This window comes from Lynx canadensis, chromosome D4 (genome assembly GCF_007474595.2).
Source record: "Lynx canadensis isolate LIC74 chromosome D4, mLynCan4.pri.v2, whole genome shotgun sequence".
Lineage (NCBI taxonomy): Eukaryota > Metazoa > Chordata > Mammalia > Carnivora > Felidae > Lynx > Lynx canadensis.
The window spans coordinates 38,099,188-38,243,366 of NC_044315.2; the positions used below are offsets into that span (position 1 = coordinate 38,099,188).

At 38.6% G+C, this 144,179-nt stretch overlaps 1 protein-coding gene across 2 annotated transcripts; it reads left to right on the forward strand.

Moving 5' to 3' along the window:
- The first annotated feature begins 23,516 nt into the window (after positions 1-23,516).
- On the forward strand, positions 23,517-77,961 carry LURAP1L (leucine rich adaptor protein 1 like). 2 transcript variants are annotated; one of them, XM_030293894.1, is made up of 3 exons: positions 23,517-24,200; positions 24,296-25,483; positions 77,482-77,961. In XM_030293894.1, exons 2-3 carry the CDS (start codon positions 25,181-25,183, stop codon positions 77,854-77,856), a joined length of 678 nt encoding a protein of 225 aa, XP_030149754.1. In that variant the 5' UTR covers positions 23,517-24,200; positions 24,296-25,180; the 3' UTR covers positions 77,857-77,961. The 2 variants fall into 2 exon arrangements, with proteins under 2 accessions (XP_030149754.1, XP_030149753.1); XM_030293893.1 differs by having other exon boundaries at positions 23,517-25,483.
- The last annotated feature ends 66,218 nt before the right edge of the window (positions 77,962-144,179 follow it).

Consider the following 144,179-nt stretch of genomic DNA (forward strand, 5'->3'; position numbering starts at 1 on the left):
AGGGAAATGTAAGACAAGCAGTTTTTACTTTGTATCGATACTATAAAACCTGCCTCATCCTCCCCAGCAAAAGCCAGTCATAATAGACCAGGTGAATCTGGCCCACACTGTCATTTCCCTCTCATAGACAAAGGTTGTTTATTACACAGAATAAGAAAACTCTGAAACACTCTGATGATTCAGAGATCCAGGAAAATGATGAGTTAGCTTTGATTCATATGGCAATTCCTTTAGTGCTGTTTACCAGCTGTGGTTTGTGGTTTATCTCCTACCATTCCCTAACAGACACTCTGTCCTCAACGATTCTTTACATACTGATTCCCAGAAAAGCCCAGGGTTTTCTCACTTCGAGAGATCTGCATATGCTATGGTCCTTGCCCAGAATGCCCTTCTCTTGATGTCTGAGAAACTCTATTCATAGTGGAGGAAACTTTTTTCAATCTCATCAATGTTTAATATCCCCTCCTAAATGTTCCCATGGCACATTGGTCATAAACGTATTATATCACTTACCCGTATTCCTCTAATTATTCATCCTAGATTTCTGTCTCCTCCCTGCACACCGCCTCCTTAACGTGAGCCTCTGGAAAGCATAAATATAGTCTTTCTTTGCACCCCAGTGAGTTAAAACAAGAAACACAACTATAGATTTTCTGAATGGAAGGATTTGAATTTTATGACATAGTTTAAAATTCAAATCTCTTCCACCTTACCCAGAAGTATATTTATATTTTGTTATTTCATACTTATTCTTATTTTACATTGCATACAGGATTTCACATCTAATCATCTGGTTTGGAAACTTTGGCCACCTTCCTGTATCATATAATGGAGGAAAACAACTCCCTTGAAAGAATAACAGACAACATGTGTAATTTCACCTAGTGTATATTCTGAAGTTTCCTTATATACGGAGATCAAAATACTGATTGCACTAGGACATTTGAGGTATATCTTCTCAAAGCAGTTTATTACGTGTAGCTTACTGTCTTCTAAATTAAATTTCTTCTAGCACGCTATTTGGGATTCTGAAAAGAAAGTGTAGTAACAAGTAATCCACTTACCCAATTCTGCTAATCAGTGGTTGTGTGAAAGTACCAGTGAGGATAGGCTGGGTTAAGAGTGACCTTGAAAATCACAGTGATCTCCCTCACATTACAAGACTTACAATGGATCAGCCACAGTCCTATTTGATGTTGTCGTCATTCCGGGAATCAGGTTAGTAAAGCAGTCTGCATTTGGAATATTGCCAGCTCCAGAGACCAGGGGAAAAGAGGCATGTCAACCATAACCTGACTCTCGAAGCTTCTTTCTCTGAATGTTACCCACATGACTAATGGCCATGCCCCAGTTTATCAGGGCAGAATGCCTACTCTTCAATTAGGAGGAGAATTTGGAATAGAGTGTTTGGCAAAAGTTTCTCAGACTACTGAATGAGTGGGAATCTTGAGGAAAACGTATGTTCTATCTGTATCTCAGTTGCTTCACCTATAAAATGATAATGCAGTGTTAATAGTAATTACTACATAGGGGTTCATGGATTAATGGAAATAAAGATACAAAACACTTACCATGGTACTTGGCATACGATTATTACTCAATAAATGTTTACAAAATTGAAAAGAAAGAACCTCAGTCTCTCTGTCAAATAAGTAATAGACTAATAGAGCTGCATATATCTGGACTTTTACCTTGGTGATTTGGGCAGCTAGAGACATAATGTGGGACATACACCCAGGGTCCTGGTGCTTTTCCTTATAAAGTCTTTTGGACTGAAATATGCAAGATGAGTCCTTCACTCACATGTCCAATGCCCTGGCTAAGATAGCTGTAACTTCTGTAGGCTGGACAACATCACTCTCTAGCTATGCATGGGGAACTCAAGGTAGACTGGCAACCTAGAAGGCGGCTGGCTTCTCCCTGACCAAACATTGCCAAGATGTAAATTTTAGATTCAGTTTTACCTACACGTGCAAAACATCATGTTAGTATTTTGATTTGTACTGCATTAAAACTACAAATCAGTCTGGGAAGAATTGTTATCTTAACTATGTTGAGTATTCTAATCCACAAGCCTTATATGTCTCTCCATTTATTTACGTGGTTTTTCTTCTTTGTTTTTAAAATCAGTATTTTACAGTTTTGGGCATACAGATTCTGCACATTTTGTTAGATTTATACTCAAGTGTTTTCCTATTTGGAGCTACCACAAAAGGTATTTTTTATTGCAATTATCAATTATTCATTGATAATGTAAAGAAATATGATTGATTATTTTTATGTTAACACTGTATAACAAGAACTTATTAAATTCACTTATTAGTTCCAGGATCTTTATTGGGGGATGTGTGGGGAAATTTTATGTAGAATAAGGGCATCGATAAAAGATACCAGAATTTAAAGGGAAGGGGAACGGGCAGGACAGGAGGGAAGGGAGGGAAGGAAGTGCGGAAGAAGGAAGGAAGGAGAAGGAGGAAGGAGGCGCCTACTTCCTCTCCTACAAACTTCCTCTCCTTCTTCCTCTTCTTCTTCCTTTCCTCCTTCCTTCCTTCCTTCTCCTTTCCTTCCTTCCATTTCTTGCCCAAATGCACTGGCTAAGACTTCTGGCACAATGCTTCTGGCATGCAAAAAGTAGACATCCTGCCATGTTCAAAATCTTATGGATAAGTAATTTGGCCTTTCATCATGAAAGTATGATGTTAACTATATATATAATATATACATATATATATATATATATATATTGTAGATGTCCTTTATCAGTTTGAAGAAGTTCCCTTCTTTCCCAGTTTCCTCAGTTTTTCTCATGAATACATGTTAAATTTGTCAAATGCTGTTTGTGCATGATGGATAGTTATAAATATGTGGTTTACCTTTTTAATCTATTAATATGATTAATTACATAAAATGTTTTTTGAATTTTGAATTAGGCTTACATCACAGGATAAATCACACTTGGTTGTTGTTACGTACTATTCTTTTTTATATCTGGCTGAATTTGAATAGCTAATATTATGTGGAGAGTTTTTTGTGGCTATGTTCATGAGGGAAATTGGTCTCTAGTTTCCTTGTACCATCTTTTGGCATTAGGGGAATTCCGTTCTCATAAAATAAGTTCAAAAGTATTTTCTCCTTTAGTTTCCTGGAAAATATTGTAAACTTGGTGCTGTTCTTTCTTCAAAAGTTTGGTAGAATTCACCACTGAAACCATCTGGGACTGGTGATTTCCTTTTTGGAAAATTATGTACTGTAAGTTCAATTTCTCTAATAGAAATAGGTTTACTCATGTTATCTACTTTGGTGAGTTTTAGTATTTTCTGGATTTCAAGGAATTGATCCACTTTGTCTACACTGTTGAATGTATGTTCTTGTCATTTCCTTATTACCATTTTAATGTCTGTAATAACGTCCTCTTTTGTTGCTGACAGTGATAATTTTGTCTCTTTGCTTGCTTCCTGGGTCATTTCAGATAGAGGTTTAACAACTTTGTTAATCATTTTTAAGAAACGGCTTTGGATTTCATTGGTTTTCTTTCTTTATGTTGTTTTGTTTTCTACTTATTTATGATCTTACCTTTATTATTTATTTTTTAATGATCTCTTTGGGCTAATACTGCTCTTCAATTTCTCGTTTTTTAACGTGAAAACTTAAATTGTGTGGTAGAGACATTTCTTCATTTCTAATGTAAGCATTTAATGCTATAAATTTCCTTCAAAGCCTTGATATAGCTTCATTCCTGTATTTACATTTTAGTTCAGGTCAAAATATTTTCTAATTTCCCTTAATCCTTCATATGTTATCTCACAAATTATTTATAAGAATGTTTTTATTTGAGGATTTTTCAGAATTGTGTTATTGATTTCTAGTTTAATCCTACTATTGTCAGAGAATATACTTTGTAGAATTCAATTCTTTTACGTTTGCTAAGGTTTGTTTTATTAGATAGGCTTTGGTCTATTTTTTACAATTTTTTAGTGTTTATTCATTTTTGAGAGACAGAACACGAGCAGGGGAGGGGCATAGAGAGAGGGAGACACAGAATCAGAAGCAGGTTCCAGGCTCTGAGCTGTCAGCACAGAACCCAATGCGGAGCTCAAACTCACAGACTGCAAGATCATGACCTGAGTGGAAGTCAGAAGTTCAACTTACTGAGCCACCCAGCAGTCCTACTTTGGTCTGCCTTGATGAATGTTTCCTGGACACTCAAAATAGAATGCATATCGTATTGTTGGGTAGAATGCCCTGTGAATATCGAGTAGATCCAACTGGATGATGTGTTGTTCAATTCTTTATACTTGCTGATTTACTGTTAACTTGTCTCATCAAACACAAAGCAGTATTGAAATATTCACAGATCTAATTATAGATTTGTCTATTTCTTGTTTCAGTTCTATCAGTTTTTGATTCTTGTATTTATAAGTTTTATTAAGACCACACACATTTAGAATTGTTAGGTCTTTTTGGTGAACTGACCATTTTATCATTACATTATACTCCTCTTTATTCTTGGCAACTTTCCTTGCTCTGAAGCCTATTTTGTTGGATATAAATGTATCCCTCCAGCTTTTTTTTTTTCCTTTGGTGTTTGAAATGCATCTTTATCCTTTTACTTTTGACCTACGTTATCTGCTGAAATCCAATGGTTGGAACTACGGTTCCAACATCAGGTCACTATCCAAAGCCTTTATCGTGCCCTTTGCTGTGTCACCATCACCTAGCAGCCAGTCTGGGACCTGGGCTGTGGTCTACCCTATAAATTCAGTTCTTAAATTATTTGATTTAGCAGCACATCTACCTCTGGTTTAGGAATGAGCCCAAGAGTTCATATGTATTTTATGAGATTGTCTCCTCAGGCTGTCTCCTCCATTCAGTCTCTCCACCACTCTCCAGCACTCAGAGGCCTCCCTTTCGGGTCTTCGCCTAGAAAGTCAAGGCTTGAGTTTCCCACTCTACTGCACACTTCCCATGAATGAGTTGGCTGTCAGGACCTGGTTCTTGGAAAGACTAAAAGCATCACTGATAAGCTTCAGAGCCTATGAATCTGAGGAAATTTTAGGAATTTTTTGTGAGTGTAAATGTTTATGAACTTTCTTTCTTTCTTTCTTTCTTTCTTTCTTTCTTTCTTTCTTTCTTTCTTTCTTTCCTTCATATCTTCGGATGAGTGCTCTGTAGAATAATCAACTTTGCACCACCAGGAATCCAAAGAGTATTAAGCATCTTCTATCAGAGGCAACATAGGATGGAGGCAGGAACACAAAGAGACTTTTTTTTCCTGACTCCAACTGTCCACGTAGCTTTTGACAAGTTACTTTTCTAAGTTTTCATTTTCTCTTCTGGAAGACCTGAAAATCTCTGATTCTGTGGTTTGGGAACTTTACCTATTTTCAGTCTTCTCTTGCCAAACTAGGACCTACATCAGGTACTTTTGCCAATATTCTCAACTTCTTTACTTATTTTTAAAATGTAATCCTACCAACCTGGCAAAACATCAAACTAAGCATCCTTGTTCTTCACTCAGCTTTAGCTCTACTGAGGCTGTTGGACAAAGTCACCCAAACTCTTATATCTGTACTTCATGGGCTCCCACTCAATTCCACCCTCTCTGCCTCTTAGGGATGTATTCAATGTTTCCCTTTTCCTTTTCTCACTATAGAAATATCTAAACCAGGGGAGCTTGGGTGGCTCAGTTGGTTAAGCGACTGACTTTAGCTCAGGTCACGATCTCACAGTTGGTGAGTTTGAGCCCCACATTGGGCTCTGCGCTGGTGGTATGGAGCCTGCTTGGGATTTTCTCTCTCTCCCTGTCTGCCCCTTCCTCACTTGGTCTCTCTCTCTCTCTTTCTCTCTCTTTCAAAATAAATAAATGAACTTTTTAAAAAGGATTAAATTAATTAAAAAAAAAAGAAATATCCAAAAAATATCAGACATTTCTCTCCTGGCCCAGTGTTCGAAATGCATCTTTATCCTTTTACTTTTGACCTATGTTATCTGCTGAAATCCAATGGTTGGAACTACGGTTTAATCTATTACCTATCCGTCTCCTGGCAATAGTGACTATTATCTGACTACGCTTTAATCTTGCTTTCTAAAATCTAGTTCATCAGAGGAAAATGACTTCAGCACCTAAATGGATAGTCTTTCACCTTTTCCAAGGAGTGAGCTATATTATTCTTCATGCACACTAGACATGAAGAACCCACCCTCCTCTGAACGCTAGAAATGGATTCACCCTAAATCAGCATGTAAGTAGAAGACGCGACCTCGGTGGCCTGCTTCTTCCCTCGCCTCCGCTTTCAGTTCCTCTTTTTGTCTTCTCAGCACTTGGTTCAAGCTATGTAACTGAGCAGAATTCTCGGATCCTCAGGCTTGCCGCTCTCTTGCATAAGGGGGTGGGCGTAGGGGATTATTAGGATACATGAAATCACCCTGAACTGCTAAAGTCATGCTCCTTCAAGGGAGCATTCACATTTAAATAAGCTTGTCAAAACAGGCTACTGCTCCTTTATCTTAATTCAAGATTTTCTAGCATGTGACACATGAAAAGAGGAACTAGTATGAAGCAAAGTCACCCCTAAAAAATCCCTTCTGCTACTATAAAGAATTGAAAGTGAAACAGTATTGTCTCTTGTTTAATTGAGGAGGGGTTCTGTATGAGTGTCTAACAAGCATCATTTGGACATTTCATTGCCCACGTATTTCTAAGCTTCCAGATACTCATAAAATCAGAGAGAGAAATGAGTGACACAAGATTTATTATGTTTCCTTAGACTGTATCTCTGATGTAACTACTCAAACTGAATGCACAGAAACTCTTCACAAGCTGTGTGTGATGATAATGTAATAATGTTCTGCAACGATTTGTAAAACATTTCCTATTCTTCAGTCATATTAGTGGTCCTACAAGTACACAGAAAAGATGCATTTCACCCACATGTAGCCATTATAACTGATTACATATGAGTTGTATACATTTTTACTTAAACTGTAGACAAGTGGCTCATAGAGTGTTTTACGTAGAACAATAGTCTTACGAAGGGCTCTAAGAAGAAAGGAACCCGTGGCTATACAAGTTTAGGGAGAGTTATAAACTATATCCCCCTTGGAAATTTAAAACGTATTTAACCATGTAAAAGGCTCTGAGTGGCTCCGCAGGAAAGAAATCTAACTGTTTTTGGCAAAAATTTCTCCAAATTGATTAGACTACTAAACTCTTCTTTTCACTTAACACCCATTAACATCGTGAGCCAGTGCGCTGCATAGCATATTTGGGAAAACATTTTAGTACCCTCTTGTCAGTTGGGAAGGATATATTTTCCAGCTTTTACAAATCCCCAAGTTCATAAATGCCATCGCATTTATGCCATTGCATATAATTTCTGTCATAAAATGAACAAATGCTGATCCTTACTGAAAAATGCACTGGAAAAGTTTGTGGCTTTGTTTTTCCTGTTACCTGTGAGGTAAATTCATTCAGGTCATAAACCCCAACTACCTCCCCCAGAATCAGGTTTTACACTGCATTTACCTCCAACTTCGTTGTTTGAAAAAACACTTTTTATTTTCATTTTTATTTATTTATTTTTTTTAGAGTTTATTTCCTTTGAGAGAGAGAGAATACACACAAGAGCAGGGGAGGAGCAGAGGGAGAGACAGAGAGAGAATCCCAAGCAGGCCCCACACTGTCAGTGCATGCAGCCCTACCTGAGCCTGCCGTGAGGCTCGATCCATGAACCCAACCATGAGGTCATGATCTGAGCTGAGATCAAGAGTCAGGCACGTAATTGACTAAGCCCCCCAAGTGCCCCCAAAACACCACTTTTTAAAACTTCTTTATTTTTTCTTCATTTCTATCACAAGGATTAGCAAAGGATAATTTGGGAGACAACTTCTGTTTCTGACTCTCTACCTCCCTCCCCCATTCACACACGCACATGTACATACACACACACTTTTCATGTTTTCGTTGTGTTTTGTATTCTGTAGAGTAATAAAGAGTGGAATAAACTGTGCCCAAGGCACGACACGTACAAAAGCAGGAAAAATATGTAAGCAGATATGTATAATCAGTCTTACCCTTTAAGCCATATGATCTACCCATAAAAGAGGAATTTGGGGGAACTGATGGTTTCTAATTTGAGATGGTTTTGGATTCAAACAGAACTGGGTGGATTCTAGGTGACCTTGTGCAAGTTACTTTATCGCTCTGGGACATGCTGTTTTCATTAAAAAAAATTTTTTTTTAATGTTTTATTCATTTTTGAGACAGAAAGAGACAGAGCGTGAGCAGGGAAGAGACAGAGACAGAGCCAGACACAGAATCCGAAGCAGGCTCCAGGCTCTGAGCTGTCAGCACAGAGCCCGACGCGGGGCTGGAACTCACAAACCGCGAGATCACGACCTGAGCGGAAGCCGGACGCTTAACCCACTGAGCCACCCAGGCACCCCTGTTTTCATTTTTAAAATGGAATTATAATAGCTATTTGAAGAACAATTGAGATAAGGTATGCAAATGTCTGGCACATAGTGAGTTATCAAAAGGCAGTAGTAATCGTGTAAGGAAGAGCCTCACGGTAGAAGTGTCACTAAAATCGAAGTCTTTAAAAATTACGCATGTGCCCATGTGTATAGAAACCAAGGCTAATGTGTATAGAAATCACGTTTGATTTTATCAGTACGTTTTTCAAGCTAGTTCCAATTTATGCCACATTGAAGATTCAAGGAGCATCTACTGGGACACTCTTTTCCAGCCCTAAATGGAGAGAACAACATTCCTTGACGCAAATTCTGGAAGCAAATAACCTCGCATGCCTGTCTTTTCTGAGTAGCTGCAGTTGGGCACAGATTTGACATACGTCTCCGTATCTAGTATTTCTCCAGGAATTAACAATCTTTTTCTTTGCAGAGGTATTTGGATGCCAACTTTTCCTTCTACTCCTCCTTAAGTCAGAAATCACTAACCATATACAGAACAAGGATGAGTGACTCAGAAAGAAAACAAAATCATACCCCTGTACTCATTTCCCCAAATACAAATTATTCTTTTTTTTTCTTTTCATATCCTTTATTTGACCCCTCAAACACTCTCTGTGTGATCCGAAACAAAACCAGGTACGAATTAAAGCGTAATAGTAGAGAACCTTCGGGGTTCATCTCCCTTTGTTCAACTTGTCGAGCTTGTGGCAGTGAAATGGGACAGAATCCCTCTGATGCAATGTCACGAATGGCAGAAATGCAATGCTTAACGCAATATCATTTCTCTCGGTCTCACACTCACAGATGCACGCACGCACACACAACAGGCACACGCACACGGAAACTCGTAGCATAGTAGACGGTGCCTTGCGCGACTGAAGTCAAACAAAACACAAACAATGGCTGGATTACTATGACAACACAGTCCGTGCCATGGTTTCTAGGAAGCTCTGGCAACTGTCTTCAATTTGAAGTATTTGCTCTGCTCCCTTCGATCATGTTAGCAGCTCTGTGGGCCTCACACTGTGTGCCTTGCCCATTTAAAGAGAGTTTCACTCTTTCTGTGCGCTTCGAAGTGTACAGAAATAAGGCCAGAGCAAATGAGTCCTTGCTCGGGGTGAGCCATTTCCCAAACCTCCCTCAAGGAGAACCTGCAAGGTCTTCTCATTGTCCATTATACTGTGGAAAAACTGGGTTTGTCATCATTTTTTGAATTAATTACTGCAGAATTCCTAATTTCAGAGGGGGACAGTAGGGGCTTTTATGTGTTCTCATATTTTCTTTCATGGAGAAAAACATTCTGATATGAAAATAAGAGGTCACCTTTCTTCACCAAGATTGTTAAGTGGAATCAATTTAACCCTCCACACAATCCTATGAGGTAGGTATTATTAGCTTGATCTTATGAATAATGAACATTGGATTCAGAGACAGTAAGCAATTTGTAACAAACCCACAATGTAATTTACTTTAAGAACAAGAGAGCCTAGGTTAAAGCCCAGTTACTCTGAAATCCTATTCAATTCTTCCCAATTTGGACCTCTCTATGCCTTTTACTGTATTCATGAAGACTGCTCAGAAAATAACGTTTCGGGAACATCTTTGCCTAAGAAATATTTAATGAAGGCAAACAGCACCACTAAGAATACTGCTCCTGTTGTCGGCTTCCACCGGGTCTGCGTGTAGAGAAGGCAAAACACAAAATAGTGAATGCTTTTGAAAACTGATAGATGTATTTAAAAACCAAATGATAATCTTCTTTCACAGGTCTCTATAAATAATCTTGATGGAAAATGGGAAGATGTGAGTGTTTGCATTCTAGGTCACACTGAGGATTCTTCTAATATTACTGAAAGGTAGTTGATGAGATTATCTAATTCATGCACGTATTGGTTTTCCCAACGATTAACTCAAAATTGTACAACTTGAGTGAGCTGTAGAAAGGGTATCTCGATGGTGACAAATTTAACTTCACAATATTATTGCCTGCACAGTTTAATGCTTATATACAATCTACGGTCATCCCGTATTGCCCAAGTCAATTCTGTATGCCCTACGAGACATAAACAGACACATGATACACATACCTTCCTGGAGGAGCCTACCAGGAAGTCAGTGAGACAGAATTCACAGACAGAAAGGAATTAGAATGCACTAGAAGACAATATAGACTCAAAAGACACGAATCATCTTGCTCCCATCCAGCCACTATTGTTACTCACGTTTCCCCCCCCCAAAAAAACAAACAACTAAAGCCCCATTTATTCTGTGAAATCTTTCCTGAATTTTCTAGTTCATAGTTTCCTCCCTTGTTTACTGGTTGAGTCATGTTTTATCAATTATCATATAGATGTTTGAATTTCAAAATTTGTTAATATATTACCTGCTTTCCCAGCTAAATCATACATCTCTTGTTCAGGAACCATAGATGATTGATTCGAAGGTTTTCAAAGCCAGACACTTTGTTTTGCACAATGGATACATTACTGATTTGTTTTCCTGGTGATCATTAAAATGATGACAATTGTTAGTGGCATATGAATTCATAGAATGGAGCAACCACAGGCAACATTGGTACGGCGTTATGTTGCAGACACTCTGGATGTACTTGACTATGAGTTCCTCAAGCATGAGGATTATGGCTTTTTCACATGCATCCCGTGTTTCTGTCCTAGCAGGATACCTAACACAGAGCAATGTTTGGAGGAAAGTAGAGAGGGAAGGTGAATTGAAAGGAGAAAGGGATGGCTCCAGGTATTGAAGAATGGACTCGGATACATGAAAAAGTGAGGAGTTCTAGACAAGAAGGACATCATCAACAAAAGAATAGTGGTTGAACTGGCAGCATGTGAGTATGTATATGTGTGTGTGAAACTATGTGGAAGCTATTCTAACTGGAACAAAAACTGCTTTATGACGGCACAGGACATTATGCTGAACAAGAAAGGTATTTTTCATGCTGTGGGGGTCATAGTGTGAAAGTTAGAATGAATAATTCAGAATTGGCACTGGAGGCACTGGGGCCATTACAGGTTCTTAAGATGATGAAAAGCATTTTTAGGAAAGTGACTTCGGAACAGCATCATTGCAAGGAGGAAGAGAAAAGAAACGTTAAGGAAGGAAAATTGGTTTAGATACAATTGTGATAATGTAATCATGGAATGATGAGCTGGAACTATGTAGCAATGTCACCAAAATGGATTTTCCTTTTTTTAAATCATTGGGTTGATGATTAACTGAACATTTAGAGAGAGAGACAGAGAGAGAGAGACAGAGAGAGTAAATAAATATTTCCAAACTTCTAACTAGAAAGAGAGGTTGCCCTCACACATTGTAGTGTCATAAATGAAAATAACTAGTTTGAGGAAAATGACAAATTTCATTTTGGACATGATTATTCTATGTAGCATGAGGTCATAAAAAGAACCATATAATAGAGATAAGACATGCAAATCTCTAGCTCTGTGCAGAGCACGGAAAAGGTGCTTAAGATGTTGAATTACTGTTTTCATTAAGTAACTTAACATCTTTAGGTAATTATGTTTCCTAAGGTACAAAAAGGCACATAAACTCCTGCTCTCATTACCACATTGTGAGAATACAATAAAATGGTGGTAGTTAGAACTTGTGGCTATTGTCTAATCTTATATTAAGTTATAAATTAGAGAGCAGAGCAGAGGTGTACATTTTTGTCTGATCCCCATAGAGGTGGTTTATCTCCTCTTTTTAGGGCCCTACAAAAGACTAGAGGAAGATCTCCTATATCCACCTTCAAATGGACGGAAGATAGCAAACTCTAGAGAACACAGGATTTATGTTTCTGAAAAACAAACCATAGGGTTGGCTGAGCTTTCTTCTGTCAACCAAGCACCTCTGCTTTCCTCACTATAAGATAAGAACAAGACAACCTTTTTTCGATTTAACTGATTTGTTCTACAAGCTTCAGCAAACACAAGAAGAGGACTCTGAATAGGTTGTAGAGGGAGAAAGCGATGCTGAATGACAAGGATATATGGCTCTCTGAATTACAACAGATCTGCAAAGAACTAGAATCATGTAGAAGGAAAATACCTGATCACAGGGGACTTTAATTAAAGGGGAGAAACATTCAGGGGCACTTGGGTGGCTCAGTAGGTTGAGCATTTGACTTTGGCTCAGGTCATGATCTCGTGGTTCATGAGTTCAAGCCCCACATCGGGCTTACTGCTGTGAGCCTGTCAGCGCAAAGCCCCCTTTGGGTCCTCTGTCCTGCTCTCTCTGGCTCCCCAGCTTGTGCTCTCCCCAAAATAAATAAATATTAATGAATAAATAATGGGGATTAAAACATTAGATAATGAGTAGGCATATGGAATCTGGAGTCAGACGGAAGAGAGTTCATCTTGAGATAAAACACAACTCCTAGCTATGTGGTCATGGGAAAATTGCAGAAGTCAGCTAAGCCCCAACTTGTAATATGAGGCCCAGAAGAGGACCCACCTCCTAGAGTGAAGATATGACGACACGCAGGGTAAGTACCCAGTGAGCACTAACTAACATTATTAAAAGGAAACAGCAGGAAAACTACTTTAGTCAGCACAAGGACAGCACTCATTTCTAGTACAGAGAAAGAGAGAGAGAGAGACAGTGGTGGAGGGAGGGAGGGAGAGAGGAGAGAGCAGCAAAGATAGGTAAAGAAGGAGAAATGAGACAAAAATGAGGGAGAATAAGGGAGAAAAGTGACAGGAAAAAAGTCAAAGAGCGACAGTAAAAGGGAACAAGGAAAAGATTCTTAAAATTAATACTTACAGTCTGAAATTTCCATATATTGTTCCTTTGTCATCGAAATGGAGGCAGGACACAATCAAATAGAATTATGAATGAAACTGGAAACAAATGTTAATTGGAAGCTCACTGGAAATCCAGGTTGGTGAGCAGAAGGGTACGGGAGGAAAGTGCCTGGTGTTGGATATATGGGAATGGAATAAAAGAGTGAAATATGACTTTATCTAATCCTTCTCTGTGTCTTCTTCTTCTTATTTCTATAGCCACATAGAAATGGTTGCTTAAATAATGCACAACATAAGCCTTCTTAGTCAAATATGGTTTGGCCTATATACACTGTTTTAAACAAAGTACACTTACATCATTAGGAATGGTGCTATAATACAAAGCAAAGATATTACATTACACCAGGAAACTGAAGTCCTGTAAAGCAGAGGCTGCATTCCAACAAACTAGCAAACTTTTTTTTATAATCCCTATTCATACACAATTCAGAATGATGTAATGCCAGGTTATATATCAACTAAACCATTCTTTTACTGAATCTCTCATCCAAATGCCTGAAAAATCTGTCTGGAGTTGATGGCATGTTGAAGAAATGAATTCACTCTGTAGTGTATCTGTTATATATTACTACAGTTCTTCCACGAGGACCAAAAATAACTCAATTTAAGATGCTCATATTATGCTTAGGAAATGAATATTAACAAGGGATGCAAATTCACTGAGTTAGGACTTAACGCAATTTCCTTGTGAGTTAAGAAATCCTTGGGGCGCCTGGGTGGCTCAGTGGGTTAAGCAAATGACCCTTCATTTCAGCTTAAGTCATTATCTCACAGTTGATGAAATGGAGCCCCACATGCTGTTAGCACAGAGCCTGATTGGGATTCTCTCTCTCTCTTTCTTTCTCTCTCTCTCTCTCTCTCTCTCTCAGCCTTTCCCCCACTTGTGCTCTCTCCCTCTGTCTCTCAAAATAAATAAAGAAACTGTAGGGAAAAAAAGGAAATCATTCATATAGACTGGGATTTAGAGATTTAGTCACCAAGAGATTTTTTTCAAACTTTGAACGACACGTAAAAACTTTGTAAGACATGTACATTGAGGGTTGGTCACAGGAAAAATTATGTAGTCTCTGCAATTATATTTAATGACCGATCACCTTTCAACTTCTCTCCCTTCCTCATACCCAGATACACATACCCAGAGACTCATCTGTCTCTCCCTACACAGGACTTCCAACTGAGTCCCTACACTCTAGCTTTGGCTTTGACCCCTTCCTATAATATTACCTTTTATCTCAATACCCCCTACTCAGTTATTTGCTACTCAACGTGGTATAACAACAAATCAGGCTAAGGTGTTCCAGAACATTCATGTATTGGATTCCTTTCTAGTTAACATATTTGAAATTGAAAGGTAAAGTTTTTTGTTTTTTGGTTTTTGTTTTGTCTTTTGTTTTCTTAAGTTCAGTGGTGGTGCTGTGGAGAAGATAGTTTTGCTAGATCATTTATGAAAAATATAGAGGACTCATTTCATAAAAGCCTTGTGTGGTTTGCTTTGATTATTTTATTCCATGTTGCATCAGGCAGTAATTCTGCCCAGTTTCGAGAGTTATTCTTTGCTCTCCATTTAAAGGAGTTGTTCCAGAATCATATACTGTGCCACATACCCCATACTATGGGACAGGTAGACACAAATCTTCCATGAGATAGCCAGACAATTATAATATTTTTGGCACTGTGTGTATACAGTTAGGGTTTTAATATTTAGTACTGACAAAGGCTGCTCAGAAAATTCCCTATAATTAAGATATAGATATATTCAGCAAATGACATTTTTACTTCTTAAAACACCCAGGTTCCCCTTCAAAAATATTCCACCTAATTTCTTTCTTCAGAGTTAAAAAAGACCCTACTTGTTATAGAAGGTTTGCCTAAACATTTAAAAATAAAATGGAAAGCACTAAAAAGACATTTAAAAAATGCTATTCTGAGTTCCTTTTATAATTAATTAAAGTTAAGTAGAAAAACACAGACATAAATCAAAACCACTCATAATCTCACCCCACAGTATAGCTTCGTTATTTGATAAATACACATATATTTTTATAAGTAGCATATTTGTCTGTGTACATATGTACGTATGTACATCTATATACATATGTGTGCATATGCAAACATAGCTACTTGCATTTTTTATCTTTTTTTTTTTCAGTTAACAATATATTGGCAATACTACCCTCTCCATTAAGTGTTCTGCACCCCATTTTATTAGTTGCAGTGTGTTGTCCAAGTTATGGCTACACGTAATTTACTTAAGTAATTCCTTATTGCCAGACTGTGATAAAGCATCTTTCCTCTCTCTCTCTCTCTCTCTCTCTCTTTTCCTCTGCCCCTCACGCCTGCCCGTGAGCTCCCTCCCTCAAAATAAACATTTTTCAAAGAAAGAAAGAAAGAAAGAAAGAAAGAAAGAAAGAAAGAAAGAAAAAGAAATACAATGTTACCAATTCACAAGTATACCACAGTATATTGAACCCACCCCCAATACAGTAACATCGGGTGTTTTGAATTGTCTTTAAGTATTTTGAAATTTGAGGTGAGTTAGCAAACAAACCAACATTTGGCTCTCTGTTTTTCTTGCCAAGAAGTTGTAACAACCCGCGTACAAATCATCAAAGTTCATCTTTTCAGGACCCCACTATTCCCCCAAATCATCTCTAGCACGAAACCAAAACAGACTGAGAGAATGAGAATGAGAATAAGAGGGGTTTGTGTTCCAGATTTCTACACAGCTGTCACACGAAACCGGTTGCTGTTGTGGCAGGGGGACCCTCCCTTTGGGTATTCGATAGCACCTCAGACATTTATGATCACGTCTTTGCAACTGACCCCCTATGAACCAGCATGGACTCAAAAGCTCAAAACAAACAGGAAGTGCTTCTGATAGAACATGATGAAATTTAAATAGAATTAGCAATGTTCTTAAGTCCCACTTGGAAGCGTTTGAACTACCACAACCAAAGGTCAGTGTGGAGCTGTGGGTCGGGTCCCACAAAATCAGCTCTCACGCACGGTGGGGTATAGGAAAGCCACAAAAGAGAGAAGAGGTTGAACAATTGTACTCTTGGCTGCCTTTTATCTTCTGGAATGGCAGCGTGAGTTGGGCTTTTTTTTCCCCTTGTGAATTTATCATGCCCTTGGCGTTTGCCTCATCAGACTGGCAAGGACCAGTCTCACTGGCGGGAAGGTCATAAACCTTTCCGCCCAGCCCTGATCATTGCACAAGCTTTCATGCAGCACCCTTGCCTGATTGCTTTGTTCCCACATTTCCACTATGTTTTTTAGGACCATCACCTTGTGACCAAAGAATTAACTTCTACTTCTTTTCAGATCTAGGCTCCACCAAGTGCCAGCTTCAATCTGAAATACCGGCCCCATGCTGGAAGGGAGTGATAATTCATATGAAATCAAGGGCAGAGAATGGGAACAGCCTTCTACAACATTCTAATGCCCCTTAATGATTTATTGTAAATGAATCTTCCATGAATGCATTTATCTTCTTTTTTTGCAACTGTATTTTATTTTTATCACTACCTCACTTGCACTTGAATTGCCCAAAAACATCAGAAGCAGTAACTCAGTGTTGGCCTTATCAAAACTATATGTTCAACAGTGAAAACCCTAAACAGTCCATCAGTAGGTATGGAAACAACAAGGCTTTTGGGGTAAACTATAACTTGGGGCAATCCCAGCTTCCCTTCTTGAGGCCAGCAGAGAACATCAGGCAAGGGGCTTGGCTTCACCTCTTGGAGCTTCAAATTAATCTTAATGTTACCAGGATTGGTAACATTTGTTTTTCTGGGCTGTTATAAGGAGTCCATCATACAATAATGTTTAAGACAGCTCCGCTGGTAGCCAGTGATTTTTCAGAGTTTCCCCTACTTTTTTATCACCGTGAGTTGTGCTGCTCTCATTTAAAAGTGCTTTCTATTTCAAAAGGGTTCTTGCTGATGCATCAAATGCATATAATAACCAGTAACTATCCCCCTTAATATTTGGAGAACATCATTATAGTATTTATCTTTTATATAAGGTGCACATACCCAATGTGTCTCATTATGGTCACAGAAGTATTCTCATTGAATCATACCTCCTTCTGAAGGAAAACCACATTCTCGGTATCTCTCTCTCTCATTCTCTCTCCGATGTAGCAATGCTAGTTAATAGCTTAAGAAGGCTAACTTTCAACTGTCTAGTAATGCTCTTAAGTTGTAGGACTAAGATCCGCAATTCTAATATGGGGAGTTCTTGAGTTTTAACACCCAAATAATGTTAATTCGTGTGTCTCTTTACATAGAATCTTGGCGATCTTTTTTAAATTAAAAAAATATATATGTAAAAACTTGTATTCCTCATTCTCTTTCTCCCAAGACTACTGGAAGGCAGTTCTACCTTTCATTTATACTTGTAACACCAAGACTAAGGAGAAGCTAGATACCTAGATATGGGCGAGGAATAATGTATTCAGAAGGCATTGCCAGAAATGGGCATTGATCATGAAGTCAGGGTATTCGAGTGGGTATTTTACACCATGTGCCACATCTGTGGGTTAAAACCCTTGCGGAAACTCACAGTTCTCTCTAAACTTCTTAGATACCATCTTCTCTGTTAATGTTCAACATTGCTTTACTCTACCCTCACTGGGCTTCTTGTTCAATGTGCTTGCTTTCCATGCTGTGTAAAAACCAATTTTTCGGGGCGCCTGGGTGGCTCAGTCGGTTAGGCAGCCGACTTCGGCTCAGGTCATGATCTTGCGGTCCGTGAGTTCGAGCCCCGTGTCGGGCTCTGTGCTGACAGCTCAGAGCCTGGAGCCTGTTTCAGATTCTGTGTCTCCCTCTCTCTGACCCTCCCCCGTTCACGCTTTGTCTCTCTCTGTCTCAAAAATAAATAAAACATTAAAAAAAATTAAAAAAAAAAACAATTTTTCAAATGATATCTGTGGAGTCATTTTCAAAGCAAATTCGTAAGATTACCTTTAAACTAAGACCTAGAAACAGCATTCTTTTTTTTTTTTTTTGGCCTTTCATGTTTGTCTTAAATTTATACTATATATTGTAAGAGCCCACCTCAAATTCAATGTCAGATATCATCAAGATATTTGGTGAAAGATGTCAAATGTCGATTATAGGAATTATGCCTGTGACTATGACACTGTATTGCAGGATAAGGGTGTTTCTGATCAAAGTTTTCTAGCCTATAAAAGCATATTAAAAATATCTAACAGCTATTATTATCTAACTCACAGGTGATGATTAATAAAGGAGTAAACTAGACTATCATTTAAAAAATATATTTATTTATTTTTGAGAGACAGCACAAGCAGGGGAAGGACAAAGAGAGAGAGGGGGAACACGGAATCTGAAACAGGCTCCAGACGTTGAGCTGTCCGCCTAGGGCCCTACGCAAGGCTCGAACCCATGAACCGTAAGATCATGACCTGAGCCGAAGTTGGATGCTTAACTGACTGAATGACCCAGGCGCCCCTAGACTATCATTTTTAATATTTGTTGCCTGATGGAGGCAAAGTCTGTTGTCTGTTTCTTCCCTATGGGTTTCGCTGTGGATTCCAGTTCTTTCTTATTATTCATGGTCTCATGTCTGAGATGAACCCCCAAGATCAAATGCCATTCCACAGTGTTATGGGTTGAAATATGACCCCCCCCCAAAAAAGATATGCTGAAATCCTAACTCAATGCTACCTCAGAATGTGACTTTATGTGGGAATAAGGTTCTTGTAGTTTTATTTCTATTTATTTATTTATTTACTTATTATTTTTTTTAGAGAGAGAGGACACAAATGCGGGATAGACGCAGAGAGAGAGAGAGAGAGAGAGAGAGAGAGAGAGAAGCCTAAGCAGGCTCTAGGCTCAGCGTGGAGTCCGACACGGGCCTTGATCCCACGACCCTGAGATCATGACCTGACCCAAAATCAAGAGACACTCAACCAACTGAGTCACCCAGATGCCCCAAGGTTCTTGTAGTTTTTATTTGCTAAGTTAAAATATACTGGAGCAGGGCGGGCCCTTCACCTGATATGACTAGTGTCCTTAGAAGAAGAGAAAAATTTGGACTCAGACACAGAGAGAAGACAGCCATGTGATGTTGGAGGAAGAGTCTGGAACTATGTTGCCACATGCCAATACTTGGACAACAAAAGCCGGAAGAGGTGAGGCAGGACCATTCCCTAAGGCTTTAGAGAGAACAAGGCCTTGTCCACATCTTGATTTTGGACTTCTCGTCTCCAGAACTGCAAGACAGTACATTTCTGTTGTGTTAAGCCGCTCAGTTTATGGTGTTTGGTTACGGCAGCCCCCTAGGAGATGGCCACACACAGTTTTATGAATTTCCAAATCATCCTGCTTTTGACTTTGGTACACATTTCCCCAATTATCACTTTGCCCAACCTTCAACCCACAAACTGCACTGCTTTTTTCTGACTTTGAATTTCTATTTCCTTTCTTAACTGTAATTAATGATCATCCTCCAATATTTTATGAACCGGAGGTGTACTGGGAGCACCTTTCAGGAGCAGATTGTTAAATTTGGGGGAATTTTGCAAGTGGATTGCTAGACTTAGCCATTATTTCAAAAATTACACTGTGTAAGCTTTAAGTTAGGTAACTTATGCTAAAACAAAGGGGATAAGTAATCAAAATGCATCTCTTCCTAATTATTTGACTGCATTTTACTACCATCTATGCTCTTGGGGCTATTTATGTCTCATGCATCTGTATGGTAGAAATCCTATTATAATGCTGTGCTGGGACCCATCTTTTCTCAACTCACACTGGAAGCTTGAAATCAGCCATAGTGGGAGTACTTACACCAGGAGAACTATCGAGAGCTACAAATCGGTTATTTTTACATTTTCAGAGAGCTAGGTATAAACATTTACCAGCACGCCTTTGAAACAACCCACAAGTCCACTCTAGAAGCCAACCTGGATGGCTACGGAGGAACTGACCAAGGCTCGCTTCACCGAAGAGATCACTCTTCTGGGCCCTGCTTGGTACCTTTCAGTAGGAATTCAGAAAAGCATGGAAAGAAAGTAAAAGCAAATAAAGGGCTCCATTACAAATAATGAAGGCAGAGAGATTTGACAGGGATTGTCGAGAGGGGATAAGGCAGACTTAGATGCTGGTGACCTACTTTTAGTATTGTCTCCTAAATCTCCAGGGAAGTGTTTAGCTGTGATTATAAATATTAATTAGATTCCAATCAGAGTACTATTTAAAGGATCTGTGCTCCTGAGGGAGAGACATTTTAGATAGGCAGATAGATAGATAGATAGATAGGGCAATATACATGGCATAAGATGTGTAAGCTGCTCAGGGTGCTAATAAACTAGATGATTCTACTTAGTAAAACAGACCCAACCCAGATACAAAATTATAGGTGAATTAAATGGCCATAAACAGGCAGGGTAAAGTCTTCATAGCTTTACCAGATATCTAATTCCACTGTGTGTGGATAGGCTCAACATTCTTTAGTTTTGCGATGACATCTTCCTTGTTAAGCAGTTCATCGGCCGAACAAAAACATTTATAGGAACAGCAGCTCTCCACATTTAACGCAGAAATTCAAAGAATCTGTTACCCATGAAATAGCTACTTCCTAAAATTCTTAAGCGTAATTTGAGGCTGTTAGCTGGAGCTATTATCCTGCACTGTGGGAAGTGGAGTCTCAGGTTAGAGACTGTGCCCCAGCGCTTGAACTCTCTGCCAGCAAGAGTTGGGAAAGCTGCAAACTTTCAATCAGTGCCAGACAGAAGGTGAGAGGCCTTTTTTTTTTTTTTTCTTTTAACCACAATGCCAGCAGCAGATTAAGGAGTGGCATTACTCACACCACGCAAGGGCTGGCTGAGTCTACTTGGGCTGAAAGTAGTGCGTCCCCTACCAGGAAGCCTTCTCAGGGTGCATCACATCACTCTGCTTCTGTGACTGAGGCATTCTTTGAGAACCTGTCATCTGGGTCCAACAGTGTTCCTATTTAATTAGCCACTAAGTTTCTTTTTGTTTTGGTTGGCTTTGTTTTGTTCTGTTTGCAATGACAAACAAGAGGCTCCCTTGCCTTTTCAATGAGCACAGTCCAACTAGGAAGGAAAGTCTCTTCTTCTCCTCCATAGTTTAATCCTCATTCTCAGGTTTCCTAGGCATTCTAAATAGAAAAAGAGAAAAAGAAAAAGGCCAATCCAGGTCACATTTACGGCAGTCAGAAAAAGAAGCATGAAAATCTAAAAAGTTAGATCACAAATAGGATGAGAACTATTTTTATAATTTTACTTTTCAGTAGATCAGGCTCAGGGAACCAGGCGCTGGTTGGAGATGGACAGGAAAGAGCAGGGAGGGTATGCTGTTACGAGTGACAACTAGAGAAATAGGAAAAGGTTATCCAGAGAGGTCCCCCCCCCCATTTCTCTCTGTTCTTCCTCTTATTCGTGATGACCTCACTCCCAGTCCAGATTCCCATCTTAGACCCACCACTGCCAGTTCTCAACAGCTGATTCCCCAGATCAAGATGTGCAATGAATCCACAGGGCTAACATACAAGGTTAGCAAGTGGTTCAATGTCTCATGCTTTTTTTTTTTTTTAACGATAGGAGAATCTTGCAAACAAAAAATATTCTCAAGACCCAAAGGTTTTGTTTGTATGTTTTGTTTTGTTTTGTTTTTAAAAACCCTTTTTTTTTTTTTTTTTTTGTTTTGAACTTTTTGGGTAAGGAATGTCCTCATACCAGACCACATAAAAGTTAACACAACCTGTAAGAAGCCTAGTAAGGGTCCTGGGATTCTAATATGTTTTGAAAATTAGCATTTTGGCATTCAGAATGTGTCTATTTTATTTTATTTTTTTACTTTTTAAAGTATTTATTTGTTTTGGGGAGGTAGTGCACGTACTCGCTTGGGGGATGAGGGGGTGGGGGGGTGCAGAGAGAGAGGGAGACAGAGAATCCCAAGCAGGTTCCACGCTGTCAGTGCAGAGCCTGGGGGCACAGGGCTCAAACTCACAAAGGGTGAATTCATGACCGGAGTGGAAATCAAGAGTCTGAAGCTTAACAGACTGAGCCACCCAGGCGCCCCCAGAATGTCTCTATTTTAAACTAAAATGTTATCAACCATTAAACTGAGAAAGCTGGAAAGGCTCAACATAACTAAGCTTTTCTTAAAATTTTTACCTTTGTTGTATATTCCACTAGCACAAAGTATCACTTTACATACAGGTTTTTTTTCTTAACGAGGCCAGATTTATTTTGTAAACAAGAACCAAAAAGGAGGGTGACTATAGAGAGACATTTCATGTTTCGTAAACTATAGGAAACATTTATGTTTCATAAATTACAAGAAAAGTATAGCATGCCTTTGTGAGTTATCAGACAGACTCTGGTCCTTCTTTGCCTTGGAGGGTTTTCATCTAGCTGTAAACTGGACCTACCGTCTTTCATATTTTATCAGACCTTACCAAACTTTCAATTCTAGTTTCCTCCAGTATCTGGCAGTAACGTTCCAAATTAGTGTTTTCATTTCTTCTCCCACCCTCCGGTGGTACAGCTACTGCGAACAAAAAGCTGACTACCCAGACCCTTAAGGGCATGCTAGATTATCTTCTATCTAAAGAAGTCATACAAGCTGAAGCCGGACACATACAGGGCTTATTTTTACTTTCAGAGAAGGTTTCTCTGCAGACATTCAAAATGAAAACATACATACATACATACATGCATACATACACACAAGTTTTCTATTTCTGAGTTATCAACCTCAGTATCAAATACCAGTTTTACTGTCCGTAACTCACAGCAAAGGAGGTGTTGTTTTTTGTACAGTTACACTGATAATTTGACAATACACTTTTTTATTGACCAAGTACAAGCTAAACTATTGCGTTTGTAAAGCTATTCCTCTGGGCCCACCCTGTGCTGAACTTTGTGAGGGTTTGAAAACAACAACAACAGCAACAACAAGGCACAAACTGCTCTTGAGGGAAGTGCAAACCTTCCTGGATTGTATGTCCATCCCAGTGCGGTTCTTATCTGATGAGTTTGTGGTTTTCCAAATTCAGGGCAAAGCACGTTGCTTTATCAGTGAGTTGAGATTTAGCATTGTTCTCCTTTGATTCCGTGAATGGTTGTTCCAACTTTAAAAGGGGCCACTAAATTTACAACTGTTTTCTTCATTCATTTTTAAGAGTGAGAACTAACACACCAATTTCTGGCATGCTGATAAGAGAACTTTAGCAATTTTCTCCGTGGCGTGAAATATTTCATTCTGAAGGCCTGTGTTGTCTATCCTTATCACTCCTAGATGAGGCTCTACAAAAGAACAAACTCTGAGATGGGATCTGCCTTCGTGCAAAGTATAAAACCCGAGCGATGTTTGGGAATGGAGCCCACGAAGGACCAAGAACACAAGTAATTATTTGTCCCCCCCAAATAGAGGAGCCCATATTTTCAAATATTCCAAAGGAACCCCCAAATCAGCCTACTGAATTGGAAAGAGTATCCTCTAATTGAAGATCATTCACACAAACTCGATATTGAGTCCAACCTATAATCCACGTAGCCCCATGGCAATTTACTGGGTAGTATCTTATAAATAGATTATACGCTTTGGGTATCTTCTGAGTAGTTGAAAAATATAGCTAAATTATCAAACACAACGTTTCACTAGCTCTGTTCAGTACTTTTTTTCTCCCCGATTAAAAGTGTCTCAGCAACTTCAGCCTTTTAAAATCCACCCCTACCTCCGCACTCATCTAAATTATTCTGGCTACGTAAGTCTTCACTTCCGGCAGTGAAATACTGTAACATTTGGTAAGGTAATTCACTTTGGCCGGGCATTCTCACTGAACTTATGGTGAAACAGTTTCACTTTTTACCAGCGTACAAGTAGAAAAGGCTTCTTTCTAAAGGTAGACTTTTGCTGTATGGGAAGATCGGGGGGCGGGGAAGGACCGTGCATTTCAACTCATTCTTCTCCCTCCGACCTCTGTTAACTGTTTTAAAGGTTCTGGCTACCAGGCGACCTAACACCCCTATGAGGTACTTCGACCTAAAGCAGTTCGCTGAAACTCCTACTAACAGCAGGGCTGGGAACATTTCTATTGCTCTTCTTGCCTGGGATATACGGTACAAGGGTTGGCCGTGGTTTGGTCCACCTGCCAGCGGAGTTTAAAGTTTCCAAGGCTCAGAAGAACACAATGACTGGGACCAAACTGCCTACATGAGAAGAAGGGAATTTCTGCTGCAAGGAGAAAGCCGTTAAACTCCCGCTAAGCTAACCACCTCTTTCACGCGGCCATGCACACCACCGACCTCCTCTTTCACTGACCAGGGATTATTTCTGCCAATCCAGGATATTCCGAAAGCCTGGAGACATATGGCTGGAAAATGAAACGACCCCGGAGTGTGGCCACATCTTACTTTGTGTCGCGTGGTACCAGATGGGCAATCAGTGAATGAGGCAGAGATGTGAACGGACAGTTTTATCATGTGAATTTTCCCCCCATAACGCCAAAAACCAGACTTCGTTTTCCCTCTCACTTCTTTGGGCTTGTAATACTCGGATTTTCTCCTCTCTGCAATATCAATTGACTCAACTTTGCAGTGGGGTGGCCAAAAGGGAAGAGGATGAAGCGATCTCTAAAATCTTAGTAAGTGTCGGGGGAGCCACGGCACCCGGGAAACTGCGGCTGCGACCCGCCTCGTCCTGTGCGGATTTCAGGGTTGGTACAGCGCAAGCGGTTATGGAGCGGACGGTGCACTCCATCCGCCGCCGAGGATAGAGACCCGGGCGCCGGGAGGGGTCGGTTCATTTCGCCGCAGCCTCGGAAGCCGCGGCCGCCTCTCCTCCGCTGCGTTTCATTACCATTATCTTCGTTCTTGAAAAGTCATGGAAGACGGCCCGCTGCCAGACCTCAGAGACATCGAGCTGAAGCTAGGGCGCAAAGTACCCGAGAGCCTAGTGCGCTCGCTCCGTGGGGAGGAGCCGGTTCCCCTGGAAAGGGACAGGGACCCCTGCGGGGGGAGCGGCGGCGGCGGCGGCTGCAGTAGCAGCAGCAGCAGCAGCTGCAGCCTCCCCCCCTCCCTGTCGTCGTCCTCCTCGTCCTCTCCAACCTCTGGCTCCCCACGTCGTAGCCACTGCAGCGCCCTGGAGAGGCTGGAAACCAAGCTGCACTTCCTCAGGCGAGAGATGGTGAGTGCGGCGCGCCAGCTGTGGGAATGAGGGCCCCGCCGGAAGGTGGGGCGATCGGAGGAAGGGGGGCGCGGGGAGAGGGCGACGGACGCTGCAGAGCTGAGTGCAGGGCGCGTGGGCAATCCGGGGGGCAGAGGAGCGCGCGGGGGGCGCGCGTCTGGAGGCTTGTTTACCCCGGACTTTGCTCGGCCAGGGTTTGCTAAGACGGCAGAGCCTGCTTTGCTCTGTGTACTCTGTGATAGCGCCGACTCCGTGCTGCAGCCCCTGACCGCGTAGCTGCCGGTCCGCGGCCTCCCGGGCACCCTGCCCGCCGAGGGTTTGCAGTTACTAAGCCAGTCTGGGGGCTGCTGCGTGCCGTTCAGACTGTCGGTTCGAAAGGTGGCTCCATCCTTTGCACCCACAGCAAAAAGGACTTCCTGGTTTGCCGAGAGGCGGCGAGGCAGGGGCTCCGCCGGCGCTCGTTCCTGGCTCACTCTTGCACCCACTACCGCCCCCGCCCAGTGGTGCGGCAGCCGCAGCTGTTCCAAGGCCACCGTTCAGCTGATTCTCCACAGCTGGCTCTGAAAACAATGGCCCACTCGTCCTTGATGTCCTTAGGAATAGCTTGTTTCACTGTTTTGATCCTAGGGAGCAGGTGATCCCCAGGCCCAGGGATTTGCTAACGACCACTTCCTACCCTCTCCCCCTACCCCCACCCCCCACCCCCAGTCTTCAATCTGCAATTGTTTTCTGTGATGCTTGCAAACATTACCTTAAGAGTAAGACAATGAGACTAGTACAGGGTCTGAAAATACTTGTCATTCCGGATGTTCTTAAACGGACAAACTTTAGTGGCCCTGAGCTCTGGGGCCAGACACTTGGCCTCTGTGAACCTCAGTTTATTTATCCAGTGAACTGGTTGGAGGAAATAATTCCTTCCTAAATCGTTTGAAGAAAATGACAAAGCAACAGCATTTTCTACCAGCTTGGAGCGGAGGGAAGTTGCCACAGTGGTCGCAGTCAACCAGGAGGATGGCAAGGATTTTCCACCTAAAGGATCCTGTCTCCCAGGGCTTTGCATTAAAATGTAACCAGAGGTGTTTCCCCTGGTTCCTCTCTTTCTACATTTGGAACACTCAAGAGGTAATAAATTCCACAGCATAAAGTAATCTTGGCGAATATATAAGGGTAAAAAGCCAGTCTTCAGAGATCATGTCCTGTGTTCAGAATTTTCACACCGTGTTCTCTACATAAAGGTCCTAGGATACATACTCTAAAAACCTATCTTAAGATCTTTAAAGTTGGTCTACCTAATAACTGTAGTTTTATGTAGTTTTATGTTCTATTTTCTTCCTACTTGGAGTGTTCAGATGTTGAAAGCAAATTACACACACACACACACACACAAACACACACCTATACATGTATAGGCATATATATTCATGCATCATGTATATTGCAAATTATTATTCTGTTCATGTTTCACTGTCTAACACACAGGTTATATATCTTACTTCTTCAAAAAGTACTAAGCATTTACTGTGGGTAAATGGGTGCTGAAAATACAAGAGCTTGTCTACTTAGGGCTCTCAAATCTCTTGCACTCATTTGCCATTTATTATTTGTAGTAAATTAAGCCAAGTGTGTTGAAGAACTCCAGGGGGGGCGGGGATCTGGTTATTTTCAACCAAGGACACTTTCTAGACTTATCTGTTGTTCTTAATGAAAATACCATAAGTACAGTAAAACTGTGTTTTCCCCAAACCAGAACTTGCTGTGTATGATCAGGGTGTATTAATAAATACGTTTTTAAAAAGCAAACAGAAACCACAATACTCTCAGCAGCAGATTGCTACATTGAGTATTTGTTATATTTTCTATGTTTCACATCAGGATCCACAGAATTTACCCCAGACAGATGTTTTGTGTTCAAATTTGTGCTCCACAAAGAAAATAACATTAGCCTCGGGAGTTTAGAGAAAAGATTGGGACAGTATATTCCCCTGCCAGTGAGACCCTTTTCCCCCATTTTACATAACTCTTTTGGGTGGTAAAAACCCCAGCTTCAGCATATCTGGGAAGCAACAGATTTGTTTTTTGTGTCAACTTGGCAGGTTTGTTATAAACACTGAGCAGGTGTTCTGCTGTTCTGCCTGTCTCCTCCCCACATCCCCATGTGGAGAAGTTAGGGACAGAGTGGAATATGACTTCTTAATTGTGATTTCTTATGTGCTTTTCTGCCCTATACTATGTGCACTGAGTTAACCTCCTTGGTATTAAGCATGACCCCACATTTCATGTTTATTACTTTTAGTTCACACATTGTTCTTCTGGATTGCCTGGAATTACCAGGCGTTGGGCCTGCCCTTGGAACTCTCTCCCTAAGAGACACCTGAGCCATGCCCAGACCTTTCTAGAGACTTCCAGGAGTTAAGCCTCCCTCCTTTTCCTGTTAGATGGATGTGTATACCATTGACACAATATAGCATAGACTTAAAGGGGGGTAGTCTGAACACAAAGTTCTTTACATACACATGGTTTTATGTAGCTTCTCTCACCTCCTTTTATGCTTTCGTGGATCATTTCCTTCTCTCTTATTTGAGACAGATTTTCCCAGTATGTGAAGTATTTTTATTTTAAATTTAGAGATCAGGAAATTTACCGATACAATAAACAAACACAGAGATATACCTCGGAAATTTATAACGAGATTGGAAAGAGATGTCAGGCCTCTTGTACAAAGTCTGCCCAGTATGTGTTCACTACTTTTCTGTTCAGAGCGTTGTATTTATTTTTTTTTAATGTTTATGTATTTGTTTTCAGAGAAAGAAAAAGTGTTTTTCCAATATATGTAAATAATCTCTGTCAAAACCTATGTTGCCACATTCTGGTTCCAGTCAGTTCTGGGTTATGTCAAGATGACTGCTAATCTTCACATGATACAATGCCATCATGAAAACTGCCATGGAAATACTATGTTCTAATTTCTATATTTTTGGGGTTTGTTTGCATAACAGCTGTGTAATACAGCAAATAGAATAAACAATCTCAAGCTAGTTACTTATCCTTTCTTGTTATTAAAACCTTCAAGTACCCCACCAAGTTCCTCAAATCTTGCTTTAATAAAGTTTTGAGGCAATACCCAGGACTAGACACAAACACACGTATACTCAGACAAATGCGTACATGATTATTAGCAGAACATAAATCAAAATGTCAAAGATTTTAAGAGTGGTAGACTTGGGGCGCCTGGGTGGCGCAGTCGGTTAAGCGTCGACTTCAGCCAGGTCATGATCTCGCGGTCCGGGAGTTCGAGCCCCGCGTCAGGCTCTGGGCTGATGGCTCGGAGCCTGGAGCCTGCTTCTGATTCTGTGTCTCCCTCTCTCTGCCCCTCCCCCGTTCATGCTCTGTCTCTCTCTGTCCCCAAAATAAATAAAAACGTTGAGAAAAAAAAATAAAAAAAAAAAAAAAAGAGTGGTAGACTTATATTTGGTTTTTGATACTTTCTCTCATGGATCTTTTCTAATTCCCCCCCCCCCCCCGCCCTGTTCAATGGCTTGCTGACTTTGTAATAAACGGTTATCTTATATTCTCTCGAAAAAAAAATTCATTAAATTAACTTGGCAGTTGCTTAGGATATGCTTCAAAGTAGGCTAGGAGATTTCTTGTTCCGTACATGTTGATCTATAGATCACTTGTTCTATAATTTAGTCATCTTTCATAACTTCACAGTTTCAACAATATTTTTCCTATTTTATCACTTAGCTATTTTTTAAAGTTAGACAAAAGTTTAAGCAAAAACCCTTATGCATGTAATTGAGAATCTGTACAGTGGAAGGCTCCTTCCTGGATGAGGTCACAAGTTAGTGGAAAAGATAAAATGGGAGTATCATTTGGCCAGAGAAAGATCGAAAACTACCATGTCAGCAGGTGCCCGATGCCATAGCAGAGATCAGGCTATCAGGTAAAGTGAGGAGATTTCTGACTGCGCCCCGGGCAAGGAATTGAAATTGCTGATAATGATACGAAGTAAGGGGCTTAATATTAGGGACAAAGACATCAAGGAGATGAGGAAATCTGATTCCTAACAGTGGCTTCTTCTGCGATTATGCACATGGAGTGTCATTATACTTACCTAAACCTGACAAACAAATCTTGTTGAAACATGTTTCCTTACACAGTGGCTCGAAAATTGACAGAAGTGAACACAAAGGCACTCGTGTCATTCTGCTAGAAACACATAGACACAATTTAGAGAATTTATACCTACCCTGAAAACAGTGACATTTCCAAAACCTGATGGAGCCCCGCCCTGTACCTAGGAATGTATGTTGCATTACTGGCACATACTTGAAGAACACTTTCTGACCAAAGAGAATTCCTTTCCATTGCACTCAAGTTGCACAACCATACTGCCCCGATACTGTGAGAGACCACAAATATTGTGAGATTTTTTTTTTAAGACATATTATGTTCATTTCCATGACAGCACAAAACCCATATATTTAGCTTTCCATTTTGTAGTTAATAAGTCACAATTAAAAGAATTTGTCACTTTTTTTTTAATGTTTACTTATTTTTGAGAGACAGAGTCTGAGCGGGGGAGCGGCAGAGAGAGAGAGAGAGAGAGAGAGGGAGACACAGAACCTGAAGCAGGCTCCAGGCTCTGAGCTGTCAGCACAGAGGCAGATGCAGGGCTTGATCTCACGAAACATGAGATCGTGACCTGAGTCGAACTCGGATGCTTAACCGGCTGAGCCACCCAGGCGCCGGATTTCTGGTTTTTTAAATACTGCTTCTGAAATGGGGATTTATGGCTGGAGTCTCTGGAGTCCCTGAGTACTTGTTACATTCTTGTGGTGTTTTTTGTTTTTGTTTTTTTTTTCTTTGAAGGATGTTCCTTTTATTTTTCTTTAAAGGTTATTCTTCACTACTCAAGTGGTAGGCTTCTGGTTTGGTGGAATCTTCATGGGTTTGGACCTAGACAAGCTGGGATTCTGGCCAAGTCTAGAGCAAGTCGAGATACAAACCAGGAGAGCCCCGCCGGCTGCCAAGGCCCTGTACCCTCTCCCTCTGGAGACTCTTAGCCCATCTTCCCAGACGGAAGGCCTGTCTAGCCCTCAGTGGCTCTCTTTCTGGTTTTGGCTTTGTGCATGACATTGAGAAGGTTATATAACCACTCAAGGATTCCGCTTTCTTGTTAACATAGGGGAAAAAAAAAAATCTCTATGTAGGCATTGTAAGAATTCAATGAACTAATACAAGAAAGTCAACAATTACATAGGCATTCAAAACAGTAAGGACGATGGCAGTAAGAGGTCGTATGTCAATGACACGGCTGTTCTGTTGATCTTCTACAAGTAGCTGCAGATGGGCAGTGTGGTTTGGGGACTGATTAAAGTTTAAGCATCTCCTCTGCTTGACTATCACAGCACCTCCCGCGTCACACGTTCCAAGGAGACACTATATTTCTATCTAGAAGTGAAAAAGGAGTACGTGAGGCCTTTCCCTAGCTTCAGTCCGACTGAAATGTCGATTTTGATTTCAGACTCAACATTTATGAAGCACGTGCTGTGAACTAAGCCCTCTGCAGTGTATGGGTAGCCTAGGCTAAGGAGCTGTAAGAACCTAATTTTGGGGTGAGCCTAGGAAGTCTGAGAACAGAGACTAGTATTTGGTTCGTTGACAACAAAAGCTTTCTAATGGGCAAAGCACCATGCATTTTATATGTATCATCCCAGTGAAACCTTATAATAATCTTAACTAAATATAATTTTCATATCTACATTGTAGGTAAAGCGTTGCAGATAATTGTCAATGCTCAAGACCGCCTACACAGTAAAGAGACGAGCTAGGTCACGGTCAGAATCTGAGCTTTAAACCATGATTGTGCTGTTACTTCTCATGCTTCAGAACTTCTTGATGCCCATGTTGACACCCAAGATGATATACTCTTCCAGATTTTTAAAACTTTAAACATGTGAAACTATGTGTTTATTTACTGTGGGCTCCCTCTCACGAGTAACATCCATAGACCATCCCTGTGTCAGACTTGGATGACTTGGATCCAAGACTTGGATGAACATATCCAAAAGTCACCTGGTTCCCAGCAACTGTACCCTTCCTGTCACCAATATCTTCATAAATACCTTCTCCCACTCCACAAATGCTGCTAGGGAAGGATTCTCTGGACCAGTTCAAGACCAGAGCTCAGGAGTGGAACTCAACAGTGTTCATGACCTACACTTTTAAACGCTTCCAACTGGTCGCATTTTGGTTCTCTGAGAGATTCTGTTCAGGATGAGGTTGGATCTTAGGTAACCCACTAGGAAGAACCAGAAAACCGGGAATTGTGACACCATCTTGTGTCCATTTGAGCAGCAGCACCTTCGAATCGCCGTTCTTCTGACAGGAGCTCAGTGATCCTATGTTTCTGTGGTGGTACCAGTTGCACAATACTGTTCTGGGACTTCCCACGTTGGGTGGCTGAACCGCACTGATCCAGATGGAGCCCAATGTAAATTGTAGTGATAGATTTCACAAGAAACAAGGTTATGTTTTCAAACATACATTTCAAACACCTCAGTCTAAGACTTAAAAATAAAACCTGAATAATTCATTTTTAAATGTTTTTTATTTATTCTTGAGAGAGACAGAGAGAGAGAGAGAGAGAGACAGAATCTGAAGCAGGCTCCGGGCTCTGAGCTGTCAGCACAGAACCCAACGTGGAGCTCGAACTCAGTCTGCAAGATCACGACCTGAGCCAAAGTCGGACGCTTTACTGACTCAACCACCCAGGCGCCCCAATTCATTTTTTTTAAAAGGGAATAAACATTGAGCTAGATTTTCATACATAGCTATTATTATGTTCCTTTTACAGAGAGGAAAACTATTGTTTCTGGGGCTGGCGTGGGGGGAGGTGAAATCATTTCACTAAGTCACTGTAAGTGGTTTCCCAGCCTTCCATTCAAACAAGAACCTCTGTGAGCCTGGTTATAGGCTGGATCCATTTCGCTCCCAAACCCTACTGTGTCCGTGTACCATGGAGAATGCCCGTTTATTACCAATGAACACTTTTAGAGAAATTTCATCATAGCCACCAATGGATCTTTTGGTATTCCTTTGAAAATGTTATTACTTTCTTTTTAGAAGTTAACATCTGTTTTCTCATTATAAGACTTCCAGAAATATATTATAAAAAGAAAAAAAAGTGCCCTTTCACCTTCCCCCAGACACCACACCTCCTCCTTATTACTCCACACCCCAAGGGAATCACTCATCTGCTGACAGTTTGGTGTGAATCCTCTCAGGTCTTTTTCTGTATCTTTGCCAGCATATAAATGGTACATGTATGCTTACATAAATTTGGTGTGTGTGGATTGGATTTTGTTTTCCTTATTTTACATAATAATATTTTATTATATTACCTGACATTTATTGGAGGGTTACGGTATGCCAGTTAGCATTCTAAACAGGTTTGATGTATTATGGTATTTCTTTCTCACTCCTCACCCACTTTTGAGGTAGGCACTGTGGGATGTTAGGTAATATAAACAGATTCCTGACATCTTAAGGAATTTTTACCTAGGAGACACCTGGACGACTTAGTAGGTTAAGTGTCTGATTTTTGATTTTGGCTTAAGTCAGGATCTAACGATCGGTTATGAGATCGAGCCCCGTATTGGGCTCCGTGCTGACAGAGTGGAGCCTGTTTGTGATTCTCTCTGTCCATCTCTCGCTGTCCCTCCCCCTGCGCTTGCTCTCTCTCACTCAAAAGAAAGAAATGAAAAATTTAAAAAAAAGAAATGTTTACCTGGTTAATCTTTATCTTATTCCTTCACTTTTATAAGCAACCTAATTAATTACTAATCAGAAGGAAAAGTAGTTACTTCACTTTTCATAATAACTGATTATCCAACTTGTAACAGGTCTTTTACAAAGTAAATTCTGCTCTTAGAAATCGGACTTAGACTAGTCTTCGATTCAAGAAATAACAAAGTCTTCCAATTGGAATGTACTCATCTTCAATCACATACCGCTTTTTTAAAAAATACCTATTTGGAGAGAGAGAGAGAGAGAGAGAGAGAGAGAGAGAGAGAGAGAGGGAGAGAAAGAGAGAGAATGAGTGGGGGAGGGGCAGAGACAGAGAGGGAGAGAGAGAATCCCAAGCAGGCCCCATGCTCTCAGCATAGAGCCCGACTTGGGGCTTGATCTCACAAATCGTGAGATCATGACCAGGGCTGAAATCAAGAGTTGCTTAACCAATGGAGCCACCCAGGTGCCCCTCACATACCATGTTAACATAATCTTCTTATTGAGTTTTTTCCTGGTGATAATAATATAAATACAAACTCTAAAATTTGGATCTAAAGGCTAACAGTCATAAAGCGATCCATGCCACATGGAGAAGGCAGAAGGGCAACCCACGGGTTTCATGTGCCTTCAGTCTTCATGGCTCAAAAACATCTTCGATTTTTGTCAGACATTGGAATGTTCGTGATATTCCAAGAGATTAGACATAATCAGAATATTTGAGTTCTCAATTAAAGAAGTGATTGATATCTTTCAAATTGACTCTTGCAAGCAAATGATGTTTAAAACTAAAACTATAATATGTCACTGACTAATCATCCCTCTCTCTGCAGGTCTATGCAGTGGAAAGCTAGAAGACTGGGCAAGCAAGGAATCAGGGCATGAGTGAAATAGGAATTTGATTATGACCTGGCACTGCTGGACCCAGGGCTTCATTTGGCAATTTCAGGACAGGACCCTTTTTGATTGGGTCTGCCAGCATGGCCATTACAGCTCAGCCTATAATTCTGATACATTTTATGATTCACAATGTTTGTTAATCCTGTCAGTCTGGAGATAGCCACATTGGACTGTCTTTAGGGGTGAGAGTTCTCGACCTGACCTGTGATGTCTTATGATTGATTTCAGATTTTCATAGGATAATCACTTCCCGGGGCGCCTGGGTGGCGCAGTCAGTTAAGCGTCCTACTTCAGCCAGGTCACGATCTCGCGGTCCAGGAGTTCGAGCCCCGCGTCAGGCTCTGGACTGATGGCTCAGAGCCTGGAGCCTGTTTCCGATTCTGTGTGTCTCCCTCTCTCTCTGCCCCTCCCCCGTTCATGCTCTGTCTCTCTCTGTCCCAAAAATAAACGAACGTTGAAAAAAAAAATTAAAAAAAAAAAAAAAAAAGGATAATCACTTCCCTTCCATCACATTCACAGGCATGTCCCCACCCCTCTACTATCAGCGTAGTGTTGCTTTTGTAGAATAGTTTTTAATTTAACAAATTCGCTAGATAATGTGTGTGAGCTACAAAATCATTAGCGTTATCTATTTTTAATTACAATTATGGAATGTTCTCTTTTTTCCTCTGTATTTAAATTAGGACACCTGAAGTGAGCTAGAATTAAGTCTTTGACTTTCCATATATTTGACGGGCAGAATAAAATTGTTGTCGTATTCATACCCACCATGAGTAAATTCACAAAAATGTAACACCAGCATCCCAAACAGTGAGCTATGTCGGTTACAACTCTGATTGCTGGCATAGGCTATTATTCTAATAGGTTCCCTGATTTTTTTCTTTTGCAAAAGTTGTCTCTATCATTGTTGTTTTATTATTAACCAAACAAAGCATGAGATCAAAATTGAGAAGGAAATGTCTCTCCTCATGCTGATGAAGTCCAATTTTCAAGGCTGCTAAATTCAGAGATCTGCCTATAGTTCCTTTGCTGAGATTTTAATCATAAATAGCTACTATTGACTTTTGATTGGTATGAAATTAACTGTTTCCAGGTTTTCTCTAAATTTCATAAAATGTAAAACTTATTAAAATGATACTAAACATGCAAACTGTATAATAGGACCTGAAGTGGAAAATATAAGTTCCCCGCATCCCTTTTCCCAATTCTCACTCCCTAGAGATAACTACTATGAATAATATTCTGTGTGTCCTAAAATTTTTCTGAACATATGCAAGCATACCTGTAGTTTTTTGTTTTTTGTTTTTACCTTTAGCTATAATTATAGGTACCTATTTGGAAAGATGTATGTATGTATAATTTTAAAATTGAGACTCTTTGGAGCTCATGTTGCAGCTAGATTTCTAGATATAGCAAATACTCTGGTCTATATCATATATGACGTACATTTGATGTGTGTATATATAACATATGATGTGCGTATATTCATATACACACTTTGCTTCAAAGCACAATTTACAATGTGGCCACTTTGGATAAATTACTGTCAAGGACAGAAGTTAGAAAGAGTCACTCTATTTGTATACAAAGATTGCAGTTGATGAGGTAAAGAAACAGAGTCAATAATCTCTAGAAGTAGAGTAGAGCATCATAAAACCCTAGGGTGGGAAGAAACATCCGAGTTCATCTAGACCAATTCCATACTATCACCCTAACCAGTCATCATGCATTCTTTGCTTGAACGACCTCAGGGATGAGAACTTCATTGGCTCCCAAGGCCGACCATTCCATTTCCAGACACTTCCGTCCATTTATATTTGTTAATCGGCCCTTCCGGTTGCTCATCAAAAGCACCCTCTATGATCATTCACCACAGGGAGGAATTTTCCAGCGTGTGAGCCTCCAGCTGTGGATTTATAATTTAAGATGAAAGCATTTTCAGGTACGAAGTGCAACAAAAGGTCAGTGAGTTTCTCATAGGTTTGTGTGTCTGTGGCTAAAATAAAGGACTTTCTTGCCTTTCTTGCAAAATGAGAAGAGAACAGCAGTGCAGCGCATTGCTGAGGATGGAGAGAAATGGGTGCCGTCCTGTACTGCTTCTGGGAGTGTGCACTGAAGAAACCGTGAGAGGTAACCTTGACGCTGTACTAAAAGAAAAAGCAGAAAAGAGAATCTCCTTGACATAGCAGTTCTGATGCCAGTGATACTTAGGAGAAATATAGAAATTTACCCCAAGGAAACAATAATGAATTTGTTCAAAAATTTAGTTTATATATTTGGTATTCTGTGTGACTGAAAAAACTGGAGTAATCTGAATGATAAATGACAGTAAGTTATTTATGTGTGTGTGATAGAACTTTATGTAGCTATTAAAACTGTGCTGCAGAATTGTTTATGGAAGAGAGAAAGTGGTTATGGATATATTCATGTATAGAGTAAAAGGCTGAAATGAAATACCATTCCAGTGTTAACCGTGGTATCATAAAATGGGTTTATGGGTGTCTGTTTTTGTTTCTCTGTTGAGTTCTTTTGTTTTAAATATATTTTTTTAACGTTTATTTATTTTTGAGACAGAGAGAGACAGAGCATGAACGGGGGAGGGTCAGAGAGAGGGAGACACAGCATCTGAAACAGGCTCCAGCCTCTGAGCTCTCAGCACAGAGCCCGACGCGGGGCTCGAACTCACGGACCATGAGATCATGACCTGAGCCGAAGTCGGCCGCTTAACCGACTGAGCCACCCAGGCGCCCCGAGTTCTTTTGTTTTATCCAGTTTCTCCACACCAAGTATATATTGTATTTTGATAAGAAAAAAATTATAGGTAGATAGAGTTTTTAAAAAAATAAAAATCAAAGAGTATGGGCTCTAGAATAAGGTAGAGCTGATTCAAGTGCTATGGTTTTAAGCAGTGCTATGGTTTTAAGCACCTAATGAGTTTAATATTATGTAAAGTAGCTGGGATTCTGCCTGCCAAATAGTAGGCACTTATTAAGCATTGATTTTTTTTTTTTTTTCTTTTTTGGTCCTTCCAAATGACCAAACTTAACTCTTTTGGTCTTAACTTAACCAATGACTTAACTCTTTTGATGCTTATAGGAAAGGATGAGACTAGAATTTTTCCTGCTATTCACCTTTCTCTTTCTTCCTTTTCTTCCATTTCATAGAAGAAGGGACATGGCAATATATAAAATAACTTCTTGTCTTGCATGTACCACATCTGAGTTGCTAAATTTGGCATTAGGCGTCCCTGCACAGAAATGATACCTGAAATGATTAGTGCCCAAGGGAGAACTGGCCACTTCAAACTCTGGAACATCCCCTCTGTAGAGCAACGTAAATTAACAACCAAATGCCTCCTCAGGATTTTAGTCGTAGTGGCTGATTCAAATCATGGACAAGTCCACATTAAGAAGGTAATGGGGGCGCCTGGGTGGCGCAGTCGGTTAAGCGTCCGACTTCAGCCAGGTCACGATCTCGCGGTCCGTGAGTTCGAGCCCCGCATCGGGCTCTGGGCTGATGGCTCAGAGCCTGGAGCCTGTTTCCGATTCTGTGTCTCCCTCTCTCTCTGCCCCTCCCCCGTTCATGCTCTGTCTCTCTCTGTCCCAAAAATAAATAAATGTTGAAAAAAAAAAAATTAAAAAAAAAAAAAAAAAAGAAGGTAATGGAATTGACAGCTACTCTCAGAAATACTTGCAAAGCATTCCACAGTCTCTCCATATGAGCTAATGGGAACGTTATGCCTCTTGCCAGAAATAGGTGGGTAGAATATATTAGCACTCAGATAGATGTTCACATAGGAAATTAGTTCTTGCCCAGAATGCAGAAAAGGATTAGAAATAATTGATTATAGACAGAAACCTTTTTAGGATTTCACAAGAACCACAGGCGAGAATCTGAAACCATACTCTAGGCTTCTTCCATTTTTAAATCTGATGGCAAAATTGTCAGGAAATAATATACAAGGAGCCACCAAGTAGAACTTAATTTAATCACATGGATCAGTGATTTTGGTCACACTATAACACTTAATGATTTAATGGTGGACTAAATATCGTGCATTGACAAAAATCTTCCCATAGTGAAAGCACGTTATTATTTAAAATATGTTTATGAAAATAGGGGGACCTGGGTGGCTCAGTCGGTTAAGCATCTGACTTCGGCTCAGGTGATGAACTCACGGTTTGTGAGTTGAAGCTCTGCGTCAGAGCCCGGAGCCTGCTTTAGATTCTGTGTCTCCCTCTCTCTCTGTCCCTCCTCCCGCTTTCACTCCGTCTCTCTCTCTCTCTCTCTCTCTCTCTCTCTCTCTCTCCCCTCTCTCTCTCTCCCTCCCTCTCAAAAATAAATATTTTTAAAAAATTTAAATATTTTTATAAAAATAAAGTATATTTATAAGTCTCTGGGGCTAAAGATTTCCACAGAGTGAAAGTCTTGACAAAATTCTGTATACGTGACTTCATTTGTCATTTTCCTAAAATTAGGCTGTATATTCCAGCTTTGTTAATAATATTGCTCATTATCTTTTTCCCTCCTCACTATAATCATGTGAGCAGAGGCTGTGACTAATCAATCCTTGTATTCCTTAACGGCCAGCCAAGTATTTAGGGACCCCCATTTGTTAAATGTGTGAATTAAAGTACACTTTAGGCCTGCTTCTAATTTTTGTGTTTGGAACACATTAGCAACATTTCCTTTTTGGATTGGAACATAGAACCTCAGTCCGTCCTCTGTATCCCACCAGCCAAACCCAGTCACAAGGAATGTAGGTCCTTGGTTAAAAAAAGAATAAAATAACTTTTCTCCAATCTGTTATTGTGATGAAAGAAAAGAAAGAAAGAAAAGAAAAAGAAAAGAAAGAAAAGAAGAAAGAGAGAAAGAAAGAAAGAAAGAAAGAAAGAAAGAGGAAGAGAAGAAAGAAGAAAGAAAGAAAGAAAGAAAGAAAGAAAGAAAAGAAAGAAAGAAAAGGAGAAAGAAGGAAGGAGGGAGAAAGGAGAGAAGGAGGAAGGGGGGGGGGAAGAGGGGAAGAGGAGAAAGAGAGACCGAGAGGGAGAGAGTGAGAGGGAGAAAGAAAACAAGGGAGAGAGAAAGAAAGGGAGAGAGAAAAAGAACGTTTCTGCCTGCTTAGAGGTGGTACAGCAAAATTTCCTCTTGGTTGCAAGACCTGCTCTATCCTTAGATATTGTCGGTCTCAGGAAACATTATTCCCAGTAGTAGTAGCTGAACCTAAAACTGCAAAGAGTTGTTTTTCTTCTCTGATAAGTAAACAAAGAATGTACATATCTTAGATTTTTGTCATCCTCTTTTCCTGCTTGGAGTGAGCTTTTGAAGTTTCGGAGTGAAAAGAAAGAACTTTAAAGAAAAGGAAAACATTCTAGTAACATTGTAGTCTAGTATTCCATGCGTAGTATATTATATATACTAGTATATAATATACTAACGTATGGTATGGTTTCTGTGGCGTTGGTTGAAAATAATGATCATTTAATTTGACAGCCTAAATCCATACATGGGTAGCATTAATCACGAGGGCATGAAGTCTCTGACCATGCCTGACACAGCCCTCGGTATAGACTTGAAAACTGATGAGTACAGTGTGACTCATGTCTGAGGTGTTTGTGATACTTGTCTAGATGGGTATACACGTCCAGGTGGGTAAGCTGCAGGAACAAGATGAGGAAGACTAGGTTTCTTGAGTGCTTTTCTAAGATTCTAGAATTGAGAGGAATTTCAAGGAATCAACCCATTTTTCTGTTTTTAATTTGGAACTAGAATCAAAAGATAAAAAATGGCTACCAAATATTCCTGTACTGCCTCTAAAGCAGCAATTCGATGGGTTTCCTTCCGTTTTTGTTTTTTTTTTTTTTTTTTGTCCCTATGTGAACTTTTAACATCCTCTCCCCAAAAATATTAGTTTGACTACCTTCTTGCTATAATGGGCTTTTCCTGCTTTTAATCTTGGTCTTTCTTATTTATATCTCCCACAGGAGGAATTCCAAATGTGGGGCAGGCATTTATTTTTGAACTTTGAATTTTATTTATTTATTTTTAAGTGTTTATTTATTTTTGAGAGAGAGAGAGACAGAGCACAAGTGGGGGAGGGGCAGAGAAAGAAGGAGACACAGAATCCAAAGCAGGCTATAGGCTTTGAGCTGTCAGCACGGAGCTGGACACGGGGCTCAAACCCACGAACTGTGAGATCATGACCTGAGCAGAAGTTGGACACTTAACCAACTGAGCCACCCAGGTACCCCCAAAACTTTATAATTTAAAATCATTGTAGACTTTGCACAAAAGCTACAAAAATTACTATATACCCCTCACCCAGATCCCCCCATATCTTAATTTTTTGTGAGATGGTGATGAATGGTATCAGTGTCCTCTCATGTACTCTCTTCCTCCCTTTCCTTCTTCCCTTCCCCTCCCTTTTCTCTCTCTCTCTACACACATATTCTTAAACATCCTTACCTTAAAAGTTGCAGGTGTGATATTACTTTACTTCTAAATACTTCAGTGACCATTTCTCAAAATCAAGATCAGTTAGCAAGACCTAAGTGGTATCCTTCCTCCCTCCTGAGTACATTGCGGTCATAATTAATGACTTACATTACTGCTGAGTTCAGACAAGTCCTAAGAATATTTTTCAACAGAGCCCTGTAAGTGGCCACTCAGCATCAATCAGAAAGCTGCCTGAGGCTAGCATTCAGTTAAATAATAGAATTGGGTCTACCTGAAGGGTAGTAGGGGCAATTAGAAGAGCATGCCCTCAATTTCTCACTTTCTTATTGACTTGATGCTAGAAATTCTGCCCTCACAAAATCATCTGTCGGCCAGAGCTCCTGATTCAGATGAAGATATCAAATAATAAGTGGAAGATTTTGGACTCTACATGGTATTCAGTAAATACGTTTTAAATATTGAATACAGTAACAACACTATTACCTTCTACAACTTAAACTGTATGGAAGTAAGGATTTGAGAGCCAGTTTTTTTTTTTTTTTTGTTTTTAAAGAAAGGAAAAAGAAGGAAAAGGACACAGGAAAAGGAAAATAATATTTGGGCATTTTGGTCTAATAAGATATTTCTCCTGTGAGTCATTACCTTGCACTCTACACCATCGTTTACAAAGCATTTGCTATACCGTCCTCAGTCCTGGAGCTATGAAGCTACAATAATAACACAATGAATATAGCATTTGCTATATACGGTTCAATACAGTGTTTATAGTAATATTTGCTAGAATATAGTATTTACCCAATACATATGACTATTACACTAGCCTTCTGCCTCATATTCTAGTTACTTGGTCAAAGAAGTAATGAATCAAGCGATCCTATTACCGTGACCCATATGAAATTTAGTTTTAAAAACTCAGACAAACTCTTTTTGGAAATTATATTTAACAGTAAAATCCATATGTTGAGTTAACTCTTGAAAATACCCACTTGTTTTCCTTTAATCTGGCTATATTCAGGGCTTGCCAGGAAATGGCCCAGACAACCCCAGTGAAACGAAATAGAATTTTAACTTTGGTATTCTGCCTCTTAACTTTGAGTGTATTACTTCATTTTTAAAATTTATTTTTGTGTTTTCTTTGTAATGTAGTCCTGGTTCCAATTATTCCTTACTTGGAAGTTTAAAAAATTAGTTTGGAAATGCCAGAATAAATACGTGAGAAGAAAGTCAGGGTAACTAAGAGATTAATGATCCTCTCTATATTTGTGTTTTCGTCAGGGGTGGGGGGGGAATGAACCAGTGTGTGACAAGGTTTATTTTGGTAGACATTGGGCTTGTGATGATGAATTCAGATTACATGCTGTTTTCATAGGGAACAAATTTAAGGACTTAGAAACGGATGTTGAATTTCCCCCGCTCTATCTGAATCCCCTCCTTCCAATCACCATCCATTAATAGCCTAGGAAATTATATAAATTACCACTGTGTCTACCAACGTACATCCTGCTAGAAGGTTAATCTAGTGCCATGGAGAAATAAAATCTAGATTCTGCACACAGTGTGCTCAATATAAAAATGAAACTGTTTCCTTAGATATCAGTTTGGGTATGATTTCTTTGGGTTGTCAGTTAATCAAACTGATTTTTATCAGCATACGTATTTGATGTCCAGGGACTTAATCTGTACTTTGGAGGAGAGTTAGACTGATGAACATCCTGTATGTCCTGCTAAGCAGTTTTCGGACTTGTTTGGTTACGCAATGACCGTACTTTTTAATTGCCCTCCTCCAACCATGTTATAATTAACATTTATAAGTGGGATTCAAAGAGATTAATTTCATGGAAGATGGGAAACTCACTCGGTGAAGCAACTGACTACTTCTACTCTGTTGAATTTGAAATCTTACATGGATTCCTATATGATAAGATCAGGAATTTTGAGAAGATCTTAATGATTGTCATGTAGTCTACTGATCCATACTGTGACTTTAATGTTTATTTATTTCTGAGACAGAGAGAGACAGAGCATGAGTGGGGGAGGGGCAGAGAGAGAGGGAGACACAGAATCCGAAGCAGGCTCCAGGCTCTGAGCTGTCAGCACAGAGCCCGACGTGGGGCTCGAACTCACAGACTGCGAGATCATGACCTGAGCTGAAGCCGGATGCTCAACCGACTGAGCCACCCAGGCGCCCCCATACTGTGACTTTAAAGAGCAGTTTCTTTTTTTTCTTTTTTTTTTTTTATATATATAAAATTTATTGACAAATTGGTTTCCATACAACACCCAGTGCTCATCCCAAAACGTGCCCTCCTCAATACCCATCACCCACCCTCCCCTCCCTCCCACCCCCCATCAACCCTCAGTTTGTTCTCAGTTTTTAAGAGTCTCTTATGCTTTGGCTCTCTTCCACTCTAACCTCTTTTTTTTTTTTTTTTTCCTTCCCCTCCCCCATGGGTTCCTGTTAAGTTTCTCAACAACACAGTGAAAAAGCTTCTTCCAACAGTGTTCCTTCCAGTCATGATACAAAGCAATCATTTTAGCGAACCATATCTTTACTTGGCACGAAACATACGGAAAACCAACATGCTCTAAAGGGCGGTGCCCGCACACAATGGAGCTGCCCAAACATTTTGACTTAATTAATAAATAAAATAAGCTCAGAATATGGTGATTAGAAGTCAGTAAATAAATAATAAGGCTGAGCTCATAAATGGATACTGCTTTCTATGTTGGAGCCTTTTAAATAATCACAGCATAGCCATCTTATCTTACTGGCATTCACAAGCAAGTGGGTTGAAACGATTATCATTAGAGCCTATATACTGTTTTATTCAAAACCTTAACCATTAATTGGGTCTCCTAGGAGCACTATCAAATGCTCACATTGCTGAGTTGGAAGTGGAGATACAGAGACCAAGTGATTCATAGTAGATAAACACAAGGACAGATTTCCCACTTTCCAAACTGGTTGTCCAGAGTACCATGGAGCAGCCACTATAAGTAGAGGAAATGCATTTCCAGCTAAACTTTAATCCCAAAAGCCCAGACATGATTACTGGGAATGTTCAGCAACTTCATAACATTAAGTGTTAGGTTGTTCTTGTTTGCTTTCAGTCTTAAGACAAATTGATTCTATTTGGATTTCACCCAAAATTCTTTAAGGAGAAAAACACTTTTGGGGCGCCTGGGTGGCGCAGTCGGTTAAGCGTCCGACTTCAGCCAGGTCACGATCTCGCGCTCCGTGAGTTCGAGCCCCGCGTCGGGCTCTGGGCTGATGGCTCGGAGCCTGGAGCCTGTTTCCGATGCTGTGTCTCCCTCTCTCTCTGCCCCTCCCCCGTTCATGCTCTGTCTCTCTCTGTCCCAAAAATAAATAAACGTTGAAAAAAAAAATTAAAAAAAAAAAAACACTTTTAATTTTTTTTTTTTTTACATTGACTTGATTTTGTGCAGTAGGATCATATAACTTGAAAAACTTATTCTCTACATGAAAATAACCCAGTGCCTTTTTGTAAGCAGAATTTGGTGCTGCTCAAGTGTTCTAACTCTTTTGAGAACAAATAAAATAAGTACAAGCTAAGAATGTCACACTGATTCACACACTTGAAAATGAGTCCAACAAGAATCTACATGCCATCTCTTGACCACACACATGCAATTAATTTTGCCCCGGTCAAAAATCTTTGTTGCTCGAATTAAACAATGATGATGAATAAATATAAGTACTTCCAAATCTTCACTCCTTGTTGGGCCTTACAGACAGATGGAAACTCTCAGCTACATATCATTTGACTGTGTAACTATCCACCCTGGACGTGTTCGCCATCTCTGCTTCTAGAAATGTTTCTTTCATAGGAATCAAGTAAAAATGACACAGAATTTTAAGACTCTTCTATATCCCATTCCTGTGTAAGCTCCAGAAAAAATGCACATGAAGTTGAAGACGTGGATTTCAGGTTATTGACCAATTAATCAGGTAAAGGAGGCATGAGGTTACTACTAAAACAGCAATATTTCGTCTCCATGGTACTGAGAGTTCTGGCTTAATCCCAAAGATCCATAACCTTAAAAAAATTAATTTCTATAAGAAACAAATTTTATTACAACCACTTAATACTGCGCCTAGGAACGGGCCATTTACATCCTGATGTGCGAACCCAGCCCCATCTCAGTTCCTCAGATGTGCCTTGTATCTATTACTGGCTTTTGACATTCATACATGGTATTCTTTTTGCCTGTATCTTTCTTCCTCTCCCACCCCTGGGTGACATACCCATTTAGCTCTAACTTTCTACCCTTCTGTCCCACTGATGGCATAGTATTTTGTTTTATTTTTTATTTTTTTTTACGTTGATATCCCTCAGTAGACTATATGTTCTTTCATAGGTAGAACCGTGTCCAGATATTTCCTCTCTAGAATTTAGCAGAGTGTAAGAGCTCAGTATTCAAAGAATACATTAACAAAGCTACTTAGGAAGTGACCTCCAAAGGCATGATTAGAGAGGGGTTAACAACAGGTAAAGGTAATAGCTTGAGCAAATTTGGGGCTACTGTACTGAAAATTCATGGATACTGTGAATGAATAACTCTAATAAAGTTAATGAAAAGAAGATAGAAAAGGTAAAATGATCCCAGTTAATGGGAATACTAGGCTGAGAAATTTGAGTATGGTTTCATAGGCCATAGGACCCATTATAGTTATTATTTTAAGAAATAAAAGCTGCTATATTTTTGTATACTTACGATAGTTTTTTGTTCTGTTTTGTTTTTGTTTTTCTAACAATCCTCTTCATGACAACTAAATAGTTTCCATGTGTTTTATATTATGGGCTCCTTAAAGTATGTTGTACTTCTGAAATACTTATAAACAAGAAAGCTCACTGAAAGTTCACTGATTGCCTAGGAATGAAAGTCTGCAACAAAATAAAAAATGATAAAAATATTTTTGGAACAAGGAAAGAGGGATTATACTTGCACAGGATATACATATTTCAAAAATGTTTGTTTTCTTCCTATCACATATAGTTCCATATTTACACAGATTTTATTGATTACAAAATATGCCCTCAATAAATTTAAGTAGGCTTTATTAGTATGGTGACATTTTCTAAATAAAATAATTAAATGTTTTAATCATCCAAATGACATTTATCCATGATTAGTTATTTATATAATTCTGTTTATGACTGAATTATTGTGTAATTAAAGATTTTTCTGATTAAAATGCCATGTATACTCTTAAATGATAGTACTCTTGAATGAAAGTACATAAAATATAAGGAAGGGAGACAAAAATATGATTACGTTACTCTGAGGCTGTTATTATAACACTTTAGTCTTATTTTATTGAAGTATTTTTCTTCTGTAATTTTTCCTTTGCATTGTTGAGGCTAGAATATATACCTTATATCTTACTTTTTGTGGTATTTTTTGCTTGACATTGTATCATAAACCTTTTCCTGTATGATTTTCCTAAACGTAATTTGTATTGTATGAGAAATAGTCCCTTTTATGCACATTCCCCTAGTACTGGATAGCTTGTTTCTTATACTTTTGTTGTGATGTTATAATATTTCAGGTTATTTCCTTAATAATTTCTAAGTTGGAGGACTATGTGTCTGTCCTTTTGCAACATGATTTTCCAACCCTTGAAATCTTTTTCTTTTGTCAGACTAAGTATTTGGGTAGATTCATTAGTTTTTTTAAACCTTTATTTATGTTTTGAGAGAGAGAGAGAGAGAGAGAGAGCAAGTCGGGAAGGAGCAGAGAGAGAGAGGGAGAGAGAAGTCCCAAGCAGGTTCCGTGCTTTTCGGTGCCGAGCCCCAGGCGGGGCTCGAACCCACAAACTGTGAGATCATGACCTGAGCCGAAACCAAGAGTCCATGCTTAACTGACTGAGCCACCTAGGTGCCCCTAGTTTGTTTTCTTTAAAGGGGTGCGTGACTGCTGTGTTTTTGAGTTCTTGTGGAGGGGAAAGGAAGCAGGTAAGCACGTGGGCTTCAGGGTCAGAGAGATCGAAGTGTGAATCCTAGCTCTATCATTTCCTAATCATGTAATGTTGGCAAGTTACAGATCCTCTCTGCATTGCAATTTGAAGATAATAGTATTTACCATTTAGAACTTTTATGAAGATTAAGTGCAAAAAAAACACCTATAGGGTACTTCTCATGGTATCTGGAACTAGTGCTATATTAAAGGCTAGCTCTGGTCATTTATGCCATGGTTGGTATTCTTTGCTGTCACCGTGGAAGTTAACAAGTCAATGGGTTTAAATTTCTATGTGGGATTACAAAAACGGTAAGAAAAAAAAGCAAAACAGCACATGCATGGCCAGCAACAAAAACCCACACTGCCTTGAAATGGCACTGCTACCAGGGCTCTGCCCATTTCTGCTTCCAACCGGAAGGCTTTACTGATGGGTACTATGCTTATTTTCCAGAATTCCATATAGCACCTCTACCTGTTCTTTACCCTACCTCCTGAGCAGTGAATTCTGGTCATTGCAAAACCAGCTTAAAAAGTTGCCATTGCTACTACTGAGGAGTGGCAATGGGAGTCACACCCTGATTAATTTATAAAAGCAGCACATATGGAGGGCTCCAAGGGACCCACGCCAAGTTTCAGCTGATTGCAAAACTTCCATTTCTCGATGAGGAGATAGACAGTGGGGAAGGAAAACAGGCTCTTTTTTTCCCCCCACTACTTTTAGAGGAGCCTACATAAAACATAGATTATATTTTTTAAGCTGCATTCACCAGGATTTTAGTTAGTAGAGAATAATCTCAAATTCTAATGATAGTTTAAGTGAGTTTAAGCTTTTATTGTGGTGACCTTGTCTTTTTTTTTTTCCTGTATTACAATTTAAGATAAGGTTTTGAGTTTTATGTTAAATTCAGGAAATTTTTAGGGATTTTAGTTGAGTAAGAACTATATATTTTCCTTAATAGATGTCAAATCGATCCAAACACAGTCTTATTGAGAAAACTCACACTCAAAGGAAAATGTGACTTGACATCATCTTTCCTACTTATGTGGCAAACAGCTATATCCACTAAAATCCATCTGTTTAGTGTAACCTGCATGAATACACTTTTTTTTTTCTATCAGAGTTTGTGAATTGTATTTATGAAACCAACTCCAAATGGATAAAAGAATATCAAACTTTTATCATAAGCATCATTATTACTATTTCTAATTTACGATGAAAATCATGCATAATTACAAAACTTGTAAATGATTCACAGATGACATTTTTAGTGTAATGTTAGGATAAGGTGTCATGTGAGCAAAAATAGTAGGAAAAAACCTGGTATGATTATGAAACTGGGTGTTGGGACATATCCTGATGAATTCATCATGTACCATCTGCTCCAATAATTCTTGCCACTAGCAGCCATATTTTGCCGGTGGGTATTGTAGGTTCCTACTGTATTTGCTTGACTCTTTCTATTATGGAATTTTCTACATGATTTTTATAGACAGTACAAGGACCTGAAACTTACTAGCAAATTACAAGTCCTGTAATTTAATAGGCACTTAAAAACTATCAGAAAATTAGGACCTAATTAGGTCTATATTGTTTTGACTGTTTCGTTCTCCAACCTTTTTACCTTATGTGATAAGAATTGAGAAGAGTGAATCATCCTATTCCCAGTAGCTCTTTTTAAGTGTTGTGACCCATCTGTTGCCATATGCCAGGCATCTGCTTTTATCACCCTCATTTGGGTCTTTCAATGCTGGAAGTGATGAATTAACTTTGAGTTTATGCTAATTTTTATTACAAGAGAACAGCTTATTTGCAAACCATTTAATCTGGCGGCACTGATTTTCAGATGTAAGCAAATGCAAGAAGATAAAAATAGAAATCAGCAATGTATATTTATTCCCAGCTACCTTTTTTGAATAGGTGTATAACTTCTAGGTAATTGGATACCCCTAAAGCTCCATTTCTTTAACAGGAAAATATGAGGAGAGATCCTTGATTATAAAATATGTATTGCATTTACATCAAAGTAAATACGACATCAAATATAATAGGTTAGAATTGCTCATGGAAGTTTATTGCTTATTCAGGTCAGTGCCTGTTTAATCCAAGTTACAGAATTCTTTCTTTCTTTTTTTCTTTTTTTTTTTTTTTAAAGATGATTCATATTTATCCAGAGCTCAACTATCATCAGAGGGCGGTAAGGTAATATTAAAGGCTAAGACCACACTTATCAGATCACAATGTAACATTCTCAATCCTTTAGTGTTGTGGAAATACCAGTGAACTGAAATCAGACAATCAAGCTGCCAATCCTGTGTCTTCCAGTAAGTAGTGATAAATTTGGGGCAAAATTCATCAATCCTGAGTATCTGATAGAATGGTCACCTGACTCGATTATTAACTATGGTATCTTTAGCACTAACGATCCGAGATGCTTATGCCTGTCTTTAGGGTATATACTTTTGGATTGCATGGAATTCATCATATATGAATTCATCAGTCTAGTTTTTCATGTATACATTTAATTCTGAATGCAACACACACTAGGTATTTAGACTAAAATAACATTGTCTTTAACAGATGAAAATAAAAATGACTTAACTAATGTGTATTGTGCGGGTTTCCTAAGCAGAATCCAACATATAAATAATCTTTTTGAACAACCAGATTTGTTAGAAACCAGTTCATTCAGTTTCATTGACCTGCTTATGTACATTGAATTTCAGAATCATTGGATGTGGCAGGCATTTTTTTTTTAAGTTTAGATTATTTATTTATTTATTTTTACTTTATATTTTTGTTGTTGAGAAATAATTGACGTACATCACTGTATAAGCTTAAGGGGTATGATATGATGATTTGATTTACATATATTGTGAAATGATTACCACAGTAGGTTCAGCTAATATCCATCTTCTGATAGGGGTATAAAAAAAAAAAAGAGGCAAGAAAAAAGGATAAATACTTTCTTCTTGTAATAACTCTTGGGATTTATGCTGACAACTTCCTATATATTATACACCAGTGTTCACTATGGTCATCAACTTATAAACTACACCTCTAGTGATTGGAAGTTTGTACCACCTTTTGACCACCTTCCTCCAGTTCTCCCTCCTACCACTCCCAACTCTGGTAGCCGTAACGCTGATCCCTTTTTCTGTGAGTTTGGGAGTTTTATTTTTTTGTTTGTTTAAGGCTCCACAACAAAGGAAGATAATACAGTATTCATATTTCTCTGATTTATTTCACTTGGCATAATACCTTCAAGGTCCATCCATGTTGTTGCAAATGGCAGGATTTCCTTGTTGTTGTTGTTGTTGTTGTTTTTATGGCTGAATAATGTTCTATTTTATATGCATATACTACAACCTCTTAATCCATTCATCCATCAGTGGACACTTAGGTTGTTTCCAAGTCTTGACTATTGTATATAATGCTGCCATGAAGGGGAGGTAAGGTATCGTTGAGTTAGTATATTCGTTATTTTTGGATGTGTTTACAAAATTGGAGTTGCTGGATCATATGGTAGTTCTACTTTTAATTTTTCAAGGATCCTCTATGCTATTTTCCATAGTGGCTGTATTAATTTGCATTCCCACCAATAATGCACCCTTGTGCATATTTGGGGCGCCTGAATGTGTGGCTCAGTCAGTTAAGGGTCTGACTTCTGCTCAGGTTATGATCTCACAGTTTGTGAGTTCGAGCCCTACGTCGGGCTCTGTGTTGACAGCTCAGAGCCTGGAGCCTGCTTCGGATTCTGTGTCTCCCTCTCTCTCTGCCCCACCCCTTTTTGCGCTCTGTCTCTATCTGTTTCTCAAAAAAGGAATAAATCTTATTTTTTTTTTTTTTAAATGCACAAGGGTTCCCTTTTCTCCATATCCAAGCCAACATTTGTCACATCTTGACTTTTTGATAATGGCCATTCTAACAGGTGTGAAGTGATATCTCATTGTGGTTTTAATTTTCCTTTCTGTAATGACTAGTGATGTTTATCATCTTTTCATGTACCTGTTGCACTTTCATATATCATTTTTGGAAAAATGCCTATTCAGATCCTTTGTCCATTTTTTAAATTGTGTCATTTTATTTCCTAATGAGTTGCATGAGTACTTTCTATTTTTGGTATATTAACACCTTATCAGATAATACAGTTGGCAAATATTTTTTTCCCATTCTGTAGCATCGATGGCTTGTTTTGCTGTGCAGAAGCTTTTCAGTTTCAGGTTGTCCCACTGTTTGTTTTTTATTTTATTGCTTGTGCTTTAGGTGTCATAGCCAAGAAATCATTACCAAGACCCATGTCAAGGAGCTTTGTTCCTTTGTTTTCTTCTAGGAGTTTCATGGTTTCAAGTCTTACATTTAAGTTTTTAATCCATTTCAAGTTAATTTCCATGAGTGGTTTAAGAGATACAGGTCCAGTTTCATTCTTTTACATGTGAACATCCAATTTTCCCAGAACCATTTACTGAAGAGGCTGTCTTTTCTCCATGAGTATTCTTGGCTCCCTTGTCAAATATTTGTTGACTCTATATGCTTGGATTTATTTCTGGGCCCTCAGTTTTGTTCCATTGATCTATTTGTCTGTTTTTATGCCAGTGCTACACTATTTGATTACTACAGTTTTATAATATAGTTTGAAATCAGGAAATGTGATACCTCCTGCTTTGTTCTGCTTTCTTGGGATTTCTTTGGCACTTTGGGGTCTTTTGTGGTTCCATACAAATTTTAGTAGTGGTTTTTCTATTTCTATAAAAAAATGCCCTTGAAATCTTGATAAGGATTGCATTGAATCTATAGATGGCTTTTGGTAATACTGGTATTTTAACTATTAATTCTTTTGTTCCATAAACACAGGATATCTTTCCGTTTATTTGTTTCTTCTTTGATTTCTTTTGCCCGTGTCTTATAGTTTTCAGTGTAGTGATTGTTCATCTCCTTTATTAAATATATTCTTAAGTATTCTATTTTTTTAATGCTATTGTAAATGGGATCAATTTCTGTTTTTTTCAGAAAATTTGTTGTTAGTGTATTGAAATGCTACTGATTTTTTTTATGTTAATTTTGTATCCTACAATTTTCTGAATTCATTGACTAGATTTAACAGCTTTTTAGTTGAGTCTTTAGGATTTTCTATATTTAAAATTATGAATATTTTAACACTAGTAAGGCTTGCAATCCAGAAACACACAACGTCTTTCCACTTATTTGTTTTTTCTTCAATTTTTTCAACATTTTGTAGTTTTCAGTATACAAGTCTTTTACCTCCTTGTTTAAGTGTATTCCTAATAAGTATTTTATTCTTCTTGATTCTATTATAAATGAAGTTGTTTTCTTAATTTCCTTTCAGATTGTTCATTGTTACCATATAAAAATGCAACTCAATTTTGCATGCTGACTTAATATTCTTCAACTTTGCTGAATTTATTTAGTAGTTCTAACAGGGTTTTATTTTTGTAGAATTTTTATGGTTTTCAACTTGTAACATTATATCATCTGTGAACAGAGATACTTCTTCTTTTCCAATTTGGATGCCTTTTATTATTATTATTATTTAATTTCTCGGGCTAGAACCTTCAGTGTCCTGCTGAATAGAAATGGTGATACAGAAGGCGTCTTCACCTTGTTCTTAATCTGGATGGGAAAGCTTTCAGCTTTTTACTGCTGAGTATGAAGTTAGGTGTGGGTTTTTCATTTATAGCCTTTATTACAGTGAAGTAATTTTCTTCTGTTCCTAGTTTGTTGAGTGTTTTTATCATGAAAGGGTGTTGAATTTTGTCAAATGCTTTTTCTACATCAATTGAGATGATAATGGGGTTTTTGACCTTCACTCTGTTAATTTGGTGTATTTGATGAGTTTTCCTATGTTGAACCATCCTTGAATTCTGGGAATATTTCCTGCCTGGTCATGTGTATAATCCTTTCAAATGTATTTTTGAATTGTATCTGGTAGTATTTAGTTGAGGGTTTTTGCATCAGGTATCAGTTATTGGTTTATAGTTTTAATTTCCTATAGTATCTTTGATTTAGGTATTCGGGTAATGCTGCCTCATAAAGTGACTTTGGAAGTGTTCCCTCCTCGTCAATTTTTTGGAAGAGTTTGAGAAGGATTGGTGTTAATTCTTTTTTAAATGTTTGGTATAATTCTTCAGTGAAGCCATTTAATTCTGGGCTCTTTTGTTTGGGGGAGGTTTTGGGTTGCTTATTCAATTTTCCTACTAGTTATACGGGACGAAAAAGTTTTCCTAACCCCTACAGGATCCCCAGCTATGTCTGAAAATTATATTGACAAAAACATATTAACAGAAGTAAAGCACACAAATTTATTTAATATAAGCTTTGCATGACATGGGAGCCTACATAAACAAATGGGAAAAGCTGCAGAAATGACTAACCCTGAGTATTTTTATGTTAGGTTTGGTGCAGGGTGGACAGTCATGGAGAAATATGACAGATCAAAGAGTATGCCTAACTGTAACTCTGGGGAATCTTAACAAGGCCTGTTTGTTCAGATTCTTCTCAGCATCCACTTCTCTTTGGAGAAAAGAATGCTTTCCTCTGGGCATAGGGAGAGCACCTCTCACATGAAACTTTTATGACCTGTTTCAAGAGAAGAATGAAAGCAAGTGATCAGAGTGACCTTCCTGCTTCTGCTGTTTTCTCAAACTCTTTCAGTTTAAAAAGTTCAATGCACCGGGGCGCCTGGGTAGCTCAGTCAGTTGAGCATCCGACTTGGGCTTGGGTCATGCTCTCACAGCTTGTGAATTCGAGCCCTGCATCAGGCTCTGTGCTGACAGCTCAGAGCCTGGAGCCTGTTTCAGATTCTGTGTCTCCCTCTCTCTCTCTCTGCCCCACCCCCACTTGCACTCTGTCTCTCTCTCTCTCAAAAATAAATAAACATATTTTTTTTTTTTTTTAAGTTCAATGTACCAGGGTACCTGGGTGGCTCAGTCAGTTAAGCTTCCAACTCTTGATTTCATGAACTCACAGTTCATGAGTTTAAGCCCTGCTTGGGATTCTCTCTCTCCCCTTCTCTGTCCCATCCCACTCACTCACTATATCTCTGTCTCAAAATAAATAAACGTTAAAAAAATCAATACAGCAAAGTACCATTTTGGGGGGCACTCTTTCCTAAATGCCATCATAGGTCTGTTCACATTTTTTATTTCTTTATGATCCAGACTTGGTAGGTTTTGTGTTTCTAGAAATATACCCATTTCATCTAGGGTATCCAATTTGTTGGCATATAATTATTCACAGTAATCTCAGAATCGCTTTTATTTTAGTGGCATCAGTTATAATGTCTCCTCTTTAATTTCTGATTTTTGTTATTTCAGTTTTTTTTTTCTTTTTTTCTTAGTCTAGCTAAGGGTTTGTCATTTTTTTTTATCTTTTCAAAAAAAACAACTGTTAGTCTCATTGATTATTTTCTATCCCCTATTTCATTTATTTCTGTTCTAATATTCTTTTCAGATCTCTTCTTTCTGTTAATTTTGATTTGTTTTTCTGTTTCTCACTCCTTGATGTGTGAAGTTAGGTTGTTTGTTTGAAATATTTTTTTTTTTTTTTTTACTTTTCTGATGTAGGTGTTTTACTACTCTAAACTTTAGGGGTAAACTAAATTTTATTGAGTGCCATTGGGCCAGGATTCATGCCATGAGTGTACCTTATCTCATATAGTTCTTCCAATCATACTAACCTACTAATTGAGTAGAAAATAAACACTATTTTATGGATTAGAAAATTGACATAGAGAAAATACTAAGTTACATGTCCAATTGATCAAAATAAGGAGCTAATTAGGGGAAGAATTACACTTTATCCTTTGTCTTTCAAGATCAAACCCATGTTCCTTCTAGGGTACCAGTCTGCCTGGGAAACAATTTTCCTACAGTGTTTCCTTTGGACCTTCATAAGGATATAGCAAGGAAACACTCAAATGCCCAAAGGAAAAAAACATACAAAATAAGGCAAAATCTATTGTTCATTAGTTGGTTTTAGAGAAAGCACTTAGGTAAAATCTTTCCGTAAGTGATATAATCAACGTGTGAGCAACACTCTGTTAAGAGCATCTGAATGGCTGATTCTTTGTAGTTTTTACAATGGAAAAGAGATAGTGTCTGCATAGTGTCCTTCTTGACAAGATAAAACAGAAACTGGCACCTCTTATTTTAATTTAGACAAGGCGTAAAATTAATTGTGAAACTTAATTGTAAATTGTAAATTGTGAAACTTAATTGTAAAAGCAACTGAAAATACTTACCATTTTTACATAATGATGAGAATAAAATTCTTATCCTTGGTGCAAAACTATTCTCCCAACAAGTTGCACAAGCTGAGATGTGACGTCCTAATTATGATAATCACATTGTAGTTCCACATTGCACCTTGCCTTTAATAATATCTTTCATTCAAGAACATCTAATCATTCCGTAGGCTATAACTAGTTGAGTCTAGCTACGTCTCCCTGAAGTAACATCAGGATATTATTTTAAAGGGGGTTAAGTATATTAATGATGGCTAAAGCTGTTTAAAAAAATTTGCTGGGGTGCCTGGGATGGCTCCGTCAGTTGAGTGTCCGACTTAAGCGTAGGTCGTGATCTTGCGATTGGCATGTTCGAGCCCCACATCAGGCTCTGCGCTGACAGCTCAGAGCCTGGAGCCTGCTTTGGATTCTGGGAATCCCTCTCTCTGCCCCTCCCCTACTCATGCTCTGTCTCTCTCTGTCTCAAAAATAAAATAAACATTAAAAAAATTAAAAGAAACCTTGCTTCTGATGTAGTAAATTAGGAATTACTGGAAGTATTTCTTAGAAATCTGTATCCTTGTTCCTTTGAATGGAGCACCAGGCTATTTTTTTTTCCTAAAAGGAAGCATGAGATTCTCAAATCATCTATCATTTTAAGAAATTTCTACCATATTAACTTCATTAAAATGCTATAAGGATATAATTTAAAAAGGAAATCCTGCTTTAAGAACATTTTTTAAACAGACTCATTGAAAACTAAATGTGTTCAGTAATTAAGTTAGGAACAATTAATGTTATTGCATTGGAAAGGCATGTAACAAATTTCCTTTGTGCCTAATTAAAAAAAAAAAAGGAGAATAAACATAGACTTCAGAAAAACTTAAGTATGTCCTCAGATAGGGCGAACAAGTCAAAACTCAAGAGGAAAAGCCTATTTGTCACGAGAATTTTAAGAACAATAAGACTGGGTTTATGGGTGGAAATGAGAGATCAGAATAAGAATTTGGAGTCAAGACCTCTGGGCCTTTCTATGTCATATACTTGAAAAGCACATACTTGAAGCCGTTCACCCCCATTTTTGCTTCTGATTGAAAAAAAATGCAAAGTAGCCTTGCTTCACATATACAAATGAACTCTGTTTTGAATTCTTGGCCCTATTCCACCTAAAACTGACTGTATCACTTTGGATTCAAGAGAATGAAATAGGAGTTACTTACAGTTTAGAAAATCAATCCATTCCAGAAAGAGCTGTGCATAAAGGTAGCTGGTGTCAGAAAAGCTCTAGTCCGTATCTAACGTCATCCACAGCCAAGTTATTTTTTCTTTGATATCCCTTTCTGTTGCAATTAGTAAAATTTTGCCACACTAAAGAACAGGCCTAAGATTCTGATGAAACCCTTTGAAGGTGTTTGGAAGGCAGCTCAAAGTCAGTAACCGACAGCACAGCAGTGAGGGAAGTCCCATCAAGAGCTTCTGTTTCAGACAGTCCGGTGAGCTTTTATATGGAATCAACTGTCACCGCCTTTCCAGACTTATCCTTGCTCAACATTCCAGGCATGATATCCAACAAATGACCTCTCCACATTCACCTCCCACTATATTTGAGACCTTCAGCCCTTCTGATTGGCTTGCCACATCCGGAGCATGAAATGAACTTTTACATCTCTAGATCTTTCTTTCTTTTCCCCCATTGCAGGCTCAAATGATAATGTACAGTCATCATACATACACTGTTAATGTGCTATTAATCAGATTTGGGGGCTAGAAGGAATTTTAAAGATAGCTTCCAATATTCTCATCCAACAGGAAAATGGAAACGGGAAGGTTAGGTGATTTGTTACAAGTCACAGGTTAGGTTATTAACAGAACCAAGGTGTCGGTATCCTTGCCATTCTCACTAACCCTACACCATCAATGGGTAGTTGGGTCAGAGGGTATCATAGATGTAAATAAATAGCAAATCAGCCATCACCTCTGTTTTAAATTTTTTTGTATATCCTGCTGTAAATGGATCAGTGTAGATATAAACATGACAAATTACATACATCACATTCGAAGGAGAACAAACTCACATTTCCAGGTGAAATCATCTACATGAATTAGCATAAAATTCTAGGAGAAAACTGTATTGGAAAAATGAACATGGTATTTCAGGCAACATTTCAACATTAATTTCATTTAAAATGAATGAAATAGTTTTTCAGAATGATATCCTGCAAAGGGACAGTTTACATCCTCTAGTTTCTAAAAGATTAGTTAGAAGCACATGCATTTAGTTACTAGTAATCTGCTGTGCCAGAGATATCATTAAACTAATTGTGGAAAATAAAATGTAAACAGCTCCGTAAGATCATGAGCACTGAATCATCACAATACTTGGTATATGCTGAATCAAAGAGAATCAGAGAGATAAATTCATTGGAAATTAAAGAGGAAATCCATTCCTTCGTCATGCAATTCACCTTGGTTCACACTCAAAAGACAAAAATCGTTTAGTCTAATTTGAAGAAGTAAATCAGGGTATGAGTGTTCTCTCATGCAATACAGGCAACTTTTCCCCTAATAAATGGGAGATAAGAAGTGACTAGGTAAAAGTAAAAAGGAGGTGAAGACCTAAGGATGCAGGTTTAACAGACACTTTTGTCACAGGAAAGTCACATTAGTAAGTCCCTTTGCATTATCGGCATTATCTATACTGTTCCAGGCCGGTCTGCGTTTATGCCAGTTCTAATAAGATTTCTCCCTATGGCTCTGTTATTCGATTCTTTCCAAGTACATTTTTCAGGAAAAAAGTCAAAAACATGACTCATACAAATATAAAACAAGCACAAGGCAAAGGTTTATTTAACTCTTTAATGAGGAGAGAACCATCAAATGGAAACAGTGGAGAAAGGAAGAAACAGAGGAGTGGAAAATAGTCCATGAGGAAAGATGTGCTGAGTTAAATTCACCAGGAAGTGTCTTTTTTGTTTTAATAGCTGTAAGACTGGGACCCCAACAACCCACTGCCTAAATCCAGCTTGCCTGTTTCTGTAGAAGTTTTATTGGAACACAGGCATACCCGCTCACTTACAATGGCTGCTGTCCAGCAACCTTCGTGTAAGGGTTGCCCAGGGGCCCCCGCAGACTCCCAAGAATAGCTTTGGTATAAAATACATCTCGAATTTTTTCCCTTGAATTTACGTTTGTATTTTAGGAAGGCCAAACTAAAAAGGTTAAAGTTTTATTAGAATAGATTAAGCTGTTTCATTAAAACATTATCATATGTGCCTAGAAACAATAAATGATTATTGTTTGGAGTAAGAAGAATACAATACAATTTTGATAAGTAAATTGCCCCCACCCCCACCCCCCCAGCCCCGCCTGCCATCTTTTTTTGGATCAAGGGCATGACAAAGTCAGGACAAAGCACAGAAATTTTTCAGGTTAGATATGGAATCTCTACTATCTGGACAGATTACACAGAAAAATAATTTTATTATTTCTTGGTAATGCTCCCATACTAATTTTTCATTCTAACAGAAGAAAATTAAAACAAGTTCTAGATTTGAATGAATCTATTTAGCAGTAATTTATTCACAAGCTCTTTTAAAAATGTATCTCCTAATAAGTCCATTCAAAACTGAGCAAAGTTTCCCAAATTTTTTACACATTTTACTACTTTTCAGAATCATTCTTTGTGAATGACACAATTCAAGGACAATAAAGGGGGTATGTGTTTGTTTATATCAGTTTTCTATATTGAGGTAAGTTCTATCCTTCACTACTTTCTTTCACATTCTGGAACAAATGATGTTGACAACAAAAATACTCCTCTCTTTGATAAAACCATATTTTAGGTACAGTTCTTTGTCATGATTATTCCTAGTCTGGTCTCAACCATGCATCTAGGCCAAAATTTTTAATTAAAGTTACTAGTCTTTCAGAGGAAAACTGGAGAGTGATCATTTCCTGTCCCTATGCTGGCAGACCAGCAAAGCTTACACAATTACATTATAAAATCTCCGCACCTTTGTCACCTTTGTAGGTGACACCTACAAAGTCACCTTTGTAGATGACAAAATTCATGTTCATTAAAATGACCCAAAAATATAGCCACATTATCACTGTTAAAGTAAAAAGCAAAGATATCCATGACAACTGGTAAACTGTGTGTCACTATTCTGTCTTCTTTAGAAATTATACAGATCTCAAGATTTTTATTAATTTGATTTAATGTTAGTCTAAGTTCTAAAATTAATAAATATCTTGCAGATTGTGTTCAAGCTGTCACAGAAGGATCATAATCACAGTTGGATTAAAAATATTGAGAATTTTAATTCAGTGTAGAAAGTATTGTATATTTTCTTAATCTTAAACGATATAGGGAAGAAACTTTAGCTTCTCTTATCAATAAACCAATACAACAGATTTAGGAAGTTAACATTAACCTAGTCTCTCTCATTAGAAGATAATTGAAATCTTTAAAAATAAAATTAGGGACGCCTGGGTGGCTCAGTCGGTTCAGCAGCCAACTTCAGGCCATGATCTCGTGGTTCGTGGGTTTGAGCCCTGCATCCGGCTCTCTGCTGATCGTTCAGAGCCTGGAGCCTGCTTCAGATTCTGTGTCTCCCTCTCTCTCTGCCTTTTCCCTGCTCACGCTTTGTCTCTGTCTCTCAACACATAAAATAAATATTAAAAAAATAAAATTAAATAAAATGAAATTACAGTTGACCTTGAACAACACAGGTTTGAGCTGCACAGGTCCACTTAACATGTGGATTTTGGGGGCACCTGGGTAGCTCAGTCAGTTAAGCCTCTGACTTCAGCTCAGGTCACAATGTCACCGTTTGTAGGTTTGAGCCCCACGTGGGCTATCTGTTGTCAGTGGAGAGCCCACTTCAGATCCTCTGTCCTCCCCCGACCTGTACCAGTAGGACACTAAAACCATAATCTTTGAAATTTTTTTCAACTGGAGAGAATTCATTTTCATGTCCTCCAGCCCCTCTCCTGCTTATGTTGTCTCTGAAATTAAACATTTTTTGATATGAGAATTTTGTACAGTGCCGCACTATAAACATATTGTCTTCCTTATGATTTTCTTAATAACATTTTCTTTTCTCTAGCTGATTTTATTGCAAGGTTACAGTATATGATACATATACAAAATATGTGTTGATTATTTATGTTATCAATAAGGCCATGATTGATCTTGATCGGAGGCCATGAGAAGTCAGAATTTATACGTGAATTTTCAACTGTGCAGCATTCTGCACCCCAAACCTCCGCACTGTTCAGGGGTCACATATATATGTTTATTCTCAATACTGACAAAAGCAAGGAAAAGATATTTAGTTATTTATAGCCTAAAATTTCCAAACCAGTGGATGGCTAAAGATTCACTTGGATTCTGCCATAAACATGCTTCTGAGTTAGCATTATCCATGAGGAATGTTTTGATTTTTTATTTTTCTCTTTCCCTGAAAAAGGTCAGGACATTCAGTGTATTGGAGTTCAGTTTCTTCATTTCCCTGAAATTCTGGGAATATTTATTAGCCTCTATATTTAGAAAGGTCTCCTTTTTCTTAAGGGACTTTATAACTTATCAATAGACTCTATAAATAGGAAAATATTTCATTTTCTTTTTTTTTTTTTTAATTTTTTTTTTCAACGTTTATTTATTTTTGGGACAGAGAGAGACAGAGCATGAACGGGCGAGGGGCAGAGAGAGAGGGAGACACAGAATGGGAAACAGGCTCCAGGCTCTGAGCCATCAGCCCAGAGCCCGACGCGGGGCTCGAACTCACGGACCGGGAGATCGTGACCTGGCTGAAGTCGGACGCTTAACCGACTGCGCCACCCAGGCGCCCCTTCATTTTCTTATCAATGAGCCGTAAAAGGTTTTTCCCAGTTTAACGCACAGACTCCAACAGGACATGAAATTTCAATTCTGCCACCTCAGGCACTTTTTAGAAAACACAGAACACACGTTCTCAAAAGGTTATCTTTCTATTCAGTGGAAATGCAATACCTTCTACATGGATTTGAGCACACCAGTAGATGAATGGTATAGACCAGCTAACCATATTCTGTGTTGTCTCTCAGTCTCACCCAACAGAGAATAGATTCACATCTTCCTAATAGAGATCACTTAGTGATCCCATCATGATACCAGATTGCCAAATATCGTCACCCCAAATGGGGAAGAATTAATAGATTATGTGACCTTGACTAACCTAGTGGTTCAGTACCCATGGGTCCCTGGAGTTGACTGTTTGCATACGTTTTATACATGAGGATTCAGTATGCAATTGTGGAAATGGACACAACTTAAACAATGAGTAAACAAAACATGTAACTATTGACCAAGAATCTGGAACAACAACAAAGGAAAAACAAACAAACAAACAAACAAACAAACCAACAGAACAAAAGGTACCAAATCAGAAAAAGAAAACAGAGTCAGGAAAGATAAAGTTCTAATGGTCTTTGTGACTAACTCCAGAAGCCACTTCCTGGGCAACTTGGTTTACCTAGCTCTAGCACGTGAGCCACTGGGAATCTCAAGGGAAAGCTCCAAATCCATCAAAGTATAATTTTCATGAAATTTTTAAACATTACTGTCATATAAACATGGATCACATGTTGAAGATTTATTTAGTTCATTTAATGAGAGAACCTGGCTCAAAAGAAATATAGAAATGGTCTCTCTATTTTCTCAGAAAATATATGAAATAATTTTCTTCAGTTAGAGACAAAATTGTTCAATGTCCAGTAAGACAATTAAACTATAATCTTTGAACTTTTTTTCAACTGGAGACAATTCATTTTCATGTTCTCCAGACACGAATCTACAAATTAGCTAATAACTTTATAACTCTGGGCCAAAGTAGTAGTAAATAGCAGGTCACACAAAGATATACCCCTCTAGATAATTAAATAATGATTTGGCCATGAGTTAAAATATCTTTGAGGAGACATTAAAACCATTTATATATCTTCAAGTTTACGGACTCTTTCCTTGGCTATCTCCAGTCTACCAATAAATTCATCAACGTCATTTTTTACCTATATTACAGTTTTGTTGATTTACACCATTTTCCTTCTTCAAATTTTCATCTCTGTGCTTACATCACCCATCTGTTCTTGCATGTTGTCCACTGTTTTTCAGTAGATCCATTATCATATTAATCATAGTTATTTTAAATCCCTAGTCTGGTAATCCCCAAATCTGTATAATATCTGAGTCAGGTCCTGATACTTTCTTTGTCTCTTCAGACTTTGGTTTTGCTTTTTAGCACACCTTGTAATTCTTTGTTGAAAGCTGGATATGATGTAAACGAACAGGAATAGATAGGCCTGAAGTGTGAGGTTTTGTATTTGTCTGATTAGGAGTAAGACTGTTTATTGTTTGCTGTAGAGTAGGTGTCAGAGATTAAAATTGCCTCTAGTGTCTTTGTTTTTGTCTATTCTGTTATCTTTGGGTTCTCCTGGAGACTCTGAAATAGAGTCTGAGGCCTGGGATACTTTTAGCCGAAATCCCCTGTTGGTACCCAGGAGCTTTGTTGACCTGGTGGTAGGTTGTAGGGAAGGAGAACCCTTGTGTAGTGAATGATTAGGTCTCAGAATTAGTGAGCCTGAATTGGATGTTTCCCTTCCCCCATGTTGGTTAAGCTCTGGCAATAGCCCAGTAACTTAGGGTCTGGTAAAATAGTTTCCCTTGAGGACAGACAATGTTAAGGAGAACAGAGGGCTCTGAGCATATTTCAGAATGATAACTTGTCTCCTCCCCCTGCCGGAAGCATAGGGGATAGTGAGAACCTGGTGGGGCTCCTGGAGGTGACACTCATGAACATGTGGGGGTCTCCCTGAAATTGGGCTTCTTGGAGTTTTTAACTCTCAATCTAGTCTACCCTGAACCTTCAGCAATTCTTCAGTTAGAGTTTAAAGTGTTTCTACTGATACCAGCTCTACTTGGAGCCTTCTGCTTTTGGCCTTATGCTCTTAGAAAGCAGTGCGTTTCTGTATCTACTTGCTTATCTCCCAGGGGCAGTGGTTTGCCCTGTGACCTCAGTTCTCTGATGAATTTAAGAAGAGTTGTTGACTTCCAGTTCGTTAAACTCTGTTTTTTTTTTTGTTGCTGTTGTTTGTTTTTGTTTTTTTGTTTTTTGTTTTTGTTTTTGTTTTTTTTTTTTTTTTTTGAGAGAGAGAGAGAGAGAGAGAGAGAGCATACATGCACAGAGGCACACATGCACAAGACAGGGAGGGGGCAGTTAGAGAGAGAGAAAGAGAGAAAGAGAGAGAATCCCAAGAAGGCTCCATGCTCGGTGAGCAGCCCTAGGGGGGACTCAATCCCACAACCCTAGGATCATGACCTGAGCTGAAATCAAGAGTTGGAGGCTCAACTGACTGATCCACCCAGGAGCCCCATCACTCCTGTCTTCACAATAAAAACAAAGCTGAGGTGGTTCAGTTGGTTGAGCATCCCACTCTTGATTTAGGCTCAGGTCATGACCCCAAAGCATTGGGGTCATGACCTGCATTTGGCTTCCTGCTGAGCATGGAGCCTGCTTGGGATTCTCTCTCTCTCTCTCTCTCTCTCTCTCTGTCTCTGTCTCTTTCTCTCTCTGCTCCTCCTTCCCTGCTTGCTCTCTTTCTCTCTCTCTCTCAAATTGAAAAAAAAAATTAAAAAAGAAACATAGGAGTGGTAATTGCCATGCACTTTACATGTCAGACTGGAATCCAATGAATAACAATCAGCTTCATTACTTATTTGCTGTAATAATGACATTATTTTTATTAGATAAATTACTATGTAAGGCCATGGCACAGAGAAAGCATTCAATAAATGACAGATGTTTTTAGTAATATTCTTAAAGCTAATGAAACAAGACAAATGAGACAAAATGCATCACTAGACATGATAGTCAATGCTTTATCAGCAAATGTTGCAATGTGGCAGGTGTTTGTCATTGGCCACTCTTCAGGGTATGAGATCACTGCTCTAACTAATATCATCTGGAAAGTCCCACCCAAAGTTTCCCAAATGAAACGGTCAGTGTTTAGACATCATATACAAAACAAAATTGATCTTCAGCATCATGAAGTGAAACATTTCAAATATTACCAAATTATCAACATTGGGTAAACATGAATGATTGTAACAAAATGCCAGTGCCTCAGTTATGTTTCCTGTGCAAAAGGACCATTCTATAAAAGGCGCTTCATAAAGAAAATGGGTTAACGTGTGAAAAACAAATCTGGCTTATGGGAGGCACTAAATAAATGCAACTCTTATCCCTATCCTAATCTCATTCCCCCTTTTCTCTAGTGAGGCCAGACTGAAGGGGATTTAAATGGGGAATTATGAAAAGCAAGCTTACAATTTGATAGATTCCTCAGTATTGAAAATTCAGTGATGTCAGCTTCATTAATCTTTACTATATTCTAAACCCTTAAAATTATATCTGAATGTTATTGTCTAAGTTTAGTTGATTATCTTATCATTGTATACCTTACTTTCTATGGCCCTTAAATTATATGGCATATAGGGGTTCTCATGTGGCTCAGTTAAGCATCCAGCTCTTGATTTCAACTTGAGTCATGTTCTCATGGTTTGTGAGTTCGAGTCCCACATCAGGCTCTGTGCTGACAGTGCAGAGCCTGCTTGGGATTTTCTCTCTCTCTCCCCTTCTCTCTCTCTGCCCCTCCCCATTCACATATCTCTCTCTCCCCATGAGTCAGGGAGGGACACAGAAGCTGAAGCAGGCTCCAGGCTCCAAGCGGTCGGCACAGAGCCCAACACGGGGCTCAAACTCACGAACCACAAGATCGTGACCTGAGCTGAAGTTGGATGCTTTACCAACTAACCCACCCAGGTTCCTCTAGAGAATATATTTATAAGTGACCTTCATTGAAAGCATCCTGTGTCAGATACCAGAGGAATCATCTGTTGTTTCTCCTTTAGGGTAATAAATTACCATTTCTTATGGGGAAAATGGTGATCCTGTGGGAGATGCATATGGCCCCCTCTTGAAGAGCTTAACTTCCTTGAACATTTTCTGTCTCCATCAATAAAGATTTAACTACTCTATTTGTTAACTTTTATCCAGACTATACAACAGTGAATCAGCAGAGTAGCGTTACATGGGCACTGTGGTCCAGCATCCATCACCCAACATTATCCACAAGTAGAAAGATCTCTAGGCTCTTGCTACTCAACGTGTCCATATACCAAGAGCACTGGTTATTAGTTGTTCATGCTGAGTAACTAATACCTCCAAACTTAGCAATGTAAACAACAGACATGTTCTATGTCATGGCTTCTGTGAGTCAGAAGCCTGAGCACAGATTAACTGAGTGTCTATGGCTCAGGGTCTGTTCACAAGTCTTCAGTCAACATGTTGGCTAGGGCTGCAGTCATCTCAAGGCTCAACTCAGGAGGCTCTGCTTCCAGCCTCACTCATATAGCCAGTAGCAGTTGGCGGGCCTAGGCCTTGTTAACTGCTGTCCAGTGATATCAGTTCCTTATCATGTAGATCTCACAATAGGACAGTTCATCGCCTGGCAGATGGTTCGCCTCAGAGCAAGCAACAGAGTATACCTGAGATGGAAACCGGTCTTTTTGTAACCTTTTCTCAGGAGAGACATCCCATCATTTTCACTATAATCTGTTCCTTAGAAACAAGGTAATAGGCCCAGTCCACACTCCGGGGCAGGGAACTAATGGGAGTGTGGATACCAGAAGGGGGTTACCGGGAGTCCTCTGAGAGGCCCCCAAGGATTTCCTGGCATCCGCCTGGGATGTGTTAGAAATGCATGATCGTGGAACTAGTGAACGGGATCTGAATTTTAACAAGACTCTCAGGTGACCCATATGCATGTAAAGGTTGAAAAGCACTCCTCTAGGGAGCAAGGCACATGCCCTTTATTCTGTCACAGAGGCTTGCTTCTCAGCTTAATGTTACTTACCAGTTGATGTTACTTTCCAAGGAGTGCAAAGTCAGTTTTCCTCACGACTCAATTCTCCCCTGCCCACAAAAAGAAAAAAAAAAAAAAAAAGGGAAGGTTATGGAAATACTACTGTGCTGAAGACAGATTAGAAAGAGAATCGGGGGGCACCTGGGTGGCTCAGTCGGTAAATGTCCAACTTCAGCTCAGGTCATGATCTCACGGTTCGTTGAGTTTGATCCCCGCATCAGGTTCTGTGCTGACAGCTCGGAGCCTGGAGCCTGCTTCGGATTCTGTGCCTCCCTCTGTCTCTGCTCCTCCCCCACTCACCTCTGTCACTCTCTCTCAAAAATAAATAAACATTAAAAGAAAGAGAATCGGGAGGCTGGGGAAGAAGTGGGGCATGAGGATTATGTCGAACAGATTGAATACCAGCATCAAGAAGTCTAGGGGCGCCTGGGTGGCTCATTCTGTTGAGTGTTCGACTTTGGCTCTGGTCACGATCTCACAGCACGTGGGTTGGAGCCCCGCCTCGGGCTCTGTGCTGACGACAGCTCGGAGCCTGGAACCTACTTCAGATCCTGTGTTTCCCTCTCTCTGACCCTCCCCCGTGCATGCTCTGTCTCTCTCCGTCTCAAAAATAAATAAACATTAAAAAAAATTTTTTTTAAAAAGAAGTCTACAGTACTGTTTCCTCAAAACCTCTTAAGTGCATTGCTAAATAACTCTGCATTAAAAATGCTATTTATAATGGTGGCCCATTACTAATTGATTCAGCTCAGTTCTACATGGTTCTTTTTATCAAGATAGGGAAGTGTGCAGCGTATTTTGGAAATATATCCATTAAAATTATAATATAAAATGCAAATGCTTACATTATTTTTAGATATCTCTAGTCCCTTTCCAAGTATATTTCATGTCTCAATAATGCTTAAATAATAATCTATATTCAATATTTGAAATCTTTCCATAGAAAACACTAATAACTTTGGGATAAATATTTAAATTTTCCTCAAATTATGTTTAGTGGAAAGGATAAAATTACATTAAATTTTTAATCCTGAATAGAAAAATAAAAGCCCTTAGGGGAGAAATGAAAGTCTCTAATTCTCTAATCTACTTATCATAAAATGCACTGGGTTAGGCAAAGCCTTTACTCTTCCTGCACCTTTAATTCAATAGCAAAAAAACAATATGAATCACTGAATTTTACTTTTTTTCAAAATTTTTAAATTTTATTTTATTTTTTAGAGACAGAGCACAAGGGGGGTGGGGGAGGGGCAGAGAGCGAGAGGGAGACACAGAATCCAAAACAGGCTCCAGGCTCTGAGCTGTCAGCACAGAGCCAGACATGGGGCTCGAACTCACAGAACATGAGATCGTGACCTGAGCCGAAGTCAAACGCTCAACCAATTGAGCCAGGCTGGCACCCCTGAATTTTACTTTTGAAACCAATGTTGCACTGTATGTTAACTAAAATTTAATTTAAAAAATAAAATAAAAGAAAAGAAAAGTGGGCAGAGGAATATAGCCAGTTTTCCAAAGAAGATATACAGATGGTCAACAGGTATATGAAAAGGTGCTCAATACCACTAATCATCAGAGAAATACAAATCAAAAGCATAATGAGATATTACTTTACACCTGGTAAGATGGCTGTTATCAAAAAGAAAATAAATATTAAGTGTTGACAAAGATGTAGAGAAAAAGGAACCCTGTGCACTGTTGGTAGGAATGTAAATTGTTGAAGCCACTAAGGAAAACAATATGGAGGTGTCTTAAAAAATTAAAAATTATGTCGCTTCTGGGTATATATCTGAAGGAGACAAAATCACTATCTCTAAAAGATATCTGCACTCCTTATTTTCAGTAGAGCATTAGTTACAATAGCCAAGTCATGGAAGCAACGAGGTGCCCATCACTGGATGAATGGATAAAGAAAATGTGAGAAAATGTGATACACACATGCACACACACACACGCACACACACACATACACACACACAGGAATATTACTCAGCCATAAAGAGAAGGAAATTCTGCCATTCGTGACAATGTGGATGGACTCAGGACATTACACTGAGTGAAACAGAGAAAGACAAAGAGTGTTTGATCTCACTTGTATGTAGAATCTAAACAAACTGAACTCACAGAGTCAGAGAACAGCTTGGTGGTAGCCAGAGGTGGATGACAAACTTCCAGTTACAAGATAAATACGTTCTGGGGATGTCATGTACCGCATGATGACCAAAGTTAACAATACTGCATCGTGTATCTGGAAGTTGCTAAGAGAATAGATCCTAAAAATTCTTAACAATACTGCATCGTGTATCTGGAAGTTGCTAAGAGAGTAGATCTTAAAAATTCTTAACAATACTGCATCGTATATCTGGAAGTTGCTAAGAGAGTAGATCTTAAAAATTCTTAACAATACTGCATCGTGTATCTGGAAGTTGCTAAGAGAATAGATCTTAAAAATTCTTAACAATACCGCATCGTGTATCTGGAAGTTGCTAAGAGAGGAGATCTTAAAAATTCTTATCATAAGAAAAAAAAATTATTGTTAAGTATGCAAGGTGACAAAAGATAATTTATTGTGGTAGTTATTTCACAGTATGTACATACACCAAATCATCATCATTAGGTGTGCATACACCTAAAGCTGACACAATGTTATATGTCAGTTGTATCTCAAAAAACCTTAAATTATGCATCGAAGCCTACAAACTAAGACGCCATATGAAAAACAAAGGTTATAAATGTTCAAAACCATCACTTTTTAATGTTTCACTATTAATAATTTTCTTGAGGTTATTTAAAATATTTACTGTACCCACAGGGAGAAAATATTACCTAATGCTGGGCTACTGAGCACCTTTTCTCAGCTTCGTGTTTAGCAGCGTCACATTGGGAGCTTGCAATTAGCCATGGTTGGAGTATTGACAGCACAGAAATTAGAAAACGCTATCAATCAGAACTTGACTTTTATTTTGTTGACTGTCCTTAAGACAGTGATGGAGACAATGTTAATATGGCAGATTAAATTTAGAAGTGTGTCATGTCCTTAATTATTACATTTTTGACAGCATATAAAGTTGGGAGATATTAAAAAACTCTTGTCTAAGTCACTAAAGATCACTAATAAACCTGTAAAGTTTTGACCTGACTAGTGCTGAACCACGTAACTAGGCTGAAGCAGAAACAGGCTTCCCTTTAATGAATATAATTTGTGCCAGGATGAGAAATTGTTTAAAAGTGGATCACATAGGGGCGTCTGGGTGGCTCAGTCAGCTAAGCATCCGACTCTTGATTTTGACTCACGTCATGATCTCACGGTTCATGAGTTCAAGCCCCACATCAGGCTCTACACTGACAGTGCAGAGCCTGCTTGGGATTCTCTCCCTTTCCCTCTTGCTGCCCTCTCCCTGCCTATAAACAAACAAACAAACAAACAAAGAAACAAACCAAACTTTAAACAAGTAGATCACATAGATTAATGACAAAACGATTGAAAAAAGAGTGATCGGTGTCAACTCCTTGTTATATTATGGTTGAACTGTAACGATAGGTTGCCGTACATATAAGAATTCAGCAAAAAATGTACAGAAAGCATTTTCTGAGAATCAACTAGTTACACACACACACAAATCTATACACAAGTATAATAAAAGGTAACGTACATTTTAGTATTATTTGTAAAGTGTGTGCTACACATCTGTTATATCAGCACGATTCTGGTGGCGCGTGAGTGTGGTTTTCCCAGGGAGTCAGTTGTTGGACATTTGCCACGCCACCCTGCCTCCTCCTTCCTTCCCAGTGTGAGCAGGGCCACTCCGTATCACAGGAGCACATCGTCATAGCCTCATCTGCCACGTAAAAATGCCGTTTTAAGTTCTAACCGGGAAAAATGCACAGGCAGAAAGAATATTTGTTACGACTTAGTGGGGACACTTCTGGTCTGGTCCTTGTTCTATTCCCGTGCGGTTCTCTGCTACAGATACCTCAAGTCCGTGTTTTTCTTAACGCATTCCAAATGAATTTCTGCTAAGGTGATTTATATTCTCTCTCATTGCCCCAAACGACGTTTTGCATATACATATTGAAAGCACTCAGGAGAAACAATATTCGCTGTATCAGAGTATGGAAAAGAAATTGACATCGCAGGCTCTAAGTGCTGATTGGATTCTAGCACCGGACAGAAGAGGACTGAAAAGCTCCCTGGTCTTATTTTGGTGATCAGAGGATTCGCCAGCAGGGAACTGTGTGGCACTCATGAGTAGGACTGGTGGCAGGAATTTATATTTGACATTCGGGAGAGTCACATGTGCCCCCTTTCAAATAAACCAGATGCAGCTTCCTAATTTATCAAAACATTAATCAGTTAGCTGTGCAGATGACAGTGGTTTTATGTACGTAATTTAGTCTCGGGGGAAATTACTCTTCTATAAGGTTTTGGGAAAAGAGAGAACTGTTTTAGTTATTGTTCAGTTTCACAGAAAAACACCACAAATGGAGGAAGACAAAGCTGATATAAAAATGGAATCCTCCGTTGCCCAATTAGAAAGAAATTTTGTTGTAAATTTCAAACTGCGTGAGAAGGCAGAGGGAATTTCTGGCAAATAGCACTTGTAAAAGGCCGCAGGCTTTTCTCCTGAAGCATTTGAAACCAAAAGCTGTGGATGGAAATGTTGTACAGTGCCTTCTCAGACTGCAAAGAGACAATAATATCCTTATGGATCCTCTGAGAATACAGTTAGAGAAGTGGTTTATAAATACAGCTATTAATAAAACCGCCAGAAATTTTAAGGATGGGTAGGCAGAAAATCTTCTGTGATCATCAAATTGAGGATGTGGTGAATTTGGAGAGGGAGCAAATTTGGACTCGATTAGATTAGGCAAGGGAACACACAAATAAACTGGGATAAACTGGGAAAACAATATTCCAAACATTGTTATAGCAGCCTTTTAATAAGGTAGAAAAAGATGCCTTTAACTTTTTTTTTTTTTTGTATATTTGGAAATAAATACAGCTAGAAAAAAAAGGCCTTCTACCAATTTCAAATTTGAAAAATACGTTCCTCTGAATTAGGAACTAGGATTAGAGCATCACATTAAAAGGCAAATCTGATCTGTTTTCCTTCGTGTATGTGATTATGGACTTACAAAGTCATCTTTCTCCCTTCTAATTCATACTGCAGCTTGCTGGACATTTGGGATTTAGGTCATGGATAGTGCAGATTTTACGTTAGAAGGTACATACCTAGGAGATGGCCTGCTTTTATCTGACTAGTCGATCCTTGTAAACAAAAGGGCTGGAGTGCTGTCCACGCCTCCAGTATGACGAGACAGAGCCAACACTGCCCGTATTTGGAAGACACATTCCACAGCCCATGTACACATTTATGAACATAAATAGGCATATGGAAGATGATATGTATGTTTATCCTGGGGCAGAGCACAAACAAGAAGCCAAACAGAAAGAGCTAAAATTACTGTCCTCTCCCAATTTCTGATAAGGAGATTAAAATTCACGGAGAGCTCAAACTGCTGGCTCGGGCCAGGAGTTCTTACTAGCTAAAACTTTGGCTGGAGCTGTTGACTAGCAAAACTGATGGCTCCCTCTCCTCCAGAGCCCACGCACTTTTCTCCTAGCAGAAACAACCTAGTAATCAAATGGCCACAGGAATGACCAAAGGATCCGGGATGTCAAAATGGAGGGAAATCCTGACATGATCCGACCTGCAGATCCTTTGGATCAAATAACATCATCATAAAAAAAACAACAACAACAAAAAAAAACCTCAATGTGAAAAGCAGACAAGTGCTAGGTGGTTCCTGAGTTGAGTTAAATTTTCAGCCCCGGCAGAAATGACCTTTGTTCACAAACTGCTTTATCACCTCCACCGAGGCAGGTGACTCACTGGAGCTGAGAATACAGCCTCATCATTGTTCCTCATGAACGCGGAGGCCGAGGTCCCGTGTGCCCAGCCACTTTGCCCAAAGCTCACACAGGTTGACAGTGACAGTGACTGGAACCCTGTGCCTTGTTACTCACATAGCAGCACAAAAGAAGTTGACTTGTTTAGCAACTCCCTGGTTCACTGCAAATTTGACCGCGTTCCTGCCTTCATGGATTCATTATGCTAATTCATAACCTTTGTAGTCTTTCAGTGTTAGAATGATGGCCTAGAGGAAAACACAGATCTGGAAAAGCTTATTATTAAGAATATTTTGCTGTTGGGGCTCCTGGGTGGCTCAGTCGGTTAAGAGCCCGACACTTGGTTTTAGCTCAGGTCCTGATCTCAAGTTCGTGAGTTTGAGCCCTAAGTTGGGCTCTGTGCTAACAGCGCACAGCCTTCTTGGGATTCTGTCTCCCTCTCTCAGCCCCTCTCCTGCTCGGGCATGCTCTCTCTCTGTCTCTCTGTCTCTCTCTCTCTCTCTCTCTCTCAAAATAAACATATATATATATATATATATATATATTTTAAAAAGACTATTTGTGGTGCTTGGGTGGCTCAGTCAGTTAAGTGACCGACTTTAGCTCAGGTCATGATCTCATGGTTTGTGAGTTCAAGCCGTGCATCAGGCTCTGCTCTGACAGCTCGGAGCCTGGAGCCTGCTTTAAATTCTGTGTCTCCCTCTCTCTCTCTGCCCCTCCCCCACTCGTGCTCTCTCTCCCTCTCTCTCTCTCTCTCAAAAATAAATAAATGTTAAAAAAAAATAAAGGTGATTTCCTCTTTCCGGATCTCTCATTTCAAGTTCTGCTGTACACCCAGCTCACTACTTGTCCAAAAATGATATGAAATTTCAGCATTCACCCCATGTAGAGACCTGCTATGTTACAATCCTGAAGCGTGAGAGACTTCGGTTAAGCCTGAAGGTGAATTACATTGCGATAACTACAAGGACCAAAGTGGGGGAAGAGGGAGGAAGAAAAGAGGGAGTGACCTTCACACCTCTATGAATCAATCAGTACAAACCTTTTTCTTTTTCTTTTTTCTTTCTTTCTTTCTTTCTTTCTTTCTTTCTTTCTCTTTCTTTCTTTTCTTTTTCTTTCTTTTCTTTCTTCTTCTTTTCTCTCTTCTTTTCTTTTTTCCTGTTTTTCTTTTCTTTGTTCTTTGTCTTTCTTTCTTCCTTTCTTTCTCTTTCTCTTTCTTTTTCTTTTTCCTTTTCTTTTTCCTTTCTTTTTCTTTTTCTTTCTTTCTTTTTCTTTTTCCTTTCTTTTTCTTTTTCTTTTTTTCTTTTTCTTTTTGTAAATGCCCTATTTGTTCCCTTTGTTTAACTCATTTCATCAAGTGTTTACAGAATACCTGTGCGTGTGCTGTGCTAGTACCAGTTATCACATCAGAACAAACAGAATGGTGTTTGGAATGTGAGTCACACCTTGAAGTCCACATCCTTTCAGAGACACTATCTCAGAATCTGTACATTTAAGCTAGGAATGCCAGTTTCCTTGTGCCAGGTACTCAGTGTTTGCATCCTGTGAATGAATCCAGATGGGATTGCACGCTGAGAATGCTTCAGTACGGAAATACTCTTTCCAGAAGCTGCCTCTCTCCTCCCTCTCAAGTCCCATATCACTGACCCACCGCAAAACCCAAGGGAGGCGTGTTCTTGACAGATGGTCCAATCTGAAGCAATAATTCCGCCCTTGAATGAATACCAATCAGGCACCTGCTACGTGCCCAGCACTCTTGCAGGTCTTGGGCACAGAGTGGTGACCAGAATGGACCAAATTCCCTGCACTCTGTGGTGCTTACATGCTCATGGGGAAAACAGAACATAAATATAATAAGCAGGATGATTTCAACTAGCTGTAAATATTGTGAAGGGAACCCAAAAACCATAGAAGAGTAGTGTTGAACTCAGCATGGAGATTGGATACCATGATAGATCAGGAAAGTGTTCTCCAAGAAAGGGAATGTAAACCCAGACCATGACCAGGGCCTCCCAACTCTCTATATCCTTAAAGTTACTGGACCTTATAAGGTCTCCGGTGAAAGAACTGGAAGTTCCCTACCAACGGGCCAGGCTACTGTCTCCTTGATAGATGGCCAGACATTCTAAAGACGGACATGAGAAACAGGGAGGAAAGGCGGGGTAGCTACCGGAGACAGAAGCATCATTGTGATTTAGTTCCGCGACAGATTGCTCAGACTTTCAAGGTTCATTGGCGATAGCAAAACCACACCTCAGTTCCAGGAGAAAGCGGTAGGAAGCAGCCTAGAGCTCCAGGTAATGGACAGGCAGCCATGTGAACCGGCCGGCCCGGCACTCCTACAGCAGACAGCTGTTTACTCTCTCCCCAGGAGGACAGAGGTGGAAGTTAAATCTGTAATCACTATCAGCCAGATCAATGCGTTCTAACTGACTTGCTTTCGTCATGTTTCCCCCAGCCGTGGTTCAATGGCCTGTGAATGTTTACCTTCAGTAGAAAAAGATTTAAAAAAAAAAACTGGTCAAAGGAAGCTTTTGTGACTTCATAGTCTACTCCTCTCTGATTTGCATTGCTCAATGAAATTGAAAAATTTGTATCTGATGCAGTCACTGTGTGACTCAGACCAAAACTGCTGGAAAAAAATTGTCCTGAGTATGCTAAAACCCCAGAGTGACACATTTGTTGGGAATGTGCATTATTACCGCCTTAAGAGCCGAACTTTCACACATCTAAAATTATGCCTATTTCTTTTTTCTTTTTGAAGTTTATTTATTTATTGGGGGGGGTGGGGAGGGACAAAGGAAGAGGAAGAGAGGGAATCCCAGCCAGGCTCCGCATGGTATCAGCACAAGAGCTCGACTTGGGTCTCGATCCCATGAACCTTGAGATCAGGACCTGAGCCAAAATCAAGAGTCGGGCGCATAACTGACTGCGTCACCCAGGGGCCTACTTCTAAAAACATTATGCCTATTTCTAAAAAAAAAAAAAAATCAGTGCTCAGGTCAGACGTTAAGATATGGAAAAATTGTAAGACATTTCTTACATGGGCCAGCAGAGGAGGCTGGACTCAGCTTTAGTGCTTGATAGAAGCAGAGGACTTCAGGAATGGGGAGGATTTGAAGAGGAAGAGAAGAAGTAGTTCAAGGGAGGGGACTAACAGAGAACACACCCGCAGCTGGAAAAGACCAGAACATTTTCACGCGACAGGGCGGGGCTGCGAACAAATGCAGCTGTGGCTCATTTGGAGAGCTGACGGGAAACGGTCCCATTTATGTCGCACCATGCCTACAGCGGGCACAGCGTGTTTCATCAGCTACAGATGCCTAACAGAAGAATTTTGTAAGACTTTGGCTCATATGGGGTTTCTAGGCTCTTCAGCAGACCTAGACAATTTGTTGCTTGACAAATATCTGTTGTATCACGTGTAACCTGAACAGTATCTTGATGGCCCATGGGGTGTGTGGGTGATTATGAGCAGGAAGACCACCAGAAAGCCTCCTTCCTCAACATAACACCGCTGCAAGGTCACTGAGCCAGCAGTGTCACTGAGACACAAAGACAGACAGGAAAGCCTCTCAAAACGTACTCAGTTACCATTCTTCTGTTCATGGACACCTCAGAGATGAATGATTGTCACTGTTACCTTCTACACAGTTGGTTTTGGTCTTTTCTCAGAGAAGATAAGGAAGTTACCCTGGTTACTATATGTAATATCCTCACAAAATGAAGGGTTTAAAATCGTACTTTATGCTTTTTTGGTATTTATACATACATAACTGGTAACCTCACATCTTCGAAGTCATTGATAGACATTCTATCTCTCCTAATGTTTGTTCACTACAATCACTCAATCCAAAGTTCACCTTCGGTTATGGATTAACTCCTAACCAGGAAGTACTTTTATAATATGAATGCATACATTTGAAGACAATAGGCTCCTTTCTCCCTTAAGGCTTGAGTCACTCATGACTGAATGCCTTTAATAATTCTAGAAACCCACAAGTCTGAATTAGCCTTGTATCTTAAAGAAAGAATCAGTGGGGCGCCTGGGTGGCTCAGTCGGGTGAGTGTCCGACTTCGGCTCAGGTCATGATCTCGCAGTCTGTGAGTTCGAGCCCCACATCGGGCTCTGTGCTGACAGCTCAGAGCCTGGAGCCTGCTTCGGATTCTGTGTCTCCCCCTCTCTCTGCCCCTCCCCTGCTCATGCTTTGTCTCTCTCTCTCTGTCAAAAATAAATAAACATTAAAAGAAATTAAAAAAAAGAAAGAATTAGCAAAGCCCAGCCTTTTAGATTAATGACCCCAAAAATAAACATTAAAAAAAATTAAAAAAAAAAAAAAAGAAAGAATTAGCAAGGCCCACCCTTTTGGATTAATGACCCCAAATGGAAACAAACAAACAAACAAACAAAACAAAACAAAACCAGAAATTCCATTTCAAACCATAATGAATGTGACCAGGACCTCTGGTGGCCAAATGTATTCCTGGCTCCTAGTCTAGGCACTGGAATCTTTATGGGAGCTATGTCTCTTCACTTCCAACTAGAATAGGGGCAATCATGAGAGTTCGTGCAGCCTACCTCTTTCCATATTCTACAGAACCACCACACTTTTGATATTAGTGAATGTCCCCCATTTAACTGTAGGGCCTATAAAGAAATTCTACTTTGTGCTGTGAGACAGATTTCTTTGAAGTCGTTTAGGACTACACACCTAGAAGGCACCTAGGGAAGTTCTAGAACTTTCTCAGATTTTCATATACCAATTTGGAGTGGGACTTCCCCTGACATGTCCGAGGCAAGTAACCAGGTCTATAGAAGACATCTGTATGCTTCATCTTGTAAAGTGGAACAGTATTGGTTGGCATCCTTTTGATTCAAGGAATATTAAAGCAATTTGTTCTTAAAAATAAAAGCATTATTTAGTACTATATATTTGTCAACATAGCTATAAAGAGTGCAGACCTTTTCTGTACTCTTAACTCTTTTCTGTAGATTTCAGCTTCTTCATCTGTATAATGGGGATAAAAATAATAATCTATGGTAACGGGTTGCTATTAATGAAGGTTGGACCTTGCATAATGATGTCTGGTACATTATCACGCAAAAACCAGGAGCTGCTACAATGGTAGTGATTCCTTAATTTCTACACATTTCTCTTCTCCCCACCTCACAGGATCTACATATATATATATCCCCAGGTAAATATGGATAAGTGATTAGTCTGGCCAGAGAGAGGATGTGTTTCTGAGCAGAAAACCTGACATTCAAAATGGTATTCCCAGGCAACTTGGTTAGGGCCAGGGATGCAGTGGGAGTTTTACAGTCCCCTTTGGACCCGATGCATCTGGCAGGAAGTGAGTTGTTTATGACTTTTGCCATCGGTCAGGAGATTTCCAAAGATCCTGAGATGGAATGAATTTGTATTCTCTTCTGTGCATTGCAAGTTATAGACTGCAGAAGACAGGATTCAAATGAATTTTGAGTCTTTCAAAAATGTAGATGGGGCACCTGGGTGGCTCAGTCGGTTGAGTGTCCGGCTTTGGCTCAGGTCATGATCTCACGGTTCATGGGTTCAGGCCCCACGTCGGGCTCTGTGCTGACAGCTCAGAGGCTGGAGCCTGTTTCGGAATCTGTGTCTCCCCCTCCCTCTGCCCCTCCTATGCTCATGCTCTGTCTCTCTCTGTCTCTCAATAATAAATACACGTTTTAAAAACAGGTAGAATAACTGGCGTGTCTTTCGTCTCCCCCCTCTTCCCCGTAGGTTAACCTCAGAGCCACAGATGTGAGGCTCATGCGCCAGTTGCTTGTTATCAACGAGAGCATTGAGTCCATCAAGTGGATGATTGAAGAGAAGGCCACCATTACCAGCCGAGGAAGCAGTCTCAGTGGCAGCCTGTGCAGTTTATTGGAGAGTCAGAGCACCTCCTTACGTGGCAGCTACAATAGCCTGCATGATGGCAGTGATGGGCTGGATGGCATCTCCGTGGGGAGCTTTCTGGACACTCTGGCAGATGATGTCCCAGGCCATCAGACCCCATCAGACTTGGACCAATTCAGTGACAGCTCCATAATAGAAGACTCACAAGCACTGCACAAGCACCCCAAACTGGATTCTGAATACTACTGCTTTGGCTAATGACCCAGTTTTTTGCATGGGATTGGTGTGCAATTAACTTGTATTTATCCTTCTTCTCCGCTGCTATCTTTTTGGTGTGATTTTATATATATATATATATATATATATATATATATATATATATGACAACCTTTTTAAAAGAAGCTTATTTTGAAACTGCTTGATGATAGTTCTGTTGCTCCTAATATTTCTCATCTGGACTGATTGATCTTTCTCTCATACATCTCTATTTTTATTTATTACAATGATTTTTCTCCCTTCTTTACAGTGGCACAAGTAAAGTAGGGGGAAAAAGAATAAGCAATAATTATGTTTTTGCTTTTGTTTTCATAGCAAGGGGTCAGGGATTACCAAAAAATAAATCTTTGCTAAATTTTACAATAAACCAAAGTCTGACAACAGTTTATTTTGTTCTTTGTATGCTTAAACAATTCAAAGTTTCATTTTCCAGAACATACTGAAGTTTATTAGGATTTGTATCATAGGTTGGACAAAACAGTTGCAACAAACGTAGGCATTATTTGTAGGCAAAAACTTCCTAGTATAAAATAAACAATACAGCTAGTCACATACTTCCATGTGGCGATTATTCGGAAGCCACAACTCTGTGAAATCTGCTCACTTCAACTTTGAGTTCATACTTTGGATAGTACTTTTGTCTTTAGTGACTCTAACTCAAACTATATAAGCTTAGTGGTGTGATAATATATATGATTCTCCCAGATTTCAAAGAATAATTGAGGTTAGATACATGAAGGTGATTAGAGAGGTTCTAACTTGTATTTTGAGATTTTGTTGACATTTGTTTATAGGTGTTTTGTGATTCTGATATGATATACAAACACATAAATCACATATATGGATGGATGGATGGATGGATGGATGGATGAAGTGGGAATTAGAATCACCATTTGTGAAGTCTAATATATCCTGTCATCCTGGAGTAAATAATCTCTTAGTTTTCTGAAATGACATCCAAAAATATAACTCATGTAGTAAACAAACATTTCATTTTGGTGTGTTATGAATCTTCCACATTCTTTTACCTTAATGATTCCTCATGAGTGAATTATTGAGATTTCAAACTGTTCTTTGTAAATATGTTTCTGTACTAAACACCTTACAGTATGAATCAAAAAGTCTTCCTATTTATAATTGAAAAATGTCCATACTTGAGAAATGGTTTCCCCAAATTTCCTTTGTTGATATATAACTATTACACTCTTGTCAAATGTATTGTTTGCTTCCAGAACATATGTTATTCCATTTCCAATTAAAATCTATAGGGTCTATATTTTACACCAGTCTTTTTTTCATAAATTACTTGATATAATCCACATCGCAACAATCTCATGATGTGAAAATTGTCTCTTTTCTATATTTGAGGAAACTGAGGCACGTGGAAGGTAGGTAACTGGATCAAATCACCAGTAAGTGTCAAGACTCGGATTTGAACTTGAGTCTCTCTCAGCCATAACAATAACAATGGCCCCTTTGATACCTATTGAGGTTAAATAATAAAGTATGGATGAAAAAGCAAATATAAACCCATTACCAAAAAAAAAAAGACCAATATTTTCTTTCCAATCAGTGAGAACCCACATTTCCCAATACTAAGCTTTCTAAGCCCTTTCCTGAATTCACATGTCCGGAGTCAGTTTTGTTCCTACAGGTGAATTGGGGATTTGACATGCCAACCGTTACTAATGTATTTTCCCCTTCCTGCTTATTTTTACTTTCAACTTAGCAAAGGCTGGCTGATTGCCTATTCTGTTCAGTTTTAACCTAGAATTAAACCAAGCTGTTTTCAGCACAGATTATTTACCCAATTAAAATCTGAGAATGTTCCTTATGACCTACCAGAGAAACATCCTTAGAACCAAGACTGATGCGTTCAAGCAGAGGGTAATGAAATATGTAACCAGATGTCTAGCACTGCAAGAACATCCTCAGTAAGAGGGGAGGAAGCAGACAGCAAGGGTATAAGAGGCATCAAGGGAAAATTCTCACCCCATCACAACCCAGCATTTTGCCTAGAACAAGCCAGGTACATGAACAGTGATTTCTGTCCTCCGATCATACCTGTAGATTGTAAATCAAATGTGGCAAATTTCTTTCACATCCTCCTCTTCCTAATCAGTTTCCCCTGCTATTTGCCAATCCCATGCTCTCTATATGTGTCCCATCTGTGGAAAGGATATTATAAAAGCAAAAGAGTATAATAGGGGAAAAGTGTGTGGAGTAGTTTTCATTGATCCATTGTATTTTAAGGGATACTGTCATGAACACTGGCAGAATACTCGAGAATTTTTTTGGCTCTATGAGTTTCACTACTGTATGTGCTTTACATACTGTATGTATGTGTTCCTATTGATTTATTTTTTTGCAAAATATATCAATTATAAAGTCTATGATTTAAATATTAGAGGCATATGAAGCCAACAATGTTTTGATTGTTGATTTTACTAAGTGGAGGAAAATATACAGTCAAACAACACTAATTACTAACATATTTATTTGTTTCAAAAGAATGAATGCATTTTTAACTAAGGAATACCCGTAACTAATCTCTGACCTGGAGCATCTGATAGTTGATCTATGTCAGCATCATGAGGAAATGGGGTAAAAAGTTAAATCAAAAATGCCTTGTGAACTATTCTGCCTGCACTGAGCTGCCTTCTCCCAGAGAAATGGAAACTGTCCTTGGTTCTATAAATCTCTCCATTTTATAGACCCATCTGCCTTATAATGAGAAGGAGATCATTGGAGGTAAGGAACTTTGAAAATTTAGAATACATTTTAAGGGTATTGCAAATAAAGAAATGCTAGATGACCCAGTTAGAAGACTTTTTGATTTTTTTTAAGTGATCTCTACATACAACACGGGGCTGGAACTCACGACCCCAAGATCAAGTCACGTGCTTTACAGGCTGAGCAAGCCCAGGCGTTCTGACCAACTTAGAAGCCTTAATTAAACTTCAAAAACCTCCAATAATTATACTACCAGTCAGCCCCAAGTTGCATAACATAAAGTGTTAAGTATTTGTCAACACTTAGAAATGCAATAAGGATTCTTTGCTGTTGGGTAAATTATAAAGGCATTTGAAGCTCCACGAACAACTTCAATCAGGCATTTAATGTATCCCCAACTCCAGCAAAACACAATTACCTCCATTCTGTCAAAAAATAGTTGTTTTGAGGTCCTTATCTTATACCTTAGCAGCAGATGACACATTAGATTATGCATTTCTAGAAAGACTTTCTTCATTTGGCTTCCAGGACATCACTCTCCCTTGGGTCCCATCATCCCCCACTTGCCTTCTTGTTGGCACACTCTGTTGCTGTTTTCGTTTCATATTCCTGACTTCCACACACACGAATGCCCCTTTTCTCAATCTTGGTATCACTTCTATTCTAAAATGTCTCCCTTGGGAATTTCACCCAGTTCCAGAGCTTTAAATGGCATCCGTGTACTGAGATTCCCAAAAGAATATCTCTTGCCCCAGTTTCTCTCCTGAACTCAAGTCTCCCATGTCTCTCTGCCTCCATAAGAATTTGACTTAATGTCTGATAAGCATTAGTCTAAACATATACAAAACTGGGATTTTGTTCTTATTTTCTAATCTTCTCCAGTTCAGAAAATGGTGTCTCCACTCATCAAATGCTCAGCCAAATCCAAGAAAGATAATTGCATTCTTTCTCTCACACCACATCCAATCCATCACGCAAATCATTCAAGCCCCACCTTAAAAATGTGCCCAGAATGGACTACAAATCTTACCCCTACTACTATTACCACACTAATCCAAATCACCGTCTTGTTTCCTTGCTTCCACCGTTAACCTTTCCACAGTTGGTATTCAACACAGCAACCAGATTAATCTTTTCAGATACAAGTCAGATATTTACTAGCCTCTGTTCCAACCCTGTAATGTACCTCCATTTCTCTCCTTGTGTATAATCCAAATCTTTACCACAGACTACAAAATCCTATGCATTCTGTCACCTTTCTACCTGTCTGACTTCATCTGATACCATTCTCTCCCTCTCTCATTGTGACCCTCATTTGTATTCTTACTATCCTTAAAAACTCAAAATCCAAGCCACGTTCCTAAATCAGAATCTTTGCACATATCTTCCATCTTTCTAAAATATTTTTCCAGGGACACCTGAGTGGCTCAGTCAGTTAAGCATCTGACTTCGGCTCAGGTCATGATCTCACAGTTAGTGGGTTTGAGTCCTGAATGGGGCTCTGTGCTGACAGCTCAGAGCCTGGAGCCTGCTTCAAGTTCTTTGTGTGTCTCTCTCTGCCCCTCCCGTGCTCATTCTCTCTCTCTCTCTCTCTTTCTCTCTCTCTCTCTCAAAAATAATATAAAACATTAATTTTTTAATATTATTCTCCCAAATACTCATAAATCTTGTTTCTCCAGTTCTTTTTGGTCTCTAGTCAAATGGCATCCTTTCTGAGAGGACTTCTTACATACACACTAGCACATTCTGTCCTTATCCTGGTTTATTTTTATTCATATCATCACTTAATACATAGTTTTGGTGTGTACTTTCTGCTTCCCCACACTAGAATATAAGGCCTGTAAGAATAAGAACTGTGTTTTTTTTTTTTTTTTTTTTTTTTTTTTTTTTTTTTTTTTTTTTTTTTAAATTTTTTTTTTTTTTCAACGTTTATTTATTTTTGGGACAGAGAGAGACAGAGCATGAACGGGGGAGGGGCAGAGAGAGAGGGAGACACAGAATCGGAAACAGGCTCCAGGCTCTGAGCCATCAGCCCAGAGCCTGACGCGGGGCTCGAACTCACGGACTGCGAGATCGTGACCTGGCTGAAGTCAGACGCTTAACCGACTGCGCCACCCAGGCGCCCCAGAACTGTGTTTTGTTCACCATTTCTCCCAACCACCTAAAAGAGTGTCTGTCACATAGCAGATACCAAATACATATTTTTCTTGATTAAAGCAATTAAAAACATTTGCTGGGTGCCTTCTAGGTGCCGGAACATGATTGTACTAGGTTCTGACGATACAGAAAGGAGGAAGGTATGAATTCTGCTTTCAAGAAACTCATTTTTATAGTATGTTTCTCTGGAAGGAAATGTAATGCCCCACCCTCCGAGACGTCCATGGCCTAATCCCTGGAACCTGTGAATGCCTTACATGGGAAAAGGGACATTGCAGATGTAATTAAGTGAAGCATCTTGAGATGGAAAGATGACCCTAGATTATCTGAGCGGACCCCATGTAATTATAAGGGTCCTTATAAGAGTAAGGCGGAAGTGTCAGAGGGAAAAGTATGAGGACATTAAACTTCTGGCTGTGAGAGTAGAAGGGTCATGAGAAAAAAAGTGCGAGAAGCTTCTAGAAGCTGAAAAAGACCAAAGAATAGACATGCCCTTAGAGCCCTGTTGACATCTTGATTTTAGACAAGTAAGACCCATTTTGAATGTCTGATGTCCAGAACTGTAAGATAATAAATTAGGATTTTAAGCCACTAAATTTACAGTAATTTATTACAGCAGCAAATTACTGCAAATCTTGGTAATTGGAAGTGGAATGAAATGTTACTGTAACAAATGCCTAAAAAAGTGGAAGTGGCCTTGGAATTGAGGAAAGGGTAGGAACTGGACCACTCTGGGGAGCATGTTAGAAAAGCCATGCCTGCTTTGAACAGACTGTTAGTAAAAAGATGAATTTTAACGACTCTGCTAATAAAGACTCAGAAGGAAATGAGGAGCATAGGAGAGAAAATCTATATTGTCTTAGAGAATACTTAAATCATCATTAAGCTGACTAACGGTAGTAAGGATAGTAAATGCGCTGCTGGTAAGGGCTCAAAAGGAAATGAAAAACATATTGGAAGTTGGAAGAAAGAGAATTCTTGTTATATAGTGGCAGAAAGTTGAGTGGAACTGTGTCCTACAGTTACATGGAAAGCAGAATTTGTAAGTGATGGACTTGGGTTTTTCTGAGGAAATTCTCAGTGTTGAAAATAGGCTTGGTTTCTTCTTTCTTCTTATAATAAATTGCAGGAGGGAAGAGAAGGGGGAAGGGGGAAGAAATAAATAAAAAAGGAACCAGGACTTGATGAAATGGGAAATTCTCAGCTATTGCAGAAGACTCTAAAACCACAAGATTCACTGTCAAGAGCGTTCTGGAAAGATGGCCAAGAGTGTGACTGGACAACCATCTTCTAGTGCCTCAGAACGGACAAAAGGTCAACATATTCAGTCACAAAGAGACGTCTTCCTCGAAGAGATTAGGCCTGTGACTCATGGATCCACCTGAACCATTTCAGCGGAAGCCAAAACTAGAGATGAGGTTATCTAAGAAAGGCCCGTGGAAGGGGCTTCTTTTCTAATGGAGTGAATCCTTGTGACCTACATAGGAGACTCATGAAGTTCATAGTAACTTCATGCCAGCAGAAATACTGCCAGTTTGGACTGAAGGCGACAGAGAGGTCCAAATGAAAAAAGGCTGTAGAGTTCCCATAATTCCATAGGCAGAAGACAGGCTGGTAAAACTCTTCAGCTACAAATACATGCTATCTCTGATATTGAAAAAAAGAGGGGGGTGGGGGGTGACTCCAAGGGTGGAGGTGCAACCTCAGCGGAATGAGTCATAAGCCCAAAGGGCAGAGCTGAAAACTACAGAGGGTTATTCTTAGGGCCAATGTTAGCGTCTCAACTGCATTTTTAAATTCTCTAGGACTGGTACCCTTCCTTCCTTCCCTTTTCTCCTTTTGTGAACTGAAATGCCTGCTCCGGTTTCCTCTGCCTGTCCCACCACTGCATTTGGGGAACAGATAACTTGTTTCTTGAGTTTCACAGGCTTCAACATGGAGAGGAATTGTGCCTTAGAAGAGATTATCCCCAGAGCCTCACCCTTACCTGATTTAGATGATTTAGGTAAGGAAATGGGGGACTTTGGAGGTGACGAGATTTAAAAGAGAATTTGGACTCAAAGTTGATGCTGTAAGAGTTGAGGCATTTGCAAATGTTGGATGGGCTGAACGTAGTTTGCACATAAGGTGGACGTGCATTATGGGGGGCCAGAGTCAACTTTGGTATGCAGTGCAATGCCCTCTCCCCCAAGAGAGTCATCCTAATCAAAGATCCCTCTTAACCTTTAAACCTATGACTATGTTACCTTTTGTTACCTCAATAATACACTGCCTCTAGCTAAGCCTTTCTCTGCTCTAGTTCTGTGCTTTTTTTTTTTTTTTTTTTACTACCAGAGAAAAAAGTAGAAATCTGGACAAGGAGGAGTTCTGGGCTAAAAGATAAGAAAGTGAGTACATTAAGATTTGACCACCTGGCCGCATTTTTCACAAATCATGTCTTAAGACAATTTATGTGGCCCAAAACTCCCATTCCTTCTGACTTAGTAAGTAAACCTGATGTCTACTGTAAATATGCCTGTGCTCCTAACAGCTAAAGTTACACCACTATCAATCTCCACTCTAGGAGGAATCCCTGAAAGTCCTCTCTTCCTGAGAAGCACAAAAACACTTAGGAAGGTGAGTTGAATTATATTGCATGGACTGATCAGTTGTATGCACTATAATCTCCTCTCCGGTACACCGAGCAACTGGGAGATCAGCCATCTTGTAAAACTACATATTTTAATTTCCACAAGATTGTAATTGTCACTTGTTTATTTCTCCAATGATTCTTATGGCTCCTTCAGTGTTATCAATCATCGTGAAGTGTTTACCACTTGATGGTCATTTGTTTGAGGAGCATTTGAGCTTCATATACACTTTCTGTATTGTCAAAATGGATATTTAAAAAGTACTTATACTGGGGCGCCTGGGTGGCGCAGTCGGTTAAGCGTCCGACTTCAGCCAGGTCACGATCTCGCGGTCCGTGAGTTCGAGCCCCGCGTCAGGCTCTGGGCTGATGGCTCGGAGCCTGGAGCCTGTTTCCGGTTCTGTGTCTCCCTCTCTCTCTGCCCCTCCCCCGTTCATGCTCTGTCTCTCTCTGTCCCAAAAATAAATAAACGTTGAAAAAAAAAAAAAAGTACTTATACTTATTAGTTTCAATAAAGTGCATTTGTAACCAGTAACAGTGCCTCTTTTTCTCTATATTTTAAATACCCCCTGAACCACAGGCAAGGAATCCAACATTTTGTAAAATATTTTTAGTCATTAATATTGAAAAGTCGTATTTCTTGCCCATATGGAACATATAATTAAGGAAGAATGAAGATAACTATAATACAGTATGATAGTTGTCAAATAAGAAGCATGGTCAGGGTGCCTGGGTGGCTCAGTTGGTTGAGCAACAGGCTCTTGGTTTTGGCTGAGATCATGATCTCACTGTTCATGAGTTCAAGCCCCACATCAGGCTCTGTGCTGACAGTATGGAGCTTGCTTGGAATTCTCTCTCTCTTCCGCTCTCTCTGCCCTTCCCCCTTCTCTCTCTCAAAATAAATAAATAAAACCTTTTTTAAAAAAAAATAAAATAAAAAGCGTGGTCTAATAGGGAAAGAGGCATCACTGAATTACCGCAAAATCACTGTAGGAGTGCTGACAATACTGACTCCATTCCTGGCCCTCCATCTTGTTTGTGCTCCCTCAAGACTTCTCTTAGGGATGCATGTTTCCAGGCCGCTTGGAGATTAATATCCATACCTTAGAAATGTCCACCAAGGGATGCCCACTAGGATGGAGGGAAGCCTATTTTGGTTTCCCACGAATCTATTAGGGATGACATAATCTTTCTGCTTCCTGACACAGAAGTGGTGCCCCACAAGGTCTAATTATAGGTGAGCTGTCAATTAAGAGCATGCAGACCCTCTGAGGTGCATGTAAACACTTTGATCTCATGGTAATGCCCTTCTGTGTGTTCCCTTGCTCTAGAAAATCTGTAGACTAAGCTCTGGACTTTGAGGACAACAACCATTCAGTTGTCGTGGATCATCTTCCACCCGATCTGCGCCACCCCCCACCCACCCCCGTCAATAAGTTACTAAATAAGACTGAAAATTGCATGGAGTCACCTGCTTTGTTTTCTGGTCTCAACTTGCCTTCTCAGGTTGTGGGATACTTTACTGTCCCCCTCACCTTCTAACAATCAGTAAACTATATATTTGGGAAATGTTAAAACCATATCTTAGGTTTCTTTTATTAATTATTAAGAGAGATACTTTAATAAAATTATCTCTGCATAAACCTTACCAAGATTAACTTATGTTCTCATCCTGGACAATTTTCCAAGAGAACCATTTAAGACAATTCTAGGTGCACCTGGGTGGCTCACCTGGTTAAGCATCCAACTTCAGCTCAGGTCATGATCTCACTGTTAGTAAGTTTGAGCCCCACCTCAGCCTCTCAGCTGTCAGTACAGAACCTGTTTCAGATCCTCTGTCTTCCTCTCACTGCCCATCTTCCACCCGTGCCCTCTCTCTCTCTCTCTCTCTCTCTCTCAAAAATAAATAAACATTTAAAAAAGATAATGCTAATAAATTGATGACTTAGAGTTTGTTAATAGATTCCTTGCTAACATAGCACTTATATGTTACCTATTCCAAAGGATAGAGTTATTGAACACAGCCAACATAAATACAAAAGTGAATGAAAATACCTATTTCCGTGATCAATACCAGATATGAATACCAGGAGCTGCATTAGATGTAATTGAGAACACTATTCTGCTGGAGGAGTCTGATGACCTTGAATATGGTAGCAAACCCATGCTCTCAATCCTGGTAAATCTCCACATAAATGACTCAAGTTCATTCAAATAGTAATGGTCAGATTTCAGACATAACTTAAGCTTTACAGACTCCAATTCTTACAGCATGCAGATTATAGCACGGAAATATTTTACTTAACTCAAAGTAGCTCTTCCTGACCTGAGATGAACAAAGAGAAAGTTTGTCAGCATAGTCATACTTACAGCCAACATAGTTTTGCAATGGTCCAATATCGTGCTTTTTGAGTCCAGTTTTGCCAAGAAGAAGAAGGATTTCTCTGGGTAAGTGTGGAAATGCAGTAGGGGCATGATAGAAGGAGAGAGAAGAAAGTAGACAGAATTGGTTTTGCAGAACGTTTGAATTCCCTGCCCAGCAGGACATAGTTTCTATTTGGATTTTATTGACTAACACATCAATCTTACACGATGCCTATGTAATCACTGTTATCGTTGCCTAAATGTTTAGGAAAGCATTCCCATTAAACACGAAGCAACACTCTTTCAAATCTCCTCACCTATCATTCTGAATGATTGTTGTGTAGCATGCTTAACCTAAGGTCTGGTCAAGTCAAACCAGAGGCAGTGTTGGCATTATATCACATCTACCTGTATTTATGAGTGCTAGTTAAATTCCAAACATTGCCCGAAGTTGGCATTCTTTCAAGTCATTAACATCATGCACAGGGCCCGTTTGTCCAATGTGGGAGAAAGAATTGTCAGAGCCTGCATTATTTCATTCTTTACTAATGAGGGATCATGTACCGATAAATGCTGCATTCTTGATGATTTTAGATTCTCCTCAGAGTAATTTACTGCAATTATTTTTACATCACCCAAATCCACCTATAAATCAAAGACAGCTCTAGTGGTCCACTCTGCATTTTTCCCTTTCATGCAAAAGAATATATGTGAAAAGTCATAACATTTTTCACTCCTTTTAGTGTTGATGGATTCCAGCTTCTTGTCACTTTGCCTTGTCCTCAAAGCGTTATCTTCACATTTTTTACTGAAGATTCTTTGCAAACTTGTTAGCAATGACTCTCTTGAGCAATCAGAAAATTTTGTCCACCATAAAAATTGAACTGCACCGGGCCCTAAAAGACCTAATTTTTTTTTTTTTTTGAATGCAGAGATTATATGGGGGTGCCTGGGTGTTTAGTCAGTTAAGCATCCGACTTCCGCTCAGGTCATGATCTTGAGGTTCATGAGTTTGAACCCCGCATGGGGCTCTGTGCTGACAGCTTGGAGCCTGGAGCCTACTTAGGATTCTTCGTCTCCCTCTCTCTCTTTCCCTCCCCTGCTCTCTCTCTTTCTCTCTCTCTCTCTCTCAAAAATAAATAAACATTAAAAAATTCAGTGATTATATGGTATTAATTTTCCAAGATCTGCTGAAGGACATGTAAAATAATCCCTCATCTGCAAATAAGGAAAATGAGACATTCTTGGGCAACTTGTACTATATGGTAGATAACATGGCCAAGTTGTCTTTTTAAATTATGTTTCAGAAAATGACCTGATGCACACTTGGCACAAAGAGTGAGTGGATCAAGGTTTTTGATCCAAAACAAACAAAAATAATGAATTCCACTTAAAATATAAATAATGTAGGGGGTGCTTGGGTACTCCATCAGCAGCAGCTGACTTCAGCTCAGGTCATGATCTCACAGTTCAGGACTTCGAGCCTGCATCAGGCTCTGTGCTGACAGCTCAGAGCCTGGAGCCTGCTTCAGATTCTGTGTCTCCCTCTCTCTCTCTGCCCCTCCCCTGCTTGTGCTCTCTCTCTCTCTCTTTCTCTCTCCCCCTCTCTCAAAAGTAAATAAAATATTTTTAAAATATTTAAAATATTTTACATAAAATATGTATATACATACAGTTATACATGAGCGTTAGACTGTTGATTTCAGTTCAGGTCATAATCTCATGGTTCATTTGTCCAAGTCCTGTGTCAGGCTCTGTGCTGACAGCACGGAGCTTACTTGGGATTCTCTCTCCTTCTCTCTCCCTCACTTATGCTCTCTCCCTCTCTCTCAAAACAAATAAATAAACTTAAAAAAATAAAATGAAATATAAATAATGTAATGTAAAAAGGAAAAAGACATTTGAGGAGTGAAATGTCATTGTAATTAACCTATAATTAAGGGGTGGTTTCAAGTGTGAAGTCCCCTGTCGCAGAGTGCCTCTGTTCTGCCAATCAGGAGATGCGCACACTTGAAATAAGTAACTTTGCTTCTTGGTATCTCAGTTTTCTCATTTGTAAAATGGGCATAATGGAACCTGACTCACAGAATTGTTGGAGAACTAGCTCACATTTGGAAAGTGCTTGATATACTACCTAGTACAGGGAAATGCTTAATAAATAACGTCGCTATTCTTACAATAAGGAATGAAGTAAGGGAATCTATTTTATATGTAAGAAGAAAGAAATGAAGACTGGCCCATCATCTTGCAAATAATTTAGGTATACATAGCATTGAAAGACCAATCCAATAGCAGTTTCTAACCAACTTCTCTATTGACTACCCCCTCCAAAGAGACTGCGGAGGTTAAATAGTTATACTTGTCGCCACCACCCTTGTAGTTAGTCATGGCTAGGAAACAAAATTTTGGTCAATAAGCTGTAAGTAGAAAGTTGACAGGGGTTTCTGGAAAAGCTTTTGCTGACTCTGAACTGTTTATATAAACCATTCTTGAACTCAGAATATTTTGAGCTTCGTACATCCTCATTTCCTATGGCCATTGTGAAACTCTTGCAAGAAAACGCATTAAAATTACAACTTGTATTTTAGGACCATTAACACACAGTGCCAGAAGTGAATTAAGGACACTAAACACAGTTGTTTTTCTTCTGTCCGCAGGGTCAACATAATGTAGCTAATAAATCTGGGGATCTTTTATAAAGGAAAACAAGTGTTTGGCTTTATAGTGGTACATGCTTTAGAGTAACAGTCAAATTTTCAGAATAATGAGAAGGCGCTAAATTCAGATTCGGTCTTCTCAAATTTAGCTTCTGGAAACCAACGAAGGTTCATAAAGAATTCTTCAGATGTCAAGATTTTCTAAAAGCCTTGTTAATTTACTGTCACAAATTTCACTTGGAGCTATGTTTAAAATAATGGGGGGGGGGAAGTATTTATGTAGTATGTCTCTTTCTTCTTTTAGGTCCCTTACAGATATAATACCAGATAAATGATGACTTACTTTGGTAGATTTATTACAGACTGAAAAACGCAGCCAATATAAATAAGAGTAGAGTTAAAAATGTAACCAAGCCTGACCTACTTTTCCTACTAGGTTTGTGAAATCAGTGAGAAGATAATAGGTGAAAAATGATGGCTGGCGATATCATTTATAGTCCGAGATGCCATTCAACAAAGAGATCATTTTAAGTCAGTAGAAGTTTACCAAGTGATTTATCAAAACTTTATCAAGACCCTACCCTCTTCCAAATTGTTGCCACTTGTAGAAGTTTGGAACATTCAAATTCTTGTGGAGTTTCTCTGGCATGATGTTAGGTTAAAAGTATTTGCTACCAGGACAAATTGTTGTTTAAAAAAATCCATTTGCCTGCCGTTAGAGTGAAAGTCCTTATCACCTTGATGACTAGAGGCTTCCTCTTGAGTTAATGAGAGTCACAATGCAAATACACCCAAATTCCAAAACACTGACAGGTCTATAAAAATGGCTGAAATCTCATCTAGCGCATTCTAAGATGGCAGACTAATGCAGAAACATAAAACCCTAGGTCTCTCAAAGAACTTGCAAAGTTACGCAGGTTGGGCCTGCTGAATGCTATTTTGGAAAAAAATGAAAATATCACCATAAAAAAAGTCCTTCATTTTCGATTTGAGGTTACTAGGTTTGATGAGTAACATGTATGAACTCAGAGGTTTTGAAAGCCTTAAGAATTCACTTTCAAGATTTTGCTCACAAACTTGGAAAAGAAAAACAAATCATATAGACTTTTCTCCACAAGATTATATCTTAAGAATGCTACAGTGAAATCTAAATTATTCATTGCTGGTGTCGTTGTGATTTGGCAACTGGGAATTATTAGGTTTGCTTTAAGTTAAACACTTTACTTTTAAATAAATACTGTGATCCCTTCTTTCTTTAATGAAGCCAATACTTCCATATTCTTGCAGAGGCTTGAGTTCCTAACTATAAAAGTCTACCCAATTTCATATTTCACACAGCTTAAGTTTGAACAAATAACTATAAAACATGTTTTACTTAAAACTTCCCTTGTGGGACACCTGGTAGGCTCAGTCAGTGAAGTGTCCGACTCTTGACTTCGGCTCAGGTCATGATCTCACGGTTCATTTCATTGGGCTCCACACTAACAGCGCAGAGCCTGCTTGGGATTCTCTCTGTCTGTCTGTCTCTCTCTCTCTTTCTCTCCCCATCTCTCTCTTTGCCCCTTCCCTAATCATGCTCTGTCTCTCAAAGCAAATATAAACTTTAAGAAAAAAACACTTCCCTTTCATCATAGTTATTCTGTAGTTCTGTACTCTAACATACTCCCTTTAAGAGCTTTCTATTGCAAATTGTGTCCTCATTTTATAATTCAAACCTACAGCTTTATCTGCCCAGTATTAGCTTTACAATGTAAGGGCATTCTTTCTTCCCAACAGGAGGAGCAAAAAGACTAAAAAACGTCATAAAGATCTAAGAATAAACCACATGATAAATTCTTCACTGAAGATTTTCTTAACAATAAAATTCAGAAGTAAAGTCAATGATAAAAAATTGCCAAAAGTTACTACAAATCAAGCCCAACAGCCAAGGTCCAGAGGCCAGGGAGCTAAACAGAAAGAGGCCACATTAGAGAGTTAATCAAGATACCAAGCTAAAAGTATGCGACCTTTTGACAAAGGAAACCAGGGAGAGAGGTGTGGGTTCAAATGGGTAAACTCTCACCCACTATCCAAGAGATTAGGCCGTTCTAGAGACCAGCAAAGGCATGGGTCATGAGTGAGTCAAGCTAGATAAATGAGCCACGGAAAGTCAAACAAACCACCTGTTCTCTCCTTGAACATGGATCTGCCTATTTTCAGAATATGCCTTGAGAGTACTCTATTCATGCCTTTGCCTTTTCTTCTTCGTGCTCAAGAATTCCTTTCCTTCTGCGCTCTATCCATCCAAATTCATTCATCTTTGTTTATTTTTTTATTTATTTTTATTTTTTCAGTAATGCGTACCCCCAACCTGGGGCTCAAACTGACAACCCCAAGATCAAGAACTGTATGGTCTACCTACTGAGCCAAACAGACACCCTAATTCTTCCATTTATCTTTGAAGATCTACCTTTTCCAGGTGGCAGTCAGCTTTTCCATAAACCAGTAGTATGCACTGAACATACTACATGTCTTGTTACTTAAGAATTTGCTATATGATGTGAGTATATGTGGACATGAGTGTATGTTTGTAGAAGCATTTTGAAGATGGAGTCACAAACATTCAGCTCCTGATTGCCTATAAGGTTATATAATTTATAATATTCATTCTCAGTAGGTGTTCAACAGATAGTTCTAGAAGTAAATTAGTTGACTTTGTTTTTAAGCTCTGACAAATAAATAAAAGTAATTTCTCAGCCATTAAAATCATTAGAAGGAAGTATTCATACCATCAACATATTACCATTACCATTACCATTTGTACCATCAACATATTAGAATGGTTGGGTGGCCAGTTGGTTTCCCAGTTGGTTGGGCACCCAACTCTTGATTTTGGCTCAGGTCATGATCTCACAGTTCCTAAGATTGAGCCTAGCATTGGACTCGAGTTGACAACACAGAGCCTGCTTGGGATTTTCTGCCTCCCTCTCTCTCTGCCCCTCCCTTGCTCACTCACTCTTTCTCTCAAAGAGAAGCCAAAATTGCCATATCAAAATTTTTTAATTAATAAGAGTTAGTAAAATGAATAATTCAATGTTTTAAAATAATATCATCTGAGAGATGGGGCAAGAGATACCATTCACAATAAGGAAAGATATATAAAATAGTTAAGAATTATATTCATGAGAAATGATTTGATCTACCTGGACAAAACAAAGCCCAAGAAACTATGAACCTTTCAGAAAGATATGATATAAAACTTGGGAAAATAGATATTTTAAATGCATAAATTTTTCCAATTAGTTTATGGAGCTAAATAAGATAGTAATATAGGTGGCTGTAGAAGAAAAAAAAAAAGAATCCACTCTAATTTTCATCTAGGGAGAAGACTGGGAAAAATATGGATGAATATATTCAGTAAAGGAAGAATAAAAGGAAAAAAAATCCCTACCACACAATTATTTTTTTAGAACTATAATAATTAAGACAATGTGTTGCTGATATAAGAAAAAAAAGATCTCCTGGAATAGAATAGATAAAATTATACATAAAGATTTAATATTTATAAAAGAAACCTATGAAAACAATAGGGAAATAGTTTATTTAATCAATGACACTGAAGTAACATGTCAGGAATTTTAAGACAAAAATCTGTTTCAGACCTACAGCTCATGCTATAAACCAAAATAAATCCCATGTGTATTAGAGGGCTGATTTTTGAAATAACCATGAGAGCTAGAGAAGAAAATGTCTTAAAATTTAAACATATTGAGATGAAAATCAGATCTTAAAACAATGAAAAATTTTATATGTAACACTTAAAAGTTCTGAAATTCAGAAAAAATAGATTGACAAAAATAATTGCTGCAAATGGAATGATAAAAAAGAATATAATTAGAAAGAAAATCATCAGTGCTCCAATAAATAAATGACATAAAAATTTCAAAAAAGAGGAACTCAGTTAACAAAATAAAAAGTAATTTCAGTACTTATTAAATAATGACCAAAAGTAAGGTTTTATTTTGCTTATTAAATTCCCCAAACCTTCAAAAATATATTGGTATACATAAATTGCTTATATACAAGTAAGGTTGTATTATTCTTTACAATTTGAAAGTATTTAAATTTAAAAGTTTTGAGAGCAAAACATATAAGAGGTAATTCCAAAGGAGGAAAAAGCCATAAATACACAAATGTTTATCAAGACATTAGTTAAACTAGTGAGGTAGAAATAACTTAAATACCTAGCAATTGGGAAAATGCTAATACTGTATGCACTGGAAATGATATTGATACAAACATTAATAGAACTATTAATAACAATAATTTGAAGCTTACACAGTAAAATAAAATATTTCATGAAATATAAAGTGACAAATACTCGAACTTTTTATGAAGAATGATTGCAACTTTCTAAAGGAATATGTGCGTATCTGAAATTTATCTTATTCATTTTTGTGGTATTTTTTTCCATTTTTACTATGAAACACTTTAACATAGCAGTTACATTTTTTAAATTAAACATAAACTAAGGCAGGGGCGCCTGGGTGGCTCAGTCGCTTAAGTGTCCAGCTCTTGACTTAGGCTCAGGTCATGATCTCACGACTCGTGAGTTCGAGCCCCGTGTTGGGCTCTGCGCTGACAGCTCAGAGCCTGGAGCCTGCTTCAGATTCTGTTTTCCTCTCTTTCTGCCCCTCTCCCACTCACATTCTGCCTCTCTCTCTCTCTTTATCTCTCTCTCTCTCAAAAATAAACATTTTTTTTAAATAAAGATAAACTAAGGCATACCAACTAATTAATATTCATTTAAGAGTCCTTAAAAAAAATTTTTTTTTTAAGTAGAATTCAAGCCCAGCACAGAGCCCAGTGTGGGACTTGAACTCACAACCCTGAGATGAAGACCTGAGCCAAGACCAAGAGTTAGATGCACTTAACTGACTGAGCCACAGGCACCCCAACGAGTCCATTTTTCAACACCTTCACTATTTTTAGATATTACATTACTTTTTAAACTTTACTTATTTAGTTTTAAAAATATTTTCAACTGTTATTTTTTTCTGTTTCCCCAATATTTAGTGTGGTGGAGCATCTGTTCATCCTAACTGGCATTTATTTTTTCTTCTATGACTAGACTGTTTACTTTTTGCCCATTTTTATTGGTATTTCGTTTATGGTTAAGTAGATGATTTTCTATACTAATGGTAAAAATAACTTGCAATATCTACTGTATTTTAAAGAGAGAGTGAGACAGAGAGAGAGAGAGAGAGAGCACGAGTGAGGGAGAGGGGCAGAGGGAAAGAGAGAGAATCTGAAGCAGGCTCCATGCAGAGCCCACATAAGGCTCAATCCAATGACCCTGGGATCCTAACCTGAACAGAAGTCAAGAGTTGGACACTCCACTGACTGAGCCACCCCGGTGCCTCTGCAATATCTATTCTAAAAGGCTATTTTAATTATGAAGACTGTTAGATTCTTAGTGTCATATGTTGATATCTTGATCACGGATTCATGTATAGAAATGAATGCCTCTATTGTTTTATAGTTTGTAAAGCATTTTCACATACATTATTTAATTTTATTTTTATAGGTTAGATTTCTATGTATTAAGCGTTAAGTTGTTTATTTTTGGAAATGTCAAGTTCACGCCATTGGAAGCGTGAGGTTCCCATGCTCTACTGAGAAGTTCTTCAGGGTCATAGTCAACTGAACTGGTTTCAAGGTGAAGATTCCACTGAGAAACTACATGATCCTTTGCAAAACCGTTTCCTCGGGCATTCTGTGGAAAAGTTCTCTTTGAAAACTGCGTGAGGAGTAAATCAGACAGCAGTATCTAACTGAAAATCCTTCACAAAATTTAGAGAACACACCTCCTGCTTTACTTCTGACATGGTTCTGCACTGTTCCATAAAAGGCAGCTCTCAGAGGAAGCCCTTATCAATCATTTATTGTTTGCTGATTGCGATGTCCATGATTCGTTTGAAAGTCTTCTGTATGATATTCTAAAAATCAAGATTCTCTTGCAAATGCTACAGGTTCATGAAAACTAGATAAGGTAACCAGCTATTACTGAAACCTAAGGTGTTGGTTTCACGCTGAGATTTTCACAAAGGAATATCTGACCCCCACCCACGAAAAGACTTTTAAACAACTAGTCAAAGCTATCAGCACTTGGGACTGTTTTCTATCAGAACTAAGAATTAATGAATCTGTTTCATGTAGTGTCAAATGCATTATAGACACTCAGTAAGTATGTATGATATGATTAATACCAGAAAAAATATCTCATCCACTAGTCATTTTCCAGAAAGACTTTTAATGTTGTTTAGTTAGTTTCAAAACAAGTTTCTAATTTGATTTGGTATAATTCGATTTTATAATTATGGGCTTTACTTCTTAGCCTGGCACAATTACCTTTTTGATTTGTACATTATTCCTGTGTGGCCCTGCTGGGTTTCTTAATTAAACTAGGTAAATGGTTCTCACTGAAATAGCACTCAGTTGAGAGTATCTATATCCCACTGTTTATGCCTGCTTTCTTTCTTCTCTTAACTTCCCAAGTTAACCGCTATTTTAGTTTCTAGTGTAAGGTGGGATTGAGTCTGAATCAAATTCTCGCAAAAGAATTGAAAATCTCACTTTAATCCCCAGAACCTAGTAGAATTCCTTGAATTTGTGAAGAGGAAAATATGTTTATTTATGTATATAAGAAACTCAGAAGCTGAGCTATGTGGGGTTTTATCAATTAAAATGTGATGCTACCTGTGCACCTGGGTGGCTCAGTCAGTTAAGCATCTGACCTCGGCTCAGGTCCCAATCTCACAGTTTGTGAGTTTGAGCCCCTCATCAGGCTCTGTGCTGACAGCTCAGAGCCTGGAGCCTACTTCGGACTCTGCGTCTTGCTCTGTCTCTCTCTCTCAAAAATGAATAAACATCAAAAAAAGTTTTAAAAAAAGTTGTCAAGAGAAAGAGAACATATGCAAAGGAAGGATGATGAGTTCTCAATTTAAAATAAATGCAGGGGCGCCTGGATGGCTCAGTCGATTGAGTGGCTGACTTCAGCTCAGGTCATGATCTCGTGGTCTGTGAGTTTGAGCCCCACATTGGGCTCTGTGCTGACAGCTCAGAGCCTGGAGCCTGCTTCGGATTCTGTGTCTCCCTCCCTCTCTGTCCCTCCCCCACTCACGCTCTGTCTCTCTCTCTCTGTCAAAAATAAAAACATTAATTTTTTTTAAATAAATGGAAAAAATTAGAAACATCAGACATTATGGACCTAGTGATGGCATGTAATACGAAGTGATTAACATCATCTAAATTTTAATACCTGAAAACAGGAACCATTGTATTCTAATTGAACTTCTAGATTTAATGACCAGAGAATAAAAACATACTAGAGATAGACAAGCAAGTTAAGTGCATGAAAAAGCAATCACCCAAAATCAGGATATGGCCATTCTATAACACAAAAGACCAGGTTTCTCCAGACAAGGGAAGGAAGAGGAAATTTTAGTGAAAAAATTAAAAAAAGATTTAAGATACCTAGCAGACAAATATAATATGTGGACCTTGTTAAAGCTAAATTGAAACAAACCGGCTAGATATAAAGCTTTCCTTGGGAAAATTAAAATTTGAACATATCATTGATATTAGATAACTAAAGAAATAATGATATTTCTTGTAGATGGAAACATAGATACATTTTTCAAGTTCCTTATCAGAGCTGCATATGTATGGATGAAATGATGTGACAACTACAATTTGCTTTAAAATATCTAGTCAAAAACGTAGGAGGCAGAGAATAAAATAAAACAAAAGAATCATTTCATGTTGTGTTTTTCTGAAATTGAGTGACCAGTATTACACAGGTGCTCATTTGGTAAAGTTTTTATCTTTTGAATAATTTTTAGATTTTTCACAATAAAATGTTAAAAAGTAAAGATAGTAAAATTCTCCCTGTTCCTTTTTACCTGTCTGAAATCACATTATTAGAATTTCTAGTTGGTTTCTCTTTGTATTTTCTGTTTCTCTGCTAACATTTTCCATCTTTTCATTAACGGTGAACATATTATCCTTTATATCTTTATTTATTTTTTAAATGTTTTTATTTATTTTTGAGAGAGAGAGAGACAAAATGCAAGCAGGGGAGGGACAGAGAGAGGGAGAGGCAGAATCTGAAACAGCTCCAGGGTCTGAGCTGTCAGCCCAGAGCCTGACGCAGGGCTCGAACTCACGCACCACGAGATCATGACCTGAGCTGAAGTCAGACGCTTAACCCTACTGAGCCACCCAGGCGCCCCAGTCCTGTATATCTTTAAACACCAAAGGAATAGCTGCTTTAAAATCCTTGGGAATTCCAACACCTCTTTTACCTCAGACTTGGTCTCCATCATTTTGTTCTGTTTTATTTCATTTTTTGAAGAATTTTAAAGTGATTTGTGTGTCACTTACCTTTGAATTTTATGTTGGGCTTTGTCAATGTTACATTGTAAAGACTCTGGATTCTGTTATATTCTTCTGAAGAATCCATTGGCTTGTTAGTTTTAGCAATTAATTAATTTGGTTGGACTGAAAAAGCAAACTTTGTCCATTCATCTGCTCCAATCTCATGCCAGCCTTGTATCCTTATCAGGATTTTGTTCTGTGCCTGGTTCAAAGATGTGGGCATGGTTTTATATGCCATTTGGGAATCCTCCCTCACACTCTCCTTTTGAGAACTCTCCCTCACTTTTAGTGACTTTGGTTGCCTTAAACTCAGTATTTTGGTTATCAGGCCTGGAAGCCTGCAGGATTCTTATTAGAGTTTTAACCACTCCATAAATCAGCAACTTCAGCCTGCTTGGGATTCTAACAGTCACACAAATGGCAGAATCTCCATATACCATTTCCTTCTTCCAAATGTTGACTTACCTCTAAAATTTGCCTGTTTTTATTTTCTATTCAGTCATTCATATCGCTTAAACATTTTTATCCATTTGTTGTTATCTATTGTAGTGCCAGGTTTGTTTGGAACTTTAGTTGACATAAGACACACACACACACATACAGGGGCATGCAATTACTTAAGACTAAAACAAAGTAATAAGGGTGTAAGAATATTAAAATGCAGGGGACATGGATGGCTCAGTCAGTGAAACATCCGACTCTAGATTTCAGCTCAGGTCATGATCTCCTGGTTTATAAGATCGAGCCCCATATGGGTCTCTGCATCGACAGTATGGAGCCTGCTTGGGATTTTCTCTCTCTCCCTCTCTTAATGCCTCTCCCCCACCTCTCTCTCTCTCTCTCTCTCTCTCTCTCTCTCTCTCTCTAAAAATTAACATCAAAAGAAGAATACTAAAATGAATAAGAATAACATCAGAGAAACTAAAAAATATATAATAAGTAAAATACCATTGTATTGGTGAAGAATGGATGTTGGAAGAAAGAAAAATGTTACTAAAGTTCTTATTTGTTACAGATATGATCAAAAAAAGAATATTGAAATGCATAAGAATGCCATGAGAGAAACTAAAAAATTATAGTAAATAAAATAACGATTATACTTTTATTTTTTATTTATTGTTTTAACATGAAATTTATGGTCAAATTGGTTTCCAGACAACACCCAGTGCTCATCCCAACAGCTGCCCTCCTCAATGCCCATCACCCACTTTCCCATCCCTCCCACCCGTCATCAAGCCTCAGTTTGTTCTCAGTTTTTAAGATTCTTTTATGGTTTGCCTCCTTCCCTCTCTGTAACTTTTTTTTTCCCCTTCCCCTCCCTGTTAAGTTTCTCAGGAACCACATAAGAGTGAAAACATATGGTATCTGTCTTTCTCTGTATGATTTATTTCACTTAACATAACACTCTCCAGTTCCATCCATGTTGCTACAAAAGGCCATGTTTCACTCTTTCTCATTGCCAAATAGTATTCCATTGTATATATAAACCACATCTTCAGTATCCATTTGTCAGTTGATGGACATTTAGGCTCTTTCCATAATTTGGCTATTGTTGAAAGCACTGCTATAAACATTGGAGTACAAGTGCCCCTATGCATCAGCACTCCTGTATCCCTTGGGTAAATTCCTAGCAGTGCTATTGCTGGGTCATAGGCTAGATCTATTTTTAATTTTTTGAGGAACCTCCACACAGTTATCCAGAGCAGCTACACCAGTTTGCATTCCCACCAACAGTGCAAGAGGGTTCCCGTTTCTCCACATCCTCGCCAGCATCTATACTCTCCTGATTTGTTCATTTTAGCCACTCTGACTGGCATGAGGTGATATCTCATTGTGGGTTTGATTTGTATTTCCTTGATGAGGAGTGACGTTGAGCATCTTTTCATGTGCCTGTTGGCCATCTGGATGTCTTCTTTAGAGAAGTGTCTATTCATGTCTTCTGCCCATTTCTTCACTGGATTATTTGTTTTTCGGATGTGGAGTTTGGTGAGTTCTTTATAGATTTTGGATACTAGCCCTTTGTCCAATATGTCATTTGCAAATATCTTTTCCCATTCCATTGGTTGCCTTTTAGTTTTGTTGATTGTTTCCTTTTCTGTGCAGAAGCTTTTTATCTTCATGAGGTCCCAATAGTTTATTTTTGCTTTTAATTCCCTTGCCTTTGGAGATGCATCCAGTAAGAAATTGTTGCGACTGAGGTCAGAGAGGTTTTTTCCTGCTTTATCCTGTAGGGTTTTGATGGTTTCCTGTCTCACATTCAGGTCCTTCATCCATTTTGAGTTTATTTTTGTGAATGGTGTAAGAAAGTGGTCTAGTTTCATTCTTCTGCATGTTGCTGTCCAGTTCTCCCAGCACCATTTGCTGAAGGGACTGTCTTTTTTCCACTGGATACTCTTTCCTGCTTTGTCAAAGATGAGTTGGCCATACTTTTGTGGGTCCAATTCTGGAATCTCTATTCTATTCCATTGGTCTATGTGTCTGTTTTTGTGCCAATACCATGGTGTCTTCATGATTACAGCTTTGTAGCAGAGGCTAAAGTCTGGGATTGTGATGCCTCTTTTTGGTCTTCTTCTTCAATATTACTTTGGCTATTCAGGGTCTTTTGTGGTTCCAGAAAAATTTTAGGGTTGCTTGTTCTAGCTTCAGGAAGAATGCTGGTGCAATTTTGATTGAGATTGCATTGAATGTGTAGATTGCTTTGGGTAGTATTGACATTTTAACAATATTTATTCTTCTAATCCATGAGCATGGAATGTTTTTCCATTTCTTTGTATCTTCTTCAATTTCCTTCATAAGCTTTCTATAGTTTTCAGCATACATATCTATTACATCTTTGGTTAGGTTTATTCCTCGGTATTTGATGATTCTTGGTGCAATTGTGAATGGGATCAGTTTCTTTATTTGTCTTTCTGTTGCTTCATTTTTAGTGTATAAGAATGCAACTGATTTCTGTACATTAATTTTGTATCCTGCGACTTTGCTGAATTCATGAATCAGTTCCAGCAGACTTTTGGTGAAGTTTATCAGGTTTTCCATGTATAATATCATGTCGTCTGCAAAAAGTGAAAGCTTGACTTCATCTTTGCCCATTTTGATGGTTTGATTTCCTTTTGTTCTCTGATTGCTGATGTTAGAACTTCCAACACTATGTTAAACAACAGTGGTGAGAGTGGATATCCCTGTCGCGTTCCTGATCTCAGGGGGAAAGCTCTCAGTTTTTCCCCATTGAGGATGATATTGGCTGTGGGCTTTTCATAAATGGCTTCTATGATGTTGAAGTATGTTCCTTCTAGCCCGACTTTCTTGAGGGTTTTTACTAAGAAAGGATGCTGAATTTTGCCAAGTTCTTTTTTGCATCGATTGACAGGATCGTATGGTTCTTATCTTTTCTTTTATTAACGTGATGTATCACATTGATTTGCGAATATTGAACCAGACCTGCAGCCCATGAATGAATCCCACTTGATCATGGTGAATAATTCTTTTTATATGCTGTTGAACTCAAGTTGCTAGTATCTTGTTGAGAATTTTTGCATCCATATTCATTAGGGATATTGGCCTGTAATTCTCTCTTTTTTTGCTGGGTCTCTGTCTGGTTTGGGAATCAAGTAATGCTGGCTTCATAGAACGAGTCTGGAAGTTTTCCTTCCCTGTCTATTTTTTGGGACATCTTGAGAAGGATAGGCATTATCTCTGCTTTAAATGTCTGGTAGAATTCCCCAGGGAAGCCATCTGGTCCTGGACTCTTATTTGTTGGGAGGTTTTTGATAACTGATTCCATTTCTTTGCTGGTTATGGGTCTGTTCAAATTTTCTATTTCTTCCTGTTTGAGTTTTGGAAGTGGGTGGGTGCTTAGGAATTTGTCCATTTCTTCCAGGTTGTCCAGTTTGTTGGCATATAATTTTTTGATACTATTTTTTTGACATATAATTTTTTGATACTATATTTTTCTGATAATTGCTTGTATTTCTGAGGGATTGGTTGTGATAATTCCATTTTCATTCATGATTTTATCTATTTGGGCCACCCCCCTTTTCTTTTTGAGAAGCCTGGCTAGAGTTTTATCAATTCTGTTTATTTTTTCAAAAAACCAACTCTTGGTTTCATTGATCTGCTCTACTGGTTTTTTTTTAGATTCTATATTGTCTATTTCTGCTCTGATCTTTATTATTTCTCTTTTTCTGCTGGGTTTGGGGTGTCTTTCCTGTTCTCCTTCTATTTCCTTCAGGTGTGCTGTTAGATTTTGTATTTGGGATTTTTCTTGTTTCTTGAGATAGGCCTGGATTGCAATGTATTTTCCTCTTAGGACTGCCTTCACTGCATCCCAAAGCGTTTGGATTATTGTATTTTCATTTTCATTTGTTTCCATATATTTTTTAATTTCTTCTCTAATCGCCTGGTTGACCCATTCATTCTTTAGTAAGGGGTTCTTTAACCTTCATGCTTTAGGAGGTTTTCCAGACTTTTTCCTATGGTTCATTTCAAGTTTTAGAGCATTGTGGTCTGAAAGTGTGCATGGTATGATCTCAATTCTTTTATATTTATTAAGGGCTGTTTTGTGTCCCAGTATGTGATCTATCTTGGAGAATGTTCCATGTGCACTCAAGAAGAAAGTATATTCTGTTGCTTTGGGATGCAGAGTTCTAAATATATCTGTCAAGTCCATCTGATCCAATGTATTTTCTTTAAATTTTTGGATGTTTTTTAGTAGCTGCTTTGAAATTTCCTTCTGCTATATACAATATCTCTACCTATTGTGAGTCAATTTATATTACTGATTTTTAGTTTTCCTGAGTTTGTGTCACAGTCTCCTCTTTCTTTGTATGTCCAATGATATTTAGTTGAAAATCAGACATTATATAAAATTCTTTGTAGCAACTTTGGATTCTTCTGCACTTCTTTTGAGTGTTGTTCACCTTTCGTTTGTTTGAATATGCTGTTAATTTGTCTCAACTCAAACTGTAAACTGTATCTCTTCTGTTGTGTACAGTTGTTGACATATCTGCTTCAATATCTGTGTTGTTTTTCTTTTTTAGTTTCCTGGCATTTTCTCCTGGGTCTGCATAATTTAGCATGCAGCCAAGGATTTGGGCAGAATTTATACCAGATTTTGGGACTCATTTTCTCTGTATACAATTTTCTAGGAAGTCTCCCCTACAGTTTTAGCTTCTCAGCCAGTCTTAGTTTCCATCTTTGGAAATCTAAATTTTTATACATCAGCTTTCTGCCATTTGACCTTCACATGATCTGAGGAATGCATTCAATTAAATTAGTAGAAAAAGATTACTTTGTGCAGCAATCTCTTTCAGGATTAGGTTCTGCTCTGGTCCCTGTATTTTTTTTTTTTTTTTTTAATATGAGGCATAGAGTGTTTCTAACTTGGCAGGTTTTTTTTTTTTTTTTAACTGATGAAAATTGTGTGTAACAACATTAGGAGGAGAGGGATCATCATTTTCTTTAGATTCTCAGGGAGGTTTGTGACACAGAGAAATAATAAGAACCACAGTCTTAACCAACAGTTAGATTCTAGATGTGTTTTTACATTTCATTTATAATGATGTCGCTCAAGTAGTTTTAGTTATTCCTTTAGAGATAATTCAAGTAGATTTGAAACTACTTTTATTTGACAAATTTCACTAAAATATTAAATCATATGGGAGTAAAAGCATAATTGCCCTCAAGGCTGCAATCTCTCCTTATTTTTGATTATCTGAATGCCTATATGTATATTTTTATTCATCTCTGTTCCAAGAATGAGTATGGGAAAAAAACCACAGAAGTTTGGATTTTGCATTCCAGTCTCCTATTTTCCAAAAAAGAAAAAGGATCAGTACTCTACATTAAAAGATATGAGAATCTTCTTTATGTACATGGTGACATAGTGGTAATAAAATCTTAGTTTTGCTAGCTGACTTCAGGCACTGAATGCAATATGCTTAGTGTGATTCAACACAATGGAATGGAACAGATTTAGTGTTTCCCTCAAAGGTTATGTATAAGATTCATTTTAATCTCCCTAAACAAGACCACTCCATTCCATTTTAAAACTTGAAAGAATCAGCCCAGGTTTAGAAGTAGCTATATAGACAACTTACATTGAATCCATATTATTTAGTAATTGGATTTTGGAGAGTTTACTTACTTATAAACAGGCAAACAAAAGTATTGATTCTTTATTTTCAAAATATCAGGCCCTATTCCATAAATTGTGAGGTTAGAGCTGTATTTTCTATTATATTGTGACTGGCTACTTTTATTAATTAATTAATTAATTTATTTATTTATTTAACACTTTTTTAACATTTTTATTTATTTTTGAGAGACAGAGTATGAGCGAGTAGGGGCATAGAGAGAGACACACACACACAGAATCTGAAACAGGCTCCGGGCTCTGAGCTGCCAGCACAGAGCCTGACGCGGGGCTCAAACCCATGAACGATGAGATCATGACCTGAGCTGAAGTCAGACGCTCAACTGACTGAGCCATCCAGGTGTCCCTGGCTACTTTCATTCATTTACTTATTTTATGGTATCAAAACCTATTCTGAAATGTCAGAGATTCTTCAATCTAGTGTAGTATTTAAGCAACAAGTAAAAAGGATAGATTGCCAAATACACTGTGATAATTATATTGTATGTGCTATGCTTACAACAAGCACAAGGGATGTGGGATGACCTTAAAGAGATAGTGAAGAATACTAGGGATACACTTAAAGGGGAGAATACCCCAGAAGTGATTATTCTATGATTGCCAATGGGTGATAAATCTTTTGTTTTTGCATGACTAGGAATGGATGATAGGGTCTGTCAGAATGAATTTGAACAGAATTATATGTCATTTTTAGTGAAAATGGGAGGCATTCAATATGTGTAGGTACTACCTTGAGGTATAAGTGGTGGGAGGCTGAAGAATTTAGATGGGACAAGAGTATGAAACGTTTACAGCCTAGTGGGGGGTCCATGACCATTAAGAATTTGAGATATTTAAAAAATAAAATAGTAAAACAATTTTAGAATCTCATCTTCCATACAATTTCAAGATTGGCTTACATGATGAAGTGAAGAGAATGATACAATCTTTAGCTTAAAATGCCACTGCTAACAATTTATGGGGAATATTAAAGGGGGTATTTGAAGTATCAAAGAGTTAATCCATATTTAACATGCTACTTCAGTGGGGTTTTTCATCTACCAAGTGGCTTTAAATACATGTAATATCTTTATTGAATTCCCTCTAATTCCTTTGATTCTTGTCCTCAGATGAGATAAGGATTAAAACTGTTAGAAGAGAATCTAGATGATGTCTGGAGAAGAATAAAGGAGAAAACTAAACAAATCATTCATAGCCTGTACTGGGATGAGATTAGTATCAAGATTATGATCCTGCTTTTACAACTTAGAAACCCTATCTGCAGTCCTGAGTCCCTTACCTCCCAGGAACTCCAAGAAGCCTCTATGGAAGTAAGCAAGCTATATTCCTCACAGAAAAGAGCCATAGCAGTTGCACGAGAAGTGAAGTGCTCCAGATATAAGATTGGATATTTCATTTGTTAAAACTAAAAGGCAGGGGCGCCTGGATGGCTCTGTCAGTTAAGCGGCCGACTTCAGCTCAGGTCATGATTTCGCGGTCCGTGAGTTCGAAACCCGCGTCGGGCTCTGTGTTGACAGCTCAGAGCCTGGAGCCTGTTTCAGATTCTGTGTCTCCCTCTCTCTGACCCTCCCCCGTTCATGCTCTGTCTCTCTCTGTCTCAAAAATAAATAAACATTAAAAAAAAAGTAAAAAAATAGTAAAAGGCAGCCTCTGGAATGGGAGAAGATACTTGCAAATGACATATCTGATAAAGGGTTAGTATCCAAAATACATAAACAACTTAGAGAACTTATCAACCAAAAAACAAATAACCCAGTTAAGAAATGGGCAGAAGACATGAATGGACACTTTTCCAAAGAAGACATCCAGTTGTCTAACAGACACATGAAAAGATGTTCAACATCACTCATCATCAGGGAAATACAAATCAAAACCAAAATGAGATACCACCTTGAACCTGTCAGAATAGCTAAAATTAACAACATAAGAAACAGGTGTTGGCAAGGATGTGGAGAAAGGGGAACCCTCTTGCATTGTTGGTGGGAATGCAAACGGGTGCAGCCACTCTGGAAAAGAGTATGGAGGCTCCTCAAAAAGTTAAAAATAGAACTACCCTGTGATTTAGCAATTGCACTACTAGGAATTTATCCAAAGGATAGAAAAACAAGATTCAAAGGGGTACATGCACCCTGATGTTTGTAGCAGCATTATCTACAATAGCCAAATCATGGAAATGGCCCAAGTGCCCATCGAATGATAAATGGATAAAGAAGAGGTGGTATATATATATAAAACATAATTATATAACTTATATATAATATATGTATACATCATATACATATATATATTATACACATATATGATATATGATATATATAATGTATGATATATATATATTGGCATTTGCAACGATGTGGATGGAACTAGAGTGTTACTATGCTCAGCGAAATGAGTCAGTCAGAGAAAGACAAATACCATACAATTTCACTTCTATGTGGAATTTAAGAAATAAAACAGATGAACATACAGGAGAGGGGGAAAGAGAGAGAGAAGGCAAACAAACCATAAGGGACACTTAACGACAGAGAACAAACAGAGGACTAAGGGGGGAAGGTGGGCAGGGGAATGGGCTAGATGGGTAATGGGAATTAAGGAGGGCACCTGTGATGAGCACTGAATGTTGTATATAAGTGATGAATCATTGAATTCTATTCTGAAAACTAATATTTCACCGTATGTCAACTAGAATTTAAATAAAAATTTGAAAAGAAAAAAAAGAACATTAATAAAAAAGGTTTCAGTGGTCAAAAAAAGAGATAAGGAATCCATTTCAAGAAGACTAGCACTAAAAATGTGGAACCTGTATTTTTAACGTTAATTTGTCAGTCTTAGAAGGTATTATGCATGATGCTGTGGTTAAAATTCACAAAAAGCACTTTTCCAAATTTAAAAAAATGAAATCTTACCTGTATTACTAAAAAATGTTGGGGCGCCTGGGTGGTTCAGTCAGTTAAGAGTCCAACTTCAGCTCAGGTCATGAGCTTGTGGTTTGTGGGTTTGAGCCCCACGTTGAGCTCTGTGCTGACAGCTCAGAGCCTGAAGCCTGCTTCAGATTCTGTGTCTCCCTCTCTCTCTGCCCTTCCACCACTCATTCTCTGTCTCTCTCTCTCTCTGTCTCAAAATAAATAAACATTTACAAAAAAATTTTTTAAGTGTGGATATATATGTACATACACATATATATCTCCATGCTTTTAGATAGACAAAAGTATATATAAATATATAAATAATTAATACAAAAGCATATGTAAATATATGCACATGTAACTTATATTAATATTTAACATATAATTTAATAGTAACATTTAATATTTATAAGTATTAATATTTGTTATACACCAAGATTTTTAGACAAAAGTACATATAAATATGAAAATATTTAGAATTAAATATTAATAGTAAATATATAATCAAATTAATATATTGATCATATATATAAATTTTAAACATATTAGTATATATTAATATACATTCATATAGAAAACTATACTAAAACTATACCAAAGTGCATACACACGTACACACCTTTGTCCCTTTTCTATAACAAGCAAAAGACAGTTACAGACTTATGTACAAAGTAGGACACGTTTTCATCGGGAAGCAAAAACATAAAATAAATAGCCTCTTCTTGTGTGAATCCTACAGAACAGCTAAAGGCTGACTACTGAACTCCCCCAGTTACCTTATTATGAGAGGACTCAGCAGTTCATTTTATGGTCATTGTTTTCATTGCCCCTTTCCACAAACGTCATAATTGCACTGATTCATGATACCCGCAATTGTCCAATTTGGGGGAACAAGCAGTGTCATTCATCACCTTTTATTTCCACATATTGCAACCACTGATTTCAGTCACTGAGGGAGTAAACAAGGAGAGTCACGGTCAGTCAGCCTCAGGCAAACGGATTTGGGAAGAACGTAATGAGTTGGTGAAAAGGACAAACTGACTTCACCTTCCCATTAATAAAATATTTGTCCATTTCTTTTCTTTATATAGATTTGTGTGCATGTGAACCAATCTGCAGCAAAAATCCTGGTTTGGAGATAGTACTGAAAATAAAGTATATTTAATTGTTTAACAGACAACTGCCATACATATGTATTCTAATGCATTTTTTTCTCACCAAGATCATTAAATTACTAGGGTGCTACCATTTAAAATCAATCTAATGTTCTTACTACCTTCCATCAGAAATCTAGTTGTGACAATATCAAGAATAGCCTGCCAAAATTTTGGTTAGAGGTAAAAAATTAGGTGGTCCTTAACAACCAAGAAGAAGAAGAAAGGATATCTCTTTCCTGACTTAGGTGAGAAAGAACATGTAGATAAATGGTTATAAGATGAGAGCATTTGATCCTAAAGTCAAGATATGTTGGGTCTCCCTTCCAAAAACAATTTTCTACTAAAAACAAGCAGTCAATATAAATGTGTGCAACAACATTGGCAAGTCATTTTTCTCTTTTAAATTGAGAATCTTTATTCATTCTCTTTGACTAAGGAATCCTTATAGATGAATTTTTTTTTGTACAAATAATGTAGGGAGAAAATATATTTCTGGAGGTATTCCTGATAGTGGTATTTATAATAGAAATAAATTTGGAATAATCACAAAATCCTAAAAAGAATAACAGTTATATTCACTTTGCTACAAACACAAGCTAGAATACTATACTACAATTGAAATTGTTTTTGTGATAAAATTTGAAAATATGCGACAAACATTAGCTCATAAAGTTAAATACAAATACACAGTTACATAGTTAAAGAACTCATCCTATTGCACACAGTACAATGAATAAATAAATTGTGGAATATTTAGAAAAGGGAATCTTATGCAAAAATGTAAATGAACTGTGGTTAATGCAGTGAAATAGATAAAATTTATTAGCATAAATTTAATAAATTTAATATTGAGCAAAAGAAGTACAGAATGCATACAGTACAATGCCATTATGCAAAGTTAAGCAACAATGTTACTTGGAGATATGCATGAACAGTGAAAGCCCAAATGAACAAGTACAAGGAAAGACATGATTATTGCAAGGTCAAGACAGTGATTACCTCCAAAGAAGAACAAACAGGAAATGATCAAGAGGTAAATCACATTAAGGGCTTCTGGGAGGTTAATACTACCTTTTTTCTTCACCTGGGTTGTGGTTACAGTGATGAGTCTTTCAAATTAATTGTTTTCTGTACTTTTATATCTAATGTGATATATTTTATAGTAATAAGTGTTTTTAAAAGGAATTCAGAATCCCTAATGTTTTTTTCCAACTCTGGAGAAATAGAAAATAAGAATCGAACTAGGATTTGAAGAACAGATAAAATTAACACAAATAAAGACATGATGAAAGGAATTTCCAAAGATACACAACTGCATGGCCCAAAGGGAAGACAAAACAGACAAGTTTGGCTATATTGATGAGTATATGAAGGCAATTGGAGGGTATTATGCTAAGTGAAATAAGTCAGGCAGAGAAAGACAGATACCATATGTTTTCACTCACATGTGAATCCTGAGAAACTTAACAAAAGACCATGGGGGAGCGGAAGGGGGAAAAGAAAAGTTACAGAGAGGGAGGGAGACAAACCATAAGAGACTCTTAAATACTGAGAACAAACTGAAGGTTGATGGGGGGTGGGGAAGAGGGGAAAGTGGGTGATGGGCACTGAGGAGAGCACCGGTTGGGATGAGCACTGGGTGTCGTATGGAAACCAATTTGACAATAAATTATATTTAATATAAATTTAAAAAAAGAAAGAAACTTTTTTTTTAAAAAAAAGGGAAATTAAGCTGAAACATTACAGGCAAAAGAAGCCCCTGAACCCTAAGCAAATTGCTTATAATAGGAGTAACTAATGGAGTTTTCTTTCTTTTCTTTTTTTTTTAAGTTTATTTATTTTTGAGAGAGACAGAGACAGCATGAATGGGGGCAGGGGCAGAGAAAGAGGGAGAGAGAGAGAATCCCAAGCAGGCTCTGTGCTGTCCGTGAGGGACTCACAAAACCATGAGATCATGACCCGAGCCGAAACTGAGTCAGACACTTAACCGACTGAGCCACCCAGGGACCCCCAAGACAATAGTGTTTTATGTGAGTAAAAAACTTGGATTAATCCTTTGCTTTCCCTATAACCTGCGGGCAAAATCAGTATCATCCCAATATCCCTAAACCACTAGGATATAGAGCAGGCATGGTTGAAACAACTTCGGTATTTCCTCCTTCCAGGCCTGAGAGCAGTTTCATATATCCATTTTCCAACACCACCGAGTTTTCAATCCACCAGCTCCTATGTATCCGGGTCACTAAGTCTAGAGTCCTAATTTGGTTCCTGTATGCTGTCATTTTGATAGTTCCTATTCCAGCCAAGGCCCTACAGTAGTTGAGCCTTTCAGATTATAATTGCATAATTCAGATTTCCTGCCAGCACTTTCCATACCTAGTTCCACGTCCCTAGTAGGACACATGGAATTTAGTGCTGAATATAGCTTACCTTTCAGTACAATATGCCTTCATCTCCCTGACTGCCCCCGGTATCCAGGTCTGCTGGCCAGTTAACGAACGCGTGCCTAGTGCCTTCTCCTCAATTAGCCTGCCGTTGGAAGTGTGGACAAATTTCATAATTTATTTGTATCTGGATTTCCAACTTTAAGAATAGAAATGACGCTTGTTCAACAAATAGAAATGGATATGAAAATCAACTGTTGTCTAGGTAAATTGATGTTATCACATTTCTTTCCTAATTTTAGGCTAACAACATTACTCCTGACCATGGTGGAAATGCTGAATAAATGTATGTTGCAATTATCAAGTATTGAGTAATTTTTTTAATAAAGAAATATGTTTTCATTTTTCAGGAGAAATGAAGTCATACTTCCCCTAGACGATTAACAAAAATTACCTTTGAAGTATATGATCGGAGTATAATTGCTTGATAAGAGATGAGAAAATTTAAAGAGTAATTTCCAGTGGCCTGAAATGTTCTATTCATTATTGTGATGACTCATAGACACCATTTGCCTTTCCCTTAAGAATGAAGAGTCTCCACAGCAGAAAACAAAAAACAAAAACAGAACACCAGGAATGCATTTTTTAAAGTCTTGGGTATTCACATTTTAGTTACATAAATTATTTCTTGATTTAAAAAAAGGAATCCACAGCCTTTTTTTTTCAGATACTTTGTTTTTAACGTCTTTTCCCAGTAAAACAATCATAAAGGAGGGTGGTGCAAAGCAATTAAAATAGCTTTGGTTATAAATTATCCCTCCAGAGACTATGATCTGTAGTGATACATCTGTTTTCACAAATAACAATTGCCATAACATTGCATTACTGAATTCTCTTCTATGTAAATATTTGTTCCAGCCCAACTTATCCTGAGTTACTCCCACTAAAGCTGCCATTGATGTGTGCTCCTTAGAAACTTGAGTTTTTGCTATGTCTCTGTTCTCTAGTGCTTTGATTGTTGCATAAGCCTGTGCATAATTTAAGGGATTTGTCAATTCTTAATTATTGTGTTTCATCTGCTGCATATTATCCAAGTATAATGCTTTGCCTCTGGCTGTTTTCTGTGTACAATTGTAAATCAATTCCGATTTCTAAATGGGAATAGAAGAAAGCATCTACCTGTATTTACTTATGTATTTGTATTAGTCCACAATCGTTGACTGCAAATAATTGGCAAGTATTCGGTCTAGTTCAAGTAAAGGAAAAAAGAAAAAGGAATTCGGGCAATCCTCAAGGGACAGGAAATATATCAAGACCCTTGAGGGAATTCCCAACTTTCTTTATATACATGTCTCTGTGAAAACTGGCTCTTTCGGCTTCAAAATGCACATGGGAGAATACGGATGCTCCACTCTCCTGAGTTCGTGCAGAATTAAATTTATTGCTTCTTGTTCTGTATCCTCAGTTTTCAAGAGAGGGAGAGAGGTTGCCTCAACCTCTTCATGGTCCTTACAAGGAGTCAAAACAAACGTAGATGCTGGGAAGCAGCCCCTTTAGAAAAGGATGGGAAATGGTTTTCTATAAGAAGGCCATATATATATATATATATATATGTATATATATATATATATATATAGTTAAATATATTTCTTAAATATATTTAACTATAAGCTGTCTTTTTTAAAGTTTATGTGTTTATTTTGAGAGAGAGAGCACGCAGGGGAGGGAAAGAAAGAGAGGGAGAGAGAATCCCAACTGGCCCCACGCTGTCAGCGCAGAGCCCAATGCTGGACTCGAACTTGTGAACCATGAGATCATGACCTAAGCCAAAATCAAGAGTCCGAGACTCAAACCACTGAGCCACTCTAGCTGTCTTTTCTAAAATGAGCCTTTTGTTTCTTGAAATACATACCTGTACTCTCAGTACTACCTTTGGCCTTAATTTGAATCCAGATCTAGAATCTGCCTATGAGCCTAGATAGATATATTTTGTAATGATTAGTCCCTTTAGGAGAACACACAGAAGACGTTCTGATCTACTCTGTGATTCAGAGGTAACTTTGGCATGTACAACGTGGAGCTCTTCAAGGCTGTTGCTTCAACTCTCATACACAGGCTCACTAAGCAGGTAGACAATTTGAAGCAAATGCCAGGAATGTGTGTTACAAGGAAGCTGTGTGATTATTAGGCAAAAACAATGTGCAATTCATTCCTCTTATTAATGAGCCGTTTCCCCTTCAGGCAAATTATTTCACCAATGTATGATCATGAAGGGCTTCAGTCAGACCTTATTGCAAATTGGACATATTGCTGGACAGATGCCATTGACTTAGAAATGCACACAAGGCTTTTTCAGTAGAGCTTTCTCACAAAGCAACCTGGAGAGAGAACACACAATTCCATCAGCCCCAGATTATCTGATGTTAAACTTCAGAAGATTTCCTTATGGGACCAAAAAGACAAGAAGGTATTTGGGCAGTAGAGGAAAACTAAGACTTAACAGAGAAGAACAAAGTCAGAGATGAATTTAATTAGTGGCGGGAGATATTGACAAGACATATAGTACAGAAAAGAGAAATTAGAAAGATTATCCTCTCGAACTTTTTTTTTTTCCCATTTCTATAAAATCTATTGTTAAAGGCAGAACATTGAGAAAGATGTTGTCCGTCATCAGTACGGAAGAGTAACCCTACTGAAAAAGCTTAGTTTTGTATGTACTGTTTCAACATACCAGAGCATATTTAAAGCAAACATATTCTAATGGATTAAAATTCTTATGTCACATGAGCAACAGGATAAAGTTAAGAAAATCATCTTCTTTCCTGTGATTCCAAAATTATCAGACATTTTTAAGCAAAGTATTCTCTTTGTTGTAACACCATTTAGAAGATGGGAAATGGATGGCAGTCAGGTGAACTTAAAAGAAATACCTGAAATTTTACCAGTGGGGGAAAAATATCACAGTATTACAATACCTTGAAAGGAGAAGAAGATAGGGAAAAGGGGAGGGAGGGAAAGGGGGAAGGGAGGGAGGAAGGAAGGAAGGAAGGAAGGAAGGAAGGAAGGGAAGAAGGAAGAAAGGAAGGAAGGGAGGGAGTATGGAAAGGGATACCGAAAATCTTGCATTATTGCTATGAGAAGTCCCACAACCAATATTAATTTGGCTGCTTTTCCCTTTACTCAGTCCCATTTTATAAGATTTTATGGCTTTAATCACCTTAGGGAAAGAAGTACAATAAAAGTGCTTTGTGATTTTCTAAATACACAGACTCTCCTAATTCCTGTGAGATCTCCAGCAGGATTTTGGAATAGAGACCGCGACTACTTTATGAAAAGTATCCACTAAAGAGAGTTCGTTTGTTATTTTGATGATTATGACCAGCACTGCAGTGTGCCAGAAAGCATTAAGGTGCTAAACCGCAAAATGAACAGTGTTTAATATGTGCTTTGGCGGTCATGCAGATTCAAATTGGGTTAGTTAACTCAGATTGCATTTTACCCACATCTTTCATCCTAAAATTCTGTCACTGTCACCACTGAGGTATAAAATACCCGTTTTTCAGCTCATAGGCGTTTCAGGGTTACCTCAAGGGCAATGTGTAAATATTTGAATGTCCAGTGCAAAGAAGCCAATTTCCTTCCCTGCACCCCAACAACCTCACTCCAGGACAACATAAAGGAGAAGTGACCCCACTCTATTCTGGCACAGAGAATTAATTCCCAGTGAAATGATGGTAAAAGGAGATGTATCAACAGTAACATTTTCTCTTTCTCCTGTGTGGTGTTATTACTGCTGGGAGATCACATTGGATCCGATCTTCCCAAACTCGGAGAAACATTTGCCACAAAAACTATGTTATCTTCCTACCTGGCCTGGATTTTGTAGAACCAGAATCCTTGTTATGGGCTCTGCCACTACTTGAGTTGCAAATACACCGTCCCATTTTCCTAGCTATTATGTTTCCTAGTTATTATGCACACAGGAAATGTTAAGAAGTCTATTGCTGTCTGTGGCAGCTGGTTTCGGCACTGAACTAGGAGTGCTTTGTGAGGGACCGTGGTGTCTCGTTTAGTTTTGTATCTCCAGCCTCTGGCCAAACACAGGAAGAGCTCAACAAATCCTGAAAGAACAAATGGACTCCAAATGAAGCATCATATGGAAAGAGGGGAGCCTGCCCGGCTCTCCCGTTAGACAGTGACACCATTTAGAAAGATAAGATCCAGTTTGAACGGAATTTTGGATTTTTCTATGTCAGCCACAGACCAACATCACTGGAAAACAGCCCGCTTGCAAGGGTACTTGAAGCCAAGATCCCAGAGTTAAGCCTGAGTTAAATATGAAGAGAGGATTAATAAGGCATCCAAACTAAGCTGGAGTACTTCATGTGACAATATATTAATAATACAATGGAAATAAGCTACTAATCTACTAGTCGGGAAATGTTTCACTGAATATATATGATAGACCCATGGAACTGTTAGTCTTCAATGACACAACGTATCAGTTTACTTCATACCGTGCTTGAAATCAGATTCGCCTCTTAACGCTGCCTTTTTTTCTAATTCCGCTCTGCTTTCATGGCCTGCTTTGCCTAATTTCTATCCGATTCTCTTATGCTCAAGTTAACACAATTTTCTTCGTGTCGATACAGCGCCTTTTGCCTTCTGCAAGAGGCCTGGCTCACCGCAGGCCCTGGTCACGCTCACACACGCGCAAGGGAGTTCACATCCTGTCGACAAACTATGGACCTGCGGGAAGGAGTCACTGGTGGCTAGATTCTTTCCCTTTTCTCCCACATGATTAACAGTCCTATAATGTAATGCCTAAGCCTTCTTGGCGAATGTTTCCACAAGACCAACCTGCAAACTTTATATTGGTTTAACCTGCCTCGCTACCTTTTTTCTTTATTCCTGCTCCCCGGAATTGCATCGCCTAATGGAAAATAGGAGCACACAACACTTGGCCTCAAGCTCTGCTTTCTGGAGGAACCAGGTAAGACATTTAAACTGGTCCTGAAAGAAAACTTTCAGGCCCTGATTTTGGAGCTAGAATACCCAAGTAGCGATCATTTTCACTTCACATGGTGGGGATAACAGTATACTTTCAAGGGCTTTCCCCACACATGTATTCCTTTTCTGCTCCCCATTACATTATTATCTGCCAGGTTTGTAGAGCAAAGCCAGAAATGTACAGTAGCCATCCTCGAAGAATTTCCAGCTGCAATTTATTTTAAAAAATAAAGCTAGCAACTGCAAATGGTGTTAGGCTGGTCATTAAAACTTGGAAGTTCATTCAAAATACAGTTTTAAAAATGAATAGCAAGTATTCAGTGAAATTGATGTTGGTTTTACCCACAAAATCAGACAAGACCACAAACTTTTTTTTTCTTTTAATATGAAATTTATTGTCAAATTGGTTTCCATACAACACCCGGTGCTCATCCCAACAGGTGCCCTCCTCAACGCCCCTCACCCACCCTCCCCTCCCTCCCACCTCCCCCATTAACCCTCAGTTTATTCTGTTTTTAAGAGTCTCATATGGTTTGGCTCTCTCTTCTCTTTTTTTTTTTTCCGCCCACAAACGTTTTTATTTGCATTTTTAACTTTTGGTGATTGATCCCAATTTGCCTAACACAGGAAATGGAAATATTCATGGGGGAAGGAAAGAGACTTGGTCACATCTGTCAGGGAGAGAAAGAAATAGGGGTAGATAGATAGAAGGAGACTGAGGAAAAGAAGGGGCAGAATAAAATTAAAGAGGGACAAGGCTAGATCCCTGGACTTGAGCATTGTACAGTGGCCAGGCCTTGCACTTCGAAAGATTCCAAGTTGGGTTTAATGCCCTGCTGTCAGGTGTCTTAACATTTTTAATTCTGTAACAAAGGGTTCCCGCTTTCATTTGCACTAAGCCAGGTGCTTTGTGCAAATACGTACAAGTGATTCAGCTGGTCCTGGGGCAGAGAGAGCAGAAAAGTTGGAATGGAAAGAAAGAGACATAAAAAAATTATTTTGCTCTAGTTAAGAATAAAGAGATTGGGGGCACCTGGCTGGCTTCAGCTCAGGTCATGATTTCACCCCTGTCTGAACTGTCAGCTCAGAGCCTGGAGCCTGCTTAGGACTCTGTTGTCTCCGTTTCCCTCTGCCCCTCCCCCACTCACGCTCTGCCTGACTCTCTCTCTCTCTCTCTCTCTCTCTCTCTCAAAAATAAATAAACATTAAAAAACAATTTTAAAAAAATTAAAAAAATAAGGAAACTGGAAATGAAATGGATTTTTAAAATTTTTTTTTAACATTTATTCATTTTTGAGACAGAGAGAGACAGAGCATGAATGGGGGAAGGTCAGAGAGAGAGAGGGAGACACAGGGAAACAGGCTCCAGGCTCTGAGCTGTCGGCACAGAGCCCGATGCGGGGCTCGAACTCACAGACTGCGAGATCATGACCTGAGCCGAAGTCGGACGTCCAACCGACTGAGCCACCCAGGCGCCCCGAAATGGATTTTACAATGCAGGTGGATTTGGTGGACACATGACACAATATTGAATGGTGTGGGATGGGAAGTTTATCCGTGACGCCCTCCCAGTTTTTCTAGACCCCATGGCATAGAGAAAATTGTAAACCAGTACACAAAAGCAAGAAGGGGAATAAATGTGAACACTGAAGCTGGACAAGTACAGGTGTATGTGTAAGGTGGGGGGAGCAGAAGGTTTCAAGACTTCATCTGTCAAAGAACGAGACCTGGGGCATCTATGATATGATGCAATCAGTGACCAGAAAGAGTACAGGGGAGGGGGTAAAACAGACAAAACATTAAAGTGTTTTTATATTACATAAGGCTGATACATTAAAATGTCAAATACCCAACCTGACATGAATCTATCTCATGCAAATTTTTCCGAAAAACTGGATTATATTATAGCATTTTCTTTTGTGCCCAGGACTGTTACAGATGCTGGGAATTTGGTGGTAAATAAGACAGACCATAGTGCCAGTCCAAAGATAGGCTACTTATGCAAGTAACTACCCGATTCAAATTGTTGTAAGTGCTTCGAAGAATATATGAGTTACAAAAATTTACATATTGGAAGCCCAATCTAGTATGAGGGAGGGAAATGAGAGCCTTCCTAAATAAGTAGCATTTAAGTTGAGATGAATAGGGATTAGTCAGGCATGAAGTGGAAGAATTAAGGAAGCATTTCATGGGGCACCTGGGTGACACAGTCAGTTAAGCATCTAACTCTTGATTTCAGATCAGGTCGTGATCTCAGGGTTGTGAGATTGAGCCCCCCCTTCGGGCTCTGCATCGAGTGTGGAACTTGCTTAAGATTCTCTCTCTCCAGGGCACCTGAGTGGCTCAGTTAGTTAAGCAACCAGCTCTTGATTTAGCTCAGGTCATGATCTCTTGGTTTGTGGGGTCGAACCCCATGTCAGGCTCCAAGCTGAGTGCCTGGAGCCTGCTTGGGATTCTCTCTCTCCCTCTCTCTCTCTCTCTCTCTCTGCCCTGCCCCCACTCCTGCATGAACATGTGTGCTCTCTCTCTCTCCCTCTCTCTCTCTGCCCTGCCCCCACTCCTGCATGAACATGTGTGCTCTCTCTCTCTCTCTTTCTCTCTCTCTCTCTCAAAATAAATAAACTTAAAAAAAAAGATTCCCTCTCCTTCTCCCTCTGCCCTTCCCCACTCCCCTCTCTCTCTCTCTCAATTCAGGTACATGGCCAGTATAGCAAAGTTACATGCAAATTACATGAGACCAAAATGCCAGAGCAGAGAACCTTTGCTTTTCTTTTGTTCCCTGTTGTACCTTACCACCTAGTATAGTCCCAGGCACATAATAGATGCTCAGTAAATATGTACTGGATGAATGAATAATTGAAGGATGTGTTCTCAGTTAGTTTAAAAAGCCCAAAGCCCAAAGGATCATGTTAGAAGCAAACCTTCAAACAGTGAGCAGGTTGTAGTCACTAACAAGTACGGGTAGAAACAAATTCAAGAAATAGTGTATAAGTTACCATTAGTTAAGTACTAAGGTCTGCAACAGCTTGAATCATTCCTGTTCAGAACACAGTCTTCAGGGTCCAGCAGGTTTTTCACAGCCCATACATTAAGGAAGTCTACAATGTCAAAAGTTGTACCACCTGCATAGATGCTCCGCAAGTCTAAGTAATGGATCATCCTTCATATAAACCAGCTCAATCACAGTAAGTCCATTTACCTTTGAGTAAACCGCATCGTGCATTGCTTGTGAGTGGTTAAGGCTCCGATAGAAATGTTTTTCTTTTATTTTCTTTCAGTCTAACATACACTGACCACTGACCCAAGACAGAGAGTTTTGGTATTGCATAATTCTTAAATCACTCTGCTGAATTGTTTCCCTTGGACAGAAACTTAAGGCTTAACACAAACTCGTGATGAGTGATTCAGGATTGCCCCCTTTTCTTTTCTGTGTTTCCATTGTCTCCACTAAGGAATTGCTTCAACCACAGTATGCATTTTCTGAGTGACTTCAGTCTTTACAATTGAAAGAAAAAAAAATAGAACCCGATTTTAATTTTTTTTAACATTTATTATTTTTTTAACGTTTATTTGTTTTTGAGACAGAGAGAGACAGAGCATGAACGGGGGAGGGGCAGAGAGAGAGGGAGACACAGAATCGGAAGCAGGCTCCAGGCTCCGAGCCATCAGGCCAGAGCCCGACGCGGGGCTCCAACTCAGGGACCTAGAGATAGTGACCTGAGTTGAAGTCGGACGCTTAACCGTCTGAGCCACCCAGGCGCTCCAACATTTATTTATTTTTGAGAGATAGAGACAGAGCATGAGTAGGGGAGGGCCAGAGAGAGAGGAAGACACAGAATCTGAAGCCTCCAGGCCCTGAGCTGTCAGTACAGAGCCAGAAGCAGGGCTCGAACCTACGAGCTGTGCACGAACTGTGAGATCATGACCTGAACCAAAGTCGGACGCTTAACCGACTCAGCCACCCAGGCACCCCTTGAACCCGATTTCAATTATTGTTTGTTTTCAGACTTTATAAACATCCAAATAAGAATTCCTTGTTTTAACTAGCTAATCTTTCTCTTTCTAAGTGAACACAATATAATTTAAAATATTTATTTTGTTAACTGGTATTCCTTTCACATGCAATATGCCAGTAAGATCTGTATACAAATCACAATATATTGTAATCATTTATGTAATGAATAAGTCATCAATAAATTAACCTATTAACAAATAGGTTGTTTTTACATGTACTGGCTGCTCCTGAAGACATGAACTACATCTTAGACATCTGTGAATTATGTATATTCATTTTTAATGTGCCTGATGCCCATTCATTTCCTATCTACAGCCCACTTTCTTTTTAAAAATTTTTTAAAATGTTTATTTATTTTTGCAAGAGAGAGAGACAGAGCATGAGCGAAGGAGGAGCAGAGGGAAAGGGAGACACAGAATCTGAAACAGGCTCCAGGCTCTGAGCTGTCAGCACAGAGCCCGTCGCGGGGCTCGAACTCAGGAACCGCGAGATCATAACCTGAGCGGAAGCCACACACTTAACCGACTTAGCCCCCCAGGTGCCCCTAAAGCCTATTTTCTTATTGACCAACTTTTTAAAAAATCTACTCTTATTTATTAGTTTTTTGGTGTTAGTCACCACATTCACATGAACTTACTGATTAAATGAGGCTATACATATAAAGTTCTAAACACTATGTTGATTGAATAAGCACTCAATAAATACTGGCCATTTAATTTTTCATCTAGTCTCTACATATATCATAGTATCTTACAAGGTAGGTATTGTTGTCCCACTCCACAAATGAGGACACAGTGCTCCACGAGGTGAAGCATGAAGTCACTTGCCCAAAGGGACCTGGCCAGTATGTTTCTGAAATCAGTTGTGTCTCCTCTCAAGCAACCACCTCTCACCACACGTGATTTCAGAATATCCTTGGGACAGGTTTTGTGGCTCATCAAAATAGACATGCACTGAAAATACAGGAACCTAAGCCCTGCTCAGACATCGCACAATGTAGAGTCTATGTGGATAGAATACGGACTTGTTCTTCTTAAAGAAGTGAACTTATCGGGATAAGGTACAGAGTTTAGAGAATCTGCTGTAAAACCAGAGGAGAATCTAGCAAGTATGGGGCCTGCCTCCTAGCGCAGACCATTTGAGAGAGTTCATTCCCCCCAGCACAGTTACTAAGTACTAGCTTTCTGTGAGGCACTGTGTTAACACAAGGGCAATCAGACCAAGGTAGGAATGTCAGAAGTGCTAAGTGCCCTTGTCACGCAAATAGTAAGAGCAAAACAGACTGCAATAAACAAATAATTGCAGACTGGCAATTTGACAAAGGCAAATAAGATGCTGAAAGGCACTTTGTTACAACTTCAGATGTCCAGTCCTTGTAGTTTTCCAATTTGCATATTAACTTTTTAAAGATAATTAATGTTGTTCACAACCACAAAAGTTGTATCACGAATGAGTGGAGACTGTCTCATAAGTACGATGATGTTTTTAAATTATTTGTAAAAAGTCATCGATATAATCCATCATATTGATGTTGTTTAAAAACAAAACAGCATATGGTCTTAATAGATTCAGAAAAGAATCCATAAAATATATCAGCTCTTTTTCTAAATTTTTTTTTAATGTTTGTTTATTTTTGAAAGAGACAGAGTGTGAGTGGGAGAGGGGTAGAGACAGAGGGAGTCACAGAATCCGAAGCAGGCTCCAGGCTCTGAGTTGTCAGCACAGAGCCCAACATGGGGCTCAAACTCACAGACTGTGAGATCATGACCCAAGCTGAAGTCGGATGCCCAACTGACTTGAGCCACCCTGGTGCCCCTATAAAATATATGATCCTTTTGTAACAAAAACTCAGCTACATTTCAATAAATGACTTCTCTTATCCTAAGGAAAGGCATACCTCGAAGAGTAGTTCTCAAACTTTAGTTTGCCTACGAATGAATAATCTGGGGGACATTATTGAAACACAGATTTCTGGGATCATCCTCTTTCCCTCAGAGTTTCTGATTCAGTAGGTCTGGGGTGGGGCTGAATAATCTGAATTTCCAGGGTGACTGAGTGGCTCAGTAGGTTAAGCATCAGACTCTGGATTTTGGCTCTTAGGTCACGATCTCAAGTTCCGTGAGACAGAGCCCCACGCCGGGCTCTGTGCAATCAATGTGGAGCCTGCTTGGGATTCTGTCTCTCTCTCTTCCCCTTCCCCACTCCTCTCTCTCTCTCTCTCTCTCTCTGTCTCTGTCTCTGTCTCTCTCTCTCAAAATTGGTAAATCAATTTAAAGAAAAAGAATTTGAGTTTCTAACAAGTGCCCAGGTGATGTTGATCAGTGGTCCACAACACTGACCATGCACTGAGAGTCACTGGCTTATAGTCTTAATTGTAAAAGAGCAGAATCAATCACTGTGAAGTCAGGATCAAAATAAGAACTCTCAATTCTGTTCTATCATTTAGAGACTCTAAGTAGAATAACACGAAAATTAAAAGTATGAAGAAGTTCAAACATTGAAAAACAAAAACAAAACATTTGTCTTTATTTGCAGGCAATATGCTAAGCCACATACACAATCCAAAACATTCACTTAATACATAAAAACACTCCATGTTTATGTGTGTGTGGTTCTATATGCCAGCGAGAACCAATCGGAAAAGCAATTAAATACATATTTTATATGAAATTTTAAATTTTAAAATTAAACTACTTAGGGATATAGCAAGAAAAATGAGTGGAAGATATTGTGAGTGGAAGATAATGTAGAAAGTTGTAAAAAAATTTTAATTTTTTTTCACATTTATTCATTTTTGAGAGAGAGAGAAAGAGAGGGACATAATGTTAGCATGGGAGGGGCAGAGAGAGGGGGAGACACAGAAACCTAAGCAGGCTCCAGGGTCCGAGCTGTCAGCACAGAGCCCAACGTGGGGCTTGAACTCCCGAACCGTGAGATCATGACCTGAGCTGCAGTCGGTGCCCAACTGACTGAGCCACCCAGGCGCCCCCAAAAGTTGTTAAATTTTACCAAAGCGTGCAAAAGAGGACCTATGGAAGTGCCAAGGAACTAGAAAATATTAATGATGTTATTAATCTATGAATTTCATTAGTCCAAATTTAAAACAATACCAATCACCTTTTCAATAGAATTTTTCACAGAATGTAAAAAGTTAACCTTGAAATCATTTGGAAGAGTACAGAAACCAAAAATGTAAGAAAGTTTGGAGGACGAGTTCAGAGGAAGTATGTAAATTACACCTATGGATATAAACAAATAGACCAACGGATCAGAACAGACGGCCTTTTAAACGGATACTTGTATAAGGTTCATTATATGATTTCCCCACAATTTATCCATCCCCCTAGTGATGGAACTTTAAATTATTTCATTATGTTTGCTACTGCTATCAGCACTACATGGAACATTCTTTATATTTATCATCATCGACGTGCGTGTCAGCGTTAACTGATTTCTCTTGGATGTGCACAGTAAATAAAGCCCAATTGCTCTCCAAAGTGTCTGTACCCATTTATACTTCTATCAGGATGACAGAGATACAGTTCTTCACGCCTTCTCCAATACCTGGGATTTCTGGGTTTCTTATAAAGTTTCATAAAACTAAGGAGTCAGAAATTATCTTCCATTATTTTATTTGTGTGCCTGTCACTACCAGGCAAGCTGAGTATCACTTCACAAGTCTATTGACCACTTAGTTTCCTCTTCTGTCAAGTGGCCGCCCATATCCTTTGATCTTTTTACCTACTGCTGGACTTCTTTTTGTTCATCAGTCTGAACTCCGGCTGCGATACCTTATCCGTTATATGAATTTATGTAGTCTTGACTCGCCTCTGCTGTTTGACTTCAAGTTTTGCCTGTGGGTCTTTGGTTTTGAAGTTTGAAACGCACGCTATGGAAACCGGTACCTTAAATTTGGGATTAGTATTGTTGGTGTCTTATAGAAGACATTCCAAAATCATAACACTTGGAGATGTTTCAAAAACCTATACATGAATGCAATATATTGAATGTAAGACAAAATATCGCAATCAGAACCAGAGGGTAACCCACCCCCTTCAGAATAAATAGCATGCCATTTGGAAGATCGCGGGGTGAGCTCAGCGTATCCATCTGTATTCCCAACATAGTGCCTTGTAAAGTTTGCACTTATCAGCCAGCTTGCCATGAAGGCACTTTAGGAAAGACTAGAGTGACTCAAATAAATAAATAATTCCTTTTCTGCCTTATTGATGTTGGTGACTCGATACACTTTTTTTTTTTTTTTTAGTTTATTTAAATTCAAGTGAGTTACCACACAGTGTAGGTAGTAGAACCCAGTGATTCATCGCTTACATACAGCACCCAGTGCTCATCCCGACAAGTGCCCTCCTTAAAGCCCATCACCCAGTTAGCCACCCGCCCACCCACCGCCCCCTCCCGCAACCCTCTGTTCGATACACTTTTAAAAACAGCTCTTTTCTCTTAGAAGTTTCTTTGGGAAAATTCAGTGAAGCGGAACCCTTCCATAACCACGAAAGTTGGCAAGCTGCCTTGATGAAAATTGTTACCATACTGTGATGAACTTCTGGTACTTGTGTGAATCTAATTGCAAGAAAATGTCATTCTCGTAAAGGAAATATTTGGTTTCACCGGCCTGTAAATCCGTATTAGCTCCTCTAAGCCACCGGTTCAAACTGAAATCCAGGATCTGGTTCATAATAATTAGCTGCGGCTAAATCAGTTTGAATCACAGTCATTTGGCTATTCTAAGAGACACTGTTAATATTAAAATACTCGATGGCACCTGCTTAGCATGTTTGCCTTCATATGCTATTTCCAGTTTCTTTGTAAGTTTGCCAAGTGTTTTCAAATGAGTCCCCTGGGAAAATGACCTATCAGTAATTTTTTCCTGCCTTTTCTCAGGCTGATAGGAGAGCAGTTCTTTGATCTTGCTGAGGGTTGCACTTCTTAGTTTTCTAAGCACAGAGAAACCTTATGTTTGTGCAGCTAGGCAGAGCTTTGTGCCAGCACTGGATATTTTTATGTCTTACATAAAGCTTAAAAGCTGAAATCATGATCTACAGGTTAGAGGAACAGAGAATGTCTCAATGTTTTCCCTAAAATTATGCGAGGCTCTTTATGCTTTATCCTTTAGAATTTTATGCTTTGATACTTTGCTTTTTCCATCACTTTTCTCAACTAAACCTTCTTTCCTTGCCACTCAGTCCCTCCTCCCACCCACCCCCTTTCTCGAAAGTACACAGAAAACCATTATCGATCCTTTGCAGACAGGGGAATATTTTGTTTCCATTATCGCAGATAAAAATTAATAGTAATAAAGTCATCGTTCTCAGTGATCTAAGATAAAAGTCATCCTTTTTTCTTTGTTTGAGTGGTGGGAGAACAAAAGTTATATAGAAGTGTCACGCCCTTACAGTGATGGAAAACATTAGAGGAATGGATTTCACATCAGGAAATCTAGAGAGGAAAAATCCCTTCCTTTGGGATGGTGTTAAGTTTCTTTTTCCAGAGAGGGCAAAAGATCCACTAATTAATAACAAAGCAAAGGCAGGATGCCTGTGACAGCAGTGAAGTTTATTCATTTATTTTCTCCTTGAGCAGATAAAGAAATCTGATAAATTAATTCTAATTCTCAGAGGTGGGGGGGGTCAGATTGTTTTTTGATTGGACTTCCCTATAATTTGAGTATTTTTTGCATTTAAAAATAAAGCAATTTCAATTGAAAAATTTGTATATATATATATATATTTTTTGTTTGTTTGTTTGTTTGTTTGTTTTTACTCTGCCCACATAACATCATTGAAAATTGGTTTCCCCACCTGGGAAATTTGGGTGTTTTTTTCCTACCTTAGAGAATCATTCCAAAGATCAGCTATTAAGAGAAAAAAAGCTGGTGTAGGAGAGGAAAATGCTAACATTTGGGGGCATTTGGGAGGTCACTGAAATTGATTATCAAGATGGGCGGGGGCTCTGTTGGATTTGGGATGAGCAAGTACACTCACAAAAGTGTTTCATTACACTTCTAAAAAAAAATTGTTAAGACTGTGCCAAAGGAAAAAAACACACACATAAGTCTCCGACCGTTCCAACATAATACTCTGCCGCCCCTGCATTAATAAAAGAATGGGTTCTGGTTTCAGACAGCCTAAAAAGAGTTTCAAACTCCCTGAAAGTATTGGTTCTTAAGTAACTTAGGGAAGTTACTTAATTTCTCTTTCTCCCCAGCTTTATTGAGATATATTTGACATAAAACATTGTGTAAGTTTAAGGTGTGCAATGCATTGATTTGATACATTTATGAATTGCAACATGATTACTACCATGGCATTAGCTATCACCTTCATCCCATCACATAGACACCACTTATTTTTTTGTGGTGAGAACGTTTAAGACGTACTCTCTTAGCAACATTCAAGTGGACGATCGGTTTTATTATCATGCGCTGTATGATAGTTTAAAAAACAAATTACAAGGATCAAATTTAAAAGGTTCACTTAAATCAATCTTCCAGGGTAGTGATGGGGAGACTTTTTTTAAACTGCTATAATTACCTTACATGCAGATAAATATTTATTTAATTATTATATTCTTGTGGGACCCAGTCTTGTGAATACTACCAACAAAAAATTATTCTGTTCTGGCACAAATAATCTCAAAATTATAACAGAAACATTCATATGGACACATATGTGTCAGTTTGTATAAAAATATAAATAACTCACAACTCATGCATTAGTCATTTCTGTATTTTACATTATATGTTTCATGGTTTTAAATTTTCAATGAGAATATAACTAAATCTAGATAACAGAATCTTATTTTTTTTTATTTCAGACAGTAAAAAAAAGAAAATATTGGATATAATCCATCAAAAAAAATAGACCTACAAGTCTTCCTTTTATTTCCTTGTAAAATATACCATACACATGGAAGTTTATATAAGAATATATAAGTTTGCAGGCGCCTGGGTGACTCAGTCGGTTGAGCGTCTGACCTCAGCTCGTGTCATGATCTCACAGTTTGTGAGTTCGAGCCCCGTGTCAGGCTCTGCGCTGACAGCTCAGAACCTGGAGCCTGCTTCAGATTCTGTGTCTCCCTTGCTCTGCCCCTAACCCACTTGCATTCTGTCTCTGTCTCTCTCCAAAATAAATAAACATTAAAAAAAAAAAGAATATATAAGTTTGCAGAATAAAAATAAAGAAATCTCCCCAATAAATGTGAATAAGAATTCCTCTAAAGTGTGGATCAAGAATGGAATTCCAAGATCATAAGGAATGCACATCTTCAAATATGCTGGAAAATGCCAAACCACTTTTCCAAATCGGCGCTGCAGTGGATGACAATATTAGATATGGTCAACTATTATTTGGCTACATACTGCAGTTAGCGAATCTTTTCAGAACTTTAGTTGGATCACATCCTTGCTTTCAAGTCTTCAATGGATGCCCTTACTGTCAGAATAACGACGCAAACCTTTGATCTAAACCACAAGGCCATGCTTTATCTGATGGCAGTTACTGGACGTTTAAATTTTGCCAGCCCTATGGTAAGTAGTTGTACACTATAGTGATTTTGATTTGCATTTCCCTGATTAGTAACTGAAGTGAATACCATTTCCTTAGTTTACTAGCCATTAACTTTTGCAAAGTACTTGACTCTATCTTTTGATTGATTTTCTGTTGGGCTGTTTGCCTGCTTCTTATCTCTTTATACCAGTTCTTCTCTATGTTTCAATAATTCAATCTGTTAATTATATACGTCTGCAATACTCTTAATCTGTGACTCCTATTTTCAGTTTCTTTATGGCTTCTCTGGTGAAGAGAAATTCTTAATGTTAATGTAATTAAATATATTGGTCTTTCCTTTATAGTCTCCGGATTTTGTTTCAGAAATCATGAGGATATAAAAATATCCTGCTCTAATAACTTCTAAAATCTTTATTTTTGCTTTTCACGTTTATTATGGAAAGTCACCTGGAATGTATTTTTTGTAAGGCAGGGATCTAATTACATTTTTTCCTATACATATAACCGATGGTCCCCGTTCTGCTTATTGAAAAGTCCAGATTTTCTCCACTGATCTGTAATACCTGCTCAGTGAAGCTCCAAATGTCTCTTTGGCATCTGACTTGCACTGGGTGCAATTTGTGTGCTTTTGACAATTTTTATATCCCTGCACCAACATGCACTGTCCTAATTACTAGAGCTTTTTTTAAGTCTTTGTGTCTGCGGGACTCAGTTTTCCAACTTGCTCTTCAAGAGTCTCCTGATGGCTTCCGCCCTTTGCAGTTCTGTATAAATGTTTCGTTTATTTTGCCAGATCCCATTAAAAGGATAAAAAATTTTAAATACATTGGCTCTATAGAACGATTAGGGGAAAACTGGCACAATGCTGGGTCTCCCATGCCATGAGCATTATATATCTATTTATTTTCTAAAACTGTATTTCAATGGAGTGCTGCAAGGCTTTCCACACAGAACTTAGAAATGTTTTTGTTAGATTTATTTCCAGGAAGTTTATGCTTTCATGCTACTATAAATAGTATCTTTTGAAAAATACTCACTTTTACTCTCTTGCTACTATATCAGAAGTAAAACAGATTACTGTACATTGATTTTCTATCTATACATGTGAACATTTATCTCTAACAACTTATTCTGTGGGGGGGGTTATGTTTCTTCTGCAATTAATGATAACTCTGTTTCTCCTTTTTTTTTAATTAATTTTTTTTTTTTTTACATTTATTCATTTGTGACAGAAAGAGACAGAGCACAAGCAGGGGAGGGGCAAAGAGAGAGGGAGACACAGAATCCAAAGCAGGCTCCAGGCTCCGAGCTGTCAGCACAGAGCCTGATGTGGGCTTGAACTCACAAACTGGGAAATCATGACCTGAGCTGAAGTCGGAAGCTTAACCGACTGAGCCACCCAGCTGCCCCTGTTTCTTCTTTGTAAAATGTTTACACCTCTTATTTTTTTCCCTTGCCTTATAGAACTGGCTCAGACCTCCAGTGCGATATTAAATAGAAATAGTGATAAAAGGCATCTTCGTCTTTTTTGGGTCCTAAAAAGAAGGGTTTTGGTACTATTGAATATAAAGTTTGCCTATGAATAGACATTGAACTGTATATGAAAGACTTTGAGGGGCTTATGTTAACATAATATCTTACATATTTTTATATTTAATCTATTTTTATTTCTTAATTTTAAATACATTTTGTATTTTTTTTTTTTTGAGAGAGAGAGAGAGAGAGAGAGAGAGAGTCTTAAGCAGGCCCCATGCTCAGCACTGAGCCCGATGTGGAGCTTGATCCCATGACCCTGGGATCATGACCTGAGCTGAAATCAAGAGTCAGATGCCCAATCCACTGAGCCACCCAGGCACCCCAATAAACTTTGTACTCAGGGAAAATACAACTTGGTCATAAAGTATTATTACCTTCATTCTACAATGCTGGCTTCAGTTTGTTAATATTTCATTTATGCGTTTTACCTTTATGTTTATTAGGAAATTTGACATGAACTTTTTCTTACTCATACTCTCCTTGTGTGTTTTGGCATTGATGTTTGGTATGCTAGCTTTAAAAGATGAATAGGGAGAAAAGGATATTTCTGTCTTTATATTCTCAGATATTGAAATTATTTATTTCTTTAGCACACAGCACAATGCTGTGGCAGTCACGATGATATGTGATCCATGAATCACGTCCTTTTCTGCATGGTACACAGCTAGACAACATTTCCCTGTTCCTCACAGGTACGTGGGGCCATGTGATGAAGTCCTGGCCAATGGAGTGTGGCTTATATCATGTGAGTAAATGAGATATTGTATGTAAAAGTGCTTTGTCATAATGACTGTTCACATCTGAGACATCATTTTTCAAGAAAAGTTTTCTCATTTTTTAGTGGTGGGTAATAATATAAAAAATAAGTGGTGGTAAGCCAAATTGGTGCTTAGTAAGTATACACTATTACTATAATTTAATACAATAATACTGTCATGATAATAATACTATTATACTTTTCAAAGAGACTTCACTCTTAATTTACATTCCATATAAAAATACAGGTCCATAACTTCAGTTTCCAAAGGAGATAAAGTCAGAGCAATTATGGGAAAAAAAAAGTTGCTCTAGACAACCCTCATAAAAATATTCCTAATATGTTGAATTGGGTAAAAAGGACAAAAACGTGGTTGTGGGATTACTCTTAGAACTTAGGTTCCCTTCTATCCTGATAAGATACCAGAGATCTGGGAAACCTGGATCTTTCACAGACTGGATGGTCTCGCAAGACCTGGGAGTGTTGCTCTGTTCCATGCAGAGCAATACTAAATTGAGTTTATGCAGGAATAATAATGTTCTCTCTCTAAGTTCTGTTCTCCTCCCAGGTTAAGCCAGTCTAATTTGAACCTCAACGATAGCCTTTGAAGAAAAGAATAAGGTAAAAAGGAAGTAAATATGGGGACTATGTTTATATGAATCCCAGATACTGATAGAACACATTTTTTTTCATTCCTTCCCATAAGCTATGTCCCAGCTGATCATCTCTTTGGGTAAGGGGTGAAATAGAATCTGTATGAGTCTATACAGTAAGGACCAGGTATATGGACAGGTAGGATACGGGCCTGGATTCCATGATTTGATTTTGTGAGAGTGATGATTATTTTTTTAATGTTTATTTATTTATTTTGAGAGGGAGAGAGAGAGCACATGTGTGCACATGAGCAGGGAAGGGGCAGAGAGAGAAGGAGAGAGCACAGAGCCCGATGTGGGGCTTGATTCCATGAACCATGAGATCATAACCTGATCTGAAATCAAGAGTCAGATGCTCAACCAACTGAGCCACCCAGGTGCCCCTGGGTGATGATTTTTTTTTAAATGTTTTTATTTTTGAGACAGAGGGAGACAGAGCACAAGCAAGGGAGGGGCAGAGAGAGAGGGAGACACAGAATCTGAAGCAGGCTCCAGGCTTTGAGCTGTCAGCACAGAGCCCAACGTGGGGCTCGAACTCACAGACTGTGAGATCATGACCTGAGCTAAAGTCGGACGCTTAACCGACTGAGCCACCCAGGTGCCCCCCCCCTCCCCGGGTGATGATTATTGACATGATAGAACCATGGTAAATGGACAGGATGATCATACGGACATTGATAAGGAACACCAGATTTGGAATCTATGGGAATAAAATAACTAGATCCCATTCCTACTACATTTAATTGTGAACTACTGTATAATTGTAATATTTCTTCACTCCCAAAATTGGGTCATTCATAGGCCTGAGTACCTTACTGGTTTACAGCAGGAACCAATAGGATAAAGAAAAGCTCCATACACTAGAAAGGTCCAGACACATTAGGGGACAGAGAAGGATCCTGTGATAGCTAAAACCACCTGGACAAAGATCCAGGCTAGCAGAAAACTGGCTTTGTGTAACAATTAGCTTATAAGATTTTTATAAATATAAAAATATGCACAACATGAAATAGTATCAGGGTGACAAAAGTAAATAGGATTAGTTATTCTGTGGCTGTCAGCTATATAGTAGCTCTGATATACTTTACGTTCTGGGGCTAAAATCAATGTTCTTTTCAATGTGACCTGTTCCAAACAGCCTCTGATACGATCGCTCAGTGAAATGTTGATATCGATGTGCCTTGGTAATTTACTTACTGCTAAAAATAAAAATGCCTATTGTCTTTATCAATGATGAAAATGAGACACAAGAGCCAGAAGTCCTTTACTGTAGAGTTTACCCTTTACTCTTTGATTCTGAAAAGACCTCTTGGTTTCCATTCACTTTAGAAATGCATGTAAAGTAATTGAGGGGAATCGGTGCATGGGTTGGAGAAGACCAGAAAGGAAGTTACAAATCAGAAAGGCACCTAAACATCAGGAAACACGTGAAAATTTCTCATAACACGTACAATATGTTGTCACTGTAGGAAGATAAGATAGAAAGAAATATAGAGTCATATACAGCGATCTATATAACTCATTCAGAGTTAGAGATTTCTTTAATATTTTGACCTATATCCTTCTAGACATGTATTTATGGAGAAGGATTTTTAAAAGGACTTTCCTCACAACAGTTCTTGGAGAGACTTGATGTTATCTCCATCTTACAAAGAAGAACACACTGAAACTCGGGAAAGATAAGTCACTTGCTTATAAACTGATGAATAACAATGATAAAATGATTTCACGGTTCAAAGTTTTTTTCCTGAATCCAAAACTCAATGAAAAGATTGATGTTGCTCCAAATGACATAAGCAACATGGTAGAATAGGGTCTACCCGGATCCTCCTTCCTCCCATGGAGATGCCAGTTCAACAACAAGACACGAACCGGTTCTCTTTACGAAAAGCCCAGAAACCAGTTAAAAAGCTCTTGTATCCCAGGCAAGTAGAAACTCAGACACCTCAGAGCCAATAGGAAATTTTAGGACATGTTCTCACACGGCTCCCTCCAGCCCCTGTCACAGTGCCAGCTCACACCTTCCTCCTGGGGAAGGAAAGAAAAGAGTCGATAGTACTTCCAACATTCTGGCGATTCAGAAGGGGCTACTAGAGAGACTGGTTTCTGACCCACCTGCCTCAGAGTGCTGCTGGAGCCCAGCATACTCCCAATGCCTCTGGGCTGCTGAGGACAATAAAAGAGCTGAGTGGCAAGCTCTTGCTCCAGAGGACGTGCATTGCTCAGCAGCTTTTTCTTCTGGAGGAAAGAAGAGACAATGGAGCATGTGCCCAAGGTTCTGGCTTTTTAGGACACCAGTACTGGAGTGCCGATGGGATTCTAGATGCGTTGGGACACACTGAGAACACAAAAGAACTGGCTGGTACAGGTACAACAGGCAGACATTGAGGGAACAAAGGATTTTAAGATCCTGGAAACACGCACACGCCTCCCAAAACAAGAAAATCCCTCTAAGTAGGAATCTACATGCACCTGTGCAGAAAAGACATATCCACAGAAAAGGTTTGAGAGGTACTAGGTTCAACAGGTGGGCATAATGTTTTTTACCTTGTATGAAGCCTGTCCATAAAGAGAGAGGTGACTGTTTTTATCACATGTGTGGATACCAATCCCAAATGACAAGGAACACACACACACACACACACACACACACACAAACACACAACACCAAGTAAAAATAGCTCAATCAAAGGCACAAAATAAATCTCCAGAAACCAACCAAAGGAATTGAGGTATATGAATCACCGCGGAAGGAATTAAAAATAACTCTCACAAACGTCATTGTCACAAATGTGTTCAGTGAGCTCTGGGAAATGATGTATGGACAAAATGAGAATTTCAACAAAGAGAGAGAAAATACGTTTTTTTAAGAATCAAACAGAAATTTCGAAGTTGAAAGAATACAATATATGAACTGAAGAATTGATCACCAGTAGACAGGATCGAGCAGAAAAACAAATCAGTGACCTTGAAGATAAGTCATTTGAAATTATCCAGTAAGAGGAGGACAATAAAAAGAATGCCAAAGAGTGAAGAAAGGATAAGAGAGTAATGGAATGCTATCATATGGACCATCTGGAGTCTCAGAAAGAGAAAAGAGAGAGAAAGGGGCAGAAATCTTATTTACAGAAATAGTGGCTAAAAACTTCCCAAATCTAAAGAAGGATATGGACATACAGATATGAGTACCCCAACAAATCTCAAATGGGCTGATCCCAAGGAAATCTACATCAAGGCACATTATTATCAATTTGTCAGAAATAAAAGACAAAGAGAATTATAAAAAGCAGCAAGAGAGGGACACCTGGGTGGCTCAGTCGGTTGAGCATCCGACTTCAGCTCAGGTCATGATCTCACAGTCTGTGAGTTCGAGCCCCGCGTCAGGCTCTGTGTTGACAGCTCAGAGCCTGGAGCCTGCTTTGGATTCTGGAGCCTGCTTCTGTCTCCCTCTCTCTCTGCCCCTCCCCCACTCATGCTCTCTCTCTCTCTCTCTCTCTCTCTCTCTGTCAAAAATAAATAAACATTAAAAAATTTTTTAAAAAAGCAGCGAGAGAGCAGCACATACTAGGGGGCCCCATAAGCTTATCAATGTATTTCTCAGCAGTAACTTTTCAGCTAAAGAGATAGTGAGATGATATACTTGAAGTTGCTGAAGTTAAAAAAAAAACTGCCAACTATCAGTACTATATGCAACAAAACTCTCCTTCAAAAATGAAGGCGAACTAGGCTTTCTCAGATAAATAAAAGCAAAGGAAGTTTATCACAACTAGATCTGCCCTACAAGAACTGCTAAAGGGAGTCCTTCAAGTTGAAACAAACAAACAAAAACAAACAAAAAACACTAAACTGCAGCATAATGTATATGAAAACACTAAGTTTTCAGGTAATACTATGTACATATTATGACATATAAATATATTTAGCATATTTAGTATATATTTAATAATATAGTCAATATATTGGTAAATATATACAGTACAGGGAAATGTATTAGTGCATTCTGACGAAGCCAGAAACCCATAATACTGTACTGGTGGTGCATAGGTCACTTTTAATTCAGTTATACAAGTCAAAAGACAAAAGTCTTAAAAAATAAATAAATAAATAAAACCTATGTATGGGACTGAAGTTAAGTAGTTATCATCTTAAAATAGGTGATTATAACTATAAAGTGTGTTATGTGAGCCCCATGCTTATCACACAGAAAAATCCATAGAAGATACACAAAAGAAAATGAGGAAGGAATCAAAACATATCCCTAAAACAAACAAAATCAGGGAAACCCAAAGGAAGACAGTGAGAAGAAAAGATAAACGAAAGAACTAGAAGACACAAAATAGTCAACAAAATGGCATAATAAGTCCTTTTAAATCAGTAATTAAGTTTAAGTTGATTAAACTCCCCAAACAAAAGATACAGAATGACTGAATATAATTGAAAACAAAACCTTAAAAAATAATAATAATTAATTAATTAAAAAATGTAAAAAAAAAAAAAAAGGGGGGTTGCGCCTGGGTGGCTCAGTCGGTTAAGCGGCTCAGGTCATGATCTCAAGGTCCATGAGTTCAAGCCCCACATCGGGCTCTGTGCTGACAGCTCAGAGCCTGGAGCCTGCTTTGGATTCTGGGTCTCCCTCTCTCTCTGCCCCTCCCCCGCTCATGCTCTGTCTCTCTCTCTCTGTCAAAAATAAATAAACATTAAAAAAAACTTAAAAATAAAATAAAAACAAAAACAAAAACACAACCCACAAAAACCAACGTCCAACTATATGCTCTCTACAAAAGACTCGTTTTTGATTTAAAGACAGATATAGGCTGAAAGTGAAAAGACAAGAAAAGATATTGCATGCAATTAGTAACTAAAACAGGGCGGAAGTGGCCATAACTTACATCAGACTATATATATCGGGCTATATCAGACAAGGTAAACTTTATATCAAAAATTGTCACAAGACAAGGGAAAAAGTTATATAATGAAAAAAATGATCAATTCATCAGGAGGATGTTGCAGTGATAAATATATATGCACCCACCATCAAAGCACATAAATATATGAAGCAAACATTGACAGAAGTGAAAAGTAGAAAGCAACACAATAGTAGCAGGAGATTTCAATACTCTACTTTGAATAATAGAGAACAGATCAATTAGGAAACAGTACAGATTAAATGTATCTAACGGGCATGTACAGAACATTCTACCCAGAAGCAACAAAACACACATTCTTTTCAAGGCACATGAAATATTCTCCAGGATAGTTTACATGTTAGGTCACAAAATAAGTCATACCACATATGAGAAGATTGAAATCCTACCAAATATCTTTTCCAACCAGAATGGAATGAAACCAGAAATCAACAGTAGAGAAAAATAATTGGAAAATTCGCAATTATGTGAAAATTAAAAACATACTCTTGGGTCCATGGGTCAAAAGTAGAAATCAATGTGAAAATTAGGATGTGTCCAAGAAGAAATAAAAATAAAATTTAGAAATTATCTTGAGACAAATCAAATGAAACACAACATACCAAACTTATGGCATGCTACAAGATGACTAAGAGGGAAATTCACAGCATCACACATCTGTCTGTTAAAAAGATATCTAAACCTAACTTTACACTTCCATTAACTAGGAAAAAAAAAGGCCAAAAGTTAGAATGACAGATAAACCCATTTATAGTCATTTTATAACTATTGATTGAACACTCTGAGAATATTCTCTGTGTCTCTCGTATTACCTCATAAAGTGCAGGATTTAAGCACAGAAGACATTTAACAAATACTTGTTGAATAAATGCATTTAAGCATGTGTAAAGGACAAATCTATTAAAATTTTCTAAATGTTACAGGCTAGTGAATCTTTTAGAATTCATCTGCAAGGCTGATTTTCAGAACTCTATAAAGCTAGAAGTTCACCAGTGATTCAAAGAAGGTAGCCTCATTCCTGAGAGAAATAGTTGGGAAAGACTATATGCATGATATTGGCCTTCATTTATTCATGCATCAGATACATTTAGGAACTACTGGCACCACCAAAGGAGGTGAACATAGGTTCACAGTCTAATCAGTAGCCAGACCATATATAATGAAATAGATGGAAAAAGAAGCAAATATAAGTGGTTATGGGTACAGCAAGATTAAAGCAACTGGCACCTCTTGTAAAACCTTCCACTGAAGGTTTTCCACGTATATGGAGTTTTAAAGGAATAATACATACAGAGTATGAGGAGAACACTCTAGGTAGAGGAAGCAGCACATGAACAAATCTGGCTAATTAGGGAATTTGTAAAATGTTCAGAAGGTCTGGAGTGTAGGACACAGGTCGGGGGGTAAGAGAGAACATGTGCTAAATCAGACTGTGAAAGATTACAAAAGTCTAAGCTCCGAGTTAAGAAACGTAGTAGAGACTTAGCCAGAATTAATGCCATCTTCACTGCAATCCCAACTAAATGCAAGGACTGAAAAGCAACAGCAAAAGACGTTGCTAATTGTGTATCAACTGTATAGATCAATGCATGTGAAAATTGTACCCATCCGTTAAATTCCAGGCAATGTATTTGACCTTGTCAAGCAAAATTAATCACTGTTCCCTTTTCACAGCATTTTTTTACTATCTTACAATACTGGTCACATTTGACTTAATATTCTACATATAAGTGAATTACACTATATCCTCCAACTACATTTTTAACCCCTTGCTTGTCTCTGTATCTAGCACAGAGACTCAGTTATTTTTTTTTTCATATTTACTTACTTTGGGGAGAGTGCAAGTGGGGGAGGGAGGGGCAGCAAGAGAAGGACAGAGGATCTCAAGCGGGCTCTGCACTGACTGGCTGACAGGCTGACCGCAGCTAGCCCAACGTGGGGCTCAAACTCAGAAACTGCAAGATGATGACCTGAGCCAAAGTCACACACTCAACCGACTGAGCCACTCAGGTGCCGGGAGACTCAGTTAAATTGAATGGCACCAAATGGAACTGAGCTAAAGCATTATTTTTCTCTCACAAATGTTGCAATCTTTGGTATTCACTGAATCACAGATGCCATCACAAAAGGTACTTTTCATGATATATAGTTGACTTACATTAAACCCAAACAGCAACAACTAAAGAAAAAACAAAAAAGAACACCATGTTTGGTTACTGACACCTAACCTTTGTCTTTGTTAGACTTGACTCAGCAGAAATACGAAGCCTGATAAGATTGCCTGTATTTCCAGCTTTTGTGACCTTTGTATATTCATCTAACTATTGTGAACTTTGGCCCACTTATGTTCTTTTGCAGCCTGTATATTTGTGTCCCATTCACCTACAAGGTCGAGATATTCCCTGTCCTAAAGAATCTGTTCACAGAGATTTTGAAGGCTGGGAAAGACGAGGCTGGTCGACATATACATTCTGTGTTTCTTTATAGAATGGCCAATTGATTTCTTTCAGGGTAATCTCAGCCCTAACTGCTAATCTGGATAGGGAGTGCCACATCTTTTCAGAAATACTGGAGCAAAAAAGTGTATGTTTTTCTTTGCTTATCACTGGCTCAATTAAAGGATAAGCCTCAAAGAACTGTGTGCCAAGCCACCGAAAGGGCTCAGTGTAAAATAAATTGCTAAGATTTTAACTGTTAAGTGAATACAGTAGTTATCTGAACTAGATCACAAGTCAGCCTGTAGAGGAAATGTGTAAGTCAAGAATGAAGGACAAACTTTCTTACCCTTGTTTTCCACAATTTTGATTTCCCTTTTTGCAGGATCAGACATTTCCTGTTAGAGATGCTTATGTGAATTTTCCCTGCCATAGTGGAAACTCATTTATAATGTTTTAAATTTAAAAGTATAAAAATTCTGTAACTTAAAATCTCCACAGCTAATGCTATTTAATTTCATAGTCAGATGTTTATGCTAAGTCTCTGATGATCATTTGTATCACTTTTATTCCATTATCTCGTTTGCTACACAAATATATTAACTTAGTTAATTGTGGGGCGCCTGGGTGGCGCAGTCGGTTAAGCGTCCGACTTCAGCCAGGTCACGATCTCGCGGTCCCTGAGTTCGAGCCCCTCGTCTGGCTCTGGGCTGATGGCTCAGAGCCTGGAGCCTGTTTCCGATTCTGTGTCTCCCTCTCTCTCTGCCCCTCCCCCGTTCATGCTCTGTCTCTCTCTGTCCCCCCCAAAAATAAATAAACGTTGGGAAAAAAAAATTAAAAAAAAAAATTTAGTTAATTGTGCCTTAGTTTCCTGAGGGAGTCAATATGATTTCTAAAAGAACGCATAGCTAGAAATGGTTTTTAAGCTCCAGAAAAAAGTGGTCAACAAATAAATTCAATGTCATCATTCTGATGAATTTTTAGAAGGATTCAAGAGTTTAACTGGAGGATCGCTTAACTATGTGATTCAGGGAAGGGGTAGAACCATGGGAGAGAGGTGTTTCAGAAAAATAAAGGGTTTCAGATTCCACAACCACAAAGAATTTAAGAGAGTCTTTCTTAAATCTCTGAGGCTTGTCTACCTGTGATAAGTTACAAGAATAGATCTAAGAATATATTTTTTGAAAAATGATACCCTTCTTTCTGTCATCTTTTTGCTACCAGGAAACTCAATATAATCTCCTTTTTAATTGCGTCTTTTTTTTTTTTTTACATCAGATTAAAGGTAAAATTAGGGGTGCTTGAGTGGTGTAGTTGGTTAAGTGTCTGATTGTTGATTTCGGCTCTGGGCATGATCTCATGGTCCGTGGGTTTGAGCCCTGCATCAGACTCCACACTATCATTGTAGAGCCTGCCTGGGATTCTCTCTCTCCCTCTTCTCTGTACCCCCCTTGCTCATACTTGCTCTCTCTTTCAAAAAAAAATTTAAAAAGATAAACTTTAAAAATAAATAAATAAGTTAGCCTTTTGAAAAAAGGTAAAAAATTAAGTTCCTTCCCTGGTTTCTGTATTTTCTTTAAAAATATTTATTTTTGGTCTTTTTAGAATTGCCTATAATGTATGCACTGCCATTACAATATATAGCATTTTTTTTTTTTTTTTGGTAAAGGAGGGAAGTGTGTATTATAAATCAAAAAAAAAAAAAAATTAGAGGGGCACCTAGATGGCTCAGTCGGTTGAGCGTCCGACTTCGGCTCAGGTCACGATCTTGCGGTGGTGAGTTCGAGCCCCGTGTCAGGCTCTGGGCTGATGGCCCAGAGCCTGGAGCCTGCTTCCGATTCTGTGTCTCCCTCTCTCTCTGCCCCTCCCCCATTCATGCTCTGTCTCTCTCTGTCTCAAAAATAAATAAATGTTAAATTTTTTTTTTTTAATTAGAAAAAACATACTGAACTATAACTCATGGTTTTAAAATATCCTTTTTTAATCATCTTGAAAAAGATGTAATTTTTGCAATGTTGTAACTTATTACACAAATGCTTGGGAAGCTTTGAGGTCCCTTTCCCTTTTCTTTTCATTTTTTTCTTCTTTTATATGCGAAATAGCTTATAGAAATCTTCTCTTCTTTCAGAGAAATCTTAATTCTCTTCGCATAAATTTTATATTGAACAAACTAATGGAAACAATTGATAGGAACAGAGTCAGAGAAGAAAAATGAACGTAGAGTTTGAAACTCTTAGTGTGTGGGCAGAATCAATGGTTCCCAGTTTTGATAAGTTAATGGAAATTCATGGCACCAAGATATAGCCTACAGAAGTGGTAACATGCTTGAAGAGGGAGATAATGAGCTCAATAGTGTCGATACTATGCACTAAAACAATGGAAAACAAAAATGAAACCAAAACAACAGAAGGACAAGGAAAGTGTCTATGATAGCTCACTGAACCCTACCGCAAACTCACCTCCTCCCGACACTATGTGGAAGACTGATTTCAGAAGTGAGGTTTCCAATGTTAATCTGAAAGATGGACCTCTGCTCAGGGAACGCACATAACACCTTCTAACTTAGATCATCTCCTGGGTTGAAAGGTAAAGTATAATGTAACATACCCCATAGCCAGGGGATAAATAGGCTTGGGTTACCAGTGCATTATTTGGCTGCCCTCATCAGAAACATAAACCGTCTCTGCAAGTTTAAGATAAAACAGGAGAAGCCTGATCGTTTGACTCGAACAAAACCATCCTAAGTGCAACTGCTATCTTCCCTCCTGATAGGGTACATGAGTCAGGCCCAGCTGGAGACTGTATCTAGAAGGATTGCGGCTGAATTTTCTGAGGCTGCCCTTCTCTTGCACACGTTCACTAACATGATCATCTTGTTTTTATTGAAACAATGTGATAAAAGTTGCATAAAATCTGCAAATGGTAACTAGACTTGGAGAAATCTTGCCGGCGGCAGAACCACCCTGAAACCCTGAACCAAGTCCTGAAAGGTAATAGCTTTTTGGTATTTGCCTGCCTGTTGATAATATTTAATGTCAGTTTCCACAGCCAAGAAGAAACAGATCAATCCAGAAGATTTTGGTGGCCTTTTTTCCCCCTTGTGTGTGAAAATACAAAGAAAAAAAAAAAAGCACATGATAACAGTCCTCTAATAAAACTTTGGGGATCATTTTTACCAAGTGGCCACACATCTGTGACTATTAAAAAGGAAATCTGGCACTTTTGTTCCTTATTGTAATATTACCATCCCTTATTTCCTTCCCTATGAATATTTTAAACCCCACCCATTCAATGACCCAAACCAAAATAAATCTACTCCAGGCAAACCATGTGTGCTTAAGTAAACAATGCAGGCAAGCATAAAAGATTAAGACAAAGCTCCTGCTAAAAAATGAGAATGTTAAACCAGAAAAAACTAAAGTTTTTTTTTAATAATATATGTTTTCTTTCAGTATTATTCTCCAAGAGTCACTGTAAGCATTTAAGTTTCCAAGAAAAGAAGCATTCCCTTTTGTAAAGCTTAATAAGCACAAAAATATATTTATTTTTTCAGAAACATATGTGTGGATCAGATACACACTAAAAAACTTAAGCAAATTACATGTAAGATTCAAAGAAAGATGATTTAGTTTTCGTTATAGTGATAATCTCTTTAAATGTTTCCTGTCCTATTAACCAAATGATTAATTATTCAGCATCTATTATATTTAAGACATGTGCTGGGAAGAATTATAAGTGTCAATATATATTTATATACACATATGTGCAATACACATCAATGTATGTGAGTGTGATATGCATTGTTTTAAGTACAAAAAAAATGTAACCAATCAGGGCACCTGGGAGGCGGTTGAGTGTCTGACTTCAGCTAAGGTCATGATCTCACAGCTCCTGAGTTTGAGCCCCACGTCAGGCTCTGTGAGGACAGCTCTGAGCCTAGAGCCTGCTTCAGATTCTGTCTCTGTCTCTCTCTCTCTGCCCCTCCCCCACTCGCACACTGTCTCTCTCGCTCCCTCAAGTATGAATGAACATTTAAAATTTTTAATGAAAAAAAGTAACAAATGGGACCAAGGGTGAAAAACACATGTTCTAAAAGCGATGTCTTAATTCACTATGACTTTTGATGTTTAAGATTCAGAGGCCAAATACAGATTTCTGAGGAAGGTATTCTTTGTGCAATGAAGCAGAGAAAAGAACGTGGAGAATTCTACTAAAAGTGACCCAGATAATGAGAGTGTGAGTCCTCTGTGGTTGATCTAAATGTATGGTTGAAAAGAAAAAAAACTCAAAACAGAAGCAAGGCAAATACTATTGATTTGGCCTCTTTCTCTTCATGGAGACCCAGTCTGCTGCTACTTTGACATGAAAATAATACATCAACTCTAATTAGTGCTATGAACTGGAATGCATCACTGTTTGCGACGAGGTGAAGGGCTCCATTTCTCCAAATCCCGCACTCTGGTCCTTCACCCTGCAGTTTTGCAAAGCCTCTCGTAGTATCATCAGCTGCACTCAGGAAGTAGCTATTTGGAGTTCAATATGGAAATGATACCAGAGCTGGAGTGGAAGCTTGTGGAGTTTTGTACAACGTCAGCCCACCCTTTCTCTGTGGAATAGTAAATGCTGGCAAAGTAGACATCCTCTCATAGAATAATCTCAGCTTTCTCCTTTTAAAAGATACAGATAATAAAAAGAACATTCTAATATGCAGCCTTAAGGAATGTGCATTAGCATCCTGTTTAGAGGGATCAAAACCGGTGTCTTGAATCAGCATTACTGACTGTCCTCCTATGTCTGTCTGCACTAGTAGTTAGATAATCCTTTTCTTCATTTTTGTCTAATGATATTTGAAAGCCTATGGCATTTACTGCACTATCTTAAGTAACCAGTGAAAAGCAAAGTTGAGTGGAATGTTCCAAAGTTATCTAATAAATTCATTTTAAGAAAACAAACAACACAAAGGGCTTCTGGGTGGCTCAGTCAGTTAAGCATCTGACTCTTGATCTTGGCTCAGGTCAAAATCTTATGGTTCATGAGATCGAGCCCAGCATCAGGCTCTGCTCTGACAGTGCAGAACCTACTTGGGATTCTCTCTCTCTCTCTCTCTCTCTCTGTCTCTCTCTCTCTCTGCCCCTCCCCTGCTTGGGCACGCTCTCTCTATCTCCCAAAATAAATAAATAAACTTAAAAAAAAAAAGAAAATGAAACACCTGAATAATTCAAATAAAAATAAATTCCATCACCACTCTTCTCTCTATCACGTGATTTGATTATATTATCCTCACATCTCTTGTATCATGATCAGAATATATCAAAATGCAATTGTGTTGAGTTGTATTTCTATTATGAAGACTGAAATTTACCAGAGTCTGTTTTCCTATGTTGGTAAAGTCATTTTGGAGTTATTTTAATGAATGGCCTACTCTTACATTCTTCTAACAAGAAGAGGGTTAGAAGTGCAGCTGATGATACTACGAGAGGCTTTGCAAAACTGCAGGGTGAAGGACCAGAGTGTGGGTTTCTTCTAAACCCAAACAAGTTCAACTACCTTAAAATGGTTGCAAGTAAGGTGAGAAATAGTACACAGGAAATGTGAGATTTCGCAAACCCTTCCGGGATTGCTAAAGATTCTTTTATTAGCATTTGCCTAGTGGAGGCAAAATGCTGCAACTCCTCTAAAATGCTGCAACTCAATTGAGCAATTGTAAAGGGGATTTTTACACAATTTGTCTGGGATAATCATTGGATATTTGTCTATCTTCGACTGTAGCATATGACAAGATGTTGGCATTGAGATCTAGGTGGTATTGCTGAGTTTGGTATTCTGTGATGATACATGCCACGACATACAAGTGAAACTAAATTGTGCATTTTGCACCAGGTACATAGGAAG

What these genes read in the sequence shown, in the direction of transcription:
- LURAP1L (XM_030293893.1), top strand. Translation starts at nt 25,181, where the DNA reads ATGGAAGACGGCCCGCTGCCAGACCTCAGAGACATCGAGCTGAAGCTA. An exon ending in ACTTCCTCAGGCGAGAGATG is followed by an intron (nt 25,484 to 77,481) that starts GTGAGTGCGGCG and finishes TCTTCCCCGTAG; the next exon opens with GTTAACCTCAGAGCCACAGA.